The following is a 102,083-nucleotide window of genomic DNA, read 5'->3' as shown; positions in this document are numbered from 1 at the left end:
ACCATAAACGTTGGGGACTGCTGCTCTGTGGGGTAATCCTGAATTGCTTATATTCTGTTCTACTAGTATTAACAGACACATTTAATTCATCATAGTGTTAAAAGGAAAAAAATCAGGCTCGTTTCTGCAGCTAGGAGAATGGACGCGAAAAGGAACCACTGTAGCAAATGAGGACATGAAGCCAGATGCTAGAAAGAAGGTCCCTTTTACTTGAGTTCAGAAGCGAAGTGACATTCAGCAATCGGTTCTGGGACAGCTGACAAAACAGTCTGGTGAGTGGATGGTTTTTTATGTGGTTTTAGGGCTTTGTAAGTTAGATGCCCAGGTTCATTGTGAAATGTATTTTAATCTGTTTTTGAGTATGCACTTTTACTATTCTAATTAATGTTGCCTGACTCTCATTGTGGTTGGGAGGTCATGCCCTGTCTTTGGAGCTGGGTGAGGAATATAGATTTTAGTTGACTTTTCTCTCTTCTTTTTAATCTGATCAATTCCAGTTCTCTATGGAGGTTGTAGCTGAAGGCATTTTGTTTATGAATGGAATAGTTTGTCTTGGTGGATGGAAACTATCCATTCATGGTGGCCGACCACTTGAATAGTTTTACTTCAAGGAAGCCTTTTCTCTTTCGGGGATAGGGAAGCATTTATTTGGTAATATGGGGGCTTTCTTATATTAAAAAGGGGGGAATCTCCCTACAATCCCTACTGAACATTCAAAAATGCATTACAAATAACATTGACTGGTGCTAATGATTGATACAGTTTGCTGCCAGCGTCCTAGGTATCAACCAAGTACCTTCTTAAAATATAAGATGTTCTGAGTAGCGCAGTTTTTTGCAGTTCCGCTGGTGTTATTGCAGGAAGCTGCAATTTGTTGATGTATCTTGTAAAATTCTTGGACATGGTGCTAAGTGCCCTGATGACAATGGGTATCACTGTTACATGCTTCATCCATAGCCGTGTAGTTTCGATGGCCAGGTTGCGATATTTCATGATTTTTTCTAGTTCTTTTTCTTCAACTCTGGCATCTCCACGAACAGTGATATCAATAAACTGTACACTTCGGCCCTCTAAAACCGTGATATCTGGCATGTTGTGCTCCAAATGACGATCGGTTTGTATTCAAAAGTTCCACAAAATCTTCACCTTCTCATTTTCAATAACTTTTTCCACTTTATGTTCCCATGACTTTCTGGATACAGGTAAATCATATTTTTACATAATGACCAGTGGATTAATTTAGCAACTCGGTCATGTCTAGCTTTGTAATCAGTTTGTGCGATTTTGCTGCATTCACATATTAAATGTGAAACAGTTTCGACTTTGTTATTGCAAAGTCGGCAGTTTGGGTTGTCAGTGGATTTTTGTATCTTCGCTTTCATGGCATTAGTTTGTAGTGCTTGTTCTTGAGCAGCCAGTATTAAACCTTCCGTTTCTTTCTTGATAGTTCCCATCTTAAGCCATGTCCATGTCAAGTTGTCATCACATTTTCCTTCAATGTTTTTCAAGTGCTATCCCTGCAAAGCTTTGGTTTTCCATCTATTTAATCTGTCATCCAGCTGTTTTTCCTTATATTCTTCCTTTGTTTCTGTTGTTTTTATGCTGTTCTCCATTTTCATAGCCTGCAGCAATTTTTCTATACTTTGGGTCACATATTATTATTATTATTATTATTATTATTATTATTATTATTATTATTATTACTATTACTATTACTATTACTATTACTATTACTATTACTATTACTATTACTATTACTATTACTATTACTATTACTATTACTATTACTATTACTATTACTATTACTATTACTATTACTATTACTATTACTATTACTATTACTATACAATTGTATCACAGCGGCCAGTTGTTTCGTGGGATTTGGCATTGATTACTAGTCAGGCCCCACCCAGGGGCCTAGGACATCATAACGTATTTTCATAATATACAATACAATACAATACAATACAATAGTAGAGTTGGGAGGGACCTTGGAGGTCTTCTAGTCGAACCCCCTGCCTAGGCAGGAAACCCTATACCGTTCCAGACAAATGGCTATCCAATATCTTCTTAAAGACTTCCAGTGTTGGGGCATTCACAACTTCTGGAGGCAAGCTGTTCCACTGATTAATTGTTCTAACTGTCAGGAAGTTTCTCCTCAGTTCTAAGTTGCTTCTCTCCTTGATTAGTTTCCACCCATTGCTTCTTGTTCTGTCCTCAGGTGCCTTGGAGAATAGCTTGACTCCCTCTTCTTTGTGGCAACCCCTGAGATATTGGAACACTGCTATCATGTCTCCCCTAGTCCTTCTTTCTCTTAAGCTAGACATACCTAGTTCCTGCAACCATTCTTCATATGTTTTAGTCTCCAGTCCCCTAATCATCTTTGTTGCTCTTCTCTGCACTCTTTCTAGAGTCTCCACGTCTTTTTTACATCGTGGCGACCAGAACTGAATGCAGTATTCCAAGTGTGGCCTTACCAAGGCATTATAAAGTGGTATTATCACTTCACGTGATCTTGATTCTATCCCTCTGTTGATGCAGCCTAGAACTGTGTTGGCTTTTTTGGCAGCTGCTGCACACTGCTGGCTCATATTTAAATGATTGTCCACTAGAACTCCAAGATCCCTCTCACAGTTACTACTATTGAGCACGGTACCACCTATACTGTACCTGTGCATTCCGTTTTTGTTGCCTAAATGTAGAACCTTACTCTTTTCACCATTGAATTTCATTTTATTAGATAGTGCCCAATGTTCAAGTTTGTCAAGTTCCTTCTGTATCTTAAGCCTATCTTCTGGAGTGTTGGCTATTCCTGCCAGCTTGGTGTCATCTGCAAATTCCCCATTTATTCCCTCATCCAAATCATTGATGAAGATGTTGAAGTGTACTGGGCCTAAAACAGAGCCTTGGGGTACTCCACTGTATACTTCCCTCCATGTACGTGCGGATCCAAGCTGTGCAGCTTTTTGCATTTGACTGGTGGTGATTTTGTCAAGTTTTAACTGTTTTAAATGTAATTCCAGTGCTTTTGGAATAGCACCCAGTGTGCCGATTACCACTGGAATTACCACTGCTGGTTTGTGCCATAATAGTTGAATTTCAATTTTTTTTTTTTTTTTGTAAATGTTTATTTATTTTTCTTTAAAAAGACAAAACAACACATAAGGTACAAGAGCAGGGAAGTAAAAAAAAAAAACACATTTTCATCAAGCATGTCGTTTGGTTACAAGTTTTTGTGCGATGGTTTTTACAATTAAGGATGCGGTCACTAATTATCCATTAAATATAGTTAAATATTTCATTGAGCATTGCATGTTCAAGTTACCATAGTATTCTTTCTTTTATGACAACCCTTATTTCTTTATCTCTATAATTATGTACTAGGTAGCAATAGGTCTTTATAAAATTATATCACCATTCTCTCAAAAATAAAAGTGGAGATTAAGTCGAAAAGAAAAAAAGAAACTCATTACTTCATATAAAACATTTCTATTTTCCATTAATCTTAAAGTTTCCAATCATCCTCAACTCCAAATTTAATTTCCCATTATTATTTGTCAATCCATGTAGTCATTAAATATTTTAATCTATATTCATATCCATTGTTCATTACATCATCATTATTCCATTTTATATTATAAAATAGTCACCAGCCGCAATCATACCTAACAATTTAAATCATCTCACTCTTATACATTAAATACATTATTATTCTTATCTCATATAAGTAGATGGTCCATTTCATAATAAAGGCTTAATATGTATAGAAAGAGAGAAAAAGGGAAAGAAAAAAGAGAGAGATTTTTTCAAAACATTAAGTATAACTTTCTATTATTATTACATGTGGGATAGGGTAAAGAAAAAGAAAAGATTCACTTCCAAGTTTTTTTATCCAACCATTGATAAAACAAGTCCCATACTTTATAAAATTGCTCATCCTCTAATTCTCTAATTTCAAATGTAAGTTTACTCATTTCTGCACAGTTCATTATCTTCCGAACAATTTCCTCCTCTGTTGGTACTTTCTCATTTTTCCAGTATTTAGCAAATACAATTCTAGCAGCTGTTAACACATTTATGATCAGATATTTCAAGTCTTTATTGTATGTTTCTGGTATTATTCCCAATAAAAAAAGTTCTGGTTTCAAGTCTATATGTTTATGTATCATTTTCTCCAACCACATGTGTATTTTAGTCCAGTATCTTTTAGCTTCAGGACAAGTCCACCACATGTGGTAATATGTGCCCGGTGTATGTTGACATTTCCAGCATTTTTCAGACTTATTCTTCGACATTCTTGCTATTCTCGATGGGGATAAATGCCACCTATAAAACATCTTATACAAATTTTCTTTATATGCAGTTGACATTGTCATTTTATAATTTTGAGTCCACAATTTTTGCCATTTTTCTAGATCAATCCCATGTCCAAAGTTTTTTCCCCAGGCTAACATAGTTCCTTTCACTTGTTCTTCATATAATTTCACCTCTAATAAATAATCATAAAATTTTTTAATTAATTTTTCATCGTTACCTGTTAAGATTTTATCTAATTCAGTCAGTTTATCATAAAAACCCTCATTTTTTCGATCTTCATTGTATCTAGAATGTATTTGCACATATGAGTACCAATTGAGTTCAATACCTTCTTGTTTCAATTCTTGTATAGATTTAAGTTCACCCTCTGCATTCAATAATTCAGCATATCTAACTGCTTCTTCCCTTTTAAATACTATTGGGTATGAAAAGGCTTCAATAGTTGATATCCAGACTGGAATTTTCAAGTAGTGCAACCTCTTAACCTTCTGCCAATTTAATAACAAAGCCTCTCTTATAGAATGGTCTCTAAAGTAACCATGTTTTTTAGTTCCTTTATACCATAAGTATGCATGCCATCCCAACAGCAAATCATGACCTTCTAGATTCAAAAGCCTATCATTTCTTAGCATTATCCATTCCTTAATCCACATCAGACTAGCTGCCTGATAGTATAACTCCCAATCAGGTAGACCCCACCCTCCCCTTGATTTGGAATCTTGTAACAATTTACATTTTATTCTTGCTTTTTTCCCTTGCCATATAAATTTCAACACCATTTTATTTAATTCTTCAAAATATCCTTTCCCCAACTTAATTGGAATAGTCTGAAACAAGTATAACAGTCTAGGTAAGATATTCATTTTAATTGTTGCGATTCTACCAATCATTGATAATTGAAGGTTCTTCCATTTCGCCAAGTCTGTTACAATTTGTTGCTTCAATTTGAGATAATTATCTTCTTTGAGAGTGCTGCATTTGGCTGTTAGGTGAATCCCCAAATATTTAACTTTATTTGTGATTTGCATTTCCAAGTTTTCTGCCAATTCTTCTTTTTGTTTTCGGGGTATATTTTTTGTTAAAATCTTTGTTTTGTCTTTGTTTATTTTTAAACCTGCAACTTTTCCATACGCCTCGATTTCTCCTATCAGTTTAGGTGCAGATTGAAATGGCTCCTCAAGAATGAAGACTAAGTCGTCAGCAAATGCTTGCAACTTGTATTCTTCCTTTTTAATGGTCATTCCCTTTATTTCTTCCTCTTCTCTAATCTTTCTATTTAGTACTTCTAATGTTAAAACAAAAAGCAGTGGTGACAGTGGGCAGCCTTGTCTCGTACCTCTTTTAATTTCAATTGGATCCGTCAGCTCTCCATTTATCATTATCTTGGCTGTTTGCTTGTGATATATCGTTTGTATGGCTTGAATAAAATTCTTACCAAAATTCATTTGTTCCATTTGTTGAATCATAAATGTCCAATTCACGTTATCAAAGGCTTTCTGCGCATCCAAGAAGATCAAAGCCATTTGCTTCTCAGAGTGGACCTGATAATATTCTAAGGTATTTAGAATTGTCCTTATATTGTCTCTAATTTGCCTCTTTGGTAAAAAACCATTTTGGTCCGGATGGATAAACCCATTTAGGTATTTTTTCAGTCTCTCTGCCAATATTGAGGCAAATAGTTTATAGTCTGAGTTCAACAAGGAGATAGGTCTATAGTTCTTAATTTGCGTATGGTCTGCCTCCTCTTTGGGTATTAATGTAATATATGCCTCCAACCATGAATTAGGTATTTTACTTTCAATCATTACTTCATTCATGACTTCTAGTAATGGAACGGCCAAGGATTTTTCTAATGTTCTATAGAATTCCACAGGAAGGCCATCCGGTCCCGGGGCCTTCCCATTATTTTGTCTTTTAAGGGCCTCAGTTAGTTCCATCATTGTTATTTTATCTTCAAATATAGTTCTAGTATCATTTGGTATTTGGGGGAGTTTGGCGTTTTGTAAATATTGTTTCACTTCTTTCTCTTCTATGTTCTCTTGTTCATACAACTTGGCATAGTAATCTTGAATAATTTTCCTTTTTTCCATATTTCCATAATGCAATTGTCCTTGTTCATCTCTTAGTTGTAGTATTTTCTTGGTCTCTCTTTCTTTTCTCAATTTATAAGCCAGCCATCTGCCTGGTTTATTTGCATTTTCAAAATAGTTCTGTTTGGCGCCTCTGATTTTTTGGGCCAGGTCCTCCTTTTCCAGTAGGTCAAGTTTGTGTTTTATTGTGTCCATCTTTATTTTAATCTCTTTCTTTTGTGGAGATTTCTGTAGTTCTTTTTCCAGTGTGCTGTAATCTTTTTCTAAATCCTTAGACACTTGTCTTTTCTTTAAGTTTCTCTTTCTTGTATAGTCTATTATCAAACCTCTAGAAAAGGCCTTCATTGTATCCCAAAGATTCTGTAAGGACGTGTCTTCTTTTTTGTTTTCTTTAAAGAAGAAAGTCAATTCTTTTTCCATTTTCTTTACAAATTCTTTCTCTTTCAATATCCTGTTATCTAGTGTCCATCTAGATCTTCTTCTTTGTTGTCTCCAACCTATTGCCATTGGATTGTGGTCTGCCCAGATGTTTGGTTCAATCTCCACATCTAGTGCGCTGCTGGATATGCCCGTTGAAGCCCAAATCATATCAATTCTAGAGAGTGATGAGTGTCTATTTGAATAAAAGGTATATTGTTTTTTGATGGGGTTCCTTTCTCTCCACACATCTTTTAGATTTATTTCATCCATCATCCTGAAGGAGGACTTTGGGAGTGTTTTTCTATTTTGTTTTGTTGTTTTGTGGGTTTTATAGTCCAGTTTCTGGTCTACAATACCATTGAAGTCTCCCATCATGCAAATGTCAACATAGTCTAGATCAGAAATTTTCTTGTGGATTTTTTTATAAAAGTCATCTTGTTTTTCATTAGGAGCATAAATTCCAATTAGCAGTATCTTCCTAGCATTGTCCATTATTTCCACCATTAAAATTCTTCCATCTTCGTCTGTGTAGATTTGTTTCGCAGGGATTTTATCTTTAATGTAGAAGGTCACACCTCTTTGTTTACAGTCCGCTAACGAAGTAAAGTTTTTTCCCAGCTTTGGTTGTACTAATAAATGACTATTACTTTGCTGAATATGTACTTCTTGTAAGCAAATTATATCTAATTTTAATTTTCCTAATTTGTGGAATATTTTCGTTCGTTTACATGGCGAATTAAGTCCATTTATATTAATTGAGAGTAATTTTATTCCTTCCATCCTTATGTTTTATATATAGGATTTATAGCTCTAGTTGATCTTGGTTCCCGTTGTGCTCTACTCTCTACACCCCCAACAGCACCTTCTTCAATATCAATTCCACCTACAGCACCCTCTGTCCTCTCAATTTCGGTTATGGGTAGATCCAGCAGTTGCACCGGTGGCTCTTCATTTCCAGGCTTCTCTGGCTTTCCTCTCAAATGTTCTGTGTAGAAAGCTTCTGCCTTCTCAATTGTATCAATTCTATATCTCTGTCCTTTCCATACAAACATGAGACCTTCCGGAATCAACCATCTATAGTTAACTCCTATTTTAAGTAAGACTGTAGTCAAAAATTGGTATTTTCTTCTTTTCTCTCTCACCCGTCTTGGTATTTGCTTAAGAATTGCAATCTCCTTGCCTTTGTATTCCAGTTTTTTATCTCTTGTGTTTTGCAGGGTTTGTAGTTTTAGTGCTTTTTTCGTAAATCTTACATGGACCTCCCTTGGGAGGGAGTTCCTCGTTGCATATCTTGTGTTAACTCGAAATGTCTCATCTATCCCGTCCATTATCTTCTCCTCAGGTATCCCTAATATTTCTATGAGAATTTCGGATATTATTTGTGGCAGATTTTCACCCTTTTCTTCTACTATATTTTGAAACCTCAAAAAATATTCAGAGCGCTCCATCTCCAGTCCAATTATTACACTGCTTTCTGTTTCCACTTCATTCAATCTGGAATCAAACTCTTCGTCCCTCTTCTCTCTCTGCTCCTCTCTTTCAGCAATTTTTTGCATAGCATCTTCTTGTTTTTTGACCCACTGTTGTATATCTTTTATATTTCTCTCTGCTTCGTCTGTTTTTTTTTCTATGTTCTCCATCTTCGTTTCCACATTGTCCAACTTCTTTACAAGTGTATCAAATTTTTCATCAGAGCTTGTTTGAAGTTTCTGTATTGCTTGCATAATTGAATCTAATGATATAGTCTTCTCTTTTTCCTGTTGAATCATAGTTTGTATTGATCTTTGTCCTCCTGCCGGTGAGGAGGCGGGGGTTGTTGTTGTAGAGCCCACTGGTGTTGGCTTTCTACTCATCTTGCTATTTTATTCTCTCTTCTTCTTCGTTTTGTGGTTCAGTCCAATTGCAGTTAACACTAGAAAAAAAAAGAAGGTAGAAAGAGAAAAAGAGGGAGGGGGGAGAAGATAGGGGAAGAGAGTGTATGATAGTTAGGTAAAAGTAATAGGGGGAGAAAGCAAGGTTTGATATAGGATATAAGAGAGAGGTAGAAGAGGGAGAGGGGCACAAAGAGGAAGTGAGTAAAAGGGGAAAGAAAAAGACAATCTGTATAAGAGAAATAAGGGTGGATAAATGGAGCGGGAGGAGAGAAAGAAAAAATTGTATCTCTGTTATTTCAAGAAGAAAAAAAGGGGAAATAAAAAAAATGGAAAAAGAAAAAATTACAGACCAAGGAAAAAAAGAAAGGAAAAAAAAGAAGGAAAAAATTGTTCAGCGCTTCCAGGCTCCAGGACTTCAGGAAAAAAAAAAAAAAGAAACAAACAACACACGCACCAACTAGAAAAAGGAAAAAGTCATCACCTCCCCAGGGAAATAGTATAGACACTTGATATAATTTCCAAAGTCACTCCAGTTTTCTCTTATAAGTCTTCCAAGATAAGTTTCCAGACCTTACAGCTCCACAAGGAACAGCCTGCAATAAACATCTGTGTTCCTTGCTTCTTATCAGGTCCTGACCTTGAATAAATGTCTTTTTCTCAAAATAATCCCAGCTGTAGGAATTGGCAACAATGTTTCAAAGTCCGCTAGATGGCAGTGTTAAAGTAACAGTATTAAAAAGTATCCAGTCCCTAGCCCCTCGAAGCGCTGCCTAAAAGAGAAAATTAAGCTCAGCACAAAGAGGAAAGAAAAAAGTCTTTCAGGCATTAAGAGGTATATAAAAAAAAAGGCTCTGGTGAAGTCACTTTAAAAAAAAAAGAAAAAATAAGGAAGGGGGAGTTAAAAATAAAGAGAGCTTCCACCGCAATTGTAACAACAGTAATGAAAGTCCCGTCTGGTTTCCAGTAAATAAAAAGGGAAGAACAAAAAGCCCAAATGGTTTCAATTAACTCTATTCACACCCGCCGCTAAGTCTTCGGTTATTTTCTATTTCCTTTAATCTTCCAAATTGAGAGTGTCCTCTGTATAATTTAAGCAAAAAAGAAAAACTTTCTTCAAGTACTCTCACCAAACCACGGCATGCTTTCTCTCTCTCCTGCTCTTGCTTCACGGAGCCGTCAGCCGCTTTGGCAGCCCGGGGGCTGGCTCCTGACCGCAGGCAAAAAGGGGTTTCACCAGGGTTTCCAGAGACTTTGCGAGTGTCTCTGGGTCCCCCGGAATTTCCCCTTACCTCCCACTGTCTCTTCGGGACAGCTTGGGTCCGATGGACCGTCCAAACGATCAGGATTCAACGGGTCATCTGGAGTAACCAGAAAACCCGTGGTAGCGCAGCGACGCGTGGCTCCTCCTCCCGAATTTCAATTTTTAGGTGCTGGTATTTCGCGATTTTTTCATGTTCCTTCTCGTCAACCCTGCTATCACCTGGTACTGCAATGTCTATGATTGTAACCTTATTTTTCTCAACCAGTGTGATGTCTGGTGTGTTATGCGCCAGTATTTTGTCTGTTTGTATACGAAAATCCCACAGGATCTTGACCATCTGATTTTCGGTGACTTTTTTTCAGGCTTATGTTCCCACCAGTTTGTTGTTGTTTTAATATTATAATTTTTGCACAAATTCCAGTGGATCATTTGTGCTACTGAATTGTGCCGCAATTTATAATCAGTCTGCGCGGTTTTTTACAGCAGCTGAGTATGTGGGCAACAGTTTCATCAACTTCTTTGCAGAGTCTGCATTTGGCATCATCAGAGGATTTTTCGATTTTGGCCTTAATGGCATTCGTTCGGATAGCTTGCTCTTGTGCAGCCAGGATTAGTGACTCTGTTTCTTTCTTTAATGTACCTGTTATTAGCCATAACCAAGTTTTTTCACTGTCTACTTTATCTTTTATTTTTTCCAGAAATTGACCATGCAATGCTTTGTTCTGCCAACTCTCCATTCTTGATTTTATCACATCTTTTCTGTATTCTTGTTTCGTCTGTTGGGCCTTCAGTAGATTTTTGTTCTTTACTTCGATTAATAGATGTTCTTGACTTTTTTTTAGATAATCAGCCAGTGCATGTTTTTCTTCTTCAACTATTTGCTTCACTTGTAATAATCCTCTGCCACCTGATTTTCGGGGCAGGTATAATCTATCAGTGTCACCGCGTGGATGTAAACTGTAGTGCATTGTCATTAGTTTCCTGGATTTTCGGTCCAAAATGTCCAAATCAGCTTGTGTCCAGTTAACTATACCAGCTGTGTATTTTATAACTGGTATTGCCCAGGTATTTATGGCCTTGATTGTATTTCCACCATTTAATTTAGATTTCAAAATTTTCCTAATTCTGTTGGTGTACTCTCTCCTGACAATAGTTTTTACTTCTCCATGTTTGATATTATCCAACTGCAGAATGCCTAAGTATTTGTAGGCTTCATTTTCGTTGCATTTAATTAGTTGGCCATTGGGCATTTCAATTCTCTCACACACAGTGATTTTGCCCCTTTTTATGGATACAGTGGCGCATTTTTCCATGCCAAGCTGCATTGAAATATCGGTGCTGAATACTCGGACTGTGTTTGTCAGTGATTGGATTTCTATTTCTGACTTACCATAGAGTTTCAAATCATCTATATATAATAAATGCGAATTTTTTTCAGCTTCTTTGTCTGTTTGGTAGCCTAATTTCATTTTTTTTAAGATTACTGATAGCGGGATCATCGCGATGATGAAGAGAAGAGGTGAAAGTGAATCACCCTGGAAAATTCCTCGCTTGATATTAACCATTCCATGGTTCTCATTCCCTACTGCCAACCCAGTTCTCCATTGTTTCATCGCCTTTTCAGTGAAGGATGTAATATTTTTACTAATGCCAGTTGTTTCTAAGCATTTTATGATCCAGCTATGTGGCAATGAGTCAAATGCCTTTTTATAATCAATCCAGACCATATTCAAGTTCGTTTTTCTTTTCTTACAATTTTCTAAAATCATTTTATCAATCAGGAGCTGATCTTTTGTGCCCCTGCTCCTTCTTTTGTTGCCTTTTTGCTCTACTGGCAAGATGTTGTTTGTTTCCAAATAATCCATAATATTATCTGCAATAATGCCTGTGAGTAATTTGAAGGTTGTTGGCAAGCATGTTATTGGTCTGTAGTTTTCAGGTATTGTTCCTTTAGTTGCATCTTTCTGAATCAAGTATGTTTTTCCAGTTGTCAACCATTCATCAATTTGACCATTTTGTAAAATTTCATTCAGTTGCCTGGCCAATATTGCATGTAAACTGGTCAGATATTTGAGCCAGAAACCATGTAATTGGTCATTTCCAGGTGATGTCCAATTCTTTACTTTTTTTACTCGATTTTTGACCATCTCAGTTGTTATTTCTAATACTTGCATTTGTTTGTTACCAATGCTTTTCTCAAAGTCATGTATCCACTTTGCTTCCTTATTGTAGTCCTTTGCATTCTCCCACAAACCTTTCCAGAATATTATTATTATTATTATCATTATTATTATTATTATTATTATTATTAATAATAATAATAATAATAATAATAATAATAATAATAATAATAATAATAATAATACAGAAAAATGATCCTTTTTATTCATCATCTCTCACCCTTTTGGAAATTTCCCTTCTCTTTTTAACTTGCCTCCCTAATTACTCCCTTGGATCTTCATCTACATCTTTCATTTTCAATTCAATCATTATTTCCCTCTCCACTATTTTTTGCTGCCAGTCCATCCACAGATCTGCCAAATCCTCTGTCTTTTTTCCAGAAATGTTTTTCAATTTATTGACTTCCGTTTTTCTACCACCTAATATATATTCTCCCAATTTTATTTCACCCCACTTTATTGTCTCCTCTTTCTTATCTCCTTGTTCTATTTGTTATGGGTTCTGTTCTATCTCGTCTCTAAGTTTCCAGTACCCTCCCCTGTTTCCTGTATTTTATTAGCTTGATTCATCATTCCTTGTTGCATATTTTCAGGCTTTTCGGTTATATCATGTAGTAAGGCCTTTATCTCCCTGAGGTTCCTCATCATAGTCTCATAGATGTTGTGCAGTAGCAACATAGTCTCTTTTTGGAGTAACTCCGATTCTTCCTGAAAATCCATCTTGCCTTGTCTTAAAGAGTCCAAATAATACTCAATGCTCTATCAATAGTATATCACCACTCTAGAGTCTATTCTTTTTTACTTCTTGAAGCCAGCAGATTCCAAAATCTAAACATTGTTCATCATAAGATACAATAGTTATGGTTCTTTATATCCCACTATTAGTCAATAGGTTCCATTTATACAGTCCAGGGGTTTTTCCAAATTCCATTAGACATTCTACAGGTTTTCAAGGTTGAACCTCTAGTAACCATAAAGTAGATAGGTGTAGAACAGTAAACAATACAGCAAACCTCCAAGTATTGTTCTTCTCTTATCAGAAATTTCCAAGGCTGCTTTATTATTCTAGGAGTATGACTTAATATACATCCATTCACCAGTAGGTGGCATCTCAGCTTAAAGATCAACGTTAAAAAGCCACTTTAAAGCAATTCCACCAATTATATATTTCAAGTTAATTCAAACAAAATATCCAATAGACAGTCAGCTGTACAGCATTTTCAAGTGCCTAATCAGAGTCATGCCAATAGAATTTATACCTCCAGTCTTTTCATATTTTATATCTTGTACTTATTTCCTGTTAGGGTGCATTTTTTCTCTGCCTCTTCTTAATCGCTGCTTACAAATATTTCAGAGAGCCTCTTTTCCCAGATGATTTGGGGGGGGGGGCTAATCCTAAACAGAAGTTAAAATTCACTTTGCCCAGCTCCAATCACTGTCCACTCTCACTGCTCCAGCACAATCTTAGTTTCTTTGGCAGACCCTGCTTCACGGCAGCCATGATGGCAACCTTGTATAGAGGGAAGAGACCCTGGGTTCAGCTGGAGAGCCACCGCTCTCCGCGATCTGCAGCGAGCCCCTCCTTATTAGCCCCTCCCCTTGGGGGGGCTCCAACGAAGAAGAATCGGTGCGGGGGTGCGGAGCCCCGTTCCCCTATGTCAGTGGTGGGCAACCCGCGGCTCGGGAGCCACATGCGGCTCTTTACACCCTTTAATGCGGCTCTTCTGTGTGCCGGGTGCCCGCTCCCTTCCCTCCTCTCGGGCTTCGGAGGGAAGCTTCTGCAAAAGCCCGGGCGAGTGACAACCAATTTTGGTCCTATGACTGCAGAATGCTGCAAAATACCATAAATGCAGGCCAGTTGTTGAGTGTTTCAAATGTGATTGGAACACTCAACAAGGTGACCGCAGTGTGTGTGTGTGTGTGAGTGAGAAAGACAGACAGAGAGAGGAACAGAGAGAGGGAGTGAGGGAGGGAATCAGAGAGAGACTGACAGACAGACACACACACAGACAGAGAGAGACAGAGAGGGGGAGGGAGGGAGAGAAAGATAGACAGACAGAGAGACACACACAGAGTGAGTGATTAAGTGAATGAGTGAGAGACAGACACACCCACATACACAGAGTGACAGAGAGAGAGGAAGGGAGGGGAGAGAGACAGAGGGAGAGACAGAGACAGACACACACACACACACAGAGTGAGTGAGAGACAGACAGACACACACACACACAGAGTGACAGAGATGGGGGAGGGAGGGAGAGAGAGACAAAGAGCCAGAGAGAGAGAGAGAAAGAAAAAGAAAAAAAGAAAGAAAGTGGGAGAGAGAGATGAAATTAAAAACAACAACATACAAACCTGACTTACTCAAACTATCCAAGGAAATGCAAGGCCAATGTTCACATTAGTGGTTGTGACTTTGTCAGTCAATGTCAGGATGTAATTTTCTCTACATTGTAAGGCAAATTTTACGGAATTTAACGTTATCGATAAATAATATCGTTCTAAAGTTTTTGTTTTATAAGTTGTGTTATTTGTATCCTCCCGACCTATGTGGATACTTGCATGCAGAATATTCTCAATAAAAACTTATTGAAACTAAAAACAGTGTACCATCCTATGTATTTTCGGTTTTAAAAATGTGGCTCTCAAAGTAAATTTCAATCGTGGTTTTGGCGAGATTTGGCTCAGTTGAAAAAAAAGGTTGCCCACCACTGCCCTATGTCGACCTTGCAGCGACATCACCGGAATTTTTTGGGGGGACAGACATTATTCTTTCCATTGGGGCAAATTGGAAAGAAGGAAGGAAGGAAGGAAGGAAGGAAGGAAGGAAGGAAGGAAGGAAGGAAGGAAGGAAAGAAAGAAAGAAAGAAAGAAAGAAAGAAAGAAAGAAAGAAAGAAAGAAAGAAAAGAAGGCACATTTCTATAGCTCCTGTAGATTGTAATCCCTGAACAAGATGGCACAGAGCATCCCCTCTACCTGATCATATTGGGAGGCAAATGTTATTAGGGAAAAGCAGTTGCACAGATACCCTGAAAGGTTTCAGAGATGGCAACCAACAACTTAAATAGCATCCAGAAGTAATTGTATAAAGTATGTGTATAAAGGAGCATAAACTGATACATTCCGGACCAAGTGTAGCTTTACTCAGTCAACATTATCTATTGTGTGTTGTTGATTGGACCAAACTTCATTTATATTCTTCTTAGCTTTTCTTCTTAATGTGTAGACAGAGCTACAATCTTAAATATGAACTTTTGTCAGCTTCTCCTTATCATCATCATCTTCTTCTTTTAACAATTCCATAACCCCTTGTGGGGTGGAGTCTGGGCAGCTGACTGGTCAGTGTTTACTGGTCGGGTGCCCTTCCTGTCGCCAAGGCAGAGTTTTGTTCAGCTGATATAACTTCATTGTGCCTGGAGAGAGAAATATCTGCCTCTACCTAGGATTGAACTCACAGCCTCCTGATTATGAAGCGAGAGCTCCACCTCTAGGCCGATTGTCAGCTTCTCCTTCTAAATGCTTTTATTGTCGGAATTTTAAGGAATGCTTTTTATAGTTGGATAACATCCACCTTTATATTACTTTAAGAAAGTTTCCCTGATTTACTTTTCTAATTGATTTTTTGTGGAGCACAATCATAAAAAAATACTTGGCCTATATGAAATACATTTCTGAGACTACAACATATATCCAGTTCATATTTTGTCCTTTGCTTGCTGATACTGTATACACCAAAGTTATATTGGTTCATGTGAATTTACATCATTAAGATCATTAAGATCTTAGGGAGGTTCTCTCCGGTTTGCTTTAGTGGCAATCTGAGAATGAAAAAGAAACATGCAGAAGATGGAAAAGAAGGACAACCCATTAAGGAAGAAGATATACAAGTAACCTAAGATTGGAAAGAATATCAGAAAAAGGAAGGCTATACAGGTTTCATAATAAGGGGTTTAAGTTGCAGGAAAGATTGCCTTAAACACCCTAAAAACTTTCCCAAACTAGAAATATTTTGACAGTGAAACTGAAATAGCCAGCTCCCTTTCACTGGAGTTGTACAAGTGAAGATTAGACCACCATTTATCTGCACGCTTGAGTTTGGATTCCAGAATGGAGCAGGAGGTTGGACTCAGTGGCTTAGTGACTCAGTTGACATACTGCATTCAGTTCTGGTCGCCACGATGTAAAAAAGATGTAGAGACTCTAGAAAGAGTGCAGAGAAGAGCAACAAAGATGATTAGGGGACTGGAGACTAAAACATATGAAGAACGGTTGCAGGAACTGGGTATGTTTAGCTTAAGAGAAAGAAGGACTAGGGGAGACATGATAGCATTGTTCCAATATCTCAGGGGTTGCCACAAAGAAGAGGGAGTCAAACTATTCTCCAAGGCACCTGAGGGTAGAACAAGAAGCAATGGGTGGAAACTCATCAAGGAGAGAAGCAACTTAGAACTGAGGAGAAGTTTCCTGACAGTTAGAACAATTAATCAGTGGAACAGAAGTTGCCTCCAGAAGTTGTGAATGCCCCAACACTGGAAGTCTTTAAGAAGATGTTGGACAGCCATCTGTCTGAAACGGTATAGGGTTTCCTGCCTAGGCAGGGGGTTGGACTAGAAGACCTCCAAGGTCCCTTCCAACTCTACTATTGTATTGTATTGTATTGTATTGATCCCTTCCAATGCTTTCTTGTGCTGCTCCATCTGATCAGAGTTAACCCATCCCATATAAACAAACAATTGCTAGCTTAGTATCTTCGGATTAAGTTACTTTTGTTACTTGATCCTTTGTAGGCCATGGAGGTCGGTGGGTAGGTAGAGAAATGCTCTTCACATTGAGCACTTGAGTTATTTTGCCTACACAATACTTCAATTAGTCTTCAATTTTGCTTATGGTGACCCTGCCTTTCCTCTGCCAGATGCCACATAAATGGAAGGGTGGGAGATATTAAGTAATTAAGCTCCCTGTTAGAAGAGCGAGTATGCAGAAAAATGTAATGAGAGTGATATGGAATAACACGCACAAACCAGCATACAGAGACACTGAATAGTATAAAAATATAGTAGTTTACTATGTAGAAATATAGAAGTATTCAGAGTCCGGTTAACAGTCCAAGTCATACACGGTTCAGTAATTCAGTTATCAATATTCTCAGTCTAACACACAAAGTATAGCTAAACAGTAGCAAACCACAATACCTCAAAATACACCTGATCAGCTTCTAACAAAACAGAGAGCTAACAGCCATTCTGACTCCTTCTTATAGCTGCTTGAGGTAACAAGCCAATTACATCTCTCTAACATTTAAAGTAACAGTAAAGTAATCATAGCTTATATACCTTGCCAAGCCAAGCCTAGGGTTACATCCCTAACAGAAGAGATACAAAGAGAGGCCTAAAGAAAAATGTAAATGTTGGCAGACCCAGGAAGGCCTTCCGCTCTTCTGTCTTGGGATGAGTTGTAAAAGTCAAAATTGCTGTTTGGATTGTATGAAAAACTAACTGGGAGCTCATGCCTTGGCAAAGAACAAATTCAGAATGGTGAATTCCTGTCTCACTGTTGATCAAAGGCAGTATCAAATTTTGGGTGCTCTCTGATCTTGTTTTTTCTTTGCAGACATTTAATTACCTGATTAGGTAACATCATCAATGCTAGTTTAGTTTATTAGTTTAGTTTATTAAATTTATAAACCGCCCCCTCTCCCCAAGGGGACTCGGGGCGGTGTACAGACAGAAATAAAATATACAATATACAATAAACAACAGAAATACAAAACCCCAGACAAACAAATTGAACAAAAAGTCTGTACAATAATCATAAAATTAACTAATAATTAAAACCAATTAAAATACCCCAGAATTTAAAATTTAAAATACCGGCCAGGAAGGTCGGGATTAGATTATGATTATGATTATGATTGGGCCAGGCCAGCTAATTGGAACAGGTGGGTCTTGAGTTTCTTACGGAAGGAGCGGAGATCAGCAGTAATTCTAATATCGGGGGGGAGGTCGTTCCAGAGGGTTGGGCCCATCACAGAGAAGGCCCTACTCCTGGGCACCGCCCGCCGGCATTGCTTAGCGGATGGTACCCAGAGGAGTCCCTCTCTGTGAGAGCGAATTGGTCGCAGGGATGTGTGGGGTAGGATGCGATCCCGCAAATAACTAGGTCCTGAGCCATGGAGCGCTTTAAAGGTGATAATCAACACCTTGAAACGCACCCGAAAAGCCACAGGTAGCCAGTGCAGCTCGCGCAGGAGCGGTGTTACATGGGAGTACCTAGTACTCCCCATAATTGCTCGCGCGGCTGCATTCTGGACCAGCTGCAGCCTTCGGGTGCATCTCAAGGGAAGCCCCATGTAGAGAGCATTGCAGTAATCCAGGCGGGACGTCACCAGGGCATGAGTGACTGTGCGAAGGGCGTCCCGCTCCAGTAGGGGGCGCAATTGGCGCACCAGGCGAACCTGGTGGAACGCCCCCCTAGCCACGGCCGTCACATGGTCATCCAGCGACAGCCGGGTATCTAGGAGGATGCCCAAATTGCGCGCCCTGTCCACGGGGGGCAGTTGTTCACCCCCAATGGCCAGAGATGGAACCCACTGGCTGAAGCGGGGCGCCGGTAACCACAGCCACTCCATCTTGGAAGGGTTGAGCCTAAGTCTGTTGTCTCCCATCCAGACCCGGACGGCTTCCAGACACCGGGACATCACCTCGACGGCTTCGTTGGGGTGATTCGGGGTAGAGATGTATAACTGAGTATCATCGGCATACAGATGATACTCAACCCCGAACCCTCGAATGATCTCGCCCAGCGGTTTCATATATGTGTTGAACAGGAGAGGTGAGAGGACCGACCCCTGTGGCACCCCACACGTGAGTGGCCTCAGGGTCGACCTCTGCTCCCCTGCCAACACACATTGCGTCCGACCGGAGAAGTAGGAGGAGAACCACCGCAGAACGGTGCCCCTCACCCCCAACCCCTCCAGCCGACGCAATAGGATACTATGGTCGATGGTATTGAAAGCCGCTGAGAGATCTAATAGGACTAGGATGGAGGAGCAGCCCCCATCCTTCGCCCTCCAGAGATCATCCACCAACACGACCAAAGCCGTCTCAGTGCTGTGACCGGGCCGGAAACCGGACTGGTGTGGGTCTAGATAATCAATTTCCTCCAGGTGTCGAGGGAACTGTTGCGCCACCACACTCTCAACAAATAAATAAAATAAATAAAATAAAATAAATAAATAGTTATGGTTCTTTATATCCCACTATTAGTCAATAGTGGGATATAAATATTTATATTGTCCAGGGGTTTTTCCAAATTCCATTAGTCATTCTACAAGTTTTCAAGGTTGAACCTCTAGTAACCATAAAGTAGAGAGGTGTAGAACAGTAAACAATACAGCAAACCTCCAAGTATTGTTCTTCTCTTATCAGAAATTTCCAAGGCTGCTTTATTATTCTAGGAGTATGACTTAATATACATCCATTCACCAGTAGGTGGCATCTCTGGGAGTCGGGATGGGAGTCGGAGGCACCGTTCTGCGGTGGTTCGGCTCCTACCTCTCCGACCGGAAGCAATGTGTATTGACAGGGGGGCAGAGGTCGTCCCTGAGGCCACTCACTTGTGGGGTGCTGCAGGGGTCGGTCCTCTCGCCTCTCCTGTTCAACGCATATGTGAAGCCACTGGGTGAGATCATCCGTGGCTTTGGGGTTGAGTACCACCTGTATGCTGATGACACTCAGCTGTACATTTCAACCCCAAACCACCCCAACGAGGCTATCGAAGTGATGTCCCGGTGTTTGGAAGCCGTCGGGGTCTGGATGGGGGACAACAGACTCAAACTCAACCCCTCCAAGACTGAGTGGCTATGGGTACCGGCACCTCGGTTCAGCCAGCTGACACCATCGCTGGCCATAGGGGGCGAACAACTGTCCCCTGTGGAGCGGGCGCGCAATTTGGGCGTCCTCCTTGATGCCCAGCTGTCACTGGAGGACCATGTGGCAGCCGTGGCAAGGGGGGCGTTCCACCAGGTTCGCCTGGTGCGCCAATTGCGCCCCCTACTGGACCGGAGTGCCCTGCGCACGGTCACTCATGCGCTGGTGACGTCTCGCCTGGACTACTGCAATGCCCTCTACATGGGGCTTCCCTTGGGACGCATCCAGAGACTGCAGCTAGTTCAGAACGCAGCCGCGCGGGTTATCATGGGGAGTACACGTTACTCCCACGTAACACCGCTCCTGCGCGAGCTGCACTGGCTACCTGTGGCCTTTCGGGTGCGTTTCAAGGTATTGATCACCATCTTTAAAGCGCTCCATGGCATAGGACCTAGATATCTGCAGGATCGCATCCTACCACACACGTCCCTGCGACCTATTCGCTCACACAGGGAGGGACTCCTCCTGGTGCCGTCCGCTAGGCAGTGTCAGCGGGCGACACCTAGGAGTAGGTCCTTCTCTGTGATGGGCCCAACCCTCTGGAATGACCTCCCCCCCGACATTCGAACCACCACCGACCTCCGTTCCTTCCATCAAAAGTTAAAGACTCACCTATTTCAATCAGCTGGCCTGGCACTTTCTTAGTTTTACCTCCCGGGGATTTATTTTAATTGGGTTTGGGTTTTTAATTGGGGATGTTTTTAGGGTTTTAGAATATATTTATTTCTTGTACAGCCTATCTCCTCCATCCAAATGTATTTAATTGTTTTATGATTGTATTTTTATCTGCATTGACTGTACACCGCCCCGAGTCCCTTTTTGGGAGAGGGGGCGGTCTAGAAATCCAAGAAATAAATAAATAAATAAATAACCTTCGCTAGGAAGGGAAGGTTGGAGACGGGACGATAATTGGCTAATTCTGCTGGGTCCAGAGAAGGCTTAAGCAGGGGCCTCACCACCGCCTCTTTCAAGATGACCGGCAAGGACCCCTCGCTCAACGAAGCATTCACTAGTCCCTGGAGCCAGCCTCGTGTGACCTCCCAGGCTGCCAGTACAAGCCAGGAGGGACACAGGTCCAATAAACATGTGGTGGCCCGCAGTCGCCCACATAACCTGTCCATATCCTCGGTGGCAACAGAGTCAAACTCCTCCCAGAATGGTCCCTCAAGACTCGCCTCCGACGTCTCCCCTGGATCACTGAGGGAGACCCATTCACTCCGGATCTGAGCGATTTTGTCCTGCAGATATTCCCCAAATTCCTCTGCTCTACCCTGCAGGGGGGCTTCTGGCGGCCTCTGTGAAAGGAGGGAGCGGGTCACCCGAAACAGGGTGGCAGGGCGGTTTTCTGCGGACGCAATAAGAGTGGCGCAGTATCGACGCTTGGCCACCCTTAATGCCACAAGGTAGGTCCGTAAGTAGGCTCTTACCTGTGTTCGGTCAGATTCGGAGCGAGAGGATCTCCATCTGCTCTCTAGGCATCTCTTGTGGCGTTTCATCACCCTTAGCTCCTCGGTAAACCAAGGGGCCAGGGTGGTTCGCTGCCACCGGAGAGGCCGCAAAGGCGCAACCCGGTCCAAGGCCCCGGCCGCCGCATTGTTCCATGCGGCCACCAGGTCCTCCATCCGGGAGCGGGTCAGGGCTACAGGAAGTGAGTGTGGGGTTTTCTCCATTTATATATAGAAGCTTGGCCTGCCAGTGTGGGCGGTGTGACTGTTGCTTTGGTAGCTCCTTGATTAGGATTGTCTGCTTGACTGTTTATCTACTTGGTAGTTTCTTGATTAGGGTATTGTTTTCTGCCTGATAGTTTGTCTGGTATTAATCCCTGCTTATCTGGATGTTGGCTGCTGGAGAGGATGTGTTCTGGTCTTTTGTTTCCTTCTTAGCTTTTATTGTCTCTTTTGAATGTTGCATAAATATAGTTAATCTCTATGTAACTGTTAATGGCTGATTTTCTGAGTGCCAAATTTTCAGGAATTCCCTAGTATTTAGCTTTGTCTTAGAGGCTAAAATTTTAAAAATTAGATTAAAATTAACAATTAAATTAATCATTTATTTTATTCTGTTCAGGCCAGGCTGGCTTGCTGGAAAAGCCAACTCACAATGCGATCCAAGGCCCCAGTGGCTGCCCTATCCCAGGCTTCCACTAGGGCTTCGGTTGAGCTGTGAGCAAGGGATTCAGGAAAAATCCCAAGCTCCATCAGGAACCTTTCAGAGTCCATCAGGCACCTGGGGTGGAACCATCTAGTCGGTTCCGCCTCCCTGCGGCAAGGGGTAGCAGTATGGAAGGCAAGCCTGATGAGGAAATGATCAGACCATGACAAGGGTTGGATAGAAATATCCCCTAAATCTAGATCATTCATCCACTGCCCAGAGACAAAAATCAGGTTGAGCGTGTGTCCCCTGTTATGGGTGGGGTCTTGAATTAACTGAGTTAGGTCCATAGCCATCATGGAAGCCATGATCTCCCGAGCTGACTCGGATGTCTTGCCAATGGAAGGCAGATTGAAATCCTCCAGGATCATAAGCCTGGGGAAATCAACCGCCAATCCGGATAACACATCCACCAGCAGGGCTGATGAAACGTAGCAGAGACAGGTATATAACAAAAAGGGCCACCTGAACTCCAAGGCCCCATTTCACAAAAAGGGACTCACACCCGCCTATCTGAGACACAGTGACCTCCTGAGGTTCGAGACTTTCCCTAATAACCACCACCACCCCACCCCTGACCTCTCGGCTGGTGAAACGCCCGGAAGCCTGATGGGCATAATTCACTAAGGGGAACACCCCCCTCATGGCCCAACCAGGTCTTCGTAATGCACGCCAGGTCTGCTCTACCCTCTTGTATGAGGTCGTAAATGAGGGGAGCCTTACGTACCTCGGACCTGGCGTTAAGCGACACCAGACGGAGACCAGGGTCCTGTGATCCCGAGCACCCGGCGGTACAAGAAGGGCAATGTTGTAAATGGCTCACTTTTTTTCTTCTTGAGCTGCTGGGTCTTACGGTTTATTTAAGACTAGTGTTGATAACCCGGCATTGCCCGGGTATTTATTTATAGGGGGGAAATGTCCAGACTAAATGTAATTTCTAATGTTGTATTTTCCCTTACCAGAGGGAGCCCCCTTGTGGAGTACAGTGAAGCCGTTATCATGGCAACTCCACTGGCTATACAGTAGAATCCATTTTACGGCAGAACAGTAGAAGCCATTTTAAGGCACAACAGACTGTATCGTAACAGAACACACATCCTGAGGGGTGTTAGGGATGTCTTACCACCACAGTATATATTTCCAGAGATAAGTCATCTGTGTACCAAGGTTGGTTGAAATTGCTCGAGGTGTTCCAGAGTTATGCTGGAACACACACACACACACACAGAGCGCATATATATTCATTCATTCATTCATTCATTCTAGAGGGCTTTAGTTGGTTTGTGTGCTATGGTCGATTGTTACTTTGGTAATGGAGCACTTGGTTAGTGGGGGTCATTTTTCAATAGTATTTCTCATCTGCTGCCATTTCCTCTGCTGATGAGGATATCCAGAAAGAGTAGTGTTGTGTTGTCTTTACTTGTGAATTTTGTTCCTTTAAAAATGTTGGTTGTTCCATGTGTTTTCTCTAGCTGTTCTTTTTTTATTATGACAAAGGTGTCGGATCCATGCGTTTGGTTCTATGTGCGGGAATAGTATGATTTCTGGACATTGCATTAGTCTCTGATATGAGTCCCAAGAGTGGTGCTCCCAATGAGTGTTCCTCTGATGTGTTGGCATATTTGTCTATCACACTGAAAATAGTGAGGCAAAGATGAGGTCCATAATTCAGGGTATTTTTATCTAGTACTGAAATATCTGCAAATAAATAACCAAGCTGAGAGCACCAAAAATTCCACAGTTCAGCTCTGAGGTAGAGATACTCTCTTTTATTAGTCAAATATAGTTCAAATATATATTAAGAATATTAGCACAATGTGAATCACTGAGCCCCAAACAGCTCTACGCATCAGGAAAACACGAATGATCTGAATGGCCACATGTTTGGAATATCCAAATACTGTGGGAAGAAGCTGTGTAGGGGAAGGTTACTGCCTTTTTTATTTGAATTTTCCAAGTGGTCAGGGGAAGGGGGGGAAGTGCCGGACTGAACTGAACCAGCGAAATTGCCTATGCTATTATTATCTGTATGGGCAATCTATCCTCGCTGCTTTAGCTAAAATCAGGGGTGGGGGGAGCCGAAATGTTGTTCTCCCGCGCCCTGCAGCCTAACTCTCCCAGCAGCGCCGAAAACCAGAAAGGCAAAAATAACGAGCCCGGGCTTTGCACAGCGAAGCTCCCGCGCGCGCTCCCCGATCGCCCGTCCCCCATCTCCCTCTCCCCCCCTCCACAAACCGCCGTTTGGTTTCTTCCTCTCCCTGAATGGCTATTTCATAAGTTCCGCCCTTTCCCCCCTCCCTTCTCCTCCTCCTCCCCCCGCTTTGCAGGATGGTCTATCCCGAAGCCGCTCCGCCCCCTCCCTCCCCGGTGCGCGCCAAATCGGCTCCCGTCGGATCCTTGCCTGCTGTCCTGCCGGTCCCGATGCCCGCCCAGGCCGCTCCGCTGACCCCGGAGGAGCTGCGCAGGCGGTGAGTAGTCGGCGCTAGGGGGGCTCGGTCGGCGGATCGCCGGCCGAGGGTTATTCGCTCCCCCGTCCTGTCCCGAGGGCACGATGACCTATACCCCCTCCGCCCCGTGCGCACAGCTTCTGCGGTGGCCGGGGCTGCTCTTCGGCCACCCCTGGGGCGGGGAGCGGGGTTTCCACCCTTCATAGTCCCCGTAGCCTCTCCCACCCACCCCCCGTTCCCTTGCATTTCGGGACAAGGCGAGCGGGACCCCCTCGTGCTTCCTATCCTCTTCCTGTTTGATGGTGAGCCTCTGCTCCCAAACTGACAATCCCGGGCTCCCGGTTTCGATATTCCGCTTCCCCAAACGTGTCCCGCGGCCGTTGGGTTATGCAGGGAGAACGAAAAAGTTCCCGAAGGGGGGAAGTGCGACAAGGGAGCCAGGAACTATACGGAGAGAAGTAAAGGAAGGTGCTAGGTCTCCCCCTCCCCCAAACTCCCCCACTTTTAGTAGCCTGCAGTGGATTTCTGAGTCACTTGGGTGCCCTTGGCCGGGTGGGGAGACTAGGAGAAAGCATTTTTGTGGTTCCCTAGTTTGAAAAAAAAAGGGTATATCCTTAATTGGGGAGTTTCCCCACTTTGGAGGCAGAGATAGTGACCAGGAGTGCAACGCCTTTGAAATTCTTTACATAATGCTGTATGCTTCCTCCCCCCCTCTTGGAGGGAGAAGATATTTACTTGGATGAAGGGAAGGGGGAATCTGTTCTGTTTCTTGTTCATAGGATTGTTTGACCACTGCGCTAGTTTCCCGCTCCCCCACCCCCACCACTTGTCAAGTAACAGAAAATAGTTCAATTAGAGTAATTCCTAAAATCAATAAAGATAATTATCTTATCAGGTTTTTAGATCCCCTTCAGGTTTGGGATCTCTTGAATAGAATTGCCGCTCTCTACCGCAACTATTAAAAAAAGAAAAGAAAAGAGGAATCGGAAGTGAGGGGATTGTTAATCTTTACTAAAAACATTCAAAGGTGCCAGCTTCTTTTTGAGTGGGGGTGGGAGTGTAAGGAATATGAATCACTGCATCAGACATTAATTAGGCGCTGAATATCTCACAAGGACATGGGCCTCATCTTTCCCCTGGCCTTCCTTTTTTTCTCCTTATGCCACCCATTGCCATCTGGGACAGGAAGTGAAAACGTATTTCTTTTCCAGTTGAAAGCGCATCTTGGCGGGAACATTTGTTTGTGTTTAGGGCAAGGATTAACGCAGGCGCACACACGCAGTTCAGGAAGCATTGGTTAACATGCCCTGACTTCTGCATAAAAATAAAGGGGGGGGGGGCTGACATGGGTTGGGTTGTTGGCAGTCATGAGCTTGCAGGATGGGGTAGTGGCTTTCTGCTCTTTGGCACTTCCAGCAGCGTGCTGCATTTCAAAGGAACCTGGCTCTTTCTGAAGGAGGTGGGTTTTTTGTTGGATCTCTTTCCCTGGGCAGAATTATTATTGACAATTGCCCCAAATAATCAGTGCTGTGCATATTTTCACTTTGGCTCAAAACAAGTTATCTTTTTCCAAGTCCTTTTAGCTTCCTCGCTTTCACTGGAATGGATAGCTATCCTCCACCAGAGAAACATGGGAAACACTCTTTCTCTCTTTTCCCCAACCCAGCCTCCTCACTTCACTGGTGTGCTATGGACATGTCAGTTTCTTTGTACTATGGGAAAGCATTTGGATTTTACCATTCATCAACTTTAGGTTTTAAATTCTATAAGCCCCCTTAAGGTTGATAGAAAATAGATTATATGTACAACTATTCTTTTTTTTTTCTCGGCAGAAAAGTAAATTTGGAGACAAAATAAATATTGGTCTCTCATGCTTCTTTAGTATCTGCTAAATCTTTGTGTTCTAGCTCTCAAGTCTACTTTAGGTAGTTCTTCAGGCCTGCCTGCAAATGGAGCCCCAAAATGAGTGCTTATTGGGAATGGGTTGACTTTTGTGTCACCATGGAGAGCTCGGAAGAAGGAAAATGCTCCTTCTCTTTCTTTTTCAGCTTCTCATTAAATTGCCTGCAAGCTCCTGTGCTCCCTATATGTAAGCCTTCCTTACTATGACCGTTGTGAGCAAGCACATTAGCTTATACCACCTGGTACAGCTATTTGAATATCTCCTTCCTTCTGAGAGAGTCTGTGTTGCTGTTGTCTGGAGTCAGCAATGGGTGGGAACTTGCTTACCTGTCCTTCAGACAGAACTTAAGCACTGGGATTTTTCTCAACTCATTTATTCTCTTGCCCCAATTTTCATGACAGTTGTATGTATTGCCATTCTTGGCAGGATTGCCAATGAAATCCCATCTTGAGTTAACATTTCTAGCTGAATAAAACTCTTCTTTCTAATTTCTATTATGGAACTGTCACCTTTGGTTTTGACATGGTTTATGTGGTCATAAGAGAAACTTGTAACAGCAAAGTTCTTTAAATTTTCCTTGTATCTTGGAGTGCTCCCTTGCCCTGTCTTGCATTGACGGTGGGGAGCAATGAGTCCACTATAGAGAAATACGACCGCACAGTAAAACTTTGAACAGCTTTGGTTGAATGTTTTAAAATGAAACCTCAGCTAGTTTGCTTTGGCAGGAAATTTACAAATTGCATGATTAACCAAGAAGCAATGTGAAGCTGAAGGTTTTCTGTTACTCTGATGGGTCAATGGTCCAGGAGGTTGCTTTCTTTTAAAAATATTGTTTGCAAATATGGAGAAACAGAAAAGTCAGAAAGAAACTTAAATTTATTCTTTTTTTTTTACAATTGCTGCAGTAATTGTTTGTGGCATATTGATTTTGTAGAATGAAAATGATTCATTTCTGATAATTATTTAAATAACTTATTTTGACAGTGGAGGGATGGTTCAAGGTTTGCCTTCATTATTTTTTTTTATAAAGTTCTGCTGACTGACCCTAAACAAATCTTATATTCAGGCTACAACAGTAAAGGAGAGCTTATATCGGAGCGATTGTTTGTGCAGGTGATCAAGAACATAAACCAACTTTGTGGCAAATTTAGCCATAATGGCTAAAGATGAGAGGAAGAGCGTACACAGAGGGATAACTCAAGACCTTTGTTGCAATTTTAAAAGCTAGTTCTTTGTAGTAGTAATAGTTTTAGTACTTGTGGAAACTCTTAGAACTCTGGCCCAACTGTCAAATGCATGAAGCTGAAATATTTTAATTTCACATGAGATGAAGGTGGGGATGTTTTTACAAAGTAAAGCAGCATTATGAACAATATGAATGAAAAGTTAAAAGGTAAACATGTTAATTGGAGTAAGTATGGCCCACTTTAAATGATGATGACTATTGTACTTAAAATGCTATAATAATAACAGCTGACATCCTTCTTTGATGACCTAGTCTGTATTAGTTCTAGGACATAGTGTTAAATGTGGAAATTCTAACCTGAAGCATATCTGGATTCTCCAGAGATATTTTTCTCTATCAGGGCAGTAGGCAAAGGGGGGGAAAGCCAGTTTTTGAATGAAGAGATCTTTGTAAAAGAGCAGTATAGCCATATAGCTTGCTAAATTATATAACTGGAATATAAATTAGTACTTGCAGAATATACATGGAGAGAGCAGTTCCCTGGTATGCCTCCGCAGGAAAGTGTTTGCCTTCACTGGAGTAGTAGAAATACTTTGCTCTCTGGTATTGCTGTTGACATTTTGGCCATATTTCTGACTATCTTTACTCATGGGAGTAAATGAAATGTAATCCAAAGAGGGTCTTAACACTGTTGTCTCATGTGCACCAGACTCTTGTATGGCTGCACAGTTGAATGATGAGATCCAGGAGAAAATATTAATATATTCTTCTATAACTGTTTACCTTTACTAGAAGGTATACCACTGTTTTGTTTTGAAAGAAGATAGGAAATCTTTGGCCCAGAATCTACCTATAATTTCTTTTTACCTGTTTACATGCCATTGTCTCTGGGGCAGTGTGCTCACTCTGAACTATGAGGTCAGTAGTACAAAGAGTCCTTTGAGCCAGAAGAAAACTCTTTTTCCATGATACCCATATTTTGTGTTCTGTTTCTCACACTTCTAACTTATGATACAGCTTTAGGTGAAAGCAGATAGAAAGCTAGGCATTCAGTTTGTCCTGTTTTACTATATTAGTAATCTAGCGGTGGCTCAATGGCTAAGACACTGAACTTGTTGATCAGAAAGGTCAGCGGTTCAAATCCCTAACGCCACCTAATGGAGTGAGCTCCCAGCTTCTGCCAACCTAGCAGTTTGAAAGCACGTAAAAAATGCAAGTAGAAAAATAGGGACCACCTTTGATGGGAAGGTAACAGCATTCCGTGCGCTTTTGGCATTTAGTCATGCCAGCCACATGACACAGAGACATCTTCAGACAGTGCTGGGTCTTTGGCTTTGAAACAGATGAGTACCGCCCCCTAGAGTTGGGAATGACTAGCACATATGTGCGAGGGGAACCTTTACCTTTAATCTAGTGAAATGGTTATTTTAACTGGTACTGCAATAAAAAAGGGATCAAAGGAAGTCAGGTAATTACACAAAATCAGTATTTCCTGTAAAAAAAGGTTGAAGCCCTAAGGCACGTTTTTCAGTCTATGAATAAATTTTGTGTTTGTGTGTGGAAATCATTACCTGTGCTTTTAATCGCTACCTCTGCCTTTATGTTGGCAGCTATAGATTTCAATCTGAAGTATGAGATGAGGCTTTGGGCTCCCTCTATACCTCCACTGCATAGAAATTAAGAGAACTATTCTTGGTTGTGGAATTACTCTTCTCAATCGGAAGCCTCCTCCAAGATAAAGGGATAAATTGAATATTTTCTCTATAAATTGAACTTTAATACCATCTTATTTTAGAGATATATATTAACTGATGTCGATTTTTTCCTCCTTTAATTTTGATTACTTCTATTGGAATGTTAAACTAGCTTTCCCCAATATGGGGGCCTCTAGATAAATTGGATTGCAGCCTCCTTCAAGCCCTTGGATTGCTTGAGGTAGCTGGGCATGGTGGGATTTGTAGCCCAAAAGATATCATCAAGTTTAGGAAAGATGGTTTAAATTAAGCTAGTTTTCCCTTTTTTGCCTTGTCTGGCCTTGGGTTAAACAAGTTAATTTTATTACATTAGCATTTACTGCCAGCTCATCTGTTTTACTCATACTAAGACAATGGGAGCTAAGTGGTTTTTCCAGTCAGCCAGAGAAGGCCTATTACTTTCCGGTACAGGTATTTTCCTTTGGCCTAACCTAAGGGATTTGCAGGTGCTCTGGATAAAGGAAGCTGTGCATATGAATGTAAGGTGTGCCCATTAGAATCTGGTAGAAGCAATATCAGAGGAATAATGTTAACAAATCCTATTGGTTTGTGGGTTTCTTGGATGTCAGGTTGACCAGCCAGCCTACTCTCAGTGCAAGAAGTGATTTTTGCCTGACTTTAAAACACAAATTGAGTTTACTGGGGGGTTTTTCCAAGTGGACAGTTCAAATATTTTAATGGGGAAGAGGAATATATGGATTCCTTGTTTCCCTAGAATGAAGAGTGGGTCACCTATCTTATATCTGGACATTTTATCCTTAGTTTATGCCTGACAGGTGGCTGCCAAACCATACTTTACATACCTTACACTAGACTTATTGATATATGAGGATTAAATTCTCAATCACCAGTTTTAATTATGTTCAGTGCAAGTACTTGAGGTAGTTTATCTTCTAAAAGTGTGAGAATTCTTTCCTCAACCGAAACATCATCTGAACTGCTTTTAGCAAGATGCCCAATCAAAATATGTTTAAATTATGCATGCAGGGATTAAAGTGTAACACAAATACTGTTCCTGACTGTCAGGTATTTCCATTGATTTTAGTGCTAATGACTTCAGGCTTCATTTACTTTAGAAGCTGCCCCGTCTAAGCACAACATGACAAATATTGTTGCAGCCCTAAAGGATATTTTTAATATGATCCTTTATTTCTTGGATTCTAACAGTGATCCAGAGGAAGCCTCAGGTTTTACATACTCTCTCTTGCTGTCCTTTCCAGTATGGAAAAGAAGTGCACTGATGGAATGCTAATATCTTCATTCAGTGAAGGATCTCCTTTTATTGCCCACAACAGTCTGGTTCACATGTATTGTACTATGCCAAACTGAGGTTTGGCTGTTCATGGATTTGTGTTTTTATGTCTATCAAGCCAACGTATAATCTGTTCAACAAACCATACTTAAACCTGGGCTTAGCACAATATGACAGTGTCAGTGAGTCATTTCTGAATTTGTTCTAGTATATCTTACTGTGATTCATTCTGTGACAAAAGTCACAGAAAATCAAAGGGCTTGTGTATATTTAAATTGGTTGTTGATCCTCTAACTTGGCTTTCATTTCAGAGGTGAATTTCCTCCAAAATTCAAGAGGGCAAAACAAAACTAATTTGTGATGTCTTTGTGTTTTGATATTTAAAAACAGGCTGAAAGATCTCGAGAGGGATGAAGATGGCCTTGGTGAAAGAGTAAGTCACAAACTTCTCACTGCACCCTTCCCATGATGAACCATGAAATATCATTCTGCTTCTATAGCTTGGGAAGCTTCTGCAGACCTGGGTTGCTACCTGTGGTACTCACCTAGTCTTTCCCCCCCTTCTGGCTTTTAGGAATGTGTTAAAGAAAAACTGAGTTTGATACACGGCTTCTTGCAAGTAGATGTTCAAAATCAGTTGAAAGATCTGGAGACTAAGTTGCGCAAAGAGGAACTTTCTGAGGTGGGTAATCAGGATAAATAGATTCATCCCATTGTGTTCAACTATTGTTTGCTTTGCCTGCCTTACAATTAATGTTCCGAATGCTAACAGTGATTTCAGGATGAGTGGATACATGGTGGCTGCAAGTCTAATTTTGTTCCTGCAAGTTTTTGTTGCATATCTCAACTTGCACGTCTGATCAAGGCACACTGCTAGAGAAAACAAATTATTTTGCTTTGTGATTTAAGCATATCTGAAAATGTATCATACATACATACATACATACATACATACATACATACATACATAATATTATATAATCTATAAGAAGGAAGACATGACCTGAGAATTGCTGTCAATTTATGTAGACATTTTCAAAGTAAATCTGGAAATCAAAATACAGACTTATGCTACTAATCCATGTATAAGGGCCCCTGTTATAGAAACCTGATCATTCAGAACCCCCAGAGCCTCAGTTTTAAAAGAGACTATTTTTGAGCATCTTAAATTTGCTGGTATTGCTGCATATCTATAAAGTCTCAGTTTACTTCTGAGCATCTCTTTCTGCTCTTTTAGTTGGAAGAACTTCCAAACATGGCATTCTGAAATTTGAATCCAGGAAAGCATTTGCTTCGTTGAGGACTTCATTAAAAAAAATACTGTTGGTGTAGAATTGTTTATTTTTAAAAAAAATCATTTTTTTTGCTCCTGGAATTTGAAACTTTTCACATACTTCCAATGATCAAAGAGCAAATAATATTGCAAGATCATTTTTTAACGTAAAAGATAACATGTCAGTGATTGGAAAAATATTTGGAATAGAAGAGTATATAAGAATATGTCAGTTAGAGTTAAAGAAAATGGATATAAAGTAATATGGAGGTGGTACCTAATACCACGTAAATTAAATCAAATAGATGGTAAATATACAAATATTTGTTGGAAGTGCAAGAAAGAGGCTGGAATGTATAAACATATGTGGTGGCATTGTGATAATGCACAAAAAATATGGGACGTGGTGTTTAGAGAAATTGGAGCACTGTTGAATGTAAATCTATATATGTCACCAAGGATTGCATTACTGTTGCTGGCGGAAAAATGGGACATAAATGAAACAAAAAAGGAATTGATTGTAAATTTGATAATGGCAGCTAGATTAGTGATGGCTAAATATTTGGGACGAAATTGGGATATTAAAAGAAATTAGTGGTATAATGAAATTTGGAGTATGGCAACAAATGATAAATTAACAACAGAAATTAAATTTTAAAAAAGGGATAAGTAAATAATTATAATGAAATATGGGGGATTTTATAAAATCCATGTTGGTGGAAGGCAAAGGCAAACCTACTCAATATATGCTGTTTTGGAGGGTATAAGGGCACAATTGGAATATATTGTATATCTTTTAGTTGTTATAGATGAAGAAATATAGGGTGGGGGGAGGTCTCCAGGGGGTGGGGGTGCACTGTAATATGTGGGTTTTTTCCTTTTCCTTTTTTTTTTTTTTTTTTTTGTATTCAGATGTATATGTGTTACTGTGAAAGTCCGAAATCTGGTGAATGTCGACATTCACCGGTGAATGTCAACATTCACATAGTCGCTTGGTGTATGTCCTTATCCTCTAGACACCCATACCCTAATACCCTTACCCTAATACCTCGGCTCCTCGCTTCCTTTTAAGTGTCTTCTGTTCGCGGAGTTCTTTTTTTAAAAAACCTGCGATCCTGCGCGGTTAGAACGCCGCGAATTGAAAAGCAAAAGTAAAGTGTTACGCTGACTCGTTATATATGTCACAGTGAAAGACCGAAATTGGTATGTGTCGACATTCACCGGTGAATGTCGACATTCACCAATTTCGGTCTTTCACGGTGACATATGTACTGTTTGTATTATTTGTGTTCTAAAAAAAATTAAAGATAAAATGTCAATATAGGTAGTCTTCAATTTATGACCACAATTGAAACATTTCTTTTGTTAAGTGAGACATTAGATAAGTGAGTTTTGCCCCATTTTATGGCATTTCTTGCCACAGTTGTTAAGTGACTTACTGCTGTTGATAAGTTAGTAACACGGTTACTGGCTTGCCCATTGATTTTGCTTGTCAAAAGGTTGCAAAAGATTATCATATGACCCTGGAATACTGCAAAGGTCATAAATATGAACCAGTTCCCAAGCATCTGAATTTTAAACACACAATCATAATAAAGGTCATAAGTGTGAAAAATGGTAGTCACTTTTTTCAGTGTCGTCGTAACTTTGAACAGTTACTAAGTGAACTGTTCTAAGTCAAGGATTATCTGTATAAAATTTCCCATTAAAGCAAACTTTTAAAATTCCAGATTTATGCCGGGAAGATTAAAATCTGTCTTTTCAATGAGTAATTTAGATTGTTCTATAATAGGATCAATAAATTATTAGTGAGGATTCCATTCATATTTCAGATATTAAATAATATTCAATTATTTTCTAAATAATAAAATATGCTACTTAAATAATGGAAGCGTAAAAACAACTAGGGATTTACTAATAAGGAGTTTTAATTATCTTAAGTAGTTAGCCTATTTGTGGAATATCAAAGTAAAGATGTCTTTCACAAGTTATTGTAAGGGAGGGTCTTGAGCCAAGAGAGTCCACTGTGCCACAGATAACCGGTTGTGAGTCCCTATGTGTGAAGTGGGGCCCAGGGAGACAGTTGGGCTTGCTGATTGTATACCTGGCTCCTCGCTATGCATCAGCGGCCCTGCCCGAGCTCCTCGAGGTGATCTCCGAGATGGCAGTTGAGACCCCCAGGTTAGTCATAGGGGACTTTAAGTTGCCATCGGTAGGGGAAACTTCTGAGGTGGCTCGGGAGTTCATGGCTTCCATGACAGCCATGGACCTGACCCAGGTAATTCGGGGCCCCACACACGAGGGAGGTCACACACTGGACCTTATTTTTGTATCTGGCCAGTGGAGGAGTGATCTGGGAGTAGGGGATTTAGTTGTCACGCCCCTGTCATGGTCAGATCACTCACTTCTCCGGCTCGACTTTACAACCGCTGCTCCCCATCGCGGGGAGGCAGAACCGGAATGCTCTAGATGGTTCCGCCCCAGGCGCTTGATGGAACCTGATAGGTTCCAGACGGAGCTTGGGCCATTCCCTGTAGCCCTGACCCGCACCCGGACGGAGGACCTAGTGGCCGCATGGAACAGTGCGGCCGCCGGTGCCTTGGACTGGGTTGCACCTTTGCGGCCTCTCTTGCGGCATCGAATCACCCAGGCCCCTTGGTTTACCGAGGAGCTGGGGATGATGAAGCGTCGCAAGAGAAGCCTAGAGAGCAGATGGAGATCGTCACGCTCCGAATCTGACCGAGCACAGGTAAGAGCCTATTTACGGACTTACCTTGTGGCATTAAGAGTGGCCAAACGACAATATTGTGCCACTCTTATTGCGTCCGCAGATAACCACCCTGCCGCCCTGTTTAGGGTGACCCGCTCCCTCCTTTCTCAGAGGCCGCGGGAAGCACCCTTGCAGGGTAGAGCAGAGGAGTTTGGGGAATATCTGCAGGACAAAATCGCTCAGATTCGCAGCGAATGGGTCTCCGCTAGCGGTCTAGAAGAGACGTCGGAGGCGGGTCTTGAGGCGCCATTCTGGGAGGAGTTTGACTCTGTTACTTCCGACGATATGGACGGGTTACGTGGACGACTGCGAGCCACCACATGTTTACTGGACCCGTGTCCCTCCTGGCTTATACTGGCATCCTGGGAGGTCACACGAGGTTGGCTCCAGGAATTAGTGAACGCTTCACTGAGGGAGGGGTCCTTGCCGGCCGTCTTGAAAGAGGCGGTAGTGAGGCCCCTACTCAAAAAGCCTTCCCTGGACCCAGCTAATTTAGTTAATTACCGTCCCGTCTCCAACCTTCCCTTTTTGGCGAAGGTTGTAGAGAGTGTGGTGGCGCAACAGTTCCCACGGCACCTGGAGGAAATTGATTATCTGGATCCGCCAGTCCGGCTTCCGGCCCGGTCACAGCACGGAGACGGCATTGGTCGCGTTGGTGGATGATCTCTGGAGGGCCAGAGATGGGGGCTGTTCATCCATCCTGGTCCTGTTAGATCTCTCGGCGGCTTTTGATACCATCGACCATGGTATCCTATTGCGTCGCCTGGAGGGGTTGGGGGTGAGGGGCACCGTTTTGCGGTGGTTCTCCTCCTACCTCTCTGGTCGAACGCAATGTGTTGACAGGGGGGCAGAGGTCGAGCCCGAGGCCGCTCACTTGTGGGGTGCCACAGGGGTCGGTCCTCTCGCCTCTCCTGTTCAATACATACATGAAGCCACTGGGCGAGATCATCCGTGGGTTCGGGGTAGATTACCATCTGTACGCTGACGATACGCAGCTGTACATCTCTACCCCGGACCACCCCAACGATGCCGTCGAAGTGATGTCCCGATGTTTGGAAGCCGTTCGGATCTGGATGGGAAGTAACAGACTCAAACTCAACCCGTCCAAGACGGAGTGGCTGTGGCTACCGGCACCCTGGTTCAACCAGTTACGTCCATCACTGGCCATTGGGGGCGAACAGCTGGCCCCCGTGGATCGGGTATGCAATTTGGGTGTCCTCCTGGATGCCCGGCTGTCAATGGATGACCATGTGACAGCCGTGGCAAGGGGGGCATTCCACCAGGTTCGCCTGGTGCGCCAATTGCGTCCACTATTGGACCGGAACGCCCTATGTACAGTCACTCATGCGCTTGTGACGTCTCGACTGGACTACTGTAATGCTCTCTACATGGGGCTCCCCTTGAGATGCACCCGAAGGCTGCAGTTGGTTCAGAATGCGGCCGCGCGGACAATTGTGGGAGCTACTAGATACTCCCACATAACACCTTTGCTGCGCGGGCTGCACTGGCTACCTGTGGCTTTTCGGGTGCGTTTCAAGGTGTTGGTCATCATCTTTAAAGCGCTCCATGGCACAGGACCTAGTTATTTGCGGGATCGTATCCTGCCCCATACATCCCTTCGGCCGATTCGCTCTCACAGAGAGGGACTCCTCCGGGTGCCGTCCACTAGGCAATGCCAGCGGGTGACGCCCAGGAGTAGGGCCTTCTCTGTGATGGGCCCGACCCTTTGGAATGACCTCCCCCCAGATATCAGGACTATCACCAACCTCCGCTCCTTCCGTAAGAAACTAAAGTCCCACCTGTTCAATCTAGCCGGCCTGTCCTAATTCCTAATTCCCAATTTTAGTTCCTCAAGCCTGCATTTTTTAAATTTTCTAGGGGTATACTTTTAGTTGTTTTTAATTTAATTTTTAATTTTTACTTTTTGTACAGTTGTATGAGGTTTAATTCGTTTTTAAGGGTATGGGATATTCGTCTTTTGTATTTGTTTTAATGACACACCTGTACACCGCCCCGAGTCCCTTCGGGGAGAGGGGGCGGTCTAGAAATACTGAAAATAAATAAATAAATAAATCTTCACACACACAGACACACGCAATGTTCTTTCTACGTGTGATGGAGTATACAAACATGCATATTACCGGCATAATGAGAACCTGCTCATGCATTTCCTAAACCAATACTTTTATTTGCTGTTGGCAAACTAGCTATTTCCATGAGTCACAGAAATGGCTAGCCTTACTTCTTTTTTTGAGTGGAAATATGAACATTCATAATTTTTAAGAGTTGAAACCTATAGAATTAAAATGGATTATGCTTAAGAGATGATCCTAGTAAACCAGGAGGCAGCCTCTCATGCAATCACACCCTGATCTATAAATATATTCAACCTGCTAGTCTTTCCCTTCTACCACAGGAACTCTACCTGGCCAAAGTCAAAGCCCTGCTCCATAGAGAACTCTCTTTAGAAAATGGAGACAACTTGGCATTTGGCCAGAAGCTCAACGGATGCTCAGAAAATGGTGGCTATGGCAGTGATGAAGACTCTGAGAGAGTGGAGAACAAGGGGAAGGAGGAAAGCAACATGGAAGTTGAAGAGGCTGCCTCCTCTTCCTCTTCAACACCATTATCTTCACCATTTGTTCCAAAAGCTCGGAGGGGCAGGAAGAGCAAGTCCAATAGTGAGAACAGAAGTAAGATATGTATTATCTACTTAACAGACATTTGCCTGGGGGGGAGGGGGTCAGTTGTAAATTTGGGCCTTAAAGGGATACCGTCTTAAATTATCTCTAAACAAGAGAGCTTAACATTTATACAAATGTGATTATTCCCCCCCCCCCCCTCACTACGTCTCAACTGGCCAACATAATGTTGTGTGAATAAATGGGCTAGTAAGCAACCTTACAGTTGGATCTTTGAACATAGTTACCAAGCTCAGAACCAATTATATTAAACAAATTGAATATGTTGAAATAGTATATGATCACGTTACCATGTTTTGGAGGACTTTATCCTGTATTTTTCCCTTGTTTTTACTATCTGGAAATTATGTACTTTTATGGAAGCTTCTGTTTAATTTTAGCATAATTTTATTGCAATTTTCAGAAGTTGTAGGTTTCTCTAAGAAGACTTTGTTTTGAAAGGGAATAAACATTTAATTTAATTGAAAGAGAATAAACATTTAACAATAAATAAGAATCTAAGAAGGTAGGTAGGCAAACATCTCCCATAGCAACAAAATTGCAGGGGGGCTCCTTTTGTGCACCAGTGATGTCTAGATTTTTGCATTCCCTCACACATACACAGCACATAAGCTCCCATCGCAGCCTAAAAAACCCCTGCAATATTGCAGTAGACAACCTTCTTATTAGAGCACAATACATGGAGTTTAGAAGTGTTCCTTTAAATCAGGAGTGCATAGCCTACATTAAGCACTTTTAAAATGACAGCCATAATATCTGCCTGGCAACATTTTTAAAATGAATTCGCAGGAACCTCAACCAGCTCCAGAATCACCCGTAGTTCTGGCAAGCAACCAACCATAATGGCTCTATTTTCCAAAGGGTGAGTAAGTTATGTGAAATCCAGCTATTTTTCTACTTTCATCTGTTTGTGCCTCTTCTGATTCTTTATTGACACCCATAAGCTCTTTTCCTTTTTTTCCTCTTTGCTCCAATTGTGACATGGCTACCTGCATTGAAATGCTTAATGTCAAAAAGCAGGCAATGATAAATACTGAGATATGTTTTCAAAGAGGAATAAAACAGTAGGCTGTCCTGGGGCAAAGAGTTAGGAGTCATCTTGCTGGTTCATAATCAGAGATTTTGGTAACAATATAAGTAGTCCTCATTTAACAATCACGATTGGGACTGGCAACTCCGTTGCTAATGAACCATCATGTGACTCTGACTATGCTTACAGTTTTACTTCAGATTTCCTTTTCCCCTTTCCCCATTTCTTTTGGAATGTTAACCCCGGCACTGGGATAATTAGCAAGAAGGGAATTAATGTTTTTATTTAAGTTCATTGGAGAGGAAGGGATTACAAGAGAGTAAACAGAGACACAATGGGGAATATACATTGAAAGGATGCATATGCTGGCTGTTTGCCTAGCGCTCACGGCCTTGAGCATGCTAGGCAAATAGCTGGCACTAGCACATTCCTTTCAATGTACATTCCCCACTGTCTGCCTGCTTATTCGTAATCACTTCTTCTCCAATCTCTCCATTTTTGTGAGGTGGGTGGTGGGTGGGATGAAAAACTAGTTCAGGCACCAGACAAAGTGTACTGGCTGTAATGGTGAACAAGTGACTTGAGAGATGTTGCAAAGGTGGTAAATGAATGTCTTGATTTCAAAGTTATTTTTTCAGCACTATTGTAACTTTGAATGGTCATTGCACAAGACAGTTAGTTAGGGAAGTCTTCCTGGAGATAATCTGTTCCAAGTATGGTACAATTCTGATTGAAGGAGGTTTTGTTATGGTATCAAGAACATATTATTACAGCTAATATATTAGACCCATACAGGGAGCCAAAGTACAGCATGCTTTTAGCTATACATTACACTCAGCCGTAAAGAGACTGAGCCTGATTTTTTAGAAAAAGGACTGGTTTGGGGAGAATGCAACAAAGAAGTTGGGAGAAGGATGGAACGGATCTCATTTCCCTTAGCTTTGTTTTTCTCTTATTAATATATACCGTACTATGAACAGCTTCTTTGATTAATTTATATTTTATGGATCCATTTTATGATTAATCAAAATAGATCCAATAAACGCAAATCAGATGAGGTGAATGGAGAGCTAAAACAAGAAAGTAATGCAGAAAATGAGGAGGAAGAAGAGGAGGAGGAACTGCCTGGAGAAAAGGTATGCTTGCAACTTAGTTTTCTCCTAAATGGCATGGGCTGGCTAGAACTTTCAACTTGACCCATCTGACAGTTGAGAAGGCTTATGAAATTCTTTGAAAGCTTAGTTTTCCCGTGCCTCCTCCCCTAAAAGCACCTGAATACCTCACTGTGAAATATATATCATCCAGGACAAATTAATTTTGGATTGAATATTAACAGAGTTACCCTTTTGTGAGGAAGATTTTTATTGATGTTAATTAGATCTAGCTTCGGCATGCAAGCTACACCTTGCTCCAGTACAGGTAGTCTCAACTTAAAACCATAATTGAGCCAAGAATTACAGTCGTAAAGTTATTGCAGTTGTTAAGTAGGTGATCATGTCAACATGCCCAATTTTACAAGCTTCTTGCAGTGGTCATCAAGTGAACATGGCAGTCATTAAGCAAATGTGGTCGTTAAGTGAAACCTTTTATCCAATGGCCAGTTTTTTGCTGGAAACCGGAAGTAAATGTCAGAAACCAGCAAAAAAACATTGATTGTGATCATGGGTCACTGCAAATGGCCGTAAAGGTGAACTAGTTGCCAAATGCCCAATATGCAGTGGCAAAACCATGGGGGGAAGGGGTTGTGTAGCTGCCATAACTTCAAAATTGGATCATAAGTAACTTTTGGAAACTCTGTCATAACTTCAAGTGGTTGCTAAGTGAGGACTACTTGTAATTTTAAAAGTATGTAAACTTTTTACCCTTTTTTTGTTTTCCATTTCCCTCTCAAGGAACAAGATGAGAAAAGAATCAAAACCGAAGCCAAAGAAGGGTAAGTACTGTAAGATGGACACTTAAAATCTAAGGTACTTTCCTCTCCACAGCTTAGTAGCAGTTACCTAAAACAATGATCCCAAAGATGAATATGTTTAAAAGCAGGTTGCCTTTTGTATTGAGAGTGAATCATCAGCCATCATTCAGTGTTAATTAAATGCAGCATCCATGGAAAAAGGGTCAGAGATAAATGGGGTCAGATTTCTGATTTTGTAAGGCAGGTAGCAATTCAAATATTGCTTGTTCTTCATTCTGTGGATTTCACTATCTTGGTGATCTCTAGATTTATAAACCCACATTTCCTAGAATTGTTAGTCCTGTTAGAAAGGAATTATTGGCGTTTTAGGCCCAATCTCATTGAGATTCTTGATTGCAAAGGCTGCTGTATTTTCTCTTTTTCATATCAAGATGCAAGAGATACATCCTTTTTGTAGGTGATCACCCAGCAGTCATCTAGTCCCTGTCAGATCTATAACAACCTACTACAGGGCTGTACTGTTGTTGCAGAGCTACAGTTCTAAGCAGGCTTGGTCAGACTGTCATGGAGTGCTGACTGTTTTAACTTAGCAACATCAGAAGAGCCAACTCTAATTTTGCAGAACTTACTGAAGTATGAAGGAGAGTTGGCTGCTCTGTTTTTGTAGCAGAGCCTTCTCCATTTGAATAGAGAGAAAGAAAAGAATAATAAAATCAGTTCTTAACATTTTTTTAATTTGGTAATCTTGACCGAGTCCCTTGTGGAGAGGGAGCGGCTAACAAATCGAAATAAACTAAACTAAACTAAACTTGACTGAGTAAAAGTGGCCCTTTAGTTATACTTAGGTTCCATTATTTATGTTGATGTGACACTCCAGGAAGTTAGTTCAGAAAAGGAAATGGAGGGGGAATTTTTATGTGAATGGTAGAAAGCACGAGCGGAAAAAAGCATGGAGTTTACAAGGATTAAAGAAACGGGAATGTTATGTTTCCATCAGAACAGAAAAGGCTTCTTCAAGTTTAATAAAAATTCAGCCTTTGCCCAATACTTTATTACGCTACTGCAGAGATTGAAAGTAATAATTATAAAACTGGAGCAGACACCAGTCTCTTCTGTTTCCATAATAGTGGAAATTTGCTATAATATAGCCAATTATATACCTCCTTGGCAAACTTTGTTTTTAATGTGCTTATTTGTACAAAGAAATACTATGCAGGTGCATTTAGATTTATATGCCACGTTTTGATTATAGGATTCTAGTAAGCAATTTTGCAATAAAAGGCGCCACGGTAATAATACCATAAATGTGCTACTGTTGGTTATTGGGATCCAAACACTTTACAAAATTATCAAATGTCTTAAACTTGTTATAATAGCCTGTAATATCCCTACTTCTGTCATTATGTATGTCCCTTCCCCCCAGGTCTGAGATAAAAGAAGAAGTAAATCAGATTAAAACTGTAACTCCTGTTAAAGTAAGTAGATAGTTTGTTTGTGTGATTTTGTTTATTAAATGAATAAAAAACACCATCTATACTCTATTTAAAATGAAGCTGAGTGTTGAAAGTAGTTTGGTGCAGATGAGCCCTTCCCTCTTGGATGGCAAATCATATTGTGTATGTGTACACTATTTGGCTGAGAAACATGTTTTAATTAGCTGTATCTGCTATTGTTTTGGTGAAAGCTAGTAAATATTACAATGGCCAAACATTCTAAAGCACTCCATATACATAATAGATAACCCTTATGAGATATGGTCCTCTCTAGCTACTGACAATTCAGAATCAGAGTTTTTGAATAAGACCAGAAGAAATGTAATAATCAACTGCATGGTAAGTGGCTGCAGATAATCATGCTGCTGTTTGCTAATGGTTGTTTTATTGTGTGCTTAGCAATGTTCCTTTGTAAGTTATTGTGGAAATGTTTGGCATTACCTCCTGCCTGTCATGGGTAAACATTGAACTCTTTCCAACTTGAAGCCTTTTAACACCTGCAATTCTTCAGCCAACATGAACACCGTAGTGCATTATATCTGAAAAGCACCAACTTGAAGAAACTTGAAATAATCTGTAGTTAATTGAAACTAAACAATCACATAAGTTATAATGTGGTTTGTTTACATTAAGCAAAACCAGTGCATAAATTCAGCTGTGGTGCTTGTATACTATAGAATGTGGCTTTAAAAAGCTATAGCTTTACATAATATATAAATCTAGTATCATACATCAAAATGTTATATAAATATAAATGTTCTTAAATGAGGGGACGCGGTGACTCAGTGGCTAAGACGCTGAGCTTGTTGATCAGAAAGTTCAGTGGTTTCGAATCCCTAGTGCTGTGTAACGGAGTGAGCTCCCATTACTTTTCCCAGCTTCTGCCAACCTAGCAGTTTGAAAACATGTAAAAACGCAAGTAGAAAAATAGGAACCACCTTTGGTGGGAAGGTAACAGCTTTCCATGCGCCTTCGGCATTTAGTCATGTCAGCCACATGACTACGGAGACATCTGCTGGGTCTTTGGCTTTGAAACAGATGAGCAGCACCCCCTAGAGTTGGGAATGACTAGCACATATGTGCTAGGGCAGCGATGGCGATCCTTTTTTGGCTCGCGTGCCATAAGTGGGGGGAGCGCAGGGGGGTTGTGTGCAGGCGTGCCGCACCCATAGTGCAATGCACGACCCCCACAGTCCGCATGCGCGCACTACAGACGCAACACCCCCCCCCCCATTTTTGCATGCTTTTTTTGCCCTCCCCAGGCTCCAGAGGCTTTATAGGAGCATGGGGAGGGCGAAAACAGCCTGCCCCTCCCCCCCCCCGGATGCCCTCCGGAGGCTTCAGGGACCTTCAGGAGGCTTCCCTGAAGCCTCCAAAGCAGTCAAAACGACCCTCCGAGCAAACCGGAAGTCACTTCCCATTTGCTCGGAGGGTTGTTTTAAGCGCTCCGAAGGCTTCAGGGACCTTCAAGCGGCTTCCCATAGGGCCGGCTTTTTGCGCTCCGGAGGGAAGCTCATGAAGCCTCCGGAGGGCCTCCGGGGGAGGTAGGTTGGCTCTTTTCGCCCTCCCCAGGCTCCTATAAAGCCTCTGGAGCCTGGCGTGGGCGAAAAATAGCTTTAAAAAAGGATGAACTCAGCTGACAGGGCAGCGCCTCGCGTGCCCTGACAAATGGCTCTGCGTGCCACCTGTGGCACACGTGCCATAGGTTCGCCATCACTACACTAGGGGAACCTTTACCTTTTATGCTTTTAAATATTATTGCTCTTTTCTTGCATGAAGTAATAATTAAATACTATTTGAAAATAGCATTATCTTATTATAAAATATCCAGGTTCCTGGTTACCTAAATTTAGTATTCTAGCTGTGTACTTTTTCTAGGACATTTTACATAAGGCTCCTTTCAGAATGCTAATACCGCATCTCTAATTCACTTCCTCATGAGATTTTCAATTCACGTGAGACGTTTTTGTAAAATGGTAAACTTCTTTATTTATAAAAGAAGCTAAAGGGCAGCATAGGAATTTGAAAAGCTGTTTCATTTTACTGTCTATTCTTTATAAGTACCTACGGTCCACTTTAATTTGGAGGTGAGCAAATCAGAACAAACCGGCAACTAAATGCATAAATACAGTAGCTAAAGTTATCTTAGATTTCTTCATTAAAGCAAAGTTGGAAACACCACGTGTAGCCCCTCGAGTGCCATCCTGCGAGAGCTGGAATGCCCTGGATCTGCCACTGAATTTCAGCAGCATGCAAAAACCCATCCCTGAATTAAGAACTGAAAATGTAGAGTTTGTGCCTTCACGATAACTTCAATATGTTGATTCCATATTCTAATAGATTGTTTTCAAAATTAGATACAGCAAAGAGTCCTGCATTAATTACATATTCCTGATGTCCTTGATTCTGGTCCGAGTGCATTTTTTCTGTCATGCATTTTTTCTTCCAGACGACCCCTCCCAAGTGCATGGAATGCAGGCAGTACTTGGACGACCCTGATCTGAAGTTCTTTCAGGGGGATCCAGATGATGCAGTAAGTTGGTCCACTTTTGCAGCTGGAAAACTTCCTCATTTGAACGTTGTCAGAATGAAAACCAAATGTTCTTTACTCCTAGCTGGATGAACCAGAGATGTTGACAGATGAGCGCTTGTCCATTTTTGATGCCAACGAAGATGGGTTTGAAAGCTATGATGACCTGCCACAGCACAAAGTAACATTTTTTAGGTAAAACTTCATTCTGATTCATTGTCAAGTGTAAATTGGAAGGTGATCTGCTTTGGAGAGATTAAAAACCACGTGGATTTTTCCTCTTTCTTATGAAGTAGGCTTCTTCTACCCACAAGTTTGAGTTTCTTAAAAGTAATTTTATTAAAAATTAAAATCCACAACAACAAAAACTAATGCAAACTAGAAAAATAGAAAAAAGAAAGAAAAGAGAAAGAATATATCAACTAAAGAGAAAATAAATAAATAAAGGAGTGACACAAAGAAGTATTAACAATTTTATTAAATTACCACCTTATCTTAGAATACAACAAATGATTTCTTTTTTTTCCATATCATATCTCTTATCTATAAACAAATCCATAAAACCCATCATCTCAATCTTGATGTCAGCAAAAAGTCATTAAGGGAAGTAGTGTGGTGTGTTGATAATTTGGGTTGTCACTTTCCAGATTTACGACAAGATTTCTGAGGTGTAGTGATCAGGAATATGTACAGTATGTAGAGAAATGTGATTGGAATATATTCTTACTATTCTTATCATATTGGAGGTTTGATATCCTTTTCCCAATCCTCTTGGACATCTGATTTAATAATCATGATATTTTTCTTGAGCAAACCCCAATGTAAATTTGGATGGATGGATTTAACCTAGTATACATTAATTTAAATTTGCTTAGATTAAGTTGAACTTGCCTTTTGTTCTCCCTGTTACTATGGGTGGGTAACTCTAATCCTCAAGGTTCCTTTCGGCAGTTCTTCTAAGCCCTTTCTAAGTGCTGAAAATTGACTGCAGTTTTATTCTCCAAAAACATGTCTAGAAACCCATTTCTTTTTTTAATATTTGAGATCTGTGAAATTATACAGTAGTACCTGCCCATAAAAATAGCACAAACTTAAAAGCAATGCAGGAAATGTTTGTAGCCTGAAATTCCCCTTGTGTTAGCAGCAGCAAATGACGTTTTTCTGGGTAGATCTACTCTGCCAATACAAGTCTGCATTCTTGGAACAAAGCCAGAGTCTACAGCCCAGTCTGGTCTCTGCCCAATGTATATTTTTCAAGCTGTTTAGATTTGTTTTGGTGAAAGTGACAAAAGACCTTGTAAACAAGCAAATGCACATAACATGCTATCCCCAGGAACAACATTCACTTTCCCTAACTTACTCCACTGTGGTCTTACTATCACCGCTTCCTTTGAGTTTTTTCATTGCAAAAGCACAAGTCTTTATGTGTATTGCTTTATTATATGGGAAGTGTTCTGTGTATATTACTCTTAGGCTGTAGGTTTGTATTTTGCTGTAATAAATAGCAAGTGTACAATTGATCAAAAAAAATCTACAACCGTTACATTTTCTTTTCAGTGTATATGATCGAAAAGGTCATCTATGTCCATTTGATACCGGTCTCATAGAAAGGAATATTGAACTCTACTTCAGTGGTGCTGTGAAGCCAATATATGATGATAACCCTTGCCTGGATGGTAAGAGAAACAGGGGCTTGCTTAGTGCAAGGCTAAGGAAATTTGAACCTTAGATCTTTATCAGTGATCATTCTGCACCCTGTGATTTGTGTAAAACCTGTCTAGAATATTCAGAATAGTGATCAGACAAAGAGTTTCCTTCTGGCTCTACGGTCCTGGGATTCCAGAACTTCCTGCTGGCTAGTGTTAACTGATGAGGTCTTTTAAGTCATTATATCCAGATATATTAGAAAATATCTCATATAATAATTTGCATTATTAAAAGAGTGATGCTGAATACTGCTATTATGAAGTTATTTCTTTGTGTTTACTAAACACATTTACTTTTGAGAGCCAGTATGGTGGTGTGGCTAGGGCATCAGGCTAGAAACTGGGAGACAATAAGGCACAAAGCTAGATGGGTGTCTTTGGGCCAGTCACTCTCTGGCAAGGGCAAACCACTTCTGAAAAACCTTGCCAAGAAAACTTCAGGGAGTAGTCTAGGCATTCACCAGGAGTCAACCCTGACTTGGAGGGACCATACAATAAAAAAACCTTCATGCCAACAAGATGTGAAGACTTCCAAATTTTACAAGACATTAAATAATTGGGCCTTTCAGTTTTATAAATACATAATTGGAAAGGAAAGTTAGGAACTTTCAAAGTGACACTGATTGTAATATACATTGCTGATGTTATTTGGGACAGAAATTCAGAAGTGGTTCTTCCACTTAAAACTTGAGATGTCAGACTTTTCAAGAGCCAGCCAGAGACAAAGTTCACACTAAAATCAAGTATATATTTGGAGACTAAATTGAAAAAACTGATAACTTCCAGGTAGACAAAGAAGTATTTTCAGATTTCTAAGGCAAGTATATGCAATCTCTTTTGGACCAAGGCTATAGTTGCACTTTGAGTGCTCTTCTAGTTCCCTACTCCAAGGAGTGGGTGAGACCACTCATGGATTTCAACTAGGTACAGTTCATATCATTTCCCATGTCTGTCATCATTTGTACCACATTAAATATTACAATGTGGTGGCAATTTTGCAACAGTTTCAGGAACCATGCAGCATAGTTAGATTGTGCGCCTTTTGTCCTAAAAAAAAAGAAAGAGTGAGAAAATAACACTACACAAAGTTGTATTTAGTGATACACATATATCTGGTTTGATAATTAAGTTATAAAAATTCAGAAATGTTACTAATATTCAAGAGACATGAAATAAATATTAAAACAACAACAATAGTCAGGAAAACCATGGCAATGGGTTAAATCTCCTTTATATTTCTGTTACTGTTGTAGGGGGTGTCCGAGCCAAAAAAATGGGCCCCATCAACGCTTGGTGGATCACTGGTTTTGATGGAGGGGAGAAAGCTTTAATTGGCTTCACCACAGGTAAGGTCAATTTGGCAGAGATTAATTCTCAGAAGTGTCAATTGTGTTTCTCTTACATGCCGGGTTCAGAGGGCATTAAGATTGGGTTTGTTTTTTTGGATATGTATTTAATTTCTTTTTAACTTTCGGGATGTGTGTTTTTTAATGTTGTACGCCGCCCTAACTCCTTAGGGAGAAGGGCGGCATATAAATCCAATAAAACAAACAAACAAACAAATAAGCAATGAGGTAGACAAAATCGAGTCTGGTTGAACCAAAGTATTATTGTACATTCTGTTGCCCTTCCCCAATGCACATTCCACACAGAGATCATTTTAACTGCTATCTATTAGAAACCACAAGTCGTCTCAACTCATGATGATTTTGCCACACTGCACTTGTTTTATCTGATGAAGGTATAGTACATGCTCTACGAGGCATGATATGTATGTTCTTTGAGAAAGGTACAAAGCAACTGATTTCAATCCATCATGGTTGCGTGCTTAGAATTTTTAAAATAATAGGCTACGTTCCTAGTTATGTCTACGTTCCCACCCAGGTCCCATTAACTGGGCATGCATTTTGCATTGTGTTCTAGCCTTTGCAGATTACATCCTGATGGAACCCAGTGACGAGTACGCCCCCATCTTTGCACTGATGCAAGAGAAGATTTACATGAGCAAGATTGTTGTTGAATTCTTGCAGAACAATCCTGACGTCAGCTATGAGGACCTGCTGAATAAGATAGAGGTTAGTCTGACTAAGCAGGAAAGCTCCATTTTTTATGCAGTGTAAAAGAAAATGCCAATATATTGCTTGTTCACAGAAGGCATAAACCAGGCTATGGCATTATAGATGCTATGCAACATTCGGCTCTTCAGATTGTTGCTTCCCAAATGTAGAAAGAGAGACCTTGACAGAAATATGCAAGAACTTCTACCTGGCCAAAGAGGGCTAAAGGTTGGATGTCAGCATCACTAGGTAAACCTGTCTAGAAAATCAATTCTATAGGAAAACTAAAACTATAATTTATTGCAACAGCCTATGATAGCAGAATCCTGCAAGTCTGATTGAGGTTTCTCCTAATTATACATCAGTGAATTGGGGAAACATTTGCCTGAGCCACTTCCAAATATTATTTTGATTCCCATGACTTAAAGGATGTTTCGGCCTCAGATCATGGAATGCTGGGTCAACAATCAGAAAAAAGGCAAATGAAAAGTATACACTCCTTGTTTCAAACATCTTTCAATATTCCATAAATCCACAATAGGTAGGTTGTTCTCTTCAGATTTTGCTGAACTACAGCTTCCTGCAGCCTCGGCCCACAAGGAGTGCTTGGAATATGATTTCAGTAATATTTGATGGGCCTCTGTTCCCTAATAAACTTACAAAAACTATTTGGTACAGTTGTTAAGGCATCAATTTAAGGCAAGAAACCCAGAGACCATAAATTCTAGTCCTGCTTAGGCACAAATCCAGACGGGTGACCTTGAGCCAGTCATTCTCTCACCCCTGGGAAAAATGGAAGGGCAAACCACTTCTTGAAATGTCGTCAATAAAACTACACAGTCTTGTCCAATTAGTCAAGAGTACTCAAGATTGACTCAAAGGGACCAAAAAAAAAGTATACATCATAATGACGGGGTAGGGTTTTTTTTTAAATCACTGAATTTTGCTACAATAGTCTTCTATTTCTAAAACTTTACATTCATTAAATAGTTGAAGAGTCCATTGTGTTGCTAATTGAATTGGGCGGTTGCAAAATGGTATCAAGATTTTTTTTCCTGATACTGTAGTTTAAAAGCATAAGTATTTGGGGTCACAAAGTTACCAAATGCAGATATCCTGCTTTTTCTCCAAAGAATTGAAGACAGTATATAAGGCAGTTTTCCTGCTTATATCTTACAACATTCCTGTGTGTTGGGCACACCTGAGGGGGAGGAGGAGGAGCTTCCGGCGATGGCAGTCGCCTCTTAAAGCTCCGGAATATCAAGGAGCGCAGCGATGGGCGGAAAGGTTGTATCCGACCCTCATTTCCATCCGAGGGTCGGGAGTCAGATAGCATGACCATCCTGGCTCATTTTTGACCCATTTGGGTCTGCCAGGGTGGGTCAGAAGACTGGCGGGAAGGATAGAGAGCAGATGATGTGCAGAATGGGGGAGAGAAACCGGCAACGGAAATGGCGGCGTGTGTGACAGCGGCAGCGGCAATGTTTGGAGCGCTTTGGAGCGTTTTGGAGCGTTTTGGAGAGAACGGCTAGTAGGAGGAATTGTGAGGCTGGAATTGTGAGGCTGGAAGGAAAGAGGCTGTGGCACTGGTGAGGAAAGAGACTGGTGAGCTGGAGAGTTGGAGAGCTGGAAATGGCGACGTTTGTGACAGCGTTTTGGAGCGTTTTGGGACGTTTTGCAGAGAGCGAAAGGAAGGAAGAATGTGAGAACGGCAGGAAGGAGGAATGTGAGGTTGGATGGAAAGAGACTGGTGAACGGGTGAACTGAGAGGTTTGGAAGGAGTGAGCTGGTGAGCTGAGAGGCTTGGAAGGAGAGAAGGAGAGACTGGAAGGAGAGTGAGGAAAAAGGAGAGAGAGGAAAAAGAAGGAGTTGGAAGGACATTGGAAGGACACTGGAAGGAGAGAGGCTGGCTCCAACAGCAGCCGCTGAAAGAGTTGTCATGGATGCCAGTAACATCATTAGGACATTGGGTGATTGGGTGAGTCCCCACCAACATCTGGATTTGAGATGGGAGTCATGAGAGAGTAGGACTGGAATGGAGGTTGGGGGCGGCCTGGAACACCGGAGGTCACCGGAAGCCCTATATTAGGGCTATAGGTAGGCCACAGGGGTGTTTAGGCCAAGACCATCTGCCCCCCAAGAACATCGGCCCCCTCCCAATCGGGAACTCCATTCCTTAAGAACTCCAGATTACCATCTTTAAACTCTCTCTATGAACTCCCACCCACCTAGGACCACCTAGGATCATCTACCCTTTGGACCATCTCTCCTCCACCCAGACCACCATTTGGACATCTAAGATCTCTTCCCCCCCCCCCTTTTTTTTTTCTATGACTGACCATTTACCATCTATAATACCTTTGATCCCATCGCGTTTTTAAGATTCTGAAGATTATTTATACGAGGCTTGACCTGCTCCGCCTGCGGGAGACCCCCCTCTCACAGGCATGGCCCTTGACGCTTGCAAGGGCCCGCCTTGATGACGGGTTTATAGACCCCGAGAGGTGGAAGAAACGGAGGCTTAGGGGGTTTTTAACTAAATGTTTTTTATCCTTTTTAGGGGGCTCCAGGGAGGGTTTTAGGGTAGGAGGGGAGGGAAATCTGTCCAAGAGGAGGTCCAGTGCCAGGCGAACAGGTGAGTCCAGGAGGGAAGTGAGTGTGGTGGAGGGGGGGAGGGGAAAGAACGTTCCAATAGAGGATTGCCTTATTACATCGGTCGCGGGGAGGGGGGGATGCGAGGACAGGAGAAGACCGCAGTGTCAGTTGGGAGACCGTGGTTGTTGGTTACACCCGGTCGTTTGTACCAACCCCCGCAACCTAGGTGGTCAGGAACTACAGAGCCAAGGCCTGAGGCTGATGCTCTGCAATGCAAGGTCCGTGACCAACAAGGCCCCCCTCATTAATGAGTTGATCTCAGAGGGGGAGCTGGACCTTGCAGGGATAACGGAGACCTGGTTGGGCCACGAGGGTGGTTTACCCCTTGTGGAAATGTGCCCGCCGGGTTTCCGTGCATTTCATCAGCCTCGAGCCTTGGGTAAGGATGGTGGGGTGGCGGTAGTGATACGGGAATGTCTAGAGCCGAGAGAGCTCACTGTACCTCAGATACCCGGATGTGAGTCCCTTGGTGTGAAATGGGGCCCAGGGAGGCAGTGGGGCTTGCTGATTGTATACTTGGCTCCTCGCTATACGTCAGCAGCCCTGCCCGAGCTCCTCGAGCTGATCTCAGAGACGGCAGTTGAGACCCCCAAGCTTGTGGTTATGGGGGATTTCAACTTGCCGTCGACGGGGGGAGCATCCGAGGTAGCTCGGGAGTTCATGGCTTCCATGACAGCCATGGACCTGACCCAATTAATTCAGGGCCCCACACACGAAGGTGGCCACACTCTGGACCTTGTTTTTGTATCTGAACAGTGGGCGAGTGATCTGGGAAGAGGGGATGTAACCATTACTCCCCTGTCATGGTCAGATCACTCATGTCTCCGGCTGGACTTCCCTGGCGCTACCCCCCACCGCGAGGAGGCGGAACCAAACTGTCCAAGTTGGTACCGCCCCAGGCGCCTGATGGAACTGCATAGGTTCCAGACGGAGCTTGGGCCATTCCCTGTAGCCCTGACCCGCGCTCGCTCCGAGAACCTAGTGGCCGCCTGGAATAGGGCGGCTGCTGGGGCCCTGGACCGAGTTGCGCCTTTGCGGCCTCTCCTGCGGCGGCGACCCACCCGGGCTCCTTGGTTCACCGAGGACCTGAGGGTGATGAAGCGCCATAGGAGACGCCTAGAGGACAGGTGGAGGTCTTCACGCTCCGAATCTGACCGAACACAAGTAAGAGCCTATTTACGGACTTACCTTGTGGCATTAAGAGTGGCCAAACGCAGACATTGTGCCACTCTTATTGCGTCCGCCGATAACCGCCCTGCCGCCCTGTTTCGGGTGACCCGCTCTCTCTTATCACAAAGGACGCGGGAAGCCCCTCTACAGGGCAGAGCAGAGGAGTTTGGGGAATATCTGCAGGACAAAATCGCTCAGATCCGGAGCGGATGGACCCCCTTCAGTGGACCAGAAGAGCCGCCAACAGTGAGTCTTGTGAGACCACTCTGGGAGGAGTTTGCGTCTGTTGCCCCCGAGGATTTGGATAGGTTGCGTGGACGGCTGCGACCGACCACATGTTTAATGGACCCGTGTCCCTCCTGGTTGGTACTGGCATCCTGGGAAGTGACACGAGGCTGGCTACTGGGCCTGGTGAACGCCTCTTTGAGCGAGGGGTCCTTTCCTGCCGCCTTGAAAGAGGCGGTGGTGAGGCCCTTACTCAAGAGGCCTTCCCTTGACCCGATGGAGCTAGCTAATTATCGTCCAGTCTCCAACCTTCCCTTTTTAGCGAAGGTTGTAGAGAATGTGGTGGCACAGCAGTTTCGACGACACCTTGAGGAATCCGAATATCTAGACCCACGCCAGTCCGGCTTCCGGCCCGGACACAGCACAGAGACGGGCTTGGTCGCGTTGGTCGATGATCTCTGGAGGGCCAGAGATAGGGGTTGTTCCTCTATCCTGGTCCTATTAGATCTCTCGGCGGCTTTTGATACCATCGACCATGGTATCCTATTGCGTTGGCTGGGGGGGATGGGAGTTGGAGGCACCATTTTGCGGTGGTTCGGCTCCTACCTCTCCGACCGGATGCAATGTGTGTTGGCAGGGGGCAGAGGTCGACTCCGAGGCCACTCACTTGTGGGGTGCCTCAGGGGTCGGTCCTCTCGCCCCTTCTGTTCAACGCATATGTGAAGCCGCTGGGGGAGATCATCCGTGGTTTTGGGGTGGAGTATCATCTGTACGCTGACGATACGCAGCTGTACATTTCCACCCCAGACCACCCCAACGAGGCTGTCGAGGTGATGACCCGTGTTTGGAAGCCGTCGGGGTCTGGATGGGGGACAACAGACTCAAGCTCAACCCCTCCAAGACTGAGTGGCTGTGGCTACCGGCAACCCGGTTCAGTCAGTTGATTCCATCGCTGACCATAGGGGGCGAGCAATTGCCCCCTGTGGAACAGGCGCGCAATTTGGGCGTCCTCCTAGATGCCCGGCTGTCAATGGATGACCATGTGGCAGCCGTGGCAAGGGGGGCGTTCCACCAGGTTCACCTGGTGCGCCAATTGCGCCCCCTACTGGACCGGGATGCCCTACGCACGGTCACTCATGCACTGGTGACGTCTCGGCTGGACTACTGCAATGCCCTCTACATGGGGCTTCCCTTGGGACGCGCTCGAAGACTGCAGCTAGTCAAGAACGCAGCCGCGCGGGCTATTTTTGGGAGTACTAGGTACTCCCACGTAACACCGCTCCTGCGCGAGCTGCACTGGCTGCCTGTGGTCTTTCGGGTGCGTTTCAAGGTGTTAATCACCATCTTTAAAGCGCTCCATGGCTCAGGACCTAGGTACTTGCGGGATCGCATCCTACCACACACTTCCCTGCGACCGATTCGCTCTCACAGGGAGGGGCTCCTCCGGGTGCCGTCCACTAGGCAGTGCCAACGGGCGACACCTAGGAGTAGAGCCTTCTCTGTGATGGGCCCAACCCTCTGGAATGACCTCCCCCCCGATATCAGAACCACCACCGACTTTCTCTCCTTTCGACGAAAACTGAAGACTCACCTGTTCCGTTTAGCCGGCCTGGACCATTCATAACCTCATTATACCTCTTGGCAGATATATTTTTAACTGGGTAATTTTAATTGGGTATTTTTTAGGATTGTTTATATACTGTTTTTTATCTGCTTTACCTGTACAGTGTTGTATTGCCTCCTCTTCTATGTTTTTATGTTTCCATGTTTGTAGTCTATTTTATCTATTTCACTTGACTGTACCCCGCCCCGAGTCCCTTTGGGGAGAGGGGGCGGTATAAAAATCGAAATAAAAGGTAAAAGGTAAAGGAAAAAACACCTGGGAAAATGTGTTTTCTTAATCCTGGTTTAGTAATGCATCCCCTGCTCCAAACTGCCTTCCCAAGGCCTTTGAAGAACAGGAACCTTCGAGAATAGATGGGACCTCTGATTTGGGGGGGGAGTGTTGGGGGAGGCAGCTCATGTGTGCCTTTCTTCCTGCACAGCCTATCTGGAAACCATAGTTACTCTCCTGCTTCTGATTTTCTCCAGACCACAGTTCCTCCTGCTGGATTGAATTTCAACCGTTTCACGGAAGATTCCCTTCTGCGACATGCCCAGTTTGTAGTGGAGCAGGTGGAGAGCTACGATGAGGCTGGGGATAGTGATGAGCCTCCAGTCCTTATCACGCCTTGCATGAGGGACCTGATTAAGCTGGCAGGAGTCACCTTGGGGAAAAGGTAGGAGGGCAGTTGGGCTGTGTGTGTGGGTTCACTGGCTCAAAGAAAATGTCTGTCTTGTAACAAAATACATCCTTTGCATTGGTCTGGCTTTAAGTGACGGCAAATTCTTTACCATGAACTGCAAGGTTTTCCTGGTAGTCTTACAACCATTAGTGACCATTCAAAGTTACAATGGCACTGAAAAAAGAGACTTATGACTGTTTTTCACACTTACGACCATTGCAGCATCCCTATGGTTACGTGATCAAAATTCAGACCCTTGGCAACTGACTTATATTTATGTCGGTTCAAGTGTCCCGGGGTCATGCAATCACTTTTTGCAATCTTTCTGACAAGCAAAGTCAATGGGGAAGCCAGATTCATTTAACAACCGTGTTACTAACTTAGCCATTCCAGTGATTCACTTAACAATTGTATGGCAAGAAAGGTAATAAAATTGGGCAAAATGGGGCAATGGAATTTGGGGCTAAATTGTGGTCGTAAGTTGAGGACTAGTTATATTACACTGAAACAATTTACGTAATTTATTCAAAACTAACTCTTGTTTGGGATGAGGAGGAACTCTTTATGGTACCTGGTGCCGGGTAAAGATCCAGCTTCCCACTGATCAGCTATATGGTAGCTGAGAAAATGGCTGGACAATTTGAAGAAAATCCACACACACACACACACACACACACACAACATTTTTGCCTTCCTATCCTCAAAATGGGAGGATAGGATCCAACTTGTATATTGGTCAACATTTGAAAATAGATCATGTCATGAAGTGAACTAATTTATGAAAAGAAAAGCTTATCTCAGAAAAACCTTCGGTTTTCCAAAGTCTGCAAAGAGGATAAAAGTGGGGGAAAAGTATGGAAAGAAGAGTGATAATACAGTGCTTTTGATTGAGGATAATGCAGTTTGAGCCAGCATTTTGTTACGGAAAAATGCATAAATTGAATTTTGCTTCCTCCATTTCCTTTTTCAAATACAGAAAAATATGGCTCTTTGTAGCTATTTCATATTCTAAAGGATAAAATCCAAAACACGTAATTTCCTTTCCTTTTCTCTATAACGATGGTTTTTTCTGTTTTCAGCATAAACCTCTTGCCTTTCTGCTTCGCCTAAGACATAGACAAAAATGAGGAGCCAGCTATAGCTCCTTTTAGTGCAAAATTTGAAATCATTCAACCAATTTTTAGTCCATGGCTTTCAGTGCTAATTTTGTGCAGATAGTATGTTTTACTTAATACTCCAAAATACTTTAACAAGCAAATTAAACTATATGTAGTATTATAAAGTAACAACGTAGTGATAAAATATGCTAAAATTTAAATATTGTTTATCATATATTTTAATATTATTCTAAATGTACATATTTTTAAGAAATAACACCTTTTCCCCTCTTGCTTCAAGATTTCTAGAAATGTTGCATGTCCAGTGAGGACAAGTCTTCCAACCATTTTGAAACAGTTTTTCTAGTGTTTCATTTTGTCCCAGTGCTGCCCTTACTCTATACCCAGATAAGTCCCGCAAGGACCTAATCCTTTCCGGTTTCTTCTCCAGACGAGCTGCAAGGAGACAGGCTATCAGGCATCCCACCAAAATTGACAAAGATAAAGGGCCTACCAAGGCCACCACAACCAAGCTGGTCTATTTGATCTTTGATACTTTCTTCTCTGAACAAATTGAGAAGAATGAAAAAGAAGAAGACAAGGAGAATGCTGCAAAGCGGAGGCGCTGTGGAGTCTGTGAGGTAGGGAGGGGGGGTTAGGTGGAGGAGGCTGGCGTTCAGATGAAAAAGTCTTTACGTCTTCCACTCCTTCCTGATCCCTTTCTTTTGGCCTATTAAGCACATTCACATTTTGCTATCTGATAATTTATATTTTACCGCTGCGTTGCTTCTAGCCAGAATATCCCAAATTATGCCAGCTTTCAGTGGTCACGTTCACAGTATAGACCACAAATTACGGTAAACTTTTCTGGAATTTTCCTTATATGTTGTGCGAATTTGAAGCATGATGGTTGCTTTGGATTGTGAGATTTTATCCAGTCCTCAAAGCACGCAGTAGTACTCATTCAGCATCAGTTTCCATGTGAAGGAAGGTAGGCCATCCTCAGACCATTTCCTCCTTGATCCAGTTGCATGCTTTCCCCCCCCCCCCCCCCGCTTTTTTTCCCCAGGTTTGCCAGCAGCCAGAGTGTGGTAAATGCAAAGCTTGCCAAGATATGATTAAGTTTGGAGGGAGTGGAAAGTCAAGACAAGCCTGCCTGCATCGGAGGTAATAATTATGTTTATTTTCATGAGCCAATATTGAGGGCAGAGCAGCTGCTAGCTCCTCAGTTTAGGTGCTGACAAGCAAGGGGAAGGCAGTCTGAGAAAGCCTTCCATTAATTGGTTTACGAATAAATTTGTTTCTGGACTTCATAGTCATAAATACAGGTTCTGGTATTCTGACACCCCCACCCCAGAGAATCCTGTTTACACTGAATCATTGAGGCTGGTAGGGAAACATATATATATATTCTGTTTCTCCAGACATTTATGACTACAAGACTCAGAATGGGAGCATTCCTTGCTCATTTAAAGCAGTGTTAAAGCAACCTTAATATGTGTGGACTTTCACTCCCAACCAGCAAACTTATAGAACTTGGTGGTTCTTTTGAAAGAATAGAGGCTAAATTGCTGGACTCTTTAGTTGCCAAACTTCATATACATTTTTGTCTTAACTTCAGGTGTCCCAATCTAGCTGTGAAAGAAGCCGATGAGGATGAAGAAGTGGATGATAACATTCCTGAAATGCCCTCCCCGAAAAAGATGTTGCAGAGCAGGAAAAAAAAGCAAATCAAGAATCGAATTTCCTGGGTGGGAGATCTTATCAAGGTATGGTCTCTGTATGAGAAATACCAATTAGAATTTAGTTCAACTTTGAGCTGTACTTTGGGAAATTTCCTCTTCAGTTTCACAGCCGTTATCCCAGTTTTGTGTAAGTGGATAGAGAAGTTGACGACATGTAAAAGTGGGCTGATAGTCCTAGATAGTTATCCACATCGTTTGCAGTTGAGATCCAATTTTTGCCTTTTTAAAAGGGAGGAGTGGCAGCAGGAGTAGCATTTTCATAAAGGCCAGAGGCCTCCTTCTATCACAAAATTTTCATCTGAGCGATTCAGAAAAATGAAGGCCTTCTAATCAGATTTTTTCCCCATTTGTAATACAGTAATATGAAGGCAAACTCATAATTCCTCTTCTGCTGAGATATAGTGATAGCGAGAGAGCAAGTATGGCCGAAGTCTTGCTGTGCTTTCTTTTCCCTGTTATCACTTTTGGTTTGTTCTTATCTTCAGAGCGATGGCAAGAAAGATTATTACCAGAAAGTGTGCATTGATTCAGAGACACTGCAAATTGGTGATTGTGTTTCTGTGAGCCCTGATGACCCCACAAAGCCTCTCTATCTTGCAAGGTATGTCTGCATGGAGACAATGTGCTTATATTTTCGTAGATTTTCACGGGTGTAGTCTTGTTGTATTCTGATCTTTTCCCATGTAAAATTGTCTTGGCAACGTTTCAGCGAGATCTCACTCGTCTTCAGGCTGGGTTTTGGGCTTAAAGCGTGATAGGAGCTGCCGTCTTTCTGTAAATCTTGGTGGGGGTGTGTGGAGTGCTGGCTTTGTTTCAGTAAGTGGAATGGTTGGTTGTGTGATTGTATCATGATTGGTAACCCCAAAGACATGACTCTTAAGTCGAAACCAAGCCAGTCTTATTGCAGCTTAGTACAATGGGCAGACCAGGCTTCATATCTGAACCCTTGCAAAGAAGTGGTTGTGAAACTGAGCAGTAATCCACAGAAAGCCTTATATTTCATGCCTCAATCCTAGGCTCCCTGATGTAAACCCTTCTCTTTCAGCCTCAGCACATGGCAATCCTATTATGGGCCACAGTAGGAGAAGATAGCCCTGTTCTTATACCGCTGTCCAGAAAGAATGATAGGTAGTATGGTATGCCTCCCATGCACAAGCTTGGGTGTTAAGATTCGGAAAGCCTTGTACTCCCAAGCCTGAGTGCTCTTCCAAGTATTGACAGCCAAACATTCATCTGGAAAAGGGTTGCATGATCTGATTCCTAAACAATGGGAAGTCTTTCAAGTAAATTTGGCATTTGTATTCTCATTGAATTCACATCCTACCCCTTCCCCCTAGAATCACGGCCATGTGGGAAGACCCCAGCGCTGGACCAATGTTCCACGTTCATTGGTTTTGCCGTGGCACCGATACTGTATTGGGAGCAACATCTGACCCGCTGGAACTTTTCGTGGTAGATGAATGCGAAGATATGCAGCTGTCTTACATCCATGGCAAAGTCAATGTTATTTATAAGGCTCCTCCAGAGAATTGGGCTTTGGAGGTATGTTGAATCATCTCACTACTTGGGCATCTATTTATTCACAGTGTTTAATTGTTAGGGTTATATCCCACCTTTCATACGTCAGTTCAAAGTAACATACAGAGCCCACCCTGCTCCCTTCCCCACCCCCCACCCCCTCACAGTAAAACCAGAGGACTGTCTTTCTGAGTTTGTGGTTTTTCTTTGTGTATGTGGTGTGATTTTTTTTTTGTCAGTTATATGTTGGATGGTGATAATGCTATGCTAGTAGTGGAAGAAACAGATTTCACTTTCCCTTTTTTATAAAATCACATTGTGGGGATGATGGGCAGAGTAAAGGAAGCATATAAAGGCTTTCTGGAGTTTTCCTGTGTTCGTCCCTGGAGATGCTCTGTGTTTGATACCTGGGTGCTTAATTCTGATAACTTGATTCAGGAGTTGTACTGATACACTTCAGAGCAGGGTAGTGATGACGTTTCGGAGACTGCATTTTCCCTGGTCTGATTCAGTAGCAAGTCACAGCCCAAGGAACTGATTGATCTCTTCCATACATTCCTTTTTCTTTAGCCTGGCTCCAGTCTTTTAAGGCAGATCTTGGCAGGCTTCCTTTGCTTGCAACCCCTGACACCATAGTCACTGCAATTTGGACCCCTGCGCCTCTTATGCATGAGTACGGCTACTGACAGCAGTTACTGCTGCCCTTTTTTTAGCCTACAAATTGTCCTTATCCTGTGGCACTCTTCTGGGGAATTGCTTCAGGATAAGTTCAAAATGGATGCAAATGGGAGCTGATAGCTACAGTCAGTAAGAGGCCAAAATACTTACAAACACTGGCAGAGAAATCAGATACGGAAGTGGATTTGGTGAGCTTTGCTGGGCTATGCACTGACTTATTGAGTTGCTCGTTTTGATTCAATGCAGAAGTTGATTCATTCTAATACAGGTAGCTTTGACATGACTGGTTGTTTAGTGAGCGTTTAAAGTTAGAACAGAACACCCCAAAAAGTATGACCTGACTCCCCCAGCAGTAGCATTCTGGGTGCTCGGTAGCCGATTCACGTTTATAGCTTTGGTCACAGTGATTTACATTTTCGCTGAAAACCAGCATTTCTGCAAAATGCCCCATAGCAAACAATGGTTTTGCTTAATGACAGTGACATTCATTTAAAGACAGCGGATTCATTTAATGAACATGGTTGATTCACTTAACAACCGCTGGAAAAAAAATTGTAAAATTGGGTGAATCACACAAAGCTGCAGACCTCAGAAGTTCCTTCTGGAACTTTTCTCTTAACTGCGGTAGGTTCTGTGTCTTTGTAATAATTGAATAACCAGTATGTTTTTTTTTCTTTCTTTCTCCTTCTCCTCCTGCCTCAAATATTCTCATAGGGAGGACTTGATGTGGAAATCAAAATAGTGGAAGATGATGGCAGGACCTATTTTTATCAAATGTGGTATGACCAAGAGTATTCTAGGTTTGAGACTCCACCAAAGATCCAGCCCACAGAAGACAACAAACACAAGTTAGTGCACACAACTAAGTGGCATGGGACTTAGATAAAGCAGAAAATCAACAAATGTGCAGATTCCTACCTAATCCTAAGTGTACTTGGGGGACTGTGTCTGCATTAGGCTCAACTCAAAGAGTTGCAAAAATGGCATGCAGGCATTCAGCCTCAAGAACTGTTAATCAGATTACACTCAACTTTCTCCCAAAGATAGCAGGGATGAAGAAATGAGCATTTATATTTTTGAAAATATACATATTATGATTCCATTCTGAAGCACCTTTTGAAACGGAAAATGTGTGTGGGGGGGGGGGAGTAAAACACAGGCAGTTTTGTATGAGATTATTTGAAGTATTAGAAAGCAAAAAGAGCAATTGGTAGTAAGTCAAGTAGCATTATCAAGAGGTTGAAGATATATAGATTTTAAAAATGCTCACGAACTGCATGATATCAGTTGGTGGTGGGGCTTCAGATGCTTTGACTTGCTTGCACAGACTCAAATGCAGGGGGAGGGGAGAAGGCTGGGAGGTAGTGAGGTGACTTGATGATATTACAGCAGGGGTGTCCAAACTTGGGAACTTTAAGACTTGTGGACTTCAACTCCCAGAATTCCCCAGCCAGCATGGCTGGCTGGGGAATTCTAGGAGTTGAAGTCCACAAGTCTTAAAGTTCCCAAGTTTGGACACCCCTGGTTTACTGCTATACCTGGCCCCATGCTACATCCTTGTTCACCCAACTTTTTTTTGTGGATTAATCATTAAGAATTTTTACATAAGTAAAAGACTAATGTAAAGGGGGGAAATACAAAGCACAAAAAGCAAAACCTAGAAAGAAAATAAAGAATGAGAAAAACTAAGCAGCTTTGACCTTCTTTTCAAGCACTATAAACAAACGAATCATCCCTCCTCCCTCTTTGATTTTACAAAAAAAAATCCTTTCAGTTTTTTACTTAGTCTTTTTTTCAGTCACATCCATTTATTATTCCTTCACTCTTTTCTATTTTCTGTGAAAAGTCCATCAAGCGTTTCCAGCCTTTTAACACTCTCACCCAACTCTCAAGTGCCACATTCCTCACTGACCTCAGTGAGTCGGACTGCACTTTGCTGGGCCTTCATGTTCCCACGGCCAGCACAGGCCTGAGGCAGCTCTGTGATATTGTGACTGCCATCTTGCTCAGCTTCGCTCTCAGAGAGATTGATGTCTCTGCAGGTCAGGGCAACAAAACAACACATTTTTGTTCTTCCTAGCATGACTATCATCAACATTCAAAATAATTCCCAGCAGAGCTGGCTGGGGAATTCTGGGAGTTGAAGTCCACAAGTCTTAAAGTTCCCAAGTTTGGACACCCCTGGTTTACTGCTATACCTGGCCCCATGCTACATCCTTGTTCACCCAACTTTTTTTTGTGGATTAATCATTAAGAATTTTTACATAAGTAAAAGACTAATGTAAAGGGGGGGAAATACAAAGCACAAAAAGCAAAACCTAGAAAGAAAATAAAGAATGAGAAAAACTAAGCAGCTTTGACCTTCTTTTCAAGCACTATAAACAAACGAATCATCCCTCCTCCCTCTTTGATTTTACAAAAAAAAATCCTTTCAGTTTTTTACTTAGTCTTTTTTTCAGTCACATCCATTTATTATTCCTTCACTCTTTTCTATTTTCTGTGAAAAGTCCATCAAGCGTTTCCAGCCTTTTAACACTCTCACCCAACTCTCAAGTGCCACATTCCTCACTGACCTCAGTGAGTCGGACTGCACTCTGTTGGGCCTTCATGTTCCCACGGCCAGCACAGGCCTGAGGCAGCTCTGTGATATTGTGACTGCCATCTTGCTCAGCTTCGCTCTCAGAGAGATTGATGTCTCTGCAGGTCAGGGCAACAAAACAACACATTTTTGTTCTTCCTAGCATGACTATCATCAACATTCAAAATAATTCCCAGCAGAGCTGGCTGGGGAATTCTGGGAGTTGAAGTCCACAAGTCTTAAAGTTCCCAAGTTTGGACACCCCTGGTTTACTGCTATACCTGGCCCCATGCTACATCCTTGTTCACCCAACTTTTTTTTGTGGATTAATCATTAAGAATTTTTACATAAGTAAAAGACTAATGTAAAGGGGGGAAAATACAAAGCACAAAAAGCAAAACCTAGAAAGAAAATAAAGAATGAGAAAAACTAAGCAGCTTTGACCTTCTTTTCAAGCACTATAAACAAACGAATCATCCCTCCTCCCTCTTTGATTTTACAAAAAAAAATCCTTTCAGTTTTTTACTTTTTTTCAGTCACATCCATTTATTATTCCTTCACTCTTTTCTATTTTCTGTGAAAAGTCCATCAAGCGTTTCCAGCCTTTTAACACTCTCACCCAACTCTCAAGTGCCACATTCCTCACTGACCTCAGTGAGTCGGACTGCACTCTGTTGGGCCTTCATGTTCCCACGGCCAGCACAGGCCTGAGGCAGCTCTGTGATATTGTGACTGCCATCTTGCTCAGCTTCGCTCTCAGAGAGATTGATGTCTCTGCAGGTCAGGGCAACAAAACAACACATTTTTGTTCTTCCTAGCATGACTATCATCAACATTCAAAATAATTCCCAGCAGAGCTGGCTGGGGAATTCTGGGAGTTGAAGTCCACAAGTCTTAAAGTTGCCAAGTTTGGACACCCCTGTATTACAGTGTCCCCAATCCAAAATAGGCCTCTGCTTCTTCCCTTCCAGGTTTTGCATGAGTTGCGCCCATTTGGATGAGGCAAGGCAGAAGGAGATCCCCAAAGTCTATGAGTCACAGGAGGAATCGGAAGGAAAAATGTTCTACAGCATGGCAACAAAAAATGGTGTGCAGTACCGATTGGGAGACGGAGTTTTCCTTCCACCAGATGCCTTCCAGTTCAGGTTGGTTTGTCAGTTGATTTCAGCTGGAACCAAGAGGGGGTTTCTTTTAGGCAGAGCTGGAACACCAACTCAAGAAAAGGGTCAGTGATGTCCAAAGAGGCAAACGCATTTTAAAATAGTGAATAATTTGGGGCTTAATAGTTCAAATGTTACGTCATAAGGAGAGTTAAATTTATTTCATGAGGAGAATTAAATTGATACTCCCTTAAGGATCCACTATTGTAGCAAGATATATTTATCAGAAAAGAGAATTTTCAGGTAAGTGGGGTGGATATAAGTTTAGGCAATTGAATAGCAAACTGATGGGGGATGAGGTTGGGAAGGTTTTAACTCGGTAGCATTTCCATATTTAAAGTAGTTCAAGAATGCAATTAGCCTGGTTAAAGAAGGAGATGATAGAAGATGATCATCAGTTCACCAATCAACTCTCTTGGAAATCAGTTGTCTGCCTTCAAATATATGCATAAATCATGTGATTAGATATCCATGGCATGAAAGGAAGTAGGAAGCACCTCCAGTTCACAGAATCTTTTCCTTTCTCATTTTTCCCTCTCACTAGCCTGAGGCTGACCAGCCCGACCAAACGTCAAAAGAAGGAAGCAGTGAATGAAGAGCTTTATCCTGAACATTACCGAAAATATTCTGAGTATATCAAAGGGAGCAACCAAGATGCCCCTGAACCATACCGCATTGGCCGAATCAAGGCAATCTACTGCAACATCCGCAGCAGTGGCAGGCCCAACGAAGCTGAAATTAAACTGCAAGTGTACAAACTTTACAGGTAAGTCGCCATTAGAATCTTGTTGGCACCCGAGTAGAAAATAATTCCCAGTTGACCTCCTTGTGTCAAGAATAGTACCAGAAAACAGAATGATAAACCTAACTAGATGCATGATCCACACAGAACTGGGTTTCTACATGCTTGTCACTAGATGGAACTATGTGTCAGTAACTCAGGGCAAAGACTGAACTGAACTCTGTTGAATAAACCAAACGGATCACATAGCAGGATACAAATTTTGCTGCTACAAGGGTTTGATAACCAGGGCAGACTAAAAACAGAATAAGTTTGCTCGGGGGTTTTGAAAATGTGTTTGAATTTGATGGGTTCCATGAGACGGGGGGGGGGGGGGGGACCCTTCACATAAACACAGCCAGGTGTATCTGTAGGGATTTTTCTAAAGTACAGTGGAACTAGCAAAGGCTTATCACCTTACATTCAGAAGCCCTCTCGCATGTTTGTGTCCATGACATCGTTTTGCTTTCTCTTCTGAGAATTTGAGTGTTTTGTTTTTTTTAACTAATAGCTTCCGTGATTACAAACAGTTAGGCAGTACACTAGCTAGAATCTAAACCAGTCAACCTGGTCCCTACCGCCCACTAGTTGGCGTTCCAGCTTTTATGGTGGGCGGTAGGGGTTTGCTGTAACTCTGCTTTATCACTTTTATAAAGTAAAGTTACTTCCCTACTTCATAAATCACCATTACTGTGGAACCGGTGGGCGGTTAGAAAATTTTACTACTAACAGAGATACAAAAGTGGGTGGTAGGTATAAAAAAGTTGACTACCCCTGATCTAAACAAATGTAGTAATAGGACATCTTACAGAGGAAAAGTATTACCAAGCATTTTTCCCTCTTTCTCAGTCTGTCTTATTTCAGGAATTTGAACTGGACTGGGAGAGAATTTAGCTCCACCTACCCAAGTCCTCCATTTGATTCTAAGCAAACAATAGACATAGAATGAGCATGCAGGTACCAGGTCTTAGGCCAACTTCCTTTTGGGGCGGGCAGGGGGAAGCCTCCAGACTGAGCAGTTACCCCAAAAAATGGGGTTGTAGTTTCCTGCCAGTTGGGTTAATAATAGATATGTCCTAGAGCCTGTTTTTTAGGGATTGCCTGAAAATTGACTTAATATAACAATTGACTTAATTGAAACAACAGCCATGTGAAACTAATTAGCAATGCTTTAAAATCCTGTCTTCATTACTTTGCATCATCACCCTTAATTGGTGTAGCTTTTCAAGACCCACAAATGCTTAAATCAGTCTCAATCTCTTTGTTATATACAAATGGGAGGGAAATACTCTGAAATGCAATGTATTCTTCAGTGAGTGTATTTTCTTAAAGAGGATTTAAGGGTCCCTGAACTCTGTGTCCATCACCATCGTTTATCTGAGGAAAAATTCATTCCTTTCCCATTGTGTAGGTGTTCCCGGGTTTGATGCCTTATCTCCCTCAACGCAAGTGTCTCTGTTGTCTTTGTAGGCCAGAAAACACACACAAATCAGTCAAAGCCAGCTACCATGCAGATATCAACTTGCTCTATTGGAGTGATGAAGAAGCAACGGTGGAGTTTAAAGACGTGCAGGGCCGCTGCACTGTGGTGTATGGGGAGGACTTGACGGGAAACATCCAAGATTACTCTGCCAGTGGCTCTGATCGTTTCTACTTTTTAGAGGTGACTGTTTCTACTATGTCATTGGTCCTGTGCAGTTTTTCACCAATATATTATCCAACACACTGTAGGTTTTTAAGAAGAGATTGGACAACCATTTGTCTGAAATGGTATAGGGTTTCCTGCTTGAGCAGGGGGTTGGACTAGAAGACCTCCAAGGTCCCTTCCAACTCTGCTATTCACAAGTGGGTGTCGTATCAGCAAGTGCTGCTATAGATGCGGCTGGCTGACGTTTGAACTTTAGATTAGCTCATTCTGCTTTGGAAGAGGGACATTAACGAAAGCCCAGTTGCCCTCTCACAGTTGAAATTAACTCCAGCCTACAGCTCATTATATATGCTGCCTAAACTTCCCATCAGTGTTTTCTGAAATCTAAAAGAAATTATTAGAACTATCTTTGATGTGAATATGGGTTTTTTTTTCCCTTCTAATTTCCAGGCATATAATGCAAAAACAAAAAGCTTTGAAGACCCACCTTATCATGCCCGTAGTTCTGGAAATAAAGGGAAGGGGAAAGGGAAAGGGAAAGGTAAGTGATTAGTTGTTAAATGGTTTAAATCTTTGGTGGCCAGCAATATCTTTCCTGTAGAGAAAAATAAGATGCTGAACCAGGTCAGTGCAAATCCTGCACACAAAGAACTTGGGCTTTGATAGGCTTTTGAGCGCAGTTCAAGGTGCTCATTGCTTTAGCATTGGGCCTAGGTGTTCTGAGGAACCGTCTGTCTCCAGTCGTTTCTTCCCATTCTGTACAATCAGACAGGCTGAGCACACTCTGGGCCCCACCAATCAAACCAGGTCATCTGATGTAAGCCTGGAAGTGGGCGATCTCTGCTATGGGACTTGCCTTCTCAAATAACATCCTCCAAGAGATCCATGTGGCCCCTACATCCTGACCGTCTTCAAAAAGTCTTTGAAAACTTGGGTTTTGCTAAGACATTGTGTTAAGATGTTAGATGAACCCCATTTAGGATTTCATATAGCGGTTGAATGTTTTCTTCTGGGAAGTACGTCATACTCTTCTCCTTTTTTGTTTTATTTTCTTTTGTTTCTATATTGTGTGTGTGTGCCCACGCGGGTACGTATGTATAATTTAATTTAATTTATTAGATTTCTAGACCGCCCCCTCTCCCCGAAGGGACTCGTACAAATATATTTTAATGCTTTTCCCAGTGGTGAAAGGAGCAAAGAGCAGTGTCTCTTGATTACTGAGAACTGGATATGTTCATATTGTGAGTGTGTTGAAGGTAGCTTGCTGATTTCTTCCACATATGCCCACATCCTACTCAGAACAGAGTTGTCATACTTTAGAAAGCTATCCATCCAAACAGACTTTTCTGAAGAACTAATCATAGCAATATTGAATGGAAAAGTTCTCCTGTGCGCTGCTTGGGGAATCCAAGCATGGGTTAACTTTGTCCATTAGCCTGGAGACTGAGTTATGTAAATTAGATGACCACGCCTCCTCTGCCTGGAAAGGTCAGTTTTTTAACTCAGTCCAGCCTGAAGAGACGTATATCCATTTCTCTCTAGACTAATCGACAAATTACTCAGGATTTCTTGGATTCTCATTGTTTTCTGCTTGCATGGAATGAGGTGATATTGGGGACAGGGTGAGAGCGGCAGTTCGCTGTCAGCTCAAGCTCTTTTAGCGCTGCCTTTGATTTCAGAAACTATCGGACGTTGATAGTAACAGCGCTGTGATCGCGCTGCCTACCATAGCGCTATAGCGATCGGGAGTCGGTTCGCCGCTCCCCAGCTGTTTTAAGCGCTCCGGTGTTGGTTCGCCGCACCGCGCCACTTTATTGATGGAAGGCTTCGTCCTACTAGCTTAAATGCTGCGCTGACGAAGATTCCCTGTGCAGGTTTGCGAACGCCGGCTGCTTCAGGCATCAGCAATTCAAACCAGCAATTTTAAAAGTCCCGCCTGAATTGCGGGCGCCATTTTGGAAGGCTCGATTTCGCGCGCTTTGTAAAAGCAAAGGGGCATTCCTGTTCTTCCCGTCTAATTAGCGACGTTGCGTCAACGGCTCCTTCCCTCGCTTTTTCTATTGCCTTGTTCGCTCGGCTGTTGCAAGAGCTCTTCGATCACTTTCAGTGCTTCTGAGCCTTTGTGCAGGGAGATTGAGCCTTTTCACTTCTCTTCACTCGAATTTATTATGGCAGAGTCTGCTTCCTCCGGAGGTATTGTGGAGCCCACTAATCCTCCCCAACCCCATAGCGAGGCCCAAGGCTCCTCAAGGCCTGGCAGGGCCACGACCAGGGCCTCTTCTAATAGGCCTCGGCCTTCTTCCGCAGCCCCTGATAGGGCCAATAAACGCAAAGAGAAGGCAAAAGCGGTGACCAAGGCCCCTCGTGTGGCCAGTAGCTCGCCTCCTATCTTAGCGCCTCAGCGGCCTCCCCCCAATTCTTCTCTGCATCCCCCTGGAAACCAAGGGTGGTCCCCTGACCTTCATCTACACCAGGTACCCATTTCCGAGGAGGGGGAATTGGGAGCCCGTTCTCCCCCGGGCCTATCTGAGATAAGCATGGCCTCAGCCCATGATCCCCCAGTCGCAGGGCCTTCTGCCACGTTTACCCCTACCGCTGCAGGCCTCAGGCCTGTGGAGGGCCAGGATCTGGGCCTTCCCCCAGATTTATACCGCATGATCTCAGTTGTGGATGCGGAGCTGCATCGTAGATCCAATATTCCCAGGGCCCCAGCTGCGCCTAGGGATTTGATCATCCCTCAGGCCGAGCCTTCCTCTCCTTTACCTTCTGAGTATAGCGAGGAATCGGCTTTAGTGGAAGAAGGGGAAGTATTGGATATAGAATTTTTGGATGATGAAGGCCCGGTTCAGGACCAGACCACCTCCTCTGGCTTATTCCGGCCTACACTCTTTAAGTCATTGTTGTTTAAGGCCAAAGCCACCACTAATATGGGTGGAGCTGCCACCCAGGCTACTACTGAAGTAGGCTTGGATGCAACTGAACGTTTATTTGCAGAACAGGTCTCTGAGCAGGAAGTCATTCCCTTTCCCAAGTTATTTATGGATATTGTCCAAAAGCAGTGGACTCAGCCATCTGCTGTGACTCCGCCCAGTAATGGAGACAAGAAATTATACAACTCTACCCCAGAACTGGAAACTCTTCTCCAGTTTCCCACTGTAGATGCCCCCATTGCGGCTCTGGCTTCGCCAGCATTTATCCCATCGGAGATATCTGAAGGGTTGAAAGCGGAGGACCGCAAGGCTGAGATAGTCATTAAAAAGACTCATCAGGCCGCGGCTTGGGCCCCGCGCGCTGCCACCGCGGCGTCCTTTTTCAATCGCACATCCCTGGTCTGGCTTAGACAGCTCCAAAGTAGGCTTGCCCCCGAGGAGATGCGTCTCCATCAGGATGTTACTAAACTGATGGCAGCTTTAGAGTTCTCAGCAGATGCTACCCTTAATGCAGCCAAATTTGCATATCGGGCTGTAGTCTCCAACGTAGCTTCGCGCCGCCTGCAGTGGCTCCGCCATTGGCAAGCGGACGTGCGCTCCAAATGGCACTTGGCCTCCACGCCCTTTAAGGGGGGAGCTTTGTTTGGGCCTGTACTCGATCCAATCCTCATCGAAACACGGGATAAACGTAAGGTACTCCCATCCACCAGCAGGCGAGCTGACAGAAGACAGCAGCCATATACTAGGCGTCAGCCATTTCGGGCGGGTGACTCGGGCTTCAATAACACCTCCTATGTCTCCCAATATAACAGGAATTATGGCCAGGCACAAAACAGGAACCAAGACCGCTTGGGGGCCAGAGATAGAGGTCGCCAACAGAATCAGTCACAATCTCAGACAAGGCGGCCATTTCGTGGCGCCGACAACCGGTCCTTTCGAAGGTACCGGTGACTCGTACGGGGAAAGGGCCATCGGCGGGTGGCTACTGGCCTTCGCTCATCAGTGGGCGGAGACCACATCCGACGCTTGGGCCCTCCAAATTGTGAGGCAGGGACTCACCTTAGAATTCCTTTCCATTCCCCCGCGATGATTCCTCAGGTGCCCCGTTCCCAGGTCCCAGGAAAAGAAACGCCTCATGGAGGCAGAGATACAACATCTCTTACGCATAGAAGCCATAGAGCCGGTCCCGAAAGGTCAAGAAGGGCTAGGATTTTATTCCATATTATTCCTAGTGCCCAAGAGCTCGGGAGGATGGCGGGCCATCTTAGATTTGAAACGGCTCAATCTCTTCATCAAATACCAAAGGTTCAAGATGCAATCCCTCAAGAGCATCTTGGCTTCCATCCGCCAGGGCGACTTGATGACATCAGTCGATATCAGGGAAGCGTACCTCCATGTGCCAATCCACCAGGCACATCGGAGATTCCTACGCTTTCACTTCGACGGTCGCCATTTCCAGTATCGGGCCCTGCCATTCGGCCTATCATCGGCCCCTCGAACGTTCACCAAACTCCTGGCAGTCGTAGCGGCCTCCCTTCACACAGTTCCTATACGGATCAACTGTTACCTGGACGATATTCTTCTTCTATCGCCAACTCATGCCCAGGCGATCCAGGACCTGGAGATCACAACGGACACACTGCGGAACCACGGATTCATTCTGAACCTTGCCAAGAGCCACCTGCAGCCGACCACGTCATTGCTTCATCTGGGCACAGTCATCAATTCAAGGACATGCAAGGTGTTCCTGTCTCAGGAAAAACGTCGCAGCATTCACGCACTGGTGAGTCGCATATCTTCTCAAAGACTCATACCACTGGCAACACTATCCCAATTACTCGGGAAGATGATTTCATGCATCGACGTGGTTCCCTGGGCCCGGTTCCATTCTCGCCCACTCCAGTGGTTCTTGCTCCCCTTCCAGAGAGCCCAGACCAGCCACTCCCAAACCAAAGTTCGGTTGCCACCCAAACCGCTCAGGTCTCTCCGGTGGTGGACTTCCTCCAAACTTCTCAGGGGGAGTCCATTCAAAGAACCGGTCCGCATCCAGGTAACAACGGATGCCAGCCTATTCGGGTGGGGAGCTCATGCCTTGGACAGGGTCGCTCAGGGCCGTTGGTTGAGCCAGGAACTAAGAAACAGCATCAATTGGCTACAGTTGCGAGCCATACGACTGGCCCTCCTTGAATTCAGGGACATGATCTCGAACCAACACATACTGATTCTAACAGACAATGTGGCCTCCAAGGCCCACATCAATCGCCAGGGAGGCACCCGATCCAAGGCTCTTATGTTGGAGGCGGAGAGAACTCTCCACTGGGCGGAAGCCAGACTGTTATCTCTACGAGCGGAGCACATCTCCGGGGCTTCCAACACACAGGCGGATTGGCTGAGCCGAGCCACCGTGGATCAGTCAGAGTGGCGTCTTCACCCCGCCCTCTTCCAGGAACTCTCTCGCCGCTTCGGCAACCCGGAGGTGGACCTCTTTGCGCAGCCCAACAATGCGCAGACACCACGATTTTACACCAGATTCCAGACCCCGGGGGCGGAAGGCACCGATGCTCTCCGCAGCCCTTGGCCGGCCGGCCTTCTTTACGCCTTTCCACCTCTACCGATCCTTCCGTTAGTCACCCAAAAGATACTGACGGAACAAGCGGAAGTCCTCCTTGTGGCCCCAATGTGGCCCCGACGCCCATGGTACGCCGATCTAGTCCATCTATCAATCGGCCGCCCCTGGAGGATCCCAGACAGCCAGATCCAGCTCAACCAGGGGGCTCTCGTCCATCCGAACCCCCAGCTCCTGCAATTAGCTGTGTGGCACGTGAACGGGCTATCCTGACCGGACTGCATTTCTCCAACGAGGTAATAAACACCATCCAAGCGGCCCGTCGACCATCCACGACTCGTATTTACGAGGCCACCTGGCAGGCCTTTTGCAGGTGGTGCCGCCGTACCTCTATAGACCCAGTCAAGGCGTCTGTGCCACAGGTGCTTGACTTCCTGCAAATGGGCCTTGACAAGGGTTTGGCACCCAACACGCTTCACCGACAAGTCGCAGCCCCCTCCACCGTGATTAGTGGCGGTCGTGTCCGCCCATTGACTCAGCACGCTCGGGTCAAGTCATTTCTGAAAGACACAGCTAACATCAGGCCTCAGACTGTTCATCGCTACCCTACCTGGGATCTTCCCCTGGTGCTCAAGGCGCTCACATCTCCACCCTTTGAGCCCATCCGCACCATCAGCCTCCGGTTGCTGACTCTTAAGACTGCCTTTCTGGTGGCCATCACGTCTGCCAGAAGGGTGTCCGAGCTGGCGGCTCTGTCAATAAGATCTGACCTGTGCATCTTTCATTCCAACAGAGTTGTTCTTCGCCTAGATCTGGCCTTCTTGCCTAAGGTCAACACCTGGTTTCACAGGGCGCAAGAACTTATCCTTTCAGACTTCTGCCCGAATCCCTCCCATCCGCAGGAGCGCCAGTGGCATCATCTGGATGTCCGGAGAACTCTCCGTCGCTATGTGAAGCGCATGGCCGCCTTCCGAAAGTCAAAAGCACTTTTTGTCTCGTTCCAACCTTCCACCATGGGACAGAAGGCGTCGTCCAACACCATAGGACGTTGGCTAAAGGCGTGCATTGCACTCACTTACGACTCCCAGTCCCGGCCGGTTCCCAGACGCATCACTCCCCACTCCACCAGGAGCGTGGCTACAACGGCGGCCTGGGCTACTCAAGCATCAGTCGAGGACATTTGCAGGGCGGCTACCTGGTCATCGCCATCACCCTTTATTAGACATTACAAGGTGGACTCCTACGCTTCGGCCGAAGCATCCTTTGGGCGACGTGTGCTGCAGCAGGTGCTCGCCTCCTCTGCGGGCCCTGACCAGCCTGGCTCCCGCCCTTAGTTTCACTGCTCTGGCATGTCCCATGCTTGGATTCCCCAAGCAGCGCACAGGAGAACGACCGTTGACTTACCTGAACGGTCCTTCTATGTGCGCTGCGAGGAGAATCCAAACCCACCCGCAGCTTCGGCTGGTCCGGGCGCTCTTGGCCTCTGGCTCCTTTGACTGACTTATTCTGAACGTGACATTTGGTACCTGTCGGTCTGTAGTCGTGACTGTCAATTGATACACATCTTCTTACGGCTGACCTTCGTACAAAACTGACCTTTCCAGGCAGAGGAGGCGTGGTCATCTAATTTACATAACTCAGTCTCTAGGCTAATGGACAAAGTTAACCCATGCTTGGATTTCCCTCGCAGCGCACATAGAAGGACCGTTCAGGTAAGTCAACGGTCGTTTTCCTTCTCCTCCTCTCTTTCCCATAGTTCCATGTTAATATACTTAGCTTACTTAGAAAGTTGACTTTTATTCCTAAGACATACAAATTCTGAGAGGAATACTTGCAGACATATTAGGTCCCGTTTGGTTCATTAATTGTAAACAAGTCTTTGCTGTTACTGATAGAATCTACTCAGCAATAGCATCGACTTGTTTGCAGTTAAGCCATCATAGACTCAGATAGCCAATATTCTAATATTTACTTTCTTGTTTACCATTAAGCTTTCATAGACTAGATATTTAATGGTTTTAAGTAGCACTGAAAGAGATTTAAAATATATAATCCTGGCATGCTTACTTTGCAAACAAGGCAGCAATTCTTAATGCAAAAGGCAAAACATGTAGACATACTTTTTTCCTCCTCGTGCAGGTAAGAGCAAAGGCAAATCTTCGGGAGCATCTGAATACAGCGAGACTGAAGCTGCTGCGATGAAGCCCCCCAAACTTCGAAGTCTGGATGTCTTCTCTGGTTGTGGAGGCTTGTCAGAAGGGTTCCACCAAGCAGGCAAGGCAGTTTGGAAGGATGGTTGGGTGCATGGGAAAGGGGCATGAGCCTATGATTTTTACAGTAGAGCCAACGAGGGTTTCCAGCCCTGTTTTATGGGATGGAAAGAATTTTTTTGTGTGTACTTTTGAGGCTTGAAAGCAAACCATCTAAGTATGAATTGTTGTTCTGTTTTCATCATCGTGTTGTCTTCAGGAGTCTCAGACACTCTCTGGGCCATTGAGATGTGGGAACCAGCTGCGCAGGCCTTCCGCTTGAACAATCCAAGCACCACAGTGTTCACTGAGGATTGCAATGTCCTGCTTAAGCTTGTAATGTCGGGTGAGAAGATTAACTCCCTGGGCCAGAAGCTGCCACAGAAGGGCGATGTAGAGATGCTCTGTGGCGGGCCCCCTTGCCAAGGCTTCAGTGGGATGAACCGCTTCAATTCACGCACCTACTCGAAGTTCAAGAACTCTCTGGTTGTTTCCTTCCTCAGGTGACTGAAGTCAACGGTTGCATTTTCTCAACTCTCCTTAGGCCAATCCTTATCCTATTGCATGTCCCGCCTCCCAGCCTACTCGAGAGAATGTTGGGGTTCTCTTGGGAGAGGGGAAGCCTTGTTGGGATACGGACTGGGTCTTTTGCCACAAGTTCTTGAGCAAGGACTGTGTGTCTGCTGTTGGGATCAAGAGAGAGCGTAGCTGACCCTCAGTGCTCTTCTCTTCTGCAGTTACTGCGACTACTACAGGCCAAGGTTCTTCCTGCTTGAGAACGTTAGGAACTTCGTCTCGTTCAAGCGTTCTATGGTGCTAAAGCTCACCCTGCGGTGCCTTGTCCGGATGGGTTACCAGTGCACTTTTGGAGTGCTGCAGGTATGATAGTCAGCCTTTTTTTTTTTTTTTACTGAGGCTGGGATTGCACTGAACCATATTTACGTGCTTTGCAGATTTACCTGAAGGCAAAGATTCCACTGAATTTAGAGCTAAAAATTCACTACCTATATTTCCTCTGTAATATCCTGATTCCTGGATAGATAACTTTCATGTATCTGGACTGTGCCAAGTTGAGAAAGCTGATCTAGGAAATTTCAGGGGGTTGTCATGATTTCTCAAGTCAATCTTGACTCCAGATGACTGCAGGTTCACACAGTTTTCTTGGCAAAAATGTGGAAGTGTTTGGAGGGACTTTCCTCCAAGATGTTTTTCCACTTTCCATTCTAAAATTGTGAGGGAATGCTGGCCATCCAGTTGACTTTTATGTCTAAGGGAGAACTAGAACTATCCCTGTTTCTAATCTAGCATTTTCAGCCACTATACAGACTGGCTCTCAAGCAGTTTTTTAGGGGTTGTTTTACAGACTCTGTGCTCAATTATAACAAGCTGCAAAAGATAAGCTAAAGAAAGCTGATTCCATTGCCTAGATTATGTCTCCCCCTGGAACATCTGGCTGTTGTCTGTTGACAGAATTTGGTCTAGTCTGTTCTTTGTCTGAAATGTCTTTCCCCAAGTAGCATGTCTAGCATGTATATCACAGACTTCCAGTGGACTGGAATTTTAACATGTCAGTGTTTTCCTTTTTTTACTAGTATTTTATGGAACTAGGAATAGCGGTTATCATGCTAATTTAGTACAAAACGTTATAAAAGATTGGTTTGTAAGAAAAATATATCCTCTTCCTCAAATAACTTATTTTCTTCTCCTCAATTTTTCTCTTCCTCCTTCATCTAGGCTGGGCAGTATGGAGTAGCACAGACACGCAGAAGAGCAATTGTGTTGGCTGCAGCTCCTGGAGAGAAACTCCCCTTGTTCCCTGAACCCCTACATGTTTTCGCTCCCCGAGCCTGCCAGCTCAGCGTGGTGGTGGATGATAAGAAGTTTGTTAGCAATATAACAAGGTAATTGCCAACTCTCAGATCTTGATGGTGTTGCTTTCGTTGGGGGCTGGAGAATGGGGCCAACAGTCTTGCAAGAAAAGGGAATGCAGGGCTGAGGTCTATTTTTCATACAAATGAAAGGTAATCCTGAATAGTGGGGAGTCCCGACCTATCTGGAAAGCTCTTGTGATGTTACGGAATTCCATCATATTTTAGAAAAAGAGGAGAGTCCAGTAACAATCAGCATTTAAGTTAAGTTCTTTCAATGTACTCTAGGACCTATTCGGGCCCATTCCGAACCATCACGGTCCGGGACACCATGTCTGACCTTCCTGAAATCAGGAATGGAGCGTCAGCACTTGAAATCTCCTATAATGGAGAGCCACAGTCCTGGTTCCAGAGGCAAATTCGGGGATCCCAGTATCAACCCATCCTCAGAGATCATATCTGCAAGGTATCTACTCTTACAGTGTTTGTCTGGTTTGCTGGGGCAAGGTGAGTGGGTATGAGTTATCTTTAATATAGTGCACTGAAAGCAGAATTTCCTAAAATCAAGGACTGTTTGAAGCAACCGTTATTTGCATCCAGGAAGCCCCCCCACCCCCACCCCCCCAAAGTCCAATCTTTAGCTATATAGAGAAGTAATTCTATTCCAAAACTGAGAAAATTACATAGAGCGAGATGCCGAAAGCAATGATTGTCTGTCTGGGCAAAACATAAGAAAATTGGATTATTGAATAATTCCATATTGGTCTGCAACCCATTACCTGCTGGGTGATAGAAAGATCATTTTTACTCTAACCTGCAAGAAAAATTGTAGAAAAACTTCAAAGTTTTATCACACAAAAGGGAACAAAATAATCATCGGGCAGTTCCCCACCCCACCCCACCCAAAAAACCCACTGCCAGGTATCTTGTGTTCTCCCTCCCTTTTCCCCTCTCCTTAGAAATTTGATCACATTTGTGCCCTTCTGGGAAATGAACTAGGGTACCATGTTTTCCTGAAAATTTTTGACCCCCGAAATAAGTGCTTGGCCTTATTTTCGGGGAGGCCTTGTTATTTTTGAGTGCAGGAGGCGGTGAGCGTGGTCACCTCATGGTTGCTGCTGTGTTGCAATATTTTCGGGGAGTGCTTATTTTAGCGCATGCGCTCAAAAGTCCAATTGGGCTTATTACCCGGGGAGGTCTTATTTTCAGAGAAACAAGGTAGTACATTTAATATATTGTCCTACATAGGCTTAACAGAGGTAGGAAGGGGGCATCCCCAGTGCTAAGTGTAACTGTGCTTTGCCTTACTAGGATATGAGTGCATTGGTAGCTGCAAGAATGAGGCACATCCCACTGGCCCCAGGTTCCGATTGGCGTGATCTTCCCAACATTGAAGTGCGCCTTTCTGACGGCATAACCACCCGCAAGCTACGCTATACACACCATGAGAAGAAAAATGGGCGGAGCAGCACAGGATCTCTGCGGGGGGTCTGCTCCTGCGCTGAAGGTACAACATCTGGCTTTTCTGGTTAGAAAGGATGTTTTTTTTAAAAAAAAAACAAAGTTTTATTGGTTTTTTTGAAAAATAGCAAGGAAAAGGGTGGTGGAAAGGTTGCAAATTTTGGCAGTTGCGAAGTGCGGTAGGTGCCCCCTCCCTCCATACTCATAGTATACATTAACGCAAAATTCATTACTAAATAGCAATATATAGTCAGCATATAAATTCAATTAATAATTTCGATCAATTAATGTCAAGCAAATTTTCTTGTTCATTTTTGAGATCTGAGTTTTCTTGGTATTGCCCCATCTCCCCCCGCCAGCATAGCTCCGGCCCCTCCCGTGTCCTGTATGTCTGTTGTAGGGTCATCTGGTTTATCTAGGAGTGCTTTATTTTTTTCCATAAAGGCCTGCGCCTCTATGGGTGTATTAATTCTGACTCTTGTGTCCTCCCAGAATATTAGCATACCTTCAGGCATCAACCATCTGAACCACACCCCCTTCTGGTATAATTTCTTCGCTAATTGCGAATAGCTTTTTCTTTTCTCCCTCACTTTCTTGGGGATCTGTTTCAGAATGGTTATTTCCCTATCTTGATATTTCAAAGCTTGCCCCCTTTGTGCACTCAGAATTTCATCTCTTGTGGCTTTTCTAAGAAATTTAATGTGTACCTCCCTGGGTACATTGTGTGTTCTGGCATATGCTGAGTTCACCCTATAAACCAAATCTAGTTCCCACCCCATCTGTTGTTTCTCTTTCTGGATGTATTCAGAAAGGATGGTTTGACAGGTCATCCAAAGAATATGGTCATTAGCTCTTCAAAATAGAATAATACCTTAAACCACTCTTTGAAAAATCCAAATGGTCAGAATCTCACTGGATCTCTATGTTCTCCCATGTAACTTCATGAAATTTACATCTATGGATTCTGCTGACCTTTTTCTAGTCAACCCAGATTTAGAAGTTGGATTTCAGCAGGACATCCAGTCCAACAATTTGTTTTAAAAGAGCATATTTTTTGTTGCTAACAAGCATGAAGTAAGTGCTGCTCAGTGAGAAGGGGATTCTTACTTCCCAAATACTTACCCTTTCAAGTTCTTGCTACATTCCAATTTTTCCGATTATTTAGATTTACCTGGGGTGCAGCTACAACCCCCTTTGCTCCTTCCTTTAGCTTGGGTGTGGGATGAATTCCCCAGTGCTATTAGTCCTACTCCTGCTTCTGATGGAGCAAAGCAGAGCAAAATGTCAAAGGAGATCCCCAGCCGTACTTTCAGTGAAAAGTAAGCTGAATTCTATTCAAACTCCTCCAGGCAAGGCATGTGACCCTGCAGACCGGCAGTTCAACACCTTGATCCCTTGGTGTTTGCCTCACACGGGGAACCGGCACAACCATTGGGCAGGCTTGTATGGAAGGCTAGAGTGGGATGGATTCTTCAGCACAACAGTCACCAACCCTGAGCCCATGGGGAAACAGGTAAGTGAAGGGAAGGGGCCTGGAACGAGCCCAGTGGCTCATCATCATACTGATATTCCAGTATATTCCCTATCCTATTCTATTCCCTTCGTATGTACTTTCTTGCTTGTAGCATCTCTGGCTTTATAGGAAAGCTATATTGAATGCTATTAAGAAAGGCAGAAAACGCAGCAGTGCAGATTGTTTTAGGGGGCCCTAGATCCATCCATGTAACATCACTGTTGCCTGAACTGCATCGGTGGCCAATTTGGTTCCAGGTCAAATTCAAGGTGTTGGTTGACACTCTTAAAAGTTTTTGGCATGGGTCCAAACTACCTTAGGAACTATCTCACTCCAATGGGATTGACCTACTCCATTTGGCCCAGAAAAAGAGACATGTTCAGATCCCATCGGCCAAGGAATTTTGGCCGGCAAGGTCCAAAAGGACCTTTTCTGCTGTGGCGCCCATCCTGTGCAATATAATGCCCCTTGAGATGAGATGAGTGCCCACCCTTTGACCTTCTGAGAGGGCCTGAAAACCTGCTTCTGCTTGAGGCGCCGATGGGAGTGCCCCATTCTTTTTCAACTCTGGATGGTTTACAGCATAAAACATTAAAATCATAACATAAATATCTCTAAAACAATCCAGGTAGTATATTAGAAAAAAAGATCCCACCTCTACCCTGCTTACATAATGGTCCCTTTTTATTCAGTTTGTTGTTAATCCTAATGTTTTAACTTTTAACGTTTTCTATAAAGCTTGCTTTCCTAGTGGGCTGAGGGCAATTAGAAGATGATATGGTATTTCTGTGCTTGAGGGAAAAAAATGGCCCATATTTATTGTGGAGGAACCTGGGTGACTCAATCATAAGCCCCAAATATAGTAGTTAACTACATCTCAACACAAAAGCTGCCAGTGACTCTGCTCTCCTTTTTCCAGGGCCGTGTGCTTCACCCCGAACAGCACAGAGTAGTGAGTGTGCGAGAGTGTGCACGGTCCCAGGGATTCCCTGATACTTACAGGCTCTTTGGAAATGTATTGGACAAGCACAGGCAGGTAAGTGGCTGCGGAGCCTTCCTAGAGAAGATTTCTATATGTAAAATTTCACTAGAGTTTTTTAGAATCTGAACACTCTCTTGTTCTGTTGCTCTATCTCTTAAGAACATTTGAGGAACACTTTCCTCCTGTAGCAATTTTGAAAATGTTTTTTCTGTTATTGTTTGTAGTTGTTTGCAAGTTAGCACGAGAAAATAACCTTGGGGAAAGGATTTTCTTCTAGGGATAAACTCCATTTCAATTGGCTGAACATACTGTAGTATTTTCTTAGACACCTCAAAAATGGGAAAAGATCCTTACTTGGATGGTTGCTCTTTATTAAGAGCAACCAACAGTGCAGAATTCTTCATTAGGAAACACCTAAAAACAGAAAAATAAAAAGTACAAAAGTGGCTTTCTGGAATGTAGGGATCAATTGACAAATGTTTTTTTTATATGAAAGAAGCAACTATCAATGAATCCCTCAAGGATGAAAATATTTGCCAGGGGAGATGTATAAATTACAGTGTTAACATTTGTGATTAGATGAAGAAGGCTTCCCCATATTTTTGTACTCTTGATACCAAGGCTAAGACACCTTCGATAAAATGTAGTTCATTGTTACATAATGCTGTAAAAGCCTCTCTCTGTGGGTTGGTTCCCAAGTAAAAGTAGGTCTTTGGACATATATCAGGGCTTTGATGCAATGAAGGGAAGAGAGATGTTTCTTACCTTCCTTGGGATCAGCTTTGTTCACAGTGCAGGCTCTTTCCATTTAGTGGCCCTGCAGCCAGAGTAGGGCTTTGCCATATGAGGCCTCTTACTTTTCAGGCAGAAACGGTGCATGTACCAACTCTTCACCCTTGCTTGTGCTTTCTTTGTGCAGGTGGGAAACGCAGTCCCTCCACCTCTGGCAAAAGCCATTGGGCTAGAAATCAAACTGTGTGTGTTGGCAAAAATGAAAGAGGATGCCACAGGTACGTTATTGGAATGTTGTTGAGCTTATTTGAAAAGGGACATTTGATTTCTGTATTCAAGAGCTCAAGCGGTTTTGCACTTGCTGTGAACCAGGTGGCACAACTCAATCTGGTCTTCTATAAATTAGGATTGTAGTTCTTTTGTGCACCCTATGGCAGCGATGGCAAACCTTTTTCAGCTCGCGTGCCATAAGTGGGGGGAGCACAGGGGGGTCGTGTGTGGGCGTGCCGCACCCATAATGCAATGCGCAACCCCAGTGCGCATGTGCGCACTATAGGCGCTCCCCCACCCCATTTGTACATGCTTTTTTCGCCCTCCCCAGGCTCCAGAGGCTTTATAGGAACTTGGGGAGGGCGAAAACAGCCTCCCCCAGACGCCCTCCGGAGGCGTCAGGGAAGCCTTCGGAATGCTTAAAACGACCCTCTAAGCAAACCGGAAGTGACTTCTGGTTTGCTCGGAGGATCGTTTTGAGCGCTCCGAAGGCTTCAGGGACTGTCCGGAGGCTTACCTGATGCCTCTGGAGGGCATCCGGGGGAGGCTGTTTTCAGGTTTCAGGTTTATTTAATTTATAGACCGCCCCCTCTCCCCGTAGGGACTCGGGGCGGTGTACAGACCATTCATGATCAAAACAACGGAAAATAACACAAGGCATAGAACAAAACAACACACACACACTGTCTGTATATAAAACCCCAAAACCAATTTAAATAATTAAAAACAATTTTAAAACCCATTTAAAACCCCAATATGAAATTTAAAAAGCCATCCAGGAAAGTTAGTAATAGATGTTAAATACAGTTACGATTATAATTATAATTAGGCCAGGCCAGCTACTCGAAACAGGTGGGTCTTGAGTTTCTTGCGGAAGGAGCAGAGATCAGAGGTGGTTCTAATATCGGGGGGGAGGTCGTTCCAGAGGGTTGGGCCCATCACAGAGAAGGCCCTACTCCTAGGCACCGCCCGCCCGCACTGTTTAGCGGAAGGTACCCGGAGGAGGCCCTCTCTGTGAGAGCGGATTGGTCGCAGGGATGTATGGGGTAGAATGCGATCCTGCAAATAACTAGGTCCCGAGCCATGGAGCGCTTTGAAGATGACGATCAACACCTTGAAACGCACCCGAAAGGCCACAGGTAGCCAGTGCAGCTCGCGCAGGAAAGGTGTTACATGGGAGTACCTAGTACTCCCCATAATAACCCGCGCGGCTGCATTCTGGACCAGCTGGAGCCTTCTGGTGCATCTCAAGGGGAGCCCCATGTAGAGAGCGTTACAGTAATCAAGGCGAGAAGTCACTAGGGCATGGGTGACTGTGCAAAGGGCGTCCCGCTCCAGTAAGGGACGCAATTGGCGCACCAGGCGAACCTGGTGGAACGCCCCCCTAGCCACGGCCGTCACATGATCATCTAGCGACAGCCGGGAATCTAGGAGGACGCCCAAATTGCATACCCTATCCACCGGGGGCAGTTGTTCCCCCCCAATGGCCAGAGATGGAACACATTGGCTAAAGCGGGGCACCGGTAGCCACAGCCACTCCGTCTTGGAAGGGTTGAGTTTGAGTCTGTTGTCGCCCATCCAGACCCGCACGGCTTCCAGACACCGGGACATCACCTCGACGGCTTCGTTGGGGTGGTTCGGGGTACAAATGTACAACTGAGTGTCATCTGCATACAGATGGCACTCAACCCCGAATCCTCGAATGATCTCGCCCAGCGGTTTCATGTATGTGTTGAACAGGAGAGGAGAGAGGACCGACCCCTGTGGCACTCCACACGTGAGCGGCCTCAGGGTCGACGTCTGCTCTCCCGCCAACACACATTGCGTCCGACCGGAGAGGAAGGAGGAGAACCACCGCAAAACGGTGCCCCTCACTCCCATCCCCTCCAGGCGACGCAATAGGATACCATGGTCGATGGTATCGAAAGCCGCTGAGAGGTCTAACAGGACTAAGATGGAGGAACAGCCCCCATCTTTCGCCCTCCAGAGATCATCCACCAACGCGACCAAAGCCGTCTCTGTGCTGTGACCGGGTCGGAAACCGGACTGGCGCGGGTCTAGATAAGTAATTTCCTCCAGGTGTCGAGGGAACTGCTGCGCCACCACACTCTCAACAACCTTCGCTAAAAAGGGAAGGTTGGAGACAGGACGATAATTGGCTAACTCCAATGGGTCTAGGGAAGGCCTCTTAAGTAGGGGCCTCACCACCGCCTCTTTCAAGGCGGTTGGCAGGAACCCCTCCTCCAGCGAGGCGTTCACCAGACCCAGGAGCCAGTCACGTGTAACCTCCCAAGTTGCCAGTACAAGCCAGGAGGGGCACGGGTCCAATAAACATGTGGTGGCCCGCAGTCGCCCGCGTAGCCTGTCCATATCCTCGGCGGCAACAGAGTCAAACTCCTCCCAGATAGATACCTCAAGACTCGCCTCCGGTGTCTTCTCACGATCACTGAAGGGGACCCATTCGCTCCGGATCTGAGCGATTTTGTCCTGCAGATATTCCCCAAATTCCTCTGCCCTCCCCTGTAAAGGGGCTTCCCGCGACCTCTGTGAAAGGAGGGAGCGGGTCACCCGAAACAGGGCAGCAGGGCGGTTTTCTGCAGACGCAATAAGGGTGGCATAATATCGACGTTTAGCCACCCTTAGTGCCACAAGGTAGGTCCGTAAATGGGCTCTTACCTGTGTTCGGTCAGATTCGGCCCGAGAGGATCTCCATCTGCTCTCTAGGCGTCTCTTGTGGCGCTTCATCACCCTCAGCTCCTCGGAAAACCAAGGGGCCAGGGTGGTTCGCTGCCACCGGAGAGCCCGCAAGGGCGCCACCCGGTCCAAGGCCCCGGCCGCCGCACTGTTCCATGTGGCCACCAGGTCCTCCGTCCGGGAGCGGGTCAGGGCAACAGGAGGTGGCCCAAGCTCCGTCTGGAACCTATCTGGTTCCATCAGTCGCCTGGGGCGGAACCATCTAAGATCTTCTGGTTTTCACCCTCCCCAGGCTCCTATAAAGCCTCTGGCGCCTGGGGAGGGCGAAAAATGGCTTTTAAAAAGGGTGAACTCAGCTGGCCAGCACGCGCATGCGCACTGGCCAGCTGACAGGGCAGTGCCTCTCGTGCCCTGACAAATGGCTCCGCGTGCCACCTGTGGCACGCGTGCCATAGGTTCGCCATCACTTCCCTATGGAGTCCTCCAGATAGAACGGCTAAGTGAACTTTGTCCAAAGTTTGTTTACTATCTTTGAGGGGTTGGCATGGAGACTAGAAACATAGTGGCCCTCATCTGAAATGCCTTTTAATAGTTTGAAAATACTGTAGATACAAAGATGTACTTGGGAAGTCTGTAGGAAGGAAGTCACGTTCTTTCCAGCAAAGAAAAGAGTGAGAAGCTGATCCATAGCTTTCAGATAACTGTATTCTCTGTACAGGAGAGCTTTAATGTGCATTTGTTTTTCTGACTATCTAGCTGTTTTGTTTCTCTACAGATGCCATCAAACAGGAAAAGATGGACACTTCGAATTAATTTGTAAATTGCCCATCTGCTGCACCTCAGCTCCAGCACCTGAACACCCAAACATGCACTGATAATTTTTCATGTTCTTCTGTTATTTTCCTGGTTTATTTTCTTACCTCTGGACATACTGAAAATTGTTGGAGGTTTTGGTTTGTTCAGGGTTTTGGTTTCTTTGTGCGTGTATGTGTTTTGTCTCTCTCCTTTCAAGCCTGTATTTGTGAACAGTGTTTGTCTACTTGGTTGACATTCTGAAACTGTTTCAATGTTCCCACTGCCATTCTCAAATGATCAACTGTGCAGTGCCTATCCATGTGTGTAAGTGTGTGCGTGCGTGCGTGTATGAGTTGGGGGAGTAGAGAATGTTTTCATTATGCATTGTATTGAAAACTAATCAGCCACTTTATACAGGTGGAAATAATACTTTATGTAGTTTTTATATGTTGTAATATTTCTTCAAATAAATCTCCTATAAATTATTAGAGGGCCGTTGTTGTTTTTTCCAAAATGATTGTCCCCTGTTACATTTGATTTGGCTAATATTACCTCTGGATCTACCACTGTTATACCAATCTTCTGGTTGTTAAGGACCTACTTGTTAACTGGTCACAGGAAATGTTTGGAAACCAGCATTTCCTCAAAAGCTGTTACGGAGTACAGATGTTCTATGCCCACCACATTTTCTTATATTGAGTCTCGTAAACAACTACCTAATAAGTATGCATTATGAATTGTCCATTTCTTTGAATGGCTTATGTTTTTTATGGACTGATCTCCTAGTCTGGTACAAAATAAAAACTGTGTCCAGAATGTTTGGGCTGTCTAAACATCAGGGGGAATGATGTTCCCTAGGACAGTGGCTTGAACAGAGAAAGCACACCCCTTGGGTCCCTCTAGATGCCATGGCTTACGGAAGAAACTCAAAGCAGGTGGATCTCGTTGACCAAACTCTGTGATCATTAAGTGAGACATAAAGGGCTGCATCTTACAAATTTCCGTTGACTTCCTCATTTATTTTGCTTGTCGGAAGTTTGCTGGAGACAGTTACAAATGAAGATCATGTGACCCTGGAAAATTCCAACTGCTATAAATATGAGCTGGTTGCCAAATGCCCAGATCACAATCAGGTTATTCCCAGGGATACTAAGACAATTGTGTGATGACCGGTTGTAAGTCATTTTTTCAGTACTGTTATAATTTCAAATGAATGGTTATAAGTTGAGAATTACCTATAATGGGTTCAAACTCATGCCAGGCAACCACTCTGATCCATATCTCAGTCTCAAAGGAAATTGTACAACTGGAATCTGAAGAAATCCAAGCACCTTTAGCCCACAAGCTTAGCGTTGCAGCCTTGGTGCCCCTTAGAAGAAATTAGGACATTCAAAAGCTGTTGCACAACTATCTCTGGATGCAATAAGAGCAGAAAAACATCTTTTTAAAACCTAACAGGGTTCATCAGATATATGGGATAGACCTATGTAACAGATACTTCTACCCTGCCACAAGAAGTGATTGGAGAATTAACAGTGATCAGCCACAGCAAGGGATAGATAGTGATATCTCCCACTTGCAAATCTAACACTGCTATGAGGGGGGAAATGTATGTAACAATTTGGTATAATGGTTAAGGAACCAACCTAGAAACCAGAAGACATGAGTTCTCATAGGCACAGTCAGCTGGGTGACTTTGGGTCAATCACTGTCAGTCCTAGGAAGAAGGTCATTGTAGAGGTTATACAAAGGTTATGTACAGACATGCACAGCAAACTGCCATGATCTCAGTAATCAATTACCTCAACATCTATGACCTCACCTAATTAGTAGAACCAGTCAGTACCAGGAACTGTTGTGTTATGTGAGATTCTATCCTGGCTGGGATGGTCTTAGAGACTGACTGGGAGAATAAGCCAATAAGGTGCTGTTGCTACCTATGCTCTTGCTTTGCTTGTTAAAACTGTATAAAAGCCAAATAAACTGCGTACGGCAGAGACACATTTTGGACACCCGCTGTGATGGATTTCTGAGACCAAAAGGTAAATGTCAAACCACTTCTGAAATTATGCCAAGAAAACTTCAGAGACTTTTCTAAGCAGTCACCAGAAGTCAACACTGACTCAAAGGCAGACACGCACACCTCAAAATGTGCAATCATTATTTTAAATTGGTCCCATAAACTCTCTGGGTCAGGTTCAAGTTTTGGCAGCCATGAACTCCTGAGCCATGGCTGAATCTATGTCCAGAGAAGTCCTCCACTAGTACTAGTTTGGAAAACTCCATCCTGGAGGAGCTCAGGTAGGAATGTTGCTATGAAGCAAGAAGGCCAATATAGTGGCAATAGTCCCATATATTCCCAGGGCATAATCTCATCAATAGATTCTCATAACCAGCTATGTCTAGAGCAGCATTTCTGAAAGTCACCATCTTTTTGATTGCATCCTCAAAATCCAAAGCAGGTTTCTGAAAGAAGAATCACCCCTCTGTATTCAGCCAGGTCTTGATAATGCACACTAGATCACCCCCCTCACGGCATTGGAATTAAGCATAGGGAGTTGAAAATTGACATTGGGATTAAGGAAATATAGTTTATGCATCGTGTTGAGTCAGTTTAATCTTGGCATGCTCATGAAACTAGAACTGGCTAGGTCTTCACAACATAGTAAACCCTATGGTTAATATACCAAAGTCACCCATCTGGCTAAAGCAAAACTAATTAAATTGCATTATGGTTAAGTTCAGTGTGAATCCACTCACTGTGTGACCACACGTATATTACTTAAGAACCAAAAAATGAACAATGAGCAAATGTTAACTCATATATTTTGCAGTTCAGTGGTAATGCCAGAATTTTCTATTCATACATTCGAAGCAGTCCCAGTGGATTTAGTATGTTCTTTCAATCACATGGAGAAAAATAGAATGTGTTGTTTTGAAATAAATAGCATGCAAAAGTATCAATGCAGAGAACTAATATTTTGAGTGATTCTCAGAGAACTGAGACTCTGAGACGATGCCAACCGTCTTCAGATAGCAAATGGCAACTGCTATTTGCGAGGAAAAAGAGAGAAACTCGCTGAACAGCTTTTTTGTTTGTTTGTTTGTAAAGAGGATTTGCATCCAAATATGAAGCCTACATTCTCGTCTCCTGCCACGTGTCAGAACGTGGTAGGAGTTCTGACACGCAGGCGAAGAGCAGCACGATTCCGTTTACGTCGAGCAGCAGAACTACATCTCCCAGGATGCCTCATGTCTCTTGCGGCGCTCTATTGTGCGTCACTCTTATGCGTTGCAGCGCCCACTTCCTGCCCTGGAGCAAGGCCTGAGTTGCTCCGATCGTTTCCATCGGCGACGATGCCAACCGGCGACTACGAGTAAGAAAAGCAATAGGGGAGGGGGGCTGGTAGGGGGTGTAACGGGAAGGTGCTGCGTGGGCACGCACGAGAGGGGGGGGAGGCACCCGGGAAGGCGCACACGTGTCGTCGCCGGTTATCCGAAAGGCATGCAGACGCGCCCAGAAGTGCCGTATATCGGTGTGAATTCACACGCGCACACGTACGTGCATCCGGCGTATTCTTGCTTCTCGTGCATGAAAGGCTGGGATGCGAACTCTCGAACGAACGAGTCGGCCTTCCAACTCCTCGGGCGCCATTGCGCAGCTGTCCAGACGAGGGGAACGAAAAAAGCCAAAGGCTTTCTCTCGCCTCGTATATTAAATGCTGCGTCCACGCTGAACGTTTCCCGAACACTTTTGCGGTTGTCATTTCAATAAACCAAACACAAATTAAAGGGAGGGAGAAGAAGGTGGCCACGTAAAATCCCCCCATGAATTCCCACCGATGCGCCTTGAGGGGAAGAAGTGGCGTTGGGGAAAGGGGGTGAAGCTCTGAGCCTGATTCCGTTTTCACTGAGGGGAGCTAAGCCTTTGGGTGGTTCCCATGACTGGGATCAGCAAAAAAACGCAGCCGCCTCCCTGTTCTAATGTAGGAACTAAAGTGGAAGCCTCTTTCCAACCCAATTAGGTTTTTTTTTCCTGTATACATAGTCCTCAACTTACCATCACAATTCAGCCCAAAATTTATGTTGCTGAGAAATTTGTTAAGTGACTTTTGCCCCATTTTATGACTTGCCTCCCCTACATTTGTTAAGTGAGTCGCTGCAGTTCTTAAATTAGTAACACAGTTGTTAAAGTGAATCTGGCCTCCATTGATTTTACTTGTCCAAAGGTCACAAAAGGGGATCACACAACTCTGGGGCCACTGCAATCACCATAAAAGTGAGTCAGTTGCCAAGCGTCCAAATGTAAATCAGGTCACTATGGGGGTTGCTGCAACGGTTATAAGCCTGAAAGATGTTCCTATGTCACTTTTTTCAGTGCTGTTGTAACTTCAGACAGTCACTAAATGAATTGTTGTAAGTCGAGGACTACCTGTACAGTGTTTTACACAATAGCATAATCTCCATCCCAAATTATGCACTGGGCAGTGTTTTTGGACAGTGTACAGGTAGTCCTCAACTTGCAACCGTTGATTTAGTGACCATTCAAACTTGCCACGGCATTGAAAAAAGTAAATCATGAGCATTTTTCACATTTACAACCATTGCAGCATCTCCACGGTCATGTGATCAAAATTCAGACACTTGGCGACTGACTCGTATTTATGACGGTTGCAGTGTCCTGGGCTCATGTGATCCCTTTTGTGGCCTTCTGACAAGCAAAGTCAATGGAGAAGCCAGATTCACTTAACAGCCGTGTACTAATTGAACAACTGCAGTGATTCACTTAATAACACTGGCAAGAAAGGTTGCAAAAGGAGAGAAAATTCACTTAAATGTTTTGCTTAGCAACTGAAATTTTGGACTCAATTGTGGTCATAAATCGAGGAATACCTGTATTGACATCTGATCTGAATAAGGTGAGTTTTTAGAAGTAAGAAAACAAGTACAATGGGGATAGAAAACTTAAGTGGCAATTGTATGAATGAATTGGAGGATATGGAGGCTGGCATTTCAGAAGATCCACTGACAGTGGTTTATATTATTGTACTAGATTTTTATCCCACCTTTTTTGTATATAAGTCAGTGTGGTGAATTTACCTAACACTCCTGTATCCTATTTTTCCTCAGAACAAAAGCCCTGTAAATTGTGTTAGGTTGGGTTGAGAGAGAGTGACTGGCCCAAAGTCACCAAACTGGCTTTTATGTCTAAAGCGAGACTAGAACTCACATTCCTGAGTTCTAGGCCAATGCTTAAACCACTACAGCAAACTGGCTGTCTGTAATGGAATTATAGCTTTAGGACAAAGGAAACACATGACTCTGGAATTAGGAAAATTTGGTAGATGGCAGAGGAGGAAATGTAGATGTTTTATGAGAAAAACTTTGGTGTCTTGTCCTGAACATGTAAGCAGACAAACTCACCAGATGGTAAAATTAACCCAGGGTTTTAGCCCTACATTTTGTGACTAACTGTCAACTTGTTGGCTTCTCCACTAGAAATTATAGAAAAAGGGAAAACAATAGCTGTTCACCAAAATTGTTATTTTGATTAAACTGCTGAAAAAAATATTTAAACTATTATTTTACTACAGACTAAAATATGATTGGGAATAAACCTATGTCTTGCTATCCGAAGAAGGAAGTGTGCATTTTACGGAAACGAGTTAGAATGGAATCCAGAGCATATTGTAATACTGTGTAACAGAATAAGTACTACACATGAGAGACCAGTCTTATAATTATGAAATTGAGGGAGGACACATATATTTATGGAATTTGTGAATAGGTACCTAACATGATATTTTTCTCTCTTTTAGCTCCAAGCCCAGTTGGGCAGATCAAGTGGAAGAAGAAGGAGATGATGGTGAGAGATTTAATGTGCAGTTAATTGGCTCTTTGCTTAGCCAAGAGTAATACTTTGTTTACATGGTGGATTTTATCTCACAATCTCTCCACCTGTCCCTTTTGAAATCTTATGCCTATATCTCAGAAAGAAGCAATGTCAAGAAAACCTCCCTAGTATTAAGTTCCTTTGAAAGCTGTCTGGTTTTGTTTATTAAATTACATAAATCCCAATCAGTCCTTTATCACTTCAGTCTCCTTGCATATTTCCATTATGTTGTGGGTGGTTTTTTGTTTTCTACATTTGCATTTGCATTCGGTGGGCAGTTTATATAAACAGTTCTCCTTTATTCCCTAACAACATTGTAAGGTTGACATTCTTTCTGGATAACTTAAATTGACAAACAGTATCTTCCATTGGATAACAGTGAAGGTGAACAGTAGGAAATATCAGTACACATTTAATACGTATGGTTAAATGGCTCTATTTGGGGCTTTTAAAATATTGTAGAACGGTATACTTCTGTGCACGTAGAGTATTATGCTATTTATTTTTAATGAATCTACTTTGCTTCCAAATTGATAAATCGTTAAACATCTAATTTTGCCATAATTTAGATGGTTGAAGAATTTTGTATGCATATAACAGCTGGCCTCCCTATACTTTTCCCTCACAGATAAATGCATTACCAGTGACCTACTCAAAGATATTCCCCTGACAGATGTGTTGAGCGAAAATGCAGCCGTAACTGTGGTCGTCGAGCCAGAACTTATCAAAGGAGGTAGGAGCTACATTTGTATCTATCTGAATGGCAGGAGGAAGCAAAGCATGAAATGTCTCCAGTTCCCCCAATGCGAATCTTTGTAAATTCCCATACTCCTTTTTACAGAGCCGCTCCCACCTCCCAAAGAAGTTGTGAATGGAAACATTAAGACAGTGACTGAGTACAGAGAAGAGGAAGATGGCCGTAAGGTGAAGGTGAGTAGAAACCAAGATTGAGGGGTATGTCCATCTTCCTCACTCAGGGTCTCTCTTGTCTGGACCACTCACAGTCCTCTCCTGATTCATTGTTTGCTATATAATAGGACCTGTGACGGTGACCCCATTTTCATTGCTAGTTGCCTTTCTTTAGTGAAGAGGATAGGTTCTTCCCCATATACTACATTTTTTATTGTTAGCTGAAAGTGAACTATCCTCGATTGCTGCTTATTCTCTTCAGGTTTGAAGATATTGATGCTGCTTCACTTCTTTCCTTTCCTTGTAGTCCTGTTCTGCAGACTCAGAGAAGTAGGCTTTGGGATACAGGCTACTAATAGTTTAAGCTTAGCAATCATAGGGTGAAACATAAGAAAGTCATATGCAGAATTACTTATTCCCACCTGAGCACTTTGTGATCAGTTGCTGTCCTTTCACAGATCATCCGCACCTTTAGAATTGAGACTCGAAAGGCCTCCAAGGCTGTGGCAAGGAGAAAGGTGAGTGCCCAACAGGGCCAAGGCCTGAAGAGTGCTGGGCTCAGCCTCTAGCCCAGCACCTGCATTTCCGAGTAGGCGTGCAGTTGGTACTTAGCAGCCCAAAGGCGACAGCTGGCAAGGTAGCATGGGTGGTGTGGCTCCACCGGTGACCAATGGCAAATGGGCCCTGGCAGACCAGCGGTGGGAGGAGGCACTCCAGAGGTTGTAGATCTGAACCAATTCACCCCATGCCAGGTAGGAGCAGCCCAGTAAGGTGACCGAGAGCAGCACAGCCAGGCGGGCAAACAGTCCCTATGAAACCATCAGGTGGAGCAGGCCCAGCTGCCTGACAGAGGCCTGGGGGGAAGTCAATTCCGATGCACCGCACGGCCTGCTGCATCCCAGCCATGGACAAGCCAAGAGTAGGTGGGCCAGATTGACACCCGAATTAATGGAGGCAGGCTATTCTGACACGTGGCGGCACCGGCAGCAGGCAAAGGCACGGGAGAGTAGAGGCGATCCCAACGCGCTGCACGGTTTTTTGCCTTGTTATAGCAGCAGCCTGAGCAAGACCTGAGCTCCATGCCTGGCTGAGCACAAACTAAGTTTGGGCGATTTACACTTCTGTCATTTTACACTCCGTCCCACCGTCTCTCTGCTTACCCGTGGCTGATGTTGGATACCATCGGACCCCATGAACTCACTGCCTCCTGTGCTGGCCTGCCCCACCCCCTGCCCAGGATGATGATGATAGGGCTTATTTTGGGGGGTAGGGCTTATAATTAGGCACATGCTTAAAAATCAGGCTCGGCCTTATTTTCGAGATAGGTCTTATTTGGGGGGGGGACAGTTTGTCCCAACTTTTCAAGATCACCAATGAGGGAGAAACGGTTATTCAACCTTTTTCTTCTTCTCCTTAGAACTGGAAGAAATTTGGCAACTCTGAATTTGATGCCCCCGGCCCAAATGTAGCTACTACTACTGTGAGCGATGATGTCTTTATGACTTTCATAACCAGCAAGGAGGTGAGTGGCGGCATGCAGGACATCAATCATTCTGTAATTATTTCCCCCCGGGAATTCTGGCAGTTGCTGTTATCGTATCTCTTGAGAATGCTAGATTGCATTCAAAATTAGTGGATGGATGGTTATGGAAAGGAATGACATTCCTTTTGCACTGTTCCACAGCGGTTGTGCTAGCTATGCTTGTTCACATTTTGGCATATGTGAAAAAAGTAAGGTGACATTTGCATGGATTCAGAAGAGGAAAAAGGGAGTTAGATAAGCTTTTACTCATTTATCTATGCCTGCCATCATTTCCCTTTTCCAGGACTTGAATTGCCAGGAGGAGGAGGACCCTATGAACAAGCTAAAAGGGCAGAAGATCGTGTCATGCCGTATCTGCAAGGGCGATCACTGGACCACTCGCTGCCCGTATAAGGATACACTGGGGCCCATGCAGAAGGAGCTAGCTGAGCAGCTGGGTCTTTCCACAGGCGAAAAGGAGAAAGTCCCTGGAGGTGAGAGCTGGAAAAGTCAGGGACAGTGGAGGGCATCTGTGCGCAACCTTTTGCTTAAGCCACATTTTGTCTCCAGAACCAGAGCCTGCTCAGGCTCAGCAGAGCAAGACTGGGAAGTACGTCCCACCCAGCTTGAGAGATGGAGCCAGTCGCAGAGGGGAATCCATGCAGCCAAATCGCAGAGGTGAGTTTCTGCAAAGGGAAGCTGGCTATCTATATCTGCTGTGGTCTTAACAGCGGCATGTTTTGGCATCTGCACCGGCATCCAGTCCTTCAACTTCTGCCAGCAGCCATCTTTTTTTCCTTTTCTCTCCCACCCATAGCTGATGACAATGCCACCATCCGCGTCACCAACTTGTCTGAGGACACCCGGGAGACTGACCTTCAAGAGCTCTTCCGTCCTTTTGGATCCATCTCCCGCATTTACCTGGCCAAGGACAAAACTACTGGCCAGTCCAAGGTAAGGGGTGGATAAGTGGGATGGGAGGAAAAAAAAACACTTTCCACAGGCGAAAAGGAGAAACTCCCTGGAGGTGAGAGTTGGAGAGGTCGCCAATGTTCTCTCCCTTACTTGCTTCTAATCGTTCTTCCTGTTACTTTCCTTCAGGGCTTTGCCTTCATCAGTTTTCACCGCCGTGAGGATGCTGCCAGGGCTATTGCAGGCGTGTCTGGCTTTGGCTATGATCACTTGATCCTAAATGTGGAATGGGCCAAGTAAGTAAATGCCTGATGCCCTGAGCATATTTGCCCTTAGTTTTCACTTTTAAAATCTCTCTACGTAGTTAGTTTTTCAAAGTTAGTTAGTTTTGATTATGTTGTGCTTGGCCCGGCGTTCCCTTACACTTCAAAATGTAGGACAGCAGCCCCCAACTCTTTTATTGGGAAATTTCTGTTGTCCAGCTTTTGCAGAGTGTCATAGAAGCTGCTGCTAACAGTGTCTGTGTCGCTCCTCGGATCCCAAGTTAGCATCTACAGGACTCTAGAATTAAATAAAAATGCATGTTTAAAAATATAACAAAGATGGAAAGATCAAAATCTCATTCGATTTGAAGTAAAACTCCACATTCTCTGAATTTTCAGTCCTTTTTTTTAAAAAAAGGACAGTGACATCCATATCAACTCTCACTTGTGAATCACAATTTGATCTTAAAATGGGGATTGCAACTCTAAAGTTTTTTGGGGGGACCTCTAATTGCATGGATTTTTTTCTGCAAAATTAATTTGATGCTGCTGTGATCAGCCTCCCTTCTTCTCAGGACATGTTTCTGCCCTTGCCAAAGATAGAAAGTAGTTTTAATTCAATATGTTGAAAATTATTAATTTCAGTGAGTGTTTTCAGGATTTTTTTTTTTCATCAGAGACCAAGCTAAAACACTTTTCTTTCCCTACAGACCTTCCACCAACTGAAGTCTTCTGCCCTGATTTTGTTTTTTGGCTTTGGAAATAACCAGGTTCTGTTGTTAACTGGAGATACTAGTCTCTAATAAAAATTCATTGCAGCCTTGTATGTTGTTGTGTCAGTTGTATCATGATGAAGAAAGTCCTGTTAAGTCAGAATATCATTCTTGAATCCCCAGTCTTATTAATTACCGAAACTCCCTTTTTACTCCTTATCTGTAAAATAGGATCTGGTTTATTTTATTTGCTGCATATGTTAATAAATACTGCATTGGATGAGCAGCTCCTATGCTGCTTAACAATATATGATTGCAGATGTATTAGTTTCTTGCAGCCCCCCCCCCCCCAAAAAAAATCAGCAAAATTAGAGTCACATGGGAGCTTAGCAAACAACTTTTCAAAGCCTGCATTGCCATGTCCTCCTAAAATAACCAACAAACATGTCACCCCGCCTTCCAGGAGACAAAACTAATGATTTCATTGGAGTAAGGATTGAGCAAGGAATAAATTATTAATAATTGCAATTTAATCAATGTAACACATTCCTAAGATGGAATAGGTACACTTTTTGCAGAAGGTGGAAAGGAAAATAGAAAGTTATTTTAAAAAATGCAGTGAAATGAGTGTCTCCACTTTGCACGTCTTTTGCATCAGAATGTTGCTATTCAGATGGGTTGCATAGATAATGACCCCATCAGGACACACTGATCCTATGGCATGACAATTGAAAAGCAAAAACGAATTGGAATGAGCTGTAAGGCCAATAGGTGGAGCTGTTGCTCATCAGATTGCTTGCTATGGGATGAGGGTTTTCTTGTTTTATTTTATTCGTCCCTTTAAGTCAGTGTTGATTTCTGAAGACTTCCTGGACAAGTCCCTGCATTTTTTTTGGCAAGATTACAGAAGTGGTTTGTCATTGTCTGCTTCCTAAAGCTGAGAGTGTGAACTGATTTAAGGCTTTGAGCCTAAGAAGGGTTTATTGGTTTATAATTGGTACCTTAATCATGATATAAAACTGGCTCTCATTCTTTTAAGACAAAGTTAGAGTTGAGGTGGTCATATATCAGAATAACAGAGTTGGAAGGGAACTTGGAGGTCTGGCGAACCTATGGCACACGTGCCACAGGTGGCACGTGGAGCCATTTGTCAGGGCACGTGAAGCGTTGTCCTGTCAGCTGGCCAGCGTGCATGTGTGCGCACTGGCCAGCTGAGTTCAGCCATTTTTAAACCCATTTTTCACCCTCCACAGGCTCCAGAGGCTTTATAGGAGCCTGGGGAGGGCGAAAACAGCCTCCTGCGCCCCCGCCCCCCGGAGGCTTCAGGAGCTTCCCTGAAGCCTCCGGAGCGCAAAAAACCGGCCCTACGCGCAAACCGGAAGTTCATGAACGGACTTCCGGTTTAATCATAGGGCCAGTTTAAGCCTTCAGGGACCTTCAGGAGGCTTCCCTGAAGGCTCTGGAAAACGAAAAACAACCCAGCCTTCAGGGAAGCCTCCTGAAGGTCCCTGAAAGTTCCTTTCCCGAACCTCTGGTTTGTCCGACCCAACAGACAAACGAAGTCTCTGGAGAACTAAAAACGGCCCTATGAGCAAACCGGAAGTGCCTTCGGTTTGTTCGTTGGGTCAGTTTTCGTCCTCCGGAGCCTTCAGGGAAGCCTCTTGAAGGTCCCTGAAGACTTCGGAGGGCTTAAACCGGTCCTAGGAGCAAACCAGAAGTCCATTCCTGAACGTCTGGTTTGCCTGTAAGGCCGTTTTTTTGCACTTGGGAGGCTTCAGGGAAGCTCCTGAAACCTCCGTGGGCGGGGGAGGCTGTTTTCGCCCTCCCCAGGCTCCTATAAAGCCTCAAGGCGAAAAAAGCATGCAAAAACAATGGAGGGGAGCGCTTGTCATGCGTGCTGGGGGGGTCACACATTGCATTATGGGTGCGGCACGCCCGTACACGACCCCCCTGCGCTTCCTCTGCTTATGGCACACGAGCCAAAAAAGGTTTGCCATCACTGCCCTAGGGTATAAAATGTATAAACAACTTTTGGGTGGCTTATAAAAATGAAAACAATACAGAAACCAAATAATAAAACAAATGATGCACAATGTATAATCTTATAAGAAGCTTCCCACCACCCTAATGCAAACCCCAGGAGAGGTGCCATATTTAAAACAACTTTTTAAGTGAGCTCCAAATAGGAGTCATCTGGAGAGATGTTGTTCCAACAGGTAGACATACTGACTGACTGTTTTCTGGGCAAGGAAATGTCTTAAGGAACAATATAGACCTAAAGGACAAAGTAAAAAATTGTCAGATTCATCCAACCTTTAGGTTTTCCTTCCTTCCTTCCTTCCTTCCTTCCTTCCTTCCTTCCTTCCTTCCTTCCTTCCTTCCTTCCTTCCTTCCTTCCTTCCTTCCTTCCTTCCTTCCTTCCTTCAACATTGTCAGTGGTATGGGAAGTACAGGGCTCCAGAACTGCAACATTTCCCTGTGATTCATTAACACAGCTGTTTGGCTCCAAAGCATAGGCAGATAACTTACCTCAGCCTGCAAACCTCTGCATTACACTTTAGGATGATTTTCTTATCCAAAGCATTAAGTCCAGGGAAGAAGGGTTGACAATCATATGGAATAGAATAGAATCCCAGAGTTGGATGAACAGCCCTGAACAACTACATGGCCTTTCAGCCCAGCTGCTCTCTTGAGTTCCATTGTTGAACTACTCTGTATGGGTTTCAGATCATTAATCCTAACCTTTAAAAGAACAGTTAAGCCCCTGCATCTCAATCTGACAGAGGACAATTATGATAAAGTGCTCTTGCCAACTCTTCCAAAATAGTGGGGGCATTGAGATTAACCTGCCTGTAAAGCCTGCCCTGGGAAATCTTGTTAACTATCATTTTAGCTGCCACCACTGTCACTCAGGAAAGTTTCACTATCGATTAATCTGGAGCAAGCTGGTGCACAGGATTGGCACACATTTTCCAAGTTCCTGGGAATGCAGAAAGCCTACGAGAAAGTGTTTTCCAATCATCATCTTTGGAAGCAATGAGATCTGCTTAATTTCCCCCCACTTTAAACAGGTTAGGATTTTACTTCCGCGGGTGCCAGCGTTTGGCAAGCCTTAACCAGGACAATGCTGATCTAGGAACACCTGGGAAAAAATCAATTCTATCCTGACCAATTTTGCCCAGAGCTCACCTTTGCAGAGCCTCTCACAACAGTGCTTTAAACAACTAAGTGTGCTACAAGTGAGGGATTGCCTCCCCTCTCATGTTTGCAATCTGAGCCAGCATCAAACTTGTGGCCCAAACCTGGCTCACCTAAGATAACCAAATAACTTCAAAGATACAGATCACATATATAGATGAAAATGGTCAAACAGTATATACAAAACTAGCAAAGCATTGGCAACTTGCTGAGAGCCTTGTTAAAAAGAAGAACCACAACTTGTACACCTTTGGCCTACTACATTTCAAAGACAAGTCAAAGGAAAAAGGCAGACACTGGAAATTACAGCATGACATGGGGATGTTTTGATAAACCCATCTGGATGAACTTCTTCTTATTTATCCCTTCCTACTAAATCACCATGCTAGCCATACTATGACCCCATAGATCTGGTAGTGAATGCAGTTCACATGGGGATTGGGGTGGGTGGGAGGGACTTTTACCACCATATAGGACAAATGGTACTTGACTTTTCCCTGTTAGTCAGATGCCACGTTATATCTTTTGGTAAGCATGTCAAACATCTGTTCAGTCTTTCCTGGCATAATATTAAATGTTAACAAGTCTGCTAGGAGGGCCTGCCTTCACATTCCACTAATTGCAGCAGAAATATGCCTCAGCAGCTGTGTTTCATGTCCTCAAAATGCCACCTTTGCTCATCTGTAGCCCTCACAGCAACAGCTCAATTAATCTTGAGCTAGGCCACTTTTAAAATAGCATCTCACGCTCCTCCCAGTACAAGCCTTGCTGTAGAATATATGATGCCTCATTGATGATGTTAGTGATGATGTACAGAGCTTGGCATCTTCCGTGCTCCCACTGACTATTTGAGGCTACTATAGGCATGTCCCCTCCTCCCTGGGCATTGCTCTCCAGGAACACTGGAGCTTTAGATTAGGGTAATAACCTGCCTTAGCACCCACCACAATTATAATTTTGGGATGTAGGGTGGACAAGAGAGCAATAGCAATAGCACTTAGACTTATATACCATTTTACAGTTCTTTACAGCCCTCTCTAAGCAGTTTACAGAGTCAGCATATTGCCCCCAACAATCTGGATCCTCATTTTGCCCACCTCGGAAGGATGGAAGGCTGAGTCAATCTTGAGCCTAGTGAGATTTGATCTGCCAAATTGCAGGCAGCCAGCAGTCAGCAGAAGTAGCCTGCAGTACTGCACTCTAACCACTGTGCCACCACGGCTCAAGATACTCAACATCCCTACCACATCCATCATGGAGTTGAACAATATATGTTTATAATCAAAAGAGACAGGTGGTCAGGTAGAAGGTTCACCCAGAAGAGTTAATCCTAATCTTTAGGAGTAGCCCTTACCCCCTCAGAACATAGGGAAATTATCAAAAGTAAATTATTAACCTAACATACTTCTGGAACTGAGGATTCTAATTCATTTAGCTCCATGTCTTGGTAATAGGTCTAGTCATTCTCATAGGACTACAGAGACAGCAGGAGACATGAAAGGCAAGAACACGTTGAACATATAAGTATAAGTATAATCTTTATTGTCATTGTACAACGAAATTGGTTTTAACCTCACTGATGCAAAATTATAACAGAAACAAAAAAAGAAAGAAAAAGGGAAAAAAATTAGCGTGTGCATGGAGTGATTGTGGTTGTATCTAAAAGTCTCACAGCCCAAGGATAGAAACTATCTTTAACCTGCTTGTTCGGCTGGCTATACTTTGATATCTTCTGCCTGATGGTAGAAGTGCAAAGAGACACTGACCAGGGTGTGAATCATCTCTGAGTATCTTCCTTACTCTGCTAAAGCAGCGAGATCTGCCGATGTCATCCAGTGGTGTCAGAGGGCAACCAATGGTTTCTTGTGCAGAATTGATCACTCTCTGTAGTGCCTTCCTGTCCACAGCTGTTAAGCCAGCATACCATACTGTAATGCAATATGTGAGGACACTTTCTATGGTGGACTGATAGAAAGAGGTCATCAGCTATTGTTCCACCTGATTTTTTCGCAGGACTCTAAGGAAATGAAGTCTCTGTTGGGCCTTTCCAATCACCAGAGGCGTGTTGTTTTTCCAGGTGAGATCTTGACTAATAAGCACTCCCAAGAATTTAAAAGAGGAAACCCTCTCCACACAGCCCCCCTCGATATACAGTGGGGCAGGTTCCTCTCTGTGCTTCCGGAAATCTAGCACAGTCTCCTTTGTCTTACTAGTATTTAGATGTAAATTGTTTCTTGAGCACCATGCGGATATCTTCTGGACTTCTTCCCTGTATGCAACCCCTCCAGTTATGAGATCCAGCACTGTTGCGTCATCTGCAAACTTTATTATGATGTTGGATGGATCAGAGGATATGCAGTCATATGTATACAGCAAGTACAGGTATGGGCTGAGCACACAGCCCTGAGGGGAGCCCGTGCTGAGCTTCAGCGTGGAAGATGTAAAGGACCCAACCCTTACTGTTTGTGGACGATTTGTCAGGAAGTCTTTGATCCAGTCACAAGTGAGGGGAGGGAAATTCAGGTCAGTTAGCTTTTCAATGAGGATGCCTGGTAAGATGGTGTTAAAGGCCGAGCTATAGTCTATAAAAAGCATTCTAACATAATTCCCAGATTTCACAAGGTGGCTCAGTGCAATATGTAGAGCAGTGGTGATGGCGTCCCCTGTCGACCTGTTGCTTTTATAAGCAAACTGGTGTTTATCAAAATTTGGTGGAAGACAGGACCTGAGGTGTTGTAGGACCAGTCTCTCAAAGCACTTCATCACTATAGATGTCAGTGCAATGGGCCTATAGTCATTCAAGCTTTTTATGGCTGCTTTCTTCGGAACTAGGATAATTGTGGCTGCTTTCAAGCATGATGGGACTCTAGCCTGTTGCAGGGAGAGGTTTAAAATCCTTGTCAGGATCCCTGATAGTAGTGGAAGGACAAGATGGAGAGGAGAGTGTGGGCTTAGAACAGATCTTCAAAACTCAGAATTGGCATCACCCCCTAAACATCTTTTGATGCCCTTTTAGTCATATAGCAGAAGTGGGTTTCTGCCGGTTTGGCTCAGATTGGGTGAACCGGTAGTGGCAGCGGCAGGAGTCTCTGCCCACCCATCCAGACATTTCTGAGCATGTGCAGAAATGTTCGCGCGCACGAGCAAACCGGTAGTAAAAAAAGTGGAAACCCACCACTGTCATATAGGGATCACCTGACTTAATGCCAGTTCCTTTTTCCCCTGGGAGGGGGGGGACGGACTCTACAGCAGTTGAAAGACTGGAAATGGGACTGAGTGTTGACTCCTGGCGACTTTGCAGTTTTCCTTGCAGTTTTCTTGGCAACGTTTTTCAGAAGTGGCTTGCCATTGCTTCCTTCCTAGGGCTCAGAGAGAGTGACTGGCCCATAATCATGCAGCTGGCTTTGAGCCTAAGTTGGGGACTAGGATTCAAGGTCCTCTGGTTTATAATGGAGCCTTAACCACTACTCCAAACTGGCTGATACTAGGTGAGTTGCAAAGTTATTAGTCCAAATTTGTGAAATAAACAGTTTATCATCCAGATGCTTTTCAAATGTGTTGGATTATAGGTCCAACAAGTGTGTGTGTGTGTGTGTGTGTGTGTATTTCCATATACAAGGTAGTATGGTGAGAAAAAAGTAATACATTATTGTCCATGGTCATTTTTCTGTAATTTAAACAAGACATATGCATGTTGCTATTTCCCATTTCTTTTGTCTCATCTTGGAGTCATACAGTTGCTGTTAATTTTAAATAGTAATGAAGGTTTTTTTCCCCTTAAAACCCCTTAAAAATGCATAAGGGAAACATGTCTTTTTCTGCGTAAGGGCCTGCAAGAATTCTGGCATGAAAAACCATTTCCTTCCTGGAAAAAACATGCTTGGTAAGCTGGTTTTAACCACAGATACCCAGTGAAAGCATCCTCATCACCATCTCTCTGAAGCACAGGAAGTATTGCTGATTGCTTTCCTTTTGTATGATCAGATAGGATAGATCCTTTGACTCAAGTCTCCATATACTGTACAGTTGCAAAATATTGCTAAGACTAGCAGCATCTGAAGGCCATGAGGGCTCGTAACTACAATTAAAGTACACAAGGGCCAAATGTTCTGTAGTCTGTGGGCATTTCCTCACAGTCATTTTAATGAGTTGGCAAGAAAATGTGTTAGCATAATTGTGCTAGTGATGAAGTGTGCCCATCTTCAATCTGCAAGGACAGTCTCAGTCCTTGGCATGTTTGCCAAGGCTCAGTGTATTTTGGTGAACCTCAGAGCCATGAGTGAGAGACTGAGAAAGTCAGTGCCTTAAGCTGGGGATGAGACACAAGTGGTTTCATGAAGCAAGTCTCTTAAAAATGGCTAGTGGTCAGAAGCTTATATTACACTTTTACCAAAAGAGGAGGCCAATTTACTACTAATTAAGAATTACAGACCAATCTCTCTGTTAAATTCAGATTATAAGTTGTTTGCTTCAATATTGGCAGAACGACTTAAAAAATACTTAAGTAGTTTCATTCATTCTGATCAAAATGGGTTTCTGCCAAAAAGACAAATTAAAGATAATATGAGGATAATTTTAGACATTCTGGAATATTACGAGGCACATCCCGAAAAACAATTGGCATTTATGTTTTTGGATGCTCAGAAGGCATTTGATAACGTGAACTGGTGCTTTATGTTATTACAACTGGAACAGATGGGTTTCGGTGAGAAATTTTAAAGCCATATAAACTATATATTATAAACAAACAACAAAGATAATGATAAATGGAGCTCTGACAGCATCTATTGAAATAAAGAAAGGGACGACACAAAGTTGCCCATTATCACCGTTACT

At 43.4% G+C, this 102,083-nt stretch overlaps 2 protein-coding genes across 3 annotated transcripts; both read left to right on the top strand.

Annotated features, from left to right (window-relative positions):
• Positions 1 to 24,537: 24,537 nt before the first annotated feature.
• Positions 24,538 to 84,322, top strand: DNMT1 (DNA methyltransferase 1). The gene is made up of 34 exons (XM_081937076.1): positions 24,538 to 24,690; positions 31,155 to 31,197; positions 31,339 to 31,446; positions 37,224 to 37,500; positions 38,299 to 38,371; positions 39,573 to 39,675; positions 40,432 to 40,472; positions 41,875 to 41,926; positions 44,394 to 44,477; positions 44,560 to 44,669; positions 46,032 to 46,150; positions 47,434 to 47,526; positions 48,104 to 48,255; positions 54,379 to 54,566; positions 56,121 to 56,310; positions 56,739 to 56,836; positions 57,291 to 57,438; positions 57,900 to 58,015; positions 58,752 to 58,956; positions 60,325 to 60,458; positions 63,160 to 63,333; positions 63,893 to 64,114; positions 65,600 to 65,792; positions 66,228 to 66,318; positions 73,413 to 73,547; positions 73,743 to 74,025; positions 74,260 to 74,401; positions 75,257 to 75,423; positions 75,679 to 75,856; positions 76,702 to 76,897; positions 78,201 to 78,364; positions 79,284 to 79,400; positions 80,266 to 80,356; positions 83,818 to 84,322. Exons 1-34 carry the CDS (start codon positions 24,551 to 24,553, stop codon positions 83,853 to 83,855), a joined length of 4,665 nt encoding a protein of 1,554 aa, XP_081793202.1. The 5' UTR covers positions 24,538 to 24,550; the 3' UTR covers positions 83,856 to 84,322.
• A 2,779-nt stretch (positions 84,323 to 87,101) lies between these two features.
• On the top strand, positions 87,102 to 94,162 carry EIF3G (eukaryotic translation initiation factor 3 subunit G; the record flags this gene model as incomplete). Of its 2 annotated transcripts, XM_081938342.1 has the most annotated exons (11): positions 87,103 to 87,214; positions 89,657 to 89,703; positions 90,359 to 90,463; positions 90,572 to 90,660; positions 91,098 to 91,157; positions 92,057 to 92,161; positions 92,466 to 92,655; positions 92,732 to 92,839; positions 92,979 to 93,115; positions 93,263 to 93,369; positions 94,047 to 94,162. In XM_081938342.1, exons 1-11 carry the CDS (start codon positions 87,195 to 87,197, stop codon positions 94,060 to 94,062), a joined length of 984 nt encoding a protein of 327 aa, XP_081794468.1. In that variant the 5' UTR covers positions 87,103 to 87,194. The 2 variants fall into 2 exon arrangements, with proteins under 2 accessions (XP_081794469.1, XP_081794468.1); XM_081938343.1 differs by lacking the exon at positions 94,047 to 94,162 and having other exon boundaries at positions 87,102 to 87,214; positions 93,263 to 93,373.
• Between the last annotated feature and the right edge of the window lie 7,921 nt (positions 94,163 to 102,083).

The sequence above is a fragment of the Natrix helvetica genome (genome assembly GCF_964273705.1).
Source record: "Natrix helvetica genome assembly, chromosome: 1".
NCBI classification, from domain to species: Eukaryota; Metazoa; Chordata; class Lepidosauria; order Squamata; family Natricidae; genus Natrix; species Natrix helvetica.
Note: the sequence above shows the minus strand (reverse complement) of the source record. Positions and strands in the feature narration are given on the sequence as shown.

Bases quoted from the DNA above. Each gene is read 5' to 3' on its own strand.
- DNMT1 (XM_081937076.1), top strand. From the start codon at position 24,551: ATGGTCTATCCCGAAGCCGCTCCGCCCCCTCCCTCCCCGGTGCGCGCC. The intron at 46,151-47,433 runs GTAAGAGAAACA...TTACTGTTGTAG, and splicing joins TGATAACCCTTGCCTGGATG to GGGGTGTCCGAGCCAAAAAA. The intron at 60,459-63,159 runs GTTAGTGCACAC...CTTCCCTTCCAG, and splicing joins ACAGAAGACAACAAACACAA to GTTTTGCATGAGTTGCGCCC.